The sequence below is a fragment of the Artemia franciscana genome, chromosome 1 (assembly GCF_032884065.1).
Source record: "Artemia franciscana chromosome 1, ASM3288406v1, whole genome shotgun sequence".
NCBI lineage: Eukaryota > Metazoa > Arthropoda > Branchiopoda > Anostraca > Artemiidae > Artemia > Artemia franciscana.
Genome location: NC_088863.1, coordinates 30671214 through 30815392, shown reverse-complemented (window position 1 = coordinate 30815392; position 144179 = coordinate 30671214). Strand labels below are relative to the sequence as shown.

The following is a 144179-nucleotide window of genomic DNA, read 5'->3' as shown; positions in this document are numbered from 1 at the left end:
AATTTGGATTTTGTTGGATGAAGTCGGAGAAAGATGTTGTCAAACTGAATGAGGGCTGAGTTGCCAATGTCTTGACCTTCTTGGAGCTCAATGGTATAAAGAGCCTACAATACCAGCAATAGAAAATAAAACTGCCAACAGTCTAGGACCACATAAAAACCAGGTCATTCCTGTTTTGCATGGGGAAGGATGTCGTACGAGAATATTCAAAGGAAATGGGAACTTCCTGGGGGGGGGATAAAGAGGGAGGTTTTGAATAGATTGGGATGAAGGAGCCTGCTTAGCTGTGATGGCCTCAAGTGGCTTGGTGCTACAATGAATTGTTAGCAGTAATAGTAGAAAACCATTTTTGTCTAACAAGACTTCTCATCAGACACCTGACTTCTTAATGTTTGCGTAGCAAAGCTCAGAGCTTTAAAAAAAAAAAAGAAAAAAAGGGTAATATGTTCTGTGCAAGAAGAATTGCATAATGACATGTTTATACTGCAGCATTTCCCTCTCCACATTCACTACTTTTCCACTCTACATGATTTTTATCTTTGTTAGTCATTTGTCAAATCTTTTTCGGTGTAAAAGTGAACTTATCTTTATTAAAAAAAAGGTAAATTTAGCTAATAGTTCCAGTGGCTGTTTCCTTTTGTGGACATCTTTAACTCAATAGATTGTGCAGTGCAGTAAATTAGTGATAAAAAATTGCGATGCAATGCTGTATTGAGTGAAGAAAAAGATTATAGAAAGGAAGCATAAGAAAAGGGGCTTCTTATGTGGAAATAAGAGTTTATTTCCTCATTTCCTCACATCCTCATTTCCACATAATAATTATGTGGAAATGAGGCGCTTTTATTTGGCGCCTCGTGTGGAAATATTGTATAAAGTAGATAACTTCGAAGACCACACTGCCTTTCCATGACGAAAGTAAAACAGTTCAAAATAGGGATGATACCTTTTTATTGACAGTGAATAGATATAAAATTATTTAACTGGATATTTCGAACACATATACAGTGTTCATCATCAGCAGTTTTACTATCAGCAGTAAAAATGCTGATGATGAACACTGTATATGTGTTCGAAATATCCAGTTAAATAATTTTATATCTATTCACTGTTAATAAAAAGGTATCATCCCTAGTTTGAACTGTTTTACTTTATTGTATAAAGGGTTATCAGATCTTAATCAAACTTGGAAGCAGCAAGAATAAGAGTCCCAGTTGGATTTTTTGGGGGTGTCCATACCCATTCCAACCTTTGTTTGAGTTAAGGGGTTGCATTATTGTTGTCATGGAGTCCACCAGAATAGGTTTTGGATACTAATCAAGCTTAGTGAGAAGCTTGAGTAAGAATCGTATTTAGACATTCTGGATGTCCATAGATAATCCAACCTCTGTAGAGGAAGAAGGTCCCTAAATTCATGTCACCAAGACATCTAATAGAAAGAGCTATTTAGTCTTAACCAAACCTTGTTGTTGATAAAGTTAAGCATACAGATTGTGCCTTTTGGGGATCTGTACTTGTTCTAACCTCTGTAGGAAATTCCTGAATTCTTGTTAAAACATCATCTGCCAGTACAGAGCATCAGATTTCAGTTGAAAATCAAAGAAAGTAAGAGTATGCACAGACATATTTTTTATTTACCACATGGGGTGCTGAGTTTCAATCAAACATTGTGGGAAGTAAGTGTAAGTGTCCTAATTGTGCCTGTTTGGAAGTTGGACCCAATTCTACCTTTGTTGGGAGAGAGGGTCCTTAATCTTATGTCATCAGGATCTCTACCAGAATAGATTGTCAGATCTCAACCAAACTTGCTGGGAAGTAAGAGCTGGTATCTTATTTATACCTTAATAGGGTTCATACCAATCTTATGTCCATAGGAAGAGAAAGAGAGGGTCCCAAATTCCCAAATATGAACATCTTCAGAACAGGTCGTCTGATTTCAAAATTGGCAGTTGGGGTGTTGAGAGTTATTTTTCTGTTGTGTCTTTTTAGGCTGAACCCAGTCCAATCTCTTGAAAGATAGAAAGTTTCCTAAATTGTTGCAACCAGGAAATCTACCAGAAGAGGTTGATGAATCTCAGCTAAACTTGATGGGGAATAAGGGTATATGTCTTTGTTTTGCCTTTTGGAACTATGTGCTGAGTCCATACTATATGGGAAACTAATGGTAGAGTACCTATCTTTCTGTCATCACAATATCTAACAGATCTGGCTAGCTGTTCAATCTTTGCATTATCCTTTTCTGGGGGCAAGTTCACTTTAACTTCTATATGGGGATGGGGCTCCTAAATCCTTGACATCTGTATATCTGCCAGAAAACATTGGCAATTTCAACAGAACCTGAGCTGAGGTAATAGCTACTTTCCTTCTTGGGTGTTCAAGGGGATTCTCTATGAGGATCCCTTGGAGATCTTTAGTATAATCTTTATGAGGTAGAAATGTTCCTAAAGCCAAGCTTTCAGTATATCTACCAAAAGTGGTTGTCATTAGCCAAAGTTATTCTAAAATAACAGTTGATGCACTAGTATTTTTTTAGTCCACCACCAATCTTACTCAATTGGGGTGGAAGAAAAGGGGTGCTTAAATTTTTATCAATAGCATGTCAATCAAAAGGGGACGTCAAATCCAGGCCAAACTTAGTGAAAATTGGGATTATTTTTATTATTGTTCCGTTTTGGAGTGTTTGCCTGTTCTATCTTCTTTTGAGAGGATGATAGGATTTTCAAAATATACTGTTATCAGGTTAATTACATGGAGGGCTGGATGGATTTAGGTCAACAGTTATGGTATTGAGTGATTTTGCTTGACACAAGGGAAGGAGTACCTCGTTTTCATACACATCCAATAGATCTCAGTCAAATATGCTGGGGGCTAGCAGCCAGGGTCTTAGTTTGGTCTTTAGGGAGTTGGATCCTAGTAATTTTTCTCAAGCCAAGGAGCTTTTAGTATCCTACATACGGGATTCGGACAAGGTGATCCTAATATTATACTTAGTGTTTCGATCTGGCTATTTTTTTTTATGAATTATGTGCTATTTTATTTGTAACTATGGGACTTGGTTGTCTCTTGCTAGGTTGCTAGCTACTGCTGCAACCCATACCTTATTGAGTATGTACTCTAAGAAACAAGGACCATATGAGATATTTTGTTTTCTTTCATGATCTGGTTAAGATGTGACCTGAAATTCATGAACTAGTTGTTTTAAATAGGTTCCTTACCTATCAAAAGTTGTGCATAGACATTATATAAGCAATAAAAACTGAAAATTGGAAGACACTGAGAACTGTAAAAAAGAAAACAAACAGTAAGTTTGTTTCATTGTTGCTTTGTGCCCATAAAACTTCTTCCTGGAGTTTCCTAATCCCACAACAAATATGAAATTCATTATGCAAATTTTTACTCAAGACTTAGTTGTAAGTGTTGCCCTGCAACTTTAACCCAAGGTCTACATGTGTTGCAACACTTCACTGGGCCTTAGCACTGGGGATCTAGCTACAGGCTCATATGAAAAAAAATTTTTGCGTCAAACCAATATCAATTATCAATTATCACAAATTGTTCATAGAACTATCCTGTGCTACTGAGTAATATTGGTTAATCATGCATATTACCTGCTTGTGACTAATTTTACAAGTTTCGGTTGTTTGTATTAAACGCCTGTATTATTGAAAGATATTTTTTTTGCTCTTTCTCATAAAGAGTTATATTGCATTGAAATTGCATAAGATAAAAAAAACACCATACAAATAATTAGCTTATGGATACTTTGTGTTGAATTGCAGTCGAACTTTGCCTTTTATTATAAAAGCCACATAGTTCAATTTCATTGTTTTTCTTTTTTTTTCTTTTGTTGGGTTGAATTATACAGGGTTGAGTTGAATTCAGATTTTGTTGGGTGAAGATGGAGATAGATGTTTTCAAAGTGAATCAGGGTTGAGTTGCTAATGTCTTAACCTTCTAGGAATTTTTGCTATAAAGAACCTACACTACCAGCAATAGAAAGTAAAATTGCATCTTTAGGAACGTAGATTGGCTTATTTATTATGACTAAGCCTCACTTAAAGATGTTTTTCTGCATTTTTGGCAATCATCCTTCTTCTTCTTCTTCTGAAAAACAGCATTCACAAGACAAAATAGTTAGGGCTCCAACGTTTTCTGCAATTTAATGCGAAGCAAGAAGATACAAAATTGTGCTTCCTGTTTTAAAATTATAAGTATCTTTGAATGCATTTATATCGTTGATCTGTTTTACTTGATGATGAGCTGAAATTTGACATCCGATTATTGTGTGTTGCAACACTGCCTGTCTTACATTATTGCTTTTTTTCTTACAGATAATTATTTCGGGGAAAGTCACAGATTCTATGCCTCTCTTGCTGGTCATGGTGACTTACCAAATTGGTGTCACTTTGCCAAAAGTAGTAATTTCGGTTTTCTTTATGGGTTGCCACCAGAAGAAACATCAGAGGTGACATGACTGTTCGCACTTGACTGTTATTTATACCATGCATACCTTCTTTATGTCTTTGCCTGCATATGTTTTTGCACTTTCGTCTTGTTGTTTTTTTTCTCTTCTTTTTTAATAGTTTTGATTTTAACGCATGAATCAATCCATGCCAGAAGTTCCTTAGTTTGTCAAAGTATTATTCAAAGTTCAGTAGTTAATATGATTTTTCTTTCTATGCAGTAAAAATATTGAATATGTGTTCTTCAGCCCATTAAAGGTCACAAATAATAATTTTGAAGATGGGTTCACAAAGCTGCATTTTGAAAACTCTGGGGCTCATAAAAGAAGTATTTTCAAGCTGCATTTACTTAAAATACACGCTTGCACACTTGCAGCTTTTTATTGTAGATTGAATCATATTATTATAACTTTTTGTCATTTTATGTCGTCACAATCACTCAAGGTTGCATCTGATATTTTCATACTTGTGAAATAATTTCGAAAAATCGTTTACTAAGTTGATCTGAAAAGGATGATCAGTAGGGCAGTTTGTACCAGAAGGGTCAAAGTTTCAGGAAGTCAGTGTATATCAGGACGGTCAAAGTGGTATTGAAGTTAGATTGCCTTGCTGATCCTCCTATTGAGAACAGCTTAGCCAAAAGTTGTTGGAAATTATTTCAGAAATGCACAGATGTCAGATACAGCCCACAGTTTTGACAAAAATGATATTACTAATGAATTTTATTTCCCCCTTTCCCTGCTTGAATACCAAATCGTTTTGTTGTTCGGTTTTTGCCTTATTATTTACCATTTTTTTATTATGCGTCGCATATCTTACCTATATAGTCTTATGTGAGAGTTAATTTTTGCATCATGATAGTGTTAATATTATTGCCCTTTTTTGGCAGTTTTACCATTTTGCAGACCTTTTATTTCTCCTAATTAGGTAATTTATTTTTGCAAATCTGCCAAGGCAAATAAATTTTTTTTTCGGTTTCTATCTTTAACTTGTTGGAATCTCATTTTAAAAAAGAATCCGATATTGATGTTTAACTGGTAAAAGGACATGTTATGAAAAGATAATGTCGTCTTTAAAAATTGGATACGAATAACTTATTTATTAGAACGTAAATAAAGGAAGTTTAGGAAATATATCATTAGTCCGTACTTTAGGTATTGTAGAGGGATTCCTTCCTGGGACTGAGGGAAAATTTCGAATCTGACAGCCTTGGACGTAAAACATAGTGTTTTAGCCATTAGACCAACGTCCCAGAGAATCTCTGATAACCCCCGTTGCCACGGTTGTATCCATTGTTGACAGCTTTTTTACTTCTAATGTATGGTTTATATCCAGAGGCGTCAGTTGCTTTGACTGACCACTTAATAACACAACATAGCATTGGATAAGCAACATTGGATCTTGGAAAATGTCTAAAATTGTAAGGCCAAATATTTTGTTACATCGAATTTAAATGTAAGACACAACTAAAAATGAGATTGGTCCATGCATGTCGCTCAAACGCTAAAGCCATTGCTATGCAGCCTGTATTTTGCTGCTACACTGTATTATTATGATTTCTAGCTATCTTTCATTTCGTTTTTTATTTATTTTATTGATTTCAATTTTTGCCATTTTGCTTAGTGTCTCTTTTTTTGCCTTTATTGGTTTTAAAGACAGTATTTTTATCCTAGTGATGACATTCAACCATTTAGGAATGACAATATAAGCTGCACACCAGAACATAAAATTGGAACTTAGATTAGGATTTGTTTTTGTATATTAAAGCTGAGGCTTTTAGTAACTAAATATTTCGTAAATGAGGTTTGACCGTTATCAGTTTCTTTAAAACAAAGTCAAATATTAAATTTACAACATGCATACTTACTGATGAATGAAGTTTCATCACATATATGTTGAGGAACGAAGTCCAAATAAGAACTTAATTTATTTTTTATAAATTAATTGTGGGATACCTATTCTTTAGATAAAATACATTACAGAAGACTCTTTCAAGGCTGTAAATTAGTATTTTCTGAGAATTAGAGTTTTCAGAGGTGAAGTTAGCTATGTAATCCAGTTTGTTGTTCATTAAAAATTTTTCTGCATTGTACACATGATTGTAAGTTCTTTGTTGATTGATGTCTTGTCTCAATATTTGGTAGCGTGGTTTGGTTCGAAATGCCGATATAACGATGTTGACTTCGAATGCCATGCATCACTAAGACCAGGGGGAAATATTCTGATGGTTGAATAGGATGCTTCTATTGCCAAAGATCAGTGTTACCATAGAAAACACCAACATAAATCTTAATATATAGACTTGAAAATACTTTTTTTTTTTCTAAAGCCTCCGCCCTCCTCCTCCTAAAGTGTCCTCCAAGTATTGGCTAAGCGTACCTGTGAGCTTAATTGGGCCTAGGCGTATCTGATGGCCTAACAATGGCTTAGACAGTCCTAAATAGTCTGTCTTAGCTTTAGTTCTTACTAAATAAAAAATATCAAAGGACGCACCTTCCATTTGCTTTAATATTTTATTTTACATTGGTGTCGACGCTTTGTTAACTAATACTGTTGTTACGTTATTTATCATAATAAGATAATATTCATGTTTACCCACTATTTTACAAAAGCGGAGTAACAAAAAGGTACAAATCATGAAAAGACACAAAAGCACGAGAAACTGAACCTAAATACGAGAAAAGGTGGTCAAGATGTTGGCACGGACCAAGACTAAACGGCGTATTCTTTAATGATTTTGAACGTAGTCCTTAAAATATTTGAAATTACCGTTGCTGAGCATAAAGTACTTAATTTAGTATTATGAAAAAATCGAGAAAGGTAAACCAATAATTTAAGATGCTGTTAAAAGCTGATATTGATTCGTACTAAATCACTATAATTCAAAATACTCTTAACACCAGCATAAAAAGCATAGAATGGTCATAAAGTGGGTGCATAGTCTAGATGAAGTTTGTCTTCTATAATGACTCCGGTTTCCAGCAACTTTTGAATGCATTAAGAGCCTGAGGCCAGAAAGAGCCACGAGATTCACAGACAGGGGGACCTAACCAGCAAAAGGAACCTACTTGTAGAAAAAGGGGAAGGTTGCAGTCCAAGGGATATGATCCTAGACACCCTTAAACACAAGATATCCACATTTATATACGTTGAGAAATAGTCCTGTATTTTGGAAAGAAGAGGCCACTAACTGGACAGAATGCAACAGGTCAACTTGAGAATGGCCAACCCTCAGAAAATCTTCATAGGCTAAATACAATAAATCAGAAAAACCTGCCAAACAGGTGCTTTGAATCTCCGACTATACAGTGGCAATACAGATTACAGGCATTAAATAAGCAGGGCGAAAGTACACCTTCCACTACTGTATAATAGAGCATCTTGTTTGGTGGCTATTTGTGGCTCTTAAAAAAAAGAAAATAATTCAAATTTTGGTTTTGTTTTAGGTTCTAGTAACAGCCATGAACGAGAAAACATTCGAAACTTCTTCTATAATTCTGAGATTTATCATCCTCCCCAAACTTGGTAAGTTTTTCCATCTCTGTTTTTCCTTTCACTAACTAATGCTTAATCTGCTTAAAAAAAAGAATATTGTTTATTTTTGAGGACGGAAGTTAAATAAAGAAACTAAAAATGGACAAAAGAAATAACAGCGATAAACTATCTTCAGCATAGTTAACTGCACTAAAATAACCATCTGGTAGTTTCTAGCCAGGTGCACCCCCAAACAGAAAACAAACTCGAAACTAATATTAACTACATCTGTTTGTAATGTCTGAAAACAGAACCAAAATTTTGATCATTTCTGTTGGGTTTGTAACTTATGGGAAATATACAAAGGTTCAAATAGACCTCAATGAAAAGAAAACTATTTCGAAATTGGCTGTATCTGAATGTATACCTGGAATTGAGCCAACAAATTGTAGTTACTCAGATTGGTATGGACTTATATTGTATGTAGGCCAGAGAACCTTAATGATCATATAAGCTATGGAAATAATTGTTGTATTTCTTATTGACACCCAAAGTAGGCCCAAACTTGCGCCGATCGGCCAACCTACTGGGCATTTATAATGAGCTAGACAAACTTATCATTGAAGGATTTTTTAAAGGAAGTGGGTTGTATTGGTTCTTGAAAACCCATGGACCAAACAAGATTTTTCTCCGACTGACATGGAACTTTCAATGTAATTAGATTGGACCTGGGAACCTGAACGAGAATAGTTAAATCCGGAAGAAAATTATGGTTAAATGAGTTATCAAACAGTTCGTGGTAACGAACTGTAGTAAGGAGCGACCCGGCTCAATAGTAACCGAAACTCTAGAAAACGGAATTTTGATACCTATAGTCACATCAAAAGAATTGCATTTTAATCTTGATTTTAAATATGTAAGTCAGCATAAAAAAGGGTTCTTTTTCTAATCTGCTTTAAAATTTCAGACCGTGTTGACAATTCAGTTAAAATTGAAGATCAAGGGAACTTCAATTATGACAGAGAATTGAGGAAACAAATCTGGTTGTATTGATTCGTGATTTCCTTTTTTATTAAGGAAGGAAGTAAAAATCCTTTTTATAAATGACCTTGAAATATTTTTATTTAAACAAATAAGTCATCGTCGAATGTAACATAAAAAGATTCCTCTAATGGTAGATTAAAAAACTTGGATGCCTGCATATCCAAGGATGTCTACAAAACTACTTTAATCGAAAATTTTGACTGAGTATTCAAATTCTATCCAAAATTTAAATGGTTATTCAGAATTCTAGCCCTTAAGCAGAGAAATCGAGAAAAAACCTTACAAATATTCCTTATTTAACTTAAACGAACGAGAAGTAGCGTCAATAAATATACGAACTCAAAACAAACATAAATTAAAATGAATAATTGCATCAACCATAAAGATAGTGTGTAACTGCTAAAGATGAAAAATGGATCCCAAAACAAATAGAATTTAAATGAATAATAAACTGAAACTTAAAAAAATGAAAATTAACACAAATAGGGGCCTCCGCCATCGAAACCTTCTCAGAGCGTCATTTGCGCTTTACTGAAAGTAAAATGTACTTTAACCATTCTTTTTTTTCTAATCGTAACTCTGGAAAATCAAAATTGCAGAGACCTTCAAGAATAAAAATTATAATACATTAAACAATCTGTCTACTTTCATTAGTTTTTCCCAGCAATATCAATTATAATGGGGATTTCTTTTATCTATGTTTTGACAAACAAAAACTACGCTTAAAGAATTATATGCACTAAAACACAAATGACAACCAACCCATTTAGACGTTCTGAGAGGGAAGAGAGGAGGGAAAACATTGCTTTTATTTGGTGACCTGGATCAACCTTGTGGTATTATTTATGCTTTTTTGTGTGTTGATACTACGACACAGGAAAAAAACGGTGTTTGAAATACAAATTGTGTTCAATAAAGCACAAATGAAGCTCTGACCTTTAGAAGGGTTAGGGGTTGGTAGCTCTGTTCCTGTCTGTGCTAATTTCTGTTCACTTATAGTCTTTTTCGGCTACTAATTTTAATTTCTGCTTTTCTAGGATTCATTTATAAATCTGTTCAACACAGTTTGTGCTATTTTCATAGTTGATGTCATTATTTATTCAATTAAGTTTGTTTTTGGGTTTCATTTATTCATTGATCATAATTTCTATTTGTTTTAGTTTGAATTAATTATTAAATGACTTTATATCTAATCGGCTTAGGTTTTAACGTGGCTCTTTACCTTTCTTTAAAAAGCTCCTTTTTATATGAAACTTTCTTTTTACACAATTAATCTACTAAAGATATAGAATTTTCATCTCATGTCTTTTAAACGCATTTTTATGCTCCACGCGAGCACCAAAAATTTTATTTTCAATGTCATGAAAGTTTCACTTTGCTTATTGTTTAGCTATTTCGAAGAAAACAAAAAGAAAAAAATTACTTCTTTTCTCTTTAAAAACTAGAGAAAGTTTTGTCAGCTTCAAAGAAATCTCAGTCTCTCAATGTCCATTCAATAATAATAATTTTTATAATAATAATAATAATAATAAAAAAAATATCTATTACTCTATCGAACTAAATATTGCTGACCACCACCGAATAACTACGAAAGCCGTAGTTTCGTTCCACAAAACAAAAAGACCAGCTATTATATAAATTGTGGGTGAATGTCGGGAGAGGTTTTCTCAGAATCATATTTATGATTCTGAAATCATATTTAGGAGAATGAACTGTTGGATCCCAATTATACTTATTGTCGAGTAATATGTAGTGCCATACTTATGTCTTGGATATTTGGACCCAACCTGACTTCTGTGGGAAGACACTGGATCACCAAATTTTGTCTTCCGAACAAATGTTAAAAGTAGTTGTGGGATCTCAGCCAAACTTAACTGGAAATAAAAGTTAGAGCTATAGTTATGCCTTTTGAGCTTCAAGACTTGCTCCAATCTCTGAGGAGATTCTGGACAAGAGTGTCGTTGGTTCTCATCATCATATTGTCTACCAGAAAGACTTGACGGAAAAGTAAAGGTAAATGATCCTATGGGGGTGCAGTGGGTTTGACCTCAGCTTGGTCATACTGGAATCAGATTTGAACCCAGAGGTAGCAACACTCAGCAGGGGCGCAAGGGCGACGCAAGGACCTTAGTTAATTCAATACAATACAGTAAAAGTGAATTTCTGGATTTTTGCCTACTGGCATTTCAGAATATCTTGACATTAGCCTAATTAATCGATGGGTTTGCGAAATTTAGCCAAATCTAGCCAAAAGCTATAGTCATGGCTGTGGTTGTCCGTGATCAATATGATTTCGGCGGGAACAGGATGACATTATATTTATCATTATCCATTAAAAGAGAGTAATTAATCTCAATAAGATGTCTAAATGGGTTGTAGCTAGGGATAATTTAGGTTTTTGGAAAGTCTTATAGACGGACCATATCCGCTAGAAATTGTCTTGATCCATCAGTTGCGCAATTGAAACAGATGTTTTGAATGCGGAGCTCCTTAGAAAGTACTCTGATGTATCGCTTTATCGTTGTTGCGTGGTCATTATTCGTTTGAGGAGGTCTCGGATTTTACGACAAACTTGAAACGGACAATAGAAGTTTTTTTTTCTGTCAGACAAAACCGTATGTGCTGCTTCGAAAGTTTCCATTTTTCTTGCTTATGTTCAAGAGGAAGTGGTATTCCTATGTGATGCTGGCAATTTCGTATTTTTCGTTTCAGTTATCAGTTTGTTTTCATCCTAAAAGTATTAGTGATTGGAAAGAATTTTTTAGATAAAAAATAATTTGGTTGTTTTCGAATACCTATTCATCTCAGATTGTAGATTTTTTTTCAAACAGTTCGTGGTAATCTCAGATTGTAGATTTTTTTTCAAACAGTTCGTGGTAACGGAGCGACTCCGCTCAATAGTAACCGAAACTCTAAAAAACGGAATTTGGATACCATTAGCTACATCAAAAGAATCGCATTTTAATGCTGATTTTGAATATCTAAGTTTCATCAAGTTTAGTCCTGCCCATCAAAAGTTCCGAACTTGAGAAAATCTGCTTTATTTTAGAAAAGAGGGAGAAAACCCCCCTAAAATTCATGGAATTTTAACGATTTTCACACCATCAGATTCCACGTATCAGAGAACCCTACTGTAAAAGTTTCAAGCTCCTATCTACAAAAATGTGGAATTTTACATTTTTTGCCAGAAGACAGATCACGGATGCGTGTTTAACTGTTTTTTTTTGTTTTTTTGTTTGTTCTTTTTCCCAGGGGGGATCGTATCGACCCAGTGGTCCTAGAATGTTGCGAAAGGGTTCATTCTAACGGAAATTAAAAGTTCTACTGTTTTTTTTAAGTGACCCAAAAAACTGGAGGGAACCTAGTGCCCCTCCCACGCACATTTCCCCCCAAAGTCACCGGATCAGAAATTTTGAGATAGCCTTTCTGTTCAGCTTATTCAAAAACCAATTAACTATGTCTTTGGTATGACTTAATCCCCCACAGTCCCCGGGGGAGGGGAGTTTGACCATTGTTTACATATTGTAATGTTATTATGAAGTGTACAGACGTTTTCAGGGGGACGTTTTGGCTTTGGGGTGGGGGTGGGTCAAGGGGAGAGGGTTACGGTGGTGGATATTTCCGTGGAGGAATTTATCATGAAGGAAGAGAATCTCCATGAAGGGGGCGCAGGATTTTCTAGCATTATTTAAAAAACAATGAGAAAATAAATAATGTTTTTTCATCTGGAAGTAATGAGTAGCATTAAAACTTAAACGAACATAAAATATTACTTATATAAGGGGTTCGTCTCCGCCACCAGACCTAGCTCTTTACGCTAAAGTATTTTTAGTAATTTCAACAATTTATTCTACGGCCTTTGTGATTCACGGATCATTCATAACGATTTGCGATAAAATTCAAGCTTTAGTGTAAAGAGTGAGGTATTGACGAGGGGGCAAACCCACTCATATGCGTAATAAAAAGGCACAAATATAGAAGTTCGTTACGTAAGCTAATTCGTAAGCTACATATGTTTATTACTAACAAAAACGTTCATACACAAAATAAAAATTCTTTTGCATTTTTAAGTAACCAAAAATTGGAGGGCAACTAGGCCTCCTCCCTCACCCTTTTTTTTATCAAAATCATCCTATCATAACTATGAGAAAGTCATTTAGCAAAAAAAAATAATATGCAAATTTCGTTTTAATTATTCATGTGCGGTGAGCCAAAATCAAAACATGTATTAATTCAAAAAACATTCAGAAATTAAATGAAAAACAATTTTTTTTTAACTGCAAGTAAGGTGCGACATTAAAGCTTCAAACGAACAGAAATTATTCCGTATATCAAAGGGATTCTCCTCTCCACAACGCCTCGCTCTTTACGCTAAAGTTTTTGTTATTGTTTTAAAAAGCAGAGTTGTGACAAAGAGTCAAACTTTAGCGTAGAGAACATGGCGTTAAGAAGGGGAGAACCTCTTTCATATATGGAAAAATATTTGTTCGTTTTAAGTTCTAGTGTCGCTCCTTACTTGCAGTTAAAAAAACGTATTTTTTTTTAAATTTAATTTCAGCCAAAGAACTAAGGACTAAAGGTCTTTTTTTTCCCAAAATAGGAAGAAATATCAGTTCTTTGGTTTAAATTGTGGACCATAGTCCGAAGACAAAAATCAGAAACGCTTTTATGCTTGTTTATTTGGAGTATGTTGAATAACTGGGATAGAACAGATTAAATGATACTTTTTCTTGTTGCTTCTGTGTAGATTTTTACTGAAATTCATTTGCTTAAGAGAGATTCAAGACAATTTCTAATATAAAGAAAGAAAAGTAAAACAGTGACACTCGATCTGTATTGACCAAGCACTGCATTGCCTCAGATTAAAAATATTGTGCCTATTCATTGCTATGATGAATAATCATGTATTTTTTGAACTTGCTTGAATTTTATGTGCATAATAAAAAGATGTTTATGCATACTTAGCTGACTACCTATTTTTGTTTTTATTACTGTGGCATGAAAATGTGGACTGAAAAAAGCGACAAAGTTACTTGACCCCCTAAAAACTATAAGAATAAAGTCCAGACATAGGAAAAAGGTGACTAATGTGCTTCTGTTAACAGCAAAAAGTCTAAAGAAGGATATAACTTCCTTCTCCCTCAATTGATTACTTTCCTCCATAAATAGTTTCTGTTTTTTTCACGATTTATTTACAAAATATATTTTATACTTTTTTTTTTGTTTTGATTGTTCAATTGAGGAGATTGTGTTATGTTCATATCTTCATATCTTACTTCATCATTAGCTTGAAGTTTTGTACGTAATATACTAGATAATTGCTCTAGGTTCTGATTAAGAAAAGGCGTATCAATTTTTATTTTTTTTTAGACCCAACAAGATATGAAGTACAGTTGAAAGTGAACAACTTTGATATCGGTGACTTTTTAGCCCGAGAGGGGATTTCACAGCTGCTGAATATTTTCCTTTTTGAGCTTTGGCCAGAAGCATCCCAAAGTCTTCGTATTACTTATCTATCCTCTGCTCTAGATCATGGTGCCAGAAAACCTCTTAAGCAGTCTGACGGTGAAGGGTGAGCAATTGTTTGGACTACCTTCTATTTTAACTTATCTGTTCCATAAAATTTATACACTTTGACTTTCAACGTCCATGTAAATTATAGACTTCAATAAAAGGGCTGCTAACTCTTTAAAAAATAATTTTTCCAACTCATTCTAACTTAGCAGGGCTTTCAGGAGCCTCCCCCTCCCCAGTTGATTTAAATTTGAAGTTGAACTTCGAATTATGGAAATTATTAGAACAAATAAATGAATCAAAAGCAAACAAAACAGAAAAACAAACAGAAAAGAGTAGTTAATTCATCTTAAAGCGTACAGAAATTTCCACAAATAAGATTAGGGCTAACTAATAGTGATCAAGCCTTCAGCTTGACCTAATTATTCATTTTACTTTTTGGTCGTTTTTTTTGCCTCATCCATAGTAATAGCTGTTACCTTTAGCTGGGCCTGAATGTTAATTGTAATTTCTGTCCGTCAAACTTCGCAATTTTCTCAGTCAAACATCATTTTTTTTTTCATTTGTAGTAATATCTGAACGGTCTGAGGTTTGACTTGTTTTATGACTATTTCTGTTTATTGAGTCGAATTTTGCTTTTTATTTTTTAAGTTTATTTCTGGAAACATTATTCTAAACTAATTTTTTAAATGGCAGGGAGGCATTAAAGCTTGCTACAAAGTTTCATTTCTACCGCAGAATGAACGTCGGTTTTGTATGTGAACTCCCATTATAATGCCGTAGAAAAGAAGATGAAAATGGAGGGAAAATACTTAACCAGCGTTGGCTTAGAAGTCTCTTAAATTTTTTTAAATATCAGCTGAAGGTTATGAAGGAACTTTTAAATGGTTCGTTAATCCCTAAAAATCAAATAGGGATTCTGGTTTTTAAATTTACTTTAAGCATTAGAAAAAAATATTGCATCTGACGTGCTGTTGATTGAGTCTCGATGTTTAAAATATAAAACTACTTTATTTTTACTTCATTTACATCAATTTTATCCCGTCAGTAAATGAACAAATAAAAAAAAGAATGAGATTTCGTTCCCAGTCAATTACCGTATGATTATTTCGAACACCTGGCTATGGTTTTGTTTATTTCTTCTTTTTTTTATCTTTTCTTGTTATGTGACCTTTGAGTTACTGGAACAGCTTTTCGTATGAAACTATGAGCTCTTTTTTAAAGATAGGTATTTGGTAGCCTCCCTTTTTTGGAATTTTTAGGTGGGCTTTCATTTGAGATGTGGGACAGTGCCACAACTTAAAAAGTATAGATTTGCTTTGGAAATAGAGATTGTCGCCAGACTGGTAAGAAGAAATGTATATTTTTCTTTTAAACTGGTGCTTATTTGTCAACCGTTACCTTCTAAGAACAGGCTAATTTTATGATGGCTTATGGGAAAAATTGTACAAAAAAAACTTTAAAAAAATTCTTTTGAAATAATATTTGGACATATCTTGCAACAATATAGGGAAATCACAAATATCTGGACTTTTAAGGGGGAGAGATTAACAGCTTTCATACTTTACTGGAGACAAATAATTATTCTGTTCATTACCTCTATCGCATAACATATTACCAAATATTGAACTGAAATAAATATCCTTATGTTCTTTTACCTTTGTTTTTGACTCTGTCTTTATTTTTAGAGTCTATTTGAGCTTTGGAAGCTCTTCGCCTTTTTCTGAAGTTCTGATTGAGCTACAGCGAGAAGTAGGGCCACTGTGGTCATCAAGACCTTGTCCTAGAGACTTCAAGAAAACGTCATTAGAAAAAAACTTTCGAAGTCGAGGATATATTTTGGATTGGTGTAGCTTCAGACTGGTAAGATGATAGGAATCGTAACTATTGTCCATATGAAAATGAAAACGAAAGTACCGACAAAAAGAAATTTATGAGAATATTGAAAAATTGCTCGAAAACACTCAAAATTAAAAGTATACTTTCCAAATTCTTTGATACAAAATGCTTTACTGGAGGTTTAAAGCCCTTCCCCTCTTTTGGAAAGTTAGGAAAGTTATATTTGAGCCCCATTTGTCAGTGACGTGTCTCTTTTTTCTTACATTAAAACATATCTTTAAACAATGGGCAACTTCCACAATTTACGGCCATTTCACACCTTGCTGAGGGATTTTTGGATCTGGAGAACCAAAAATGGGACTTTGAGCCACCCCCATTAATGTTATATGTATGGAAATATTGTGCTTCTTTCTACTAATGTCTACAATAGAGCATCTAGTATAATCTTTATAAATAAAATTGAATGTATGTCTCTATATGTGTGTGTCCATCATGCATTATTACACTGTTCATCCGGTCGCCAAGAAACTTTAAGAAGTTCTTTGGTACACTCTTGAGCCACTAAATTGCTCCCTCCCTCCTCAAGGCCCCTTTAATTCTTTTCGTGCTGACTGAAATTAAAGACACCTGAACACAAATACTTGACAGTTGCTTCTAGTCACATCATTCACATTTTCTGGATATTGGCTATCCAAAAACGTCTGACGGGTAAGTTAATAATCCTAAGTTATCTTTTTAAATACAATTGTTCTTGATTTACTAATTTTAAAAATATGATCGTTTACCAGGAGAATTTTCCTGAGAGGATTCTCCACGAGGTGGGGGGGGGGAGTATTTCCGTTGAAAAAGAGTTTTCCGCAGGTGAGAATTTTCTGGGGGTATAATTGTCTGGGGAGAGTGAATTTTTCTAGTGTCTATAAATTTAGAAACAAAATCGTTTCTAATACTCGGGCAAATTTCTGGTGGAGGGTTGTTTTCCACAGAGAAGTTTTTTTCGGATTGTTCTCTGGGGGGGGGGGGGTCCTTGAATTTTTCTTTCTTTTTAGATTGTAGCAACGCGCGGCGTGTAAGCTAGTCCATAATCAAATCTGGAAATAGTGAGTAATATCAGTAATTTGCAACGGGACTGTGTCAGTCATGTCCAGATGTATAATATCGTTAAACCTAACAACACGTCCTTCATTACCAGTTACTAGAGTACAGCGGGTGTGGAACTTCCTCCAGAGAAGGAAAATTGAAGTTGGGGTCGCTTTGTAGCAATCACTATTACTTCTCTCTATTAATATTTACGAAAAAAACTCTACAATTATCTGTATAAAAAGGGTATTTTTAAAACCAATATCATAAAATATATGGATAGAGAACTAATTTTCATTAGACATTTTAATTGGGAATGGGTGTACGAAAAAGCTAAAATGACATCGTTTGAATTCCAATGAAACTTAGTGCAGAGAAAGATGTAGTATCATACTTGTGTCTTGGATATTTGGGCCCAGTCTGAGCTCTGTGGGGGGACACTGGATCTCTAAGTTTTGTCTTCTGGACAAATGCTAGAAATAGTTGTTGGACCTCCCGTTGATTTTTGATTTAAAATCAAGTTGCCTTCAAGCCATGGCTAATTGAAAAAATATCCAAGACAGATAGTCTGAGTAAAAAGGCAAAGCTGAATTAAATTTCCATCAAGCCATGGCTAATTTGAGAAAAAGCCAAGACAGATAGTCTGACTGAGAGGCAAAGCTGGCATAAGCCTTTTTTCAGGATTGTATAAGATGATGTCATTTTCAGTTGTTGATAGATTCTCTATTATCCATCTATCCATTCTAGGACAGAAAAAAGAAAAGGAATTTCAAGTGTAATCCTATACTAGAAAATAAAACTAAAAATAGAATATATATATATATATATATATCCTTAACTTTTACTCCTTTTTTATCGCAAAAATTAAGAAAAGAAACAAATATAGCAATATTTAGAAACTAGACTTTAAAAACACGAAATACCAACAGATTGCTCCTTAAAGGATTAAAAATAATATTTGACACAGAAGTTGCGTAATATCTATTCATTTTCTGCGCCATAAGTTCATATTTGACAAAGAAAAAAAGATTGATATTTTTCTTGAGTCATTATAGTCTTAGAGAAATTACAGAAATTCAAACAAATTATGTATGTTGAATTGTAATATAAGTAAATGAGATATGTAGCATACATATAGTGAAGAGGAACGTCGATTATATCCAATTTGTAGTAGATTACTGAAAAACAAGCTCAACCCATATATACGTAAAATAACAAAGACAATCAAGAAATTTTGAATAATTAGCCCCATAAGAGTTTGAACCCCATAAGTGCCAGATTAGCATTCCAAAAGATTTTATCAGTTTTTTTCAACCTTAATCGTTCCTTAACCTGTATTTGGTCCTAATCTAAGTAGTAATAATAGTAGTAATAGCAATTTATTATCCAAAAAATAACAGAGACAAAATCAATCGGTAGCACACCAAAAACGTCGCTTGCGAGGGTGTGCTTCTAACAAAAAAGAACAAAAAATAGAAGAGAAAAAAATAATAAAAACAAAGAACAAAAAAAAACACGTTAATCAATAATATGCAGAAGGGTGAAACCGTGTGCTGAAAAAAACTTACATAAATATCATACACAGTAAAACGATATAATATCATGATCCAAAAGCAAAAAAAAAACAAAACAATTATTGTCAATTTTAATTCCATCAATCTCAGTCTGTTCCGGAGGTATACTTACCAATCAACACCACACGCAGCTCAGATTTGAATTGACTAATGGGTAATTCCTGTGTACTTGGGACAAGCTTATTCCAAAGCTTAGCCCCCCTATAAATAGCTGAAAAAGCAGTTTTACTAGAAACCAGGCGAGGAGCCTCAATATCTCCACTTGTCCGAGTTCTGTGACTATGAACGTTGGACCTTTCATGAAATACTCCTGTAAAACAGTCTGGAACGCACCCATAATAATGCTTGTACATAAAAACCAGTGTATAAAAATCACACAATCCAGCTTCAGGCATTATATTAATTATACTGTACATTAACCTGACCGAATCCCGGTTCCCTATTCCACAAAATGACCAAATGGGATTATTCTGCAGTACACGGATTGGGCGAAGTATTGAGGGGAAAGTACCAAGCTATGCAGACGAACAATACAAAATATACGGATGTATCAGAGAAAAATATAATAACGGTAAAACATATGAAGGAAAAAAGTGTTTTAATTTATGGATAAATCCTAAATTCCATGATAATATTTTATTTATAGATTTTACATGGTACTTACATGATAAATTTTCGTCAATATTAATCCAAGGTACTTAGCGGAACTTGACCGCTTAACAATTCCCTTCGGTGAAGGTATTTCCGTGATCGAAGAATAATGATTTGGAGACTGTGAAAAGATCACAAAATTTGACTTACTTATATTTAGGTCAAGCCGGTTTATCTTCAACCAAAGATATGTCATAGTCATTGCTGCATTAATGGTAGAACTAAATTATTGTTCAGTTGAAACAACACACATCAATGTCGCATCATCAGCAAATAAGGGTGTAGTGATCCTGGATCCAGAAGGTGCAGGATCGACTAGATCCCCAATTCTAGAAGTAGTTGAAACAGCATTTGGCAGATCATTAATAGAAATCAAAAAAAGAGTAGGATCTAATACAAGGCCCTGGGGGACACCACATTTAACAAGACTTGCTTGAAGAAAATCCATTAATGTGAACGTACTACTCTCTATTTTGGAAGTAATCACAAAGCCAAAGAAATCCCTCTTAGTCTATAAAATTCACATTTTCGCAATAGTATTTGTGGTCAACACTGTCAAATGCCTTAATCAAATCCAGAAACAAAACAGCTACTCTAAGCTTATTATCAAGGGCTTCATTAATTACCGAAGTTATATATGGTAATGTCATCTCTGTAGTTGAAACCAAATTGAATTGGATTTAACAGCTTATGCAGTCCCAAATGATCGTATATTCTAGTGTTTTTACGCTTTTCTAGAACACGAGAAATAGCAGGTAAGACCGAAATAGGCCGCTAATTTCCAAGATCATTCTTATTACCGCCTTTAAAAATAGGAGTTATCTTAGCAACGTTCAAGCAATCAGGAAACGTTCCCCGTTTCAAACACAAATTAATAGGGGAAGTAAGAATATCAGCAATATAAGGAAACGCTGTTTTTAACACAAGCAGATTAAGTGAATCACTACCAGCCGATGTACTTTTCATCCCAAAGGTAATTTTCTCTACTTCATCACGAGAGAAGGGCTTCATATGCATAGAAATGTCATTTGGAGTATTCACAAAAAACTCCAAAGGAGGATCATCATCAGAAGGTACAATACGGGACGATAAATTTACGCCAATGTTAGCAAAATGTTGAGAAAGAGCATCATATACATCTTCTGGTTTATTCGTTGGCAAACCATTCTGCATTACTACTTCATCGGGAAAAATAGCGTTTCTTGTCGATATTACGCTTTTAATTATTTTCCATGTTTTTGCAGGGTTACCACAAGTTTCAGTGAATTTATTTTCTAAATATTTTTTTTTATATTTCTCAGTAATGTATTAAGGGCATTCCTATAATTTATATAAATTCTTGAACCAATCGGATCATTTCCTTTATTTAAGGAATTCTTATAAAGTTGATCTCTTTTATTAATACAACTTAACAAGCTAGGCGACAGTCATGGTTTCTTATGATTCTTTTTCCTCGATGGTGAACGAACCATTATATAATTTTTGTCGTTATCAGAATCAACCTATCATAAAATCTTCGGAAATTAATAGTTATATCCGTAGGATCGACCAAATTATTCCAGTAGACCTCTGCCATTGCCTGCTTAAACTGGCTAAGCACGTGCATTGGACTCTTTGGAATTATTGGTGCTGGCTTTCGGGGAATACAAACCTCAAGTTTTGTTGAAATCCCAAAGGACCTGATACATCTGTAATAATAACTCTTCGACCTGAAATATTCAAATCTGAAAAATTATTGTCAATAAGCTTCGATGATGAGATGGTGACTTGTGTCCATATATTAATAGTAGGAAATAAACCATAGGACATACAAAACTGCAAACAATCTATAGAAACGCTCGTATCAAGCTTCTGAAGGTCAATTTTAAAACCCCCGAGCAATATAAATGGATGTGAACCAGTCGGTAATTTCTCAAGCTGCTCATCCAGAAGATCGATAAAGATTGGTATGGAGCCAGTTAGCGACCTATATAATAAAATAACAAATACATCTGTAGGTTTCAGCCTAAGCTGAAGAATAAATGATTCAAATAACATTTCCTGATATACTACTAGGTCATTTCTTATCAAATCCGAATAGTGCTTCGAATATATGCTCCATCTCCTCCATGTTGTCTAATCTGTCGATTCCTAGTGTAAAATTTGTATCCTGGAATTTGTAAGAGAGCTGAGTTGTTGTCATTTAGCCAGATGTCAGTAAGACCGATAACCTGAAAAACAGAAAGTTTACATATTTCATTTAAAAAATTAAACGAAGAATTTAGCCCTTGGCAATTAAGATGGAAGACTTTGAGGCCTCTCGCATTTCCATACTCAGATTGAATTCCATCTTTAGACAAATATTTGGAACTAATAGATTTATAATGCCCTGGTATTCCAGTGTCATAACTCCGATGCAGCTGTTCTGTAAATATACCTCCGAAATCTATATTCGAAGCTTCCAGATTATTAAGAGGGCTAATGCCCGGGAATCACGATCATAATTATCCATTGTTATTAAATTAAAAAAAAAACCCATCGGTACATGGTTTCAATAATAATAAAGATAACAAACAGATACAAAAAACAAAACAAAAATAATCTATTTCAAAACACTAATAAGAAAAAAAAACAGGCCATGAAAATATTACCTGTAACCCGTTCATCTATCAAGCTCAAGCTCCTAACGCAACGGCTCAGAACTTAGTAATTCACACAAACCACAACATCATAAGATCACTCAAAAACTAGCATAACAAAACTTCAATAAGACTTGATCAACCAAAATATACAAATTACGGTATCAACAGACCCTTTGCATTGTACCAAGGCACTTTAGCTATTGTGTTATTATTATTTTTTTTTTTTTTACACAAATAAAAGGGGGTAAACATTCCACTCCTTTTTCTACTAGACATTTACGGGTATCCAGGAGTTCTTTGCGAACACGAGACTTAACATCATCGCCGATAAAAATATTCTTATACACATTAAAGTGTTTCTCTTTAGACTTTTTCGCATTACTCGAAATAGAAAATTGAAGCTCTGTATTGTCCACTTAAAAAAAAAAAAAAAACTTTTTAGAAAACTGAACAACACTAAAAGACGGCAAATTTCCGCTATCCGATGACAATCCATGCACCAGTATATCCGAAATCAGAGACAGAGGCCCCAAAATAATAAGTTCCACATTTTATCGCGATTTTCTTCAACAAACTATTGACGGACTACTGAATTCACTTCCTCGTTGCATTTATTAATTATCTCCGATTGTCCCGCCACAATATTCTTCAAAACCAGAAGTTCTGATTTCAGTGTTCAAGTTCATTCTCAAGCACATTATTTTTATTTTCTATTGATGTAACACGATTGGTCGCTGCACTTAAATCGGTTTTCATCTCCAAGACATTATGCTGGAGTGCCTCAATATTCGTATTTATGGACTGGACTATTTCCAGGATTTTCATAATATTCTCAGCATTTAACATCTCACAATCAGCGAGAACGCTACCGTCAGAATTACTTGTCGACTTCATCGTGGGGTCTGATAATTCAGCTTCAATTCGGTTACGTTTACCTCTGCCTTTCTTTTCCATATAATAATATGAAAATAAAACTACTCGCCTACCTTTATATGAAATAATTTTTTACTCACGCTAGTTCAGAGCCTGCAATGTACATATGCCGTTAAAAGGACACGGCTAACACCCCCAAATATGATCTTTTTAAAATAGAAATCACTGTCCAAAAATTACAGGGCGCAGGAAACCCCTTCTCATCCAATTATCAGTTAAAGTTATTTCATGCTATCACGGTTATTCACAGAGTCACAAATATTACATTGCATTCGCTGCGTTAGGTTAAATGCAGTCAAACAAGTTCATCATTAACTGCTGTATAAGAACTCATTGAACTGAATATGTTTACATAACATATTCAAATAAAAAATCATTCTCCTTTTGCTAGAATCCCATATCAGTGCTAATTTGGATGTAAAATAGCGTACATATAGCAGACATCTTGCCGTGTGCTTTTTCTTTTGTGTTTTACCATATTGGATTTTTTTTTAAATATGATTTTTCCTCCCATTTTTGTGTTTGTTTTCTTGTTTAACATCTGTCTTTTTTTCACATTTTTCAGAATGTTTTAAGGCTAATTCTTTTTTTTTCGTTGATTAAGGCTTTTAAATGTGAAGTCGAAGTCGGATTTTTATTATTATTTTTTCTTGTATAAAAGGTGTTTATTTTTTGGTTAAATGTTAAAAGAATTTATTAGTTTTTGATATATTTTCGTTTCAGTTTTTTTTTTTTTTTTTTTTTTTTTTTTTTTTTTTTTTTTTTTTTTTTTTTTTTTTTGTGCATAGTCATCTTCATGAGCGAGAGGTTAAAAACTTGTGCACAACTACTGCACCTTTTATAGGTTTTCGATACACTTAAGGGAAGAAAAATCATTGTCTCCTAGAATTAAGTGTTTACACATTTAACAAAATCAATTAATTGTTTAGAATTAAATGTTTACAAAAATCAATTAAGTTATTATAAATAATAATCTTGGTTGCAGTGGTAGCTGAATCCTAGTAAAGAGCGAACCGCGGCCTATAAAATATAATGTCGCAGTTCCTGAAGTATTAGCGGTTTATTTACTAGTTTATAATTCTGCAAAATGACAAATAGCTTTACAGTACTAACCAGGTTCAATAAGGTTATATTACAAGTCTTAATCCGTCTGTTGTTTCGGAAGTTCCACTATCTATTGTTACTAGCCTTATCTCTGCGTTGAATTTATCATTTTTATGGAAAGTAATCAACAGCAAAGAAACAAAACCAAAGCAAGGGGCTAGATACTAGTGCCGATGTATTTAACAGACTGAAGGCTATTGCAATACTTCATGTTGCCTATACAACGGAAATCTAGTTCAAACTCAGACAAAACAAAGGTCATAATAAATAAATGAAGGGATCCTAAGAGGAGCAGAAATTAAAATGAATAACCAAGTCAAATCTGAAACAATTATGTATTAACATTCTTAAGGTGAATATAGCTGCTGGGGAAAAATCAGGAAAAGAAGTTCACATATCTCGAAATACAGTGGATTCTTTGAACGGTCAACTCGGATGTACTATTCACCGACATCAATTTCTAATTTGACCCGCATTTGCCATGACTATACATAAGTCGCAAGGTCAAACTTTTGAATTTGTTGGCGTCGCCCTTAGTTCTACTGTTTTTAATCATAGTATGTTACACTAGGTATTTTGTCGTGTTATAAGACAATGTAGCTCAAAATTTCTGCTACCTACTGAAAACAAACGGCGATCATATAATTAAGTGCGGAAGGAAGCTCTGACAACTGCCAACAAAAATTCTTATTGTTAGAGTTATATTTCTTTTTTTAATTAATTAAGCTATTAAAATATTCATATATATTGCATCATTAACATTTCAGGTCACAAGAGACAATGAGAATGCATGTAAAGAAGCCTGCCGCATGCTTGGGCCTGCCGCGTATTATCACAGGGTAGCTGTATTGAACCTGTGGTGACGTCATGATATCAAGAAAGGACTCTTGAACGGCAGACTCAAAATGTCTGCCGTTACAAGACAAACGATAATCTATATATAGAAGCCTGCCGTATCCTGAGTGCTGGGGTCTGGTACTGTACAATATACTTCATGCTTGCTATGTTCTAGCATACTGAAATCTAGAGGTGCTTTTCTGAAAATTCGCCTTTTGCATACGTCGCATTCCTATGGTTTTCCATCATTACGATTGCTCATTTAAGAGTCAAATTAGTCGTCTGCCGGAATTTCTGTCGCATCTTTCGCTTTCCTTATGGACACTGGCTGCTCAACTGCTGAGTCAAGTGTGACTTTTCAGAAAATGTTGTCTTGCATGGTTCATATTCATTTTTTTTGTCCATTGTGGATTCTCATATGCGCAGTCAAACTTGACTTCTGAGAAAACTTCTCGCATCGTCTATATGCCAATGGTTTATAAACATGACTACTATATTTTATTTAACATAGCCAAGGTTTGGTATAAACCTGCGATGACGTCATGGAACTGAAAAACCGTCATTGTTGTTCTATGAATTTGTTAACATGGCGTCATTTTATGATGAAAAACGAGGATACCAATCCTGAGGTCAAAATAAACATATAAATTTTCCAAAAAAGATGTTTTTTCAAAAAAGTAATGAGCCAAATGAATTTAATATGTGTTGTACGCTAGGGTTTATGCCGATTAAGTAGATTCTAATTAGATGCAAGTGTCACTTTCACTTTAGTTTCTGGGGTATTTTATTATTTTATCATTTTCTGGGAATATCTTTTGGGTTTCGTTTGGGAATATGTCAATTTGGGTATATATAGATAAGGGGAGTGATTTCATGAGTACACTTGAATTTCGAGTTCAGTTGAGTAAACTGTGTTGAGTATATTTTGATATATTTATGTTTCTAGTTTAATTATGTAAAATAAAATATAGTAGTAGCCAAGCTCTAGCTTCCGTTCAGGCGTAGGATTGAGAACCAACCAAAGGTACTATATTACCAATAAGATTATAGTACATAATAATGGCGGAGCGGCGGGCCTGAAAGGGGGAGAGAGTTTTACTAGTCCTAGTTAAAATGTATTTAGTTGCATATTATGCGACTTTAGATTAGAATGGGTAGCGGGTGATTAAAAGTGCTGCGAGGTTTGGGTTTCGACATATTTATTTCTTTTCTTTTATTTTTGTCAGCTCATGTCTTTGTAGAATGGAAGCTCAGACTATACTAAAATTGGTAGAGTCACTGGCGGTGTATGATGGGAAATCTGACCTTAGTGAATTCATTAAAAAGACCGAGATTATTTCAAAAATCATTGAATGGGAAATTTTGAAAGCTTACTTGGGCTTAAAACTATCAGGAGATGCATTTCAGTTCTGGACATCGGCTCCTTTTGAGACCCTAGAAGATTTCAAATCCGCATTTTTGTTAAGGTTTGCGATAACCACAAAATATCGTGAGTTAAAATACGGTAAATTTGAACTCAAACCCAACCAGTCGGTAGTTGAATATGCATCTTTAGTGAAACAGGCTTGGGAAGAGAAGTTTGGAAATAATGTCAACCCTTCCATTATCATTCACGATCTTGTTAATGGGTTGCCAGACACTTATGCTAAACTTCTTCTCGAAAAGAAGCCGACAACGTATGCTTCTGCTCTAGCTACTTTATCACATGCAGAGGACGTGCAAACAGCGCTAAGGCTTCGCAAAAGTGGTGGTGGTTTAGAAGCAGTTAATGCTGTGGGCTCCACCAATTACCGAGGTCGGGGCAATTTTAACCGGAGGGGAAATTTACGGCTTGTGTACGAAGCCCGGCAACTGCCAAAAAGTGTCTTTTCATATGGGTCCAAACCCAGAAAAGATCCGCGCTGTCGAGAAACGGGATTTCCCTTCAAATTTAGCGGAACTTCGTTCTGCTCTCGGACTATTTTCTTGGTTCCGGAAATATATTCCTTGTTTTTCAGAATTAACTTCACCGCTTACTGAGTTGACTAAAAAGAACGTGCCTTTTGAATGGACAGAATTACACGGTTCTGCTTTCAATTCATTGAAAGAAAAGCTGATTTCATCACTCATTTTAGGATTGCCTAGGATTGGAAAAGGTGACTATGTTTTAGCTTGCCACGCTACAAATTCTGCCATTGCAGCTAAACTTTCTCAAGTTCAGGACGGACGAGAGGTTGTCATACATTATGGTTCGCGCATATTAAATAAGGCGGAACAAAATTATTCTGTTAAGGAAAAGGAATGTCTTTCTGTAGTTTATTTCACCAAACTATATCGCTAGTACCTTTATGGGGTTAGATTTAAGGTAGAGACTGACCACCAAAGTTTTAAGTCGCTGTTAGCTACAAAAGAGCCGGCGGGACGAACAGTCCGCTGGGTTCTTAGTCTCCAAGATTTCGAATTTGAAGTAGTTTATAGACCTGGCTCCCAAAATAAGGTCCCTGACGCTTTGTCGCGCTTGCCAGTTGTAAACGCTGTGGTGGATTTTGACTCTTTTCCAATACTGCCTCAGGCTATTGACATGGAAGAAGTAAGAAAGGCGCAGAAGGTTGATAGATTTTGTTCTAGCATTGTCATGTATCTCGCTTCTAAGCACATTATGCCGTTAGATGTAGAAAAGCTTGTTATTAGAGAAATCCAGAACTTTGTTATAGAAAATGGTGTTCTGTGTCATGTGTCAACTGTTTCTGGTAAATGTAGAAAGGGAGAATACAGCATAGTTCCTGTCATTCCCAACAACCTCGTTCCTAAAATAATGGAGTATTTTCATGATTCTCCATACGCTGGTCATTTTTCGACAGCAAAAACTTTCTCAAGATTAAAAGACCGTGTATTCTTTCTAAGTATGTATGCAATTTGTAAACGTTTTTGCGAATCGTGTCCCACTTGTATCTCCAGGAAGCCTATGAATTTTGACACACAAGGCTCCACTACAAGAATTACCACTTCCGTCAAATGTTTTATAGAAATGATTTCAATAGATTTAGTAGGCCCATTGCCTAAAACAGTTAATGATAATACTTACATTCTCTCCATATTAGATTATTTTATGCGCCATATTCGTCTTGTTAATATTGTAGATGCCAAAGCCCAGACAGTTTTACGTGCTTTAGTTGAAAATTACTGCCACATTTTTGGATTCCCTACTTCCATTTTGTCCGATAATGGTAGTCATTTCAAAAACCAAGAATTTCAAGATTTTTGCCATAAATTGGGAATAAATCACCTTTTTACGTCACCGGAACATGCTCAAAGCGATGGAGCCCTTGAAAGAAGACATCGGGAAGTTGCCTCAATCCTTTCGCAGTATGTCAATCAGTAACACCGAGGGGATTGGGATGCATGGACTTCTTATGTTTCGTTTGCTATGAACACGGGTAAACATAATATGACCCAAGAAAATAGTTTCTTTCTCGTGTTTCTGCGGGATGTCATTTTTCCTGCAGAAAAAGCTATAGAACAGCATACAACATATGAATAATCTGGTCAAATTAAATGCAAATAGAAATTACCACAAACATGGGTTGTGCTATCACTCCCTAAGCCTTGTAAAGGCCAAAGTGTCATTTATGCTTTATTAACAAAAAAGAATAATAATAATTTTTTATGAACCGATCGATTCAGTGTTTTTCTGTCAACCGTTTTTCTAACTCAGGGACAAACAAAAGAGGGCCATCAACGTAGTACTTACACAAAAAAAACGTGTTTCGTAGATGCAAGGGAAGGCCCAGTAGAAACTTCAGGTAATTGCATAAGCCTGAACGAACACGAAGCTGATAAGTGTTTGTAATCCAATGTCATAACGGGGAAATGTAATGCGACTGCTGAGAATAACCGAGCTAAAACGACTAGAAGCAACAGAGATAATCATAGCCTTTAATACTCTAGAATTTTTCAAAATGCCGCTATATTGTTGTATCTCATATGTTTTGTCTTTAACAGTTTATTTTCTACCTTTCAGTTTCCATTGTTTATTGTTTGCAGCATATTAGTTCAAAATTACTAGACTTGACTGTAAATTTAGCTTAAAAATTTGATGTTAATTTCAGGTGACTTGTGAAGATCAAGATGATCAACTCAAGGATACAGAGGATACTTTACGAGTTAGTGCAGTGGATGGTAAAAAGGATGAATATATTTGGGTTGCTCCTGCTAAGGACCAACTTCCAAAGAGATCCTACATAGTTGACTCAATTTTGGCAATATTTTCTCCCATTGTATTCGGAATCATCTTATTATGTGTCACGAGTTTAGTTCTTACTATTTATCCACCTGGAGAGTAAGTGTTGCTTATTTGTATTTAAACCGTAATTGAGTTTTATGGATAATGCTATTGGGCAATAGGGGAATGGAGTAAGGTATATGTGGAATAGGGTAATTAATGATCTTCGGTGTATTCCAGGACTCAATTACCAATAGCGAGAAATGATTCTTTATTTTGTTTCAAGACAACGGATAACAAACAATCGTAGGCAATGTTTGGAACAGACTACGATGTTATCCCGTTTCATAAATTAAATAAACATAAGTTTTTTGCAAATGAAAATAATGAGCTACATTAAAACTTAAAACGAATAGAATTATTCCGTATATGAGAGGGACTGGACCTTCCTCAATCACCCCCTCTTTACGCTAAAGTTTTTTTTAATAATTTAAAAAAGCTTCTTATTCCAGAACGTCCTTGTATTTCAGGAGTAGTTCTTATAGAATTAGAACGAAAAGTCAAAATTTAGCGAAAAGAGCGAGGGATTGAGGAGTAGGCAGTCCCCTTCATATACAGAAGAATTTTGTTTGCTTTAGGTTTTAATGTTGCTCCTTACTTTGAGTTGAAACACTTGCTTTATATATTTAATTTCTGGTCGTTTTTCAAATAATGTTGGGAAATCCGCCTTCCCCCTCCGTGGAAAATCCCCATCCCATGTAAGATTTACCCGTGTAAAATTCTTCCCGTGTAAACTCCCCCCTTCCCCCCTGGATAATTCCATATCTCGCTGAGAATTCCCACCGGACAATGCTTCCTTAAAAATTCTGCTTATTTTTATTTGAACAAAGATTTGTTTTTATTTAATTTCTGATTGTTTTTCAAAGCACATCGGAAATCTCCCTCCTCTACATGGAAGATTCTTTCTTCAGTTTCTCCTGATTTTTCTCTTGGAAAATTCTTCCATGGAGAATTTATCCTGCGGAATTCCCCCTCTCTCATGGGAATTATTCTCCCAGACAATCCGAGCCCCATAGAATATTCTTCCCCGGAAAATTCCCAAGTAACATCTCTACATGTAAAATTGAGTCGCCAAAGAGATAGGAAGAAAAAAAAAATCTTATTGGAACCCTAGCAGATTCTTTCCTTTTAAAATTTTCTCTTGAAAATTTTCACTCCGCAAACTCCCCACTCCGTGGAAAATTCTCTTCGTGGAAACAGGGACCCCTGAAAAATTCAAATAAATAAACACGCTTCCGTGATCTTTCTTCTGCCAAAAATACAAAATCCCAAATTTTTGCCGATAGGAGCTCCAAACCGCTGCAGCAGGATTCTCTGATATGCTGACTCTGACAATGTGATTCTCATTAAAATTTTCTTCACTTTTTGAGGGTGTTCCATTCCGCTTTTTCAAAAATCAGGTACATTGTTTCAGGTTCTTGGTCCTTGATGTGATCATTAAGCTTATTGAATTTTATAAATGAGGAATCAACAAAAAAAGTCATTTTTTTATGTATGTATTGTTATCAAAAATCCGGTTTTTGGAAGTTTGGTTACTATTGGGTCGAGCCGCTCCTTTCTTACTGCTCGTTACCATAAACTGTTTGATTTTAAACATTCTAGGTGCTAAATCTGTTGTTAATTGCTACAAGGCTGAAGATAGTAATTTAGTTCTGGAACGTGCCAATCGATCTAGTCAAAAGAACAATAATAAACAAAATTCAAAAAGCAAATATATTTAGCATGAATTTTTTCAGTTCGGTGCTTTAAAGAGTATTGGTAGTTCCCTAACTAATGAATTTTCGTCACTTTGGTATACATCGTTATTATGGATGACACAACTAAGTTAAAAGTCATAAGTTAAAACATATGAGCACAGCTATATTTAAAAAGATGGACTTCATCTAATTGGATTCCAGTTGGCCGAGTTTATTTTTCTTCAGGTCGCACTGATATTAATCTTACGGTGTGTAGTTCCCCAAAACATAAGGTTTTCTAACAGACTTCTTTTTTTGTTTTTATTTAAGACTCAAAAAGAATTTAGGGCTCAAAAATCTATGTTCTTTTGATGGAAGTAAATAAACTCAAGACACTGACTATCTGGAGCTTAGGGTTCTTCTATTATTTTGATTTCCTCGACCTAGTATGTCTTGGTAAGGCTTTCAAAATCTGAGTCAGTGGAAATTTTAAATTACACAAACATTGTGCAAACAAGAGCCAATTTTCAATTGATTTAGCTGAGAGTCGTTTGCGCTATTCCCAGGTTTCTGTTATGAAGCTGTTAATTTTGGAAAACTTTGCGAAAAAGAAGTTTTTCAAATAAAAGTAAAAGTCATACTAAACCCAAAATCAGCAGATGCATATAATATTAAAATTCAAACTCAAAATGACCATAAATTACTATTAAAGAATAAATGAAACACAAAACGGACAGAAATAAAAAAAAAAACAATCTTGGCAAAAAAAACATACAACAGGTACTAATATAGATGAATATTAAATCTTAAAACAAGTAAAGCTGAAATTAAATATGCAAATAAAGCTTAAAACGAACAAAAATATTTTGCTATTGACATATAAATGAAACCCAAAACGGGCAGAAATTAAATAAATAATCATTCTAAACAAACATGCAATAGGTAATAGTGTAAATGAATAGATAAATCTTAAAACGCGTGAGAAACTTAAACTGAATATGTAAATCAAGCCTGAACCGAACAAGTATCACCACAAACAAGAGTTTGGGCATTGCCTCCTTCTCTCACTGTAAAAGTCTAAGACCTACTGCGTCATTGGCGCTTATTTGAAAACTATATACGTCTTGAACAGTCTTGGAAAGTACAAATAAATTCAAACTCGAATATTTGGTATATAACGATATTAATTATTGAAAAACGACCAGTTCAAGATGTTTTTTTCCCTATAATTTTTATTTTCTTCTTCAAAGCTGTAATTAGTGGAAAAGAAAATATTTGCATTGCCAATGACGCAGTATCCTTTAGACTTATACAGTTACAGAAGGGGACAGTTTCTACACTCTTGTTTGTAGTGAAACTATATTTGATGTGAACAGTCCTGGAAGAACTAATAATATGAAACTGAATATTTTATATAAATGATATAAATATATTTGTTCGTTTCAAGCTTGATTTGCATATTCAATTTAAGTCTTTGGCATTTTAAGATTTATCTATTCATTGACACTATTACCTATTGTATCTTTGTTGGCTATAATTGTTTATTTAATTTCTGTTCGTTTTGGGTTTTGTTTATGCTTCAATCGCAAAATATTTTTGTCCGTTTTAAGCTTTATTTGCATATTCAATTTAAGCTTTACTCATTTTAAGAATATTAGTACCTGTTCTATGTTTTTTGCTTAGATTCTTTATTTAATTTCTGTTTGTTTTGGGTTTCATTTATTTTTTAACAGTAATTTCTGGTCGTTTTGAATTTGAATTTTAATATTTATTTGTATCTGCTAGTCTTAAGTTTAATATGGCCTTTACTTTTCTTCGAAAAACTTCTTTTTCGGAAAGTTTTCAAAATTAATTTTAGTTCGTTTTTGATCGTAAAAAAGTTTCCAGTTTAAAAAAAATTCCCTATTTCAAAATCAAAGTTTTTTTTTCAAAATCAAACCTTCATCAAAGTAGCAATATCAAAGTAACAAAGTATCAAAGTAAAGAAACCATCAAATTAAACAAACGTATCACAGTAAACAAAGTATCAAAGCAACAATAAGGAACTATCATAATATACAGTCTTGCACCGTAAATGAAAGTTGCCACGTAAATCACTAAATCCGAATATCAAAGTAACAAAGTAACAAGCGAGTTACTATTTGTTTTTGACTCTTAAAAAGTGAAGTAGAACTCTCAATTTCTTATGAAATGAGTCCCTTCTGAGGTTTATACGAGTACCCCTTCTATAATAACTATAAATGTCCCCAAGGCATAACTTATAACGCCTGCATTGGGCTGTGTTGATCTTAGAGTTTTTTTTTTTATCTGATCTTTTAACTATATTTGACAAAATGGCTATCTCCAAATTTTTATCGGATGGGTTTAGGGAAAGAGAGTGTGGGGGAGAGGGGGATAGTTGCCCTCTAATCCATTTTGACTCTTAAAGAAGCCTCCCGGCCCAGGGCATAAGTTACAACCCTTTCCCTGGGTTTCGGGGTAGGATATGTTGACCTCGAAGTTCTTTCATTTGATCCTTGAAATATTTCAAACAAAATTCTAGTCGGTTTCATTTAGGGAAAAGAGGGTGGGGTTAGTGGATATATTCGCTCCCATCACTTTTGATAAATCTTAAAAAGGTAAATAGAAAACTAAACGGTAATGAAAGGTAAATAGAAAGTAAAAAAGTGTAGAAATTCGTATTTATAATCGAATGAGCCCATCCAAAGTTTATACTACCATCGTTCCATAAAACCTTATATCCCCCGGGGCATAATTTACAACACTTTCCCTCAGGTTCTAGTGCACTTTGTTATCCCTGGAGTCTTATATATGATCTTTGGTCTAGTTTGAACAAAATGGCCTATGAAAAATTTGATCGGACGCATTTGGGGAAAAAGGGTTGGCATGGGAGGGGGGGGGGCTATTTGTCATCGGATCAGTTTTGACTCTTACAAAAGGAAATAGAAATTTCAATTTCTAATCATTTGAGTCCCCTCCAAGGCTTATGTGACCACTTGTTTTCATAAAAACTTTATTCGCCTCCAGGGCATAATTTACAACACTTCTCTAGGCCGTGGGAGGGGGTGGGATATGTTGAATCCGAATTTTTTGTTATCTGATCGTTGGACTACTTCAAACAAACTGGCAATCTCAAAATTTTGATCGGATACATTGGAAGAAAATGAGTTTTTGTGTGTGTATGTGAGGGGAGGGGCGTAGATGCGCTCTGATCCTTTTTGACTCTTAAAAAGGTAACTAAAACCTTCAATTTGCAATTAAATGAAACACCTTTTAAGTTTATACGACCTCCCCTTACATAAAAAACCTTATGTGCCTCTGGGGCATAACTTAAACACTTGCCCCCGGGCTCTGGGGGGCTTATGTCGACCCCGGAGTTTTTATTATCTAATGTTTGAACTATTTTTAACAAAATGGCTATGTCACAATTTTATAGGATGGATTTGAGGGAAAGGGTGTATGTGTGTGGGGGGGAGGGGGGCTATTTGCCCATCAATCTCTTTTTTACTCTTTAAAAGTGAACTAGAACTTTCAATTTCAAATCAAATGAGCCCTCTCTGAAGTTTATACGAGTATCCCTTGTATAAAACCATATATGCCCCCAATGCATAACTTACAACGCTTGCCCCTGGGTCCTGGGGGGTTGTGTCAAACTCGGGCATAACTTACAATGCTTGCCTCCAGGCTCGGGGGGGGGGGGAGGGTTGTGTCAACCCTGTAGTTTTTGTTACATAGTCTTTGAACTATTGTTAACAAAATGGTTATCTAAAAATTTTCATTGCATATATTTGGGGGGGATAGAGTTTGGGGGGCTAGTTGTCGTCCGATCATTTTTTACTTTTAAAAATGGCACTAGAACTATCGATTTCCATATGAAGTGCCTCTGGGATAAAATTATAGTAGTAAAACCTAGGAGCCGAATGGCCTTTACTATAGGCAACCCTTTAGTATTGCCTCTGATTCACAGATGTATTTTCAGAACTTTGGAAAACAAATTGAGAATTTCTATAATCAAGTAACATGGTCATTTCATTTTTGCATCTGGAGCATGGAAATAAATTTCTACGTGAAATATCACAAGGCCATCCTTGAGCTACACACTTGAAAACTCCATAAAAATGAGTATTTTGCTGTTTTATTGTGACTGGCAGTTCACCTGTGGCGTTTTTTTTTTTTCTAGCAAAGCCGATGCTATTTCTATTTCTGGAAATGAGAATTTCCCGTAACCTACGTTTGCCTAAATGTTTGATAGGCGATTTTTTTTTACTTTACAACCAATTTTTTGAAAAATACAAGGGGGAAACTTTTCCCTCTGAAAATTTGTTTCCGGGACTCCCATCCTCTCTTACCCACTTCCTAAGCCCAGAAAACCTTTGCGCTGATGCTTCCTTCTGTTTTTATGGCACTTGGTATTAACGAAGTAACATATAGCAATCGCAAATTTTGTCGGTCTGTTGGTCTGTCGATCTGTCTGTCGGTCCCGGTTCTGCTACTTTAAGCACTTCCAGGTAAGCTAGGACGATGAAATTTGGCAGGCGTATCAGGGACCAGACCAGATTAAATTAGAAATAGTTGTTTTCCCGATATGGCCATCTAGGGGGGAGCAGTGGGGGGCCTGTTAACTTACGTTTTACGTTCTGTTTTAACTTACGAACGGTCGATCAGATCTTAATGAAATTTAATGTTTGGAAGGATATCGTGTCTCAGAGCTATTATTTTAAATCCCGACCTGATCTGGTGACATTGGAGGGGGGAGTTGGCAGGGGGAAACCTAAAATCTTGGAAAACACTTAGAGTAGAGGGATCGGGATGAGACTTGGTGGGAAAAATAAGCACAAGTCTTAGATACATGATTGATATAACTGGAACGGATCCGCTCTTTTTGGAGTATTTTGGGGGGGGGGGTTAATTCTGAAAAAATAGAAAAAAATGAGGTATTTTTAACTTACGAAAGGGTGATCGGATCTTAATGAAATTTGATATTTAGAAGGATATCGCGTCTCAAAGCTCTTATTTTAAATCCCGACCGGATCTGTTGACATTGGGAGGGGGGGGACCGGAAATTTTAGAAAATACTTAAAGTGGAGAGATCAGGATAAAACTGGATGGGAAGAATAAAAACCTGTCTAAGATACGTGACTGACATAACCGGACCGGATATGCTCTCTTTGGTGGAGTTGGCAGGGGGGGGGGGGGGTAATTTGGAAAAATGAGGTATTTGTAACTTACGAAAGGGTGACCAGATCTTCATGAAATTTGATATTTAGAAGGATCTTGTGCTTTAAAGCTCTAATTTTAAATTCCGACCAGATTCTTTGACATTGGGAGGAGTTGGAGGGGGAAACCGGAATTCTTGGAAAACGTGAAAATTGGGGTATTTTTATCTTACGAATAGGTCTTAATGAAATTTGATATTTAGAAGCAATTCATGTCTCAGAGCTCTTGTTTCAAATCCCGACCAGATCTTTTGCCATTGGGGGGAGTTAGAGGGGGAAATCTTGGAAAACACTTGGAGTAGTGGAATCGAGATGAAGCTTGGTGGATAGAATAAGCAAATGTCCTTGATACGTGATTGACGTAACCGTACCGGATTCGCTCTCTTTGGGGTAGTTGGGGGGAGGGGTTTAGTGATTTGGCGAGTTTGGTGCTTCTTGACGTGCTAGGATGATGAAAATTGGTAGGCGTGTCAGGGAGCTGCACAAATTGACTTGATAAAGTCGTTTCCCAGATTCGACCATCTGGGGGGCAAAAGGGAGAGGAAAAATTAGAAAAAATTAGGTATTTATAACATAAGAGTGGGTGATCCGATTTTAATGAATTTTTGTGGCACTTGGTATTAACCAAGTGAAATATAGCAATCGCGACTTTTGTCGGTCTGTCTGTCGGTCCCGGTTTTGCTACTTTAGGCACTTCCAGGTAAGCTAGGACGATGAAATTTGGTGGGCGTCTCAGTGACTGGACCAGATTAAATTATGAATAGTCGTTTTCTCGATTTGACCATCTGGGGAGGGGAGCGGGGGGCCCGCTAATTCGGAAAAAGTAGAAAAATTGAAGTATTTTTAACTTAAGACTGGTTGATCAGACCTCAATGAAATTTGATGTTCGGAAAGATATCGTGTCTCAGAGCTGTTATTTTAAATCCCGCCCGGATCTGGTGACATTGAGGGGGGAGTTGGCAGGGGGAAACCTAAAATCTTGGAAAACACTTAGAGTGGAGGGATCGGGATGAAACTTGGTGGGAAAAATAAGCACAAGTCTTAGATACATGATTGACATAACCGGAACGGATCCGCTCTCTTTGGAGTATTGGGGGAGGGGGTTGATTCTGAATAATTAGAAAAAAATGAGGTATTTTTAACTTACGAAAGGGTGATCGGATCTTAATGAAATTTGATATTTAGAAGGATATCGCGTCTCAAAGCTCTTATTTTAAATCCCGACCAAATCTGGTTACATTGGGGGGAGTTTGAGGTGGGGGAACCTAAAATCATAGAAAACGCTTAGATTGGAGGGATCGGGATGAAACTTGGTGGGAAAAATAAGCAGAAGTCTTAGATACGTGATTTACATAATTTGAACGGATCTGCTCTATTGGGGGGGGGGGGTTAATTCTTAAAAATAGAAAAATTGACGTAATTTTCAACTTACGAAGGAGTGATCGGACCTTCATGAAACATCATATTTAGAAGGACCTCGTAACTCAGATCTCTTATTTTAAATCTCAAACGGATCCAGCGTTGTTTGGGGGGGGGGGGTAGTTGGGGGAGGACCGGAAATCTTAGAAAATACTTAAAGCGGAGAGATCAGGATGAAACTGGATGGAAAGAATAAAAACCTGTCTAAGATACGTGACTGACATAAATCCCGACCAGATCTTTTGACATTGTAGGGAGTTGGAGGGGGAAATCTTGGAAAACACTTGGAGTGGAGGAATCGGGATGAAGCTTGGTGGATAGAATAAGCAAATGTTCTTGATACGTGATTGACGTAACCATACTGTATTCGCTCTCTTTGGGGGAGTTGGGGACGGGGTTAAGTGATTTGGCGAGTTTGGTGCTTCTGGACGTGCTAGGACGATGAAAATTGGTATGCGTGTCAGGGAGCTGCACAAATTGACTTGATAAAGTCGTTTTCCCAGATTCGACCATCTGTGGGGCTAAAGGGAGAGGACAAATTAGAAAAAATTAGGTATTTATAACTTACGAGTGGTTGATCGGATCTTAATGAATTTTGATATTTAGAAGGACATCGTGACTCAGAGCTCTTATTTTAAATCCTGACCGTTATTAAACCTCTGATTTTCCTTTTAAATCATTCTGTTGATTCTTAGAATTACGTTAGAATTCATACCATATGAGCTCTTGGTTCTTAGCTCTTCTTGCCTCGTCACAAGTGCCATATGAGCTCTTAGCTCTTGTTATGGTTCCCTGAGCTGTGACAGAGAAAACTGATTCAGTGTAATAATATTAAATTACTAATTGTATGATTTGTTTTACAGGGACATCAAAGAAGGGGAACTATTTGAGAGTTTCTTTGATGAATTTAGCTACCAAAGGTATCAAATAGTTCAACGTTTGTTAGTCTAATAGTACTAACATGTGTAGTTCTTTTATTTAGTTCGTTCCTCAATTACTAACATAAAGCATGATGTTTTAATTATAAAACTTTTCATTCTTGTCTTTTTAGCAAGGAATAAAACCCCCGGCGAAACTTGGAAAACATACATTATTAAGTTTAAATTTTAATCTTGTGAAGAATATGCTTCAGATTGATGTGTTTCTTTGTGTATGTGGTTTGGAGTTATGAGATTGGGCTTTAGTACGTTTAAGTATGAAGCATCTTTTTGCGCTCTTAGCATTAATTGTTTGTTTCGTGGTTGTAATTCTTATTATTGATAATTTCTTTATCAGTGCATTGAGTTAAGCGCTATTAAAGTTCTTCGATGCTAAAGTCTGAAAAGACTTGGAAAATAGAGTTTATTGATTTGGCTTCAGGAATGCAAATATGAGTACTGGCATTAAATTTCTGTGTTTTTTTTGGTCTTGCATGAATTTCGACGAAGTAATTAGATCTTCTTTGTGATCTTCTTTAAAATCGGTTTTCTTTGCACTGAGATAAAGCTAAAAAATCGAAGCCATCTTAGTGAAAAACTATGTTTCTCTTGCCACTAATTTAAATCGTTATAATTTACTAATCTATTTTGTTTTTAAAACTAAAATTTGAAAGATGTTAATTCTTATTGTTCTTTACATTACTGGTAGTTTGTGGGGGATAAACTTTTTTTTTTCCAGAACACTTTGCTGTTACTATAAACTGTCTCAAATTCTACATAAAAACGAAAGGTTTTTTTGATTTTGTAAGATTTATTTTGTACTCGGGTGCAAAAGTAAAGAATTTTGAATTTGCTATTTTGAATGGGTTAGACGTTTTTTGTGCTCCTTTTTGCTCAATAGCGATAAAAATATAGTATGGGATAGGAAGCTTGTTATTCTGACCTTAATCCTCCCCCCCCCGCTCTCAATACTGAACGCCTAAATCCAGTAATGGATATGCTTATACTTGATGTAATGTGTGTATTTCTTCCAGCAAATATCTTCATGACTCTGAAGTGTTGCAAACCACCTCTGTCCATAACAATAACAAGGATGCAGATAGTAGCCATGAATTGTCATCTGTGCCTTCTCGTCATCTGTCATTGCCACTGAATGTTGAAGGTTCAATCAGTCGTAGATCCTCTCCTTTTTGCTTTCGTGAATCATCTAATGACGGGGAACAATCTCCCTATTCGACCCTTTCAAGGAGCGGCAATAGGGGGGCATCTATGACCCCTTATGGAACTCTGGCGAGGTAAATATGATACGTAAATGAAAGTTTTTTTTGCCGATTGCATCTAGCTTATAAAAATTAAATAAATTTAAGCCATGCGAGTGCCTTCAGGACCTATTTTTTGGCTATATGAAAAATATCAAACCTCTATCTGCTTTATCAAGCGTTTACGTTTACTTATTATTAGCCAAAAAATGATAGTTGTGGCCTGTGTTTAATTTGTTTCCGACCCATTGTGAATGCAAATGACAATTGAGTGCAACATAAAAAAAGACAGAAAATGATAAATTAAAGAAAAAAGCTAAATTCAGAACATACAGTCACTATAATAACACAATGCAGGAAACAGTTGATACAACAAAATTCGCAACATAATAAAGTATATAATAGCACAAAAAAATGATAAATTTACCGTTTTTCAGTGGAATGTCCCAAAGGTAAATACTAATCCCACTAGTGTATGATTGTATCGCCTTATTAACCTCCTATTGTGCGTAGGAAAAGTTTACGAGTATTACAAAAGTCTTTTGTTTTAGAACCTTGAGTCACATCGGTTGTCGGCTAACATTCAATATTGTATTTGTAAAAAACGATCCATGCTAGACTTTCTCATTGTGCAGCATTAGGAATCGATTGAGTTCCTGTCCCGTTCGTAGCCTGCCGTTCGTCTCCTTTCCTTTGAGATAGTAAAAACTTTTGATCGCATACGGTATGTGTGCCTTCTGTAAAAAATGGGATTCTACGGTGTTGATGACTGGGTATTTGAGGTACTCGCTGACTTTCTTTGTCAACGCTTATCACGAACTTTTCTTGATGGTTTCAATTCAAAAGAAAAACTGGTGCTATCAGGAGCACACTGAGGAAGTGTACTTGAGCTATCATTGTTCATGGTGTCTATAAGTGACCTAGGGGACAATCTTGCAGTAAACCTCGCCACTTTGCTGATGATCCGACGACAATGCCACAGTAAAGTTGGAATATCACAGCGAACCATATAAAAAACATCAGGCCGGGTCAGAAAAAATTGAAACGTTGGAGTAGGTGTTGCTTTTTAACTTCAATGCATCAAGAGCAAAAGAGCTTCTTATTTCCAAGGCTTGAAATGTGAGACTCATCCTGATTTTATTTTCAAAGGTGAAGTAATAAAAGATTAGATGATTTACGTACTCTCGGAGTCCCCTTTTCTTAAGGTCTCACAGGAGCTGAACATCTTAGCAAAGTGAGATCCTCTTGCTCCAAGGAGCTAGGAGTTATCCTAAGATCAAGAAGTCTTCTTCCTTATGATCTCATCTTGCCTTTTTTCATGTTGTGTATCAAACCAGTTATGGAATATGCAATGCCCTTTCTTTGCCGGTAATCAAAAAGCAATATAACTCTTCCCCAATATGTTCAAAATTGAGCAGGTCGCGCAGCAGCTACTTGATGTCCTGATGTCAAATCCTTGCAGTCGATCCAAGATCGTTTTGACGTTGCAAATCACGTCTCTCTTTTACAAGCAATACTCCTCATAGAGTTATTTGACGGATTGATTTACAATTTGCTGTATTTTCTTCACTTAGTAAATCTAAGACACATATTTGTGAGAAATATAAGGTTTTCTAAAGTAGAAATAAATTTAATAAGAATGGAAAAAGAATTGTTGGCTAGGAAAGTAGTGGAGGGAGGGAAGCATGCTTAGAAGCCTCTGTTCTTGTCATATTTTAATTTAGGGCTCTTTTAAGCTATACAATTTTTTTTTCTTGTATAAAAAAGAGCAACTTGAAAATGTATCATTCTCGTACGTAACCGCTAGTTAGTTTTTTTACTTTTTTCTTTTTTAATAAAAAAAGCATATCTCTGATAGTGCCGTGTAACTATTCTAATCAGTTTTCCCTTTAACTACTTTAATCAGTATTCTGAAAGTATTCTTTTTTCTCTGCCAATCTGTTACCTTTTTCAAATAAAAGCTTTATGAAAGAATAGCTCACTTTGAATAAAATTTTATGTTGAGTAATGGTTACAACTTAAGATGGCGAACTGAAGAGATTCGTTTGTATAAGAATAAAGAATGTGACGTACTGATAAAGAAAACTCATGTGTAATGTGTAAAAAAACATGTGTAAGTGTAAAAATAATAAAGCTAAGTTTAAAAATCTGAATAAAAAATTCGTTGTTGCCTTTTTCTTTTTTTTATGTCAGCCAAAGATCCAACTTGGAAAGACCGGCTTTCCACTAAAGAAGACATAGAGTTTTTCTAGTTTTACTTTTTTTTTTAATTTTAATTCTGCTAATTTTACAAGGTTAGAGTTAAAGAAGCTTAGAACTCTATCTGAAATCCAAATTTTTATAAAGTAAAAAAACTCAATTTGAGCTTGTTTGAATTCTTTTAGTCCTACTGGATAACGGTGCCTTTTCAGTGACTGTAGCTTTTGATTTATATTACTCTGACATAACATTAAAGCATCACGATACGCTTTCCATTAATTTCATTTTTTTTTTTTGCTCAGAATACATAGAAAAGGAACTCTAAAAAAGTAAAAAATTGATGAAAGCTTTCATTTCTTTTTTATCCTGTAGCATTTTCTCCAATGCGAATCAAATATCAACGCTGTGTAATCTCCCAAGCTAGATTGATTTGCGGGAAAAACCCTGAGATAGAAAAAAAAATTAACTTTTTTTGAGTAATCGTACCAGAATTAACTTCGCAAAGGGTGCAGTGCTTTCTGTGAAGTGCAAATGGTGCCCTGGTCCTAAGTGAGTTTAAGGTAGTGGTAGCCCCAATTTTTATGGCACTTGGTACTAACAAAGTGACATATAGCAATCGCAAATTCTGTCGGTCTGTCTGTCTGTCGGTCCCAGTTTTGCTTCTTTAGGCACTTCCAGGTAAGCAAGGACGATGAAATTTGGCAGGTGTATCAGGGACCGGACCAGATTAAATTAGAAATAGTTAGAAATCGTTTTCCCGATTTGACCATCTGGGGGGGGAGTGGGGGGGGAGGGATCGGGATGAAACTTGGTGGGAAAAATCAGCACAAGTCCTAGATACGTGATTGACATAACCGGAACGGATCCGCTCTCTTTTGGGTAGTTGGGGGGGGGGAGGTAATTCTGGAAAATTAAAAAAATGAGGTACTTTTAACTTATGAACGGGTGATCGTATCTCAATGAAATTTGATATTTAGAAAGATATCGCGTCTCAAAGCTCTTATTTTAAATCCCGACCGGATCTGTTGACATTGGGGGGAGTTTGGGGGTGGGAAGACCTAAAATTATGGTAAATACTTAGAGTGGAGGGATCGAGATGAAACTTGGTGGGGAAAATAAACAAAAGCCTTAGATACGCGATTAACATAATTGGAACGGATCTGCTCTATTGGGGGGGGGAGGGTTAGAAAAAATGACGTATTTTTAACTTACAAAGGAGTGATCGGGTATTCATGAAACTTGATATTTAGAAGGACATCGTAACTCAGATCTCTTATTTTAAATCTCAACCGGATTCAGCGTCATTTGGGGAGGGGGGCAGTTGGGGGGGGGAACCGGAAATCTTAGAAAATACTTAAAGAGGAGAGATCAGGATGAAACTAGATGGGAAGAATAAAAACAAGTCTAAGATACGTGACTGACATAACCGGACTGGATCCGCTCTCTTTGGTGGAGTTGGGGGGGTGGGGGGTTAATTCGGAAAAATGAGGTGTTTGTAACTTACGAAAGGGTGACCATATCTTAATGAAATTTGATATTTAGAAGTATCTTGTGCTTTAATTTTTTATTTTAAATTCCGACCAGATCCTGTGAGCTTGAGGGGGAAACCGGAATTCTTGGAAGACGTGAACATTGGGGTATTTTTATCTTACGAATAGGTGATCGGATCTTAATGAAACTTAATATATAGAAGGATCTTATGTCTCAGAGGCTCCATTTTCGACTCGAATTGGATCCAGGGACATAGTGGGCTGGTGGAGGGAAACAAAAATCTTGGAAAACACTTAGAGTGGAGAGATCGGGATGAAACTTGATGGGAAGAATAAGCAAAAGTTCTAGATACGTGATTGACATAATTGGAACGGATCTGTTCTCTTTGGAGGAGCTGGGGGTGTTAATTTGGAAAAATTAGAAAAATTAAGGTATTTTTAACTTAAGAACAGGCGACTGGATCTTAATGAAATTTGATATTTAGAAGGAATTCATGTCTCAGAGCTCTTATTTCAAATCCCGACCAGATCTGTTGACATTGAGGTGAGTTGGAGGGGGAAATCGGAAATCTAGGAAAACGCTTAGAGTGGAGGAATCGGGATGAAGCTTGGTGGATAGAATAAGCAAATGTCGTAGATACGTGATTGACGTAACCGTACTGGTTTCACTCTCTTTGGGGGAGTTGGGGGGAGGGGTTCAGTGCTTTGGCGAGTTTGATGCCTCTGGACTTGCTAGGACGATGAAAAGTGGTAGGCGTGTCAGGGAGCTGCACAAATTGACTTGATAAAGTTGTTTTGCCAGATTCGACCATCTGGGAAGCTAAAGGGAGAGGAAAAATTAGAAAAGATGAGGTATTTATAACTTACAGGTGGGTGATCGGATCTTAATGAATTTTGATATTTTGAAGGACATTGTGTCTCAGAATTCTTGTTTTAAATATCGACCGGCATTAAGCCTCTGATTTTCCTTTTAAATCAATTTATTGATTCTTAGAATTTTGTTAGAGCTCATACCATATGAGCTCTTGGCTCTTAGCTCTTCTTGCCTCATCACAAGTGGCATATGAGCTCTTAGCTCTTGTTTTTTGTGGTAATATCTACTCATTATAATTTTGACTTGATTGTTTATCTCAATTTCTTTTCGTGTTAGGTTTCCTTTATTCATCCATTTTAACACGTGTAATTTTCAAGTTTTACGTAATTGCTCATTTTAATTTCTGTTTTTATTTGTTCAGTCATAGTAACTTCTATTCATGTTAAGTGTGAAATCATATCGACGTTATTTCGCTTTAGGTTTTGATATTGCTCTTTACTTTTAAAAAACACTTTTCGGGAAACTTCATTAAAATTAAATTATCTTTTTTTAAGAAAACTTGTACAGAAAAGAGTAACCTTGAATATTCTTATAACATTTTGTTAATAGTTTTATTCTTGCTTTTTTCTGCCTCCACGATTGAGCAAGGTTAATTAAACCAGCGCGTCATTTTAATATTAGGTCGTCTCAAATCGACAGAACTTCGGCTTCTGTTCCATCCACCTCTGGATGCTAGCTAGATCATTATTATGAACTGTTTCAAACCATGGAACAAGATGTATGTCTATTTCATCTATTAGGGTATGCCTCAATCGATCTAGTGATAGCAGCACTAGGGATGATGCCTAATCTACTAGTGGCCCAGGAACTACCTCCCTAAGGTGGAAGGTCAATCAGATGCTTTGTATGCTGTTGGATTCTCGGAGATATGTTATGTCTCTGCCGTTGTAATTGATGCTAAGAGAGGGAGGGGGTAATAATGAGCTCCCATTGTGACAGTCTTTTTCTATGTAGTATAAAATATTAGATATTCCTACCTATTAACACAGATGTCGAAAAAGCAAGGCATGCCATTATGAGATCCACCAGAAAATCTCTCGGGAAGAAGGAGGGGGCTAGCAAGTCCTACAAGGGGTACTGTTTTCAGTGGCTTCGATTGATAATGTTTCTGTTTTCCTAAACAATTTTCTTTTTAATTTATCTAAACACGTGTACAATGTAACGTATTTAAGCATCAGTGAACCCTATTGTAGAGGATGCAATGGCTTCAGCTGCGTAAAAGATCAAAATTCATGCTGAGTTTCCATTTACATGAACACCAAAACCCCTTTCCGTCCACTCCATATTTAGGACCTATTCACAAAAACTACTGTTCATCGAAAATTGTAATTGTTAAGCAGAAAAACTGAAAAGTCGGGACGCTACCAATCAGTTTACAATTATTAATATATACCATTTATCAGCAAGAAATTGAAGGACTATGGGGCTGATACCCCACATCAGATCTTGGATAGGCCTAAGCATGATACAGAAAGCGATCAGAAATTAGATAAAGAAAAACAAGTTTTTTTTTCAGCTGAAAGTAAGGAGCAACATTAAAACTTAAAACGAGTAGAAATTACTCCTTATATGAGGGGTCTTATCCACTCCTCCTCGCTGTTTACACTTGAGTTTGACTTCTTTAACAAACATTTAACAAATTTAAATTTAACAATTTAATTTAACAAAAAACATTAAATTTAACAAAAAACATTTAAACATTTAACAATTTAACAAACATTTTGAAAACATTATAGAATTTTTAAGCAACAAGCGAGATTGAGAAAGAGGCAGTCGTGCTCATATATGGAATACTTTCTGTTCATTGAAAGTTTTAATGTTGCTCCTCACTTTCGTCTGAAAAGGTTTTTTTTTATCCTTTTCAGAAATATGAGTAAGTAAACCAGTCGAAAAAGGAAAAAAAAACTATTCCTTTTGTTAATACCATTTGAAATGGTAGTTTCCTGTTTGAAAATGAGACGGGGTTCCAACTAGGAACTCTTTTGCTCAGGCAGAGTTGCTATTCAGTCTCTGACCTGTTAAGACCAATTCATTCTCTTAAAAGGATTAATGCCCAATTTTTGAACTAGCGTGGAAAAAGGATTATACTCTGAATCAATTAGGGACAAAATTTATTCTGTTGTAGCAAAATATTACCTGAATGAATACGACCGGCTAACAGTAGCCTAACGGGCGTCCGCACCTGCCTTGATGTATTTTTTGTTCATTTATTAACCAAGATTGATTGGAATGTTAAAAGTTGTAGTGGATTTTCTATGACAAATTGAAAAAAAAAGGAAAAGGAAAATTGAAGCTTTTATAACAGTAGTGCTGGACTGAGATTGGTTAAAGCTGTTTGCCGTTGTTATGTTTAAAGCTTAGATGAAGCTTTTTAAGGTAGGCGATTTTCAATTTTTGGTTCCCCTTCACCCCTTTTTGGTGCTGTATTTAGTGTTAAGAATGGTTGGAAAAAGGAAGAAGGTCAAACGGGGAGAAGAAGCTATGGCGATTTTATCGGCATCAGATAATTCAATTTTTAATGACTCCAGCTCATTCGATTCAAGAAGAGTAGAAGATATTTCACTGAGGTCGTTAGCTGACAATATATGCACAATTCAGTCAAATACTGAAATTCTGGATGATTTATCTGGATCAGTTAGGTCCATTGAATCCCGATTATCACACCTTGAAATCGACCCACCACTTTTGTGTATACGTCAGTTTCCTAACACTGAGCCTCTAAAAGTGACTGTTGACAAAGTAAATAAGGATTTTATGGATTCAGTTTTGGCGCATATCCTTCATAGACTTGGTATTCATAGGTGTGGATTTGGAAGTTCTATGGAAAAGTGAAATTTTTTCCTTTTTTTCAGTTATTTTCTGTATTTGATTTGTTTGAAGATTTGGTTGGACGCGCGAAGGGATAATTTGAATGAAATGAAGGGTAGTAACAAAATTACGAGTGAAGAAAGTTTTTTGTGTGCTTTTTTCTTTTTTGTTCATTTAGTTGTAGTTTGGAGAGAGTGTTTGCTTGGTTGTTGCATTTTGGTACTTAGTGTCTATGGATTCCCTTGTTGTTTTTTCTTTCGTATTTCATGTTGAACTATCTGTGAGTTTTAGAATTTTTATTTTCAGTGGGAGAGGTGTGGGGGGGGTACTCCTTGGCGTGAGGTCAATGCACGATAATGGTTAATCAAGTTCCTGGGATCCCTGCATCTAGACTGGAAGAATTTGAAAGATAATCAGCCCTCTTTAGTAATGTATCCCAAACGCCCCTAGCCCATGATAATAATGAAATTTTAAACTCTATTTTAGTGCCCCCAAATAAATGTTTGTTTTCTCATGAAATAGCTCATAAAAACCAAAATATGAGGAGAATATCTTTTTGAAACTGTCGTGGTTGGAGGAGTGGGCAAGGTGCAACGGAATTTTTTTTATTTGAATCTGTTACGGATATTCTTGGGGTTTGTGGAACACTTTTAGATGAAAACTTGGCAAATAAAATTAATATTAGCGATTTCCAATTCTTTCACGTAAGCAGAAATAAAAAAAAAGCAAGGTGGTTTAGCACCCTTACTGGTTAAGCACTGGTTAGCACCCTTAGCACCGTTACATGCACCCTTACTGGTTCATGTTGACAATCGCATATATGCTCTAGTGAACGTCTAAAAGAGAGGGAAAAACCCTATTCGTTAAAAACCAAATCATATGAATGTCCAAAAGAGAGGAAGACAACCCAATTCTTTAAACCTAATCCTTATCTCTTATTAGATAAAGAAATGTTTTAGCAGTTGTTGGAATAAAAGACTCAGACTTCTATAAACTTGCAAATGAAAATGGTACCCTCAAGCAGCTTTACCCATGTAATCAGTTTGTTATTTTTAAAGAAAAGGTACTTCCTATAGATGAGATTGATTTTCAAGAAGTTTAGCTGAGAGAAGCAACTGTAGCTAATTCGGGAAACGATGGACAAATTACGCTTTCATTGCAAAAGGAAGTGTTCTACAAACAAATGCAGTTGTAAAAACATGGACCTTTTGTGTAATAATATGAAAAAAACTTCATTTTCTTAAAGAGTTAAAGAGGCTGCGTCCCAAAGTCGAACCTTAAAACGTACAGGAATTAGAGGAGGCAGTTGGGGGGCTGCCGCCCCCCAAACCCCCCGCTTTTAAAGACTCTTTTGTACAGGTTTTTTGTTGTGGGGGGCTGCCGCCCCCCTAACCCCCCGCTCTTGGCTTCGGAAAGGCCCTCTTTTAATTAACAAAGAATACAAAACAGGCTTTTGTTTGCTACCCTACCCCCGCCCCCAGCTCTTCGCTTGTGTGCTCTGTGTCTGGGAAACAGTTTCAATAATTATGTTAAAATGTAAATGGAGTGGTCAACTTCATTGTTACTAATTACTAGTTTAGGCGCAATGGTTCTCCTGTCCTCTTGTGTTTAACATTTTTCGAAGTTATTCCATTATTCATTCATTCCAATTTTTGTTAATTAAAAGAGGGCCTTTCCGAAGCTAAGAGCGGGGGGTTAGGGGGGCGGCAGCCCCCCACAACAAAAAACCTGTACAAAAGAGTCTATAAAAGCGGAGGGTTTGGGGGGCGGCAGCCCCCCAACTGCCTCTCCTAATTCCTGTACGTTTTAAGGTTCGACTTTGGGACTATGCATCGGCACTGTTTCTGTTTTCTGTTTCTGTTTCTGTTTTTTCTTGCCTGTTTCTGCCTGTTTCTGTTTCTGTTTTTACAGAAAACAGAAACAGGCTACCTGTTTTTGTTTTACCTGTTTCTGTTTCTGTTCTGTTTTTTTTTCATCTGTTTTTTTCCGTTTCTGTTTTTTTTATCTGTTTTCTGTTTTTTTTCTGTTTTTTTTTTCAAATGCCACGCTATCTAGCGGGCATGATACCGAAACGCATGATACCTACCCGTACCTACCGTACCGAAACGCACATCTAGCGGGCATGATACCATGATACCGTTGATTTTTGAATTTAAACAAAAAGGGAATAGTTGTGGGAAAAGTCAAAGTCATGGCTAATTGTAGAAAAAAGCTAAGACAGATTGTCCAATTAAGTGGGCAACCCAGTCAAGGTTAATTTTACCCCTTTGATTGCTGTTGTGACTGTCTCCCATTTATGCTACACCTCTCCGTGTATGCATGTCCCTTGACAATGCCGAAATAGAGTCAACCCGTTGACTACGGGTTGACTACTTGAAAATTTTCCTCTCATGCATGTCACTCCACAATGCTCAACTAGAGTCAACCTCTCATGCTAATTCACGGCGGGGTAAATCTGAGCGAAAGAGAGAGATAGAGAAAGAGAGAGAAGCTTGAACGCTATACAGTGGACATGGGCTAGATGGGAACCCCATATGACAATGTCTCTACTGTTGGTATATGTGTAGCGGATGGCTATTACCGCTTGAGCAACGGTCTAACCATTGACGGCTTTAAGGGTTCGTGCTTTAAGCGGCAAACATGGGCTCAATGAAATCCCACATAAAAGAGGAATATAGCGTTGGTATTTACTTAGAGCAATGGGTTACCGCTAGAACAGCGGTCCAACAAGCATCCGTACTTTAAGCAGTGAACCTAGACACCTTGGTATGTGTGTAGCGGAGGGTTATTACCACTTGAGCAATGGTCTAACCATAGAGCGTTATAGAGCGTTGGTATTTGCTTAGAGCAATGGGCTACCGCTATAGCGACGGTTTAAATAGCCTCTAACTTAAGCGGTGGACATAAGCTAGATGGGATGACTCTGTGTCTGTCTGGTATATATTAGCAAGCAGCGGTCTAAGTAGCCTCGGCTTGAAAGCATCCGTGCTTTAAGCGGTGAATATAGTGTTGGTATATGCTTTGAGCAATGGTTTACCGCTAAAGCAACGGTCTAAGAGCAACTAGGGTAAATTGTCAATTATAAATGACATTTAAGCTTGAAAGGAATATAGCGTTGGTATCACCCGATTGGACACATTTTATGACAAATTTCGCCCCCCCCCCTAAAAATACGCTAGTGTGTTGAATTACACGAAGTTGCTCATCTTTTGTATGTGACTACAAGGATTTAACAAGAAGATGTTTTCTTTCCTATTAGAAATAGAAGAAGTAAGGAAAAAACAGGAAAAACAGCTGTTAAAACAGCTGTTTTTTTTAAAAAACAGCTGTTTTCTGTTTTTTCGAAAAACAGAATAGATTACAGAAACAGGTCACCTGTTTTTGTTTGACCTGTTTCTGTTTCTGTTCTGTTTTTTTTCTAACTGTTTTTTTCTGTTTCTGTTTTTCTCAAAAACAGAAACAGTGCCGATGCTTATTTGGGACGCAGCCTCTTTAACTCTTTAAGAAAACGAAGTTTTTTTCATATTATTTCTGTACGTTTTTCTACAATCCATGGTGGATGTAATTTAATAATTCCTGTACTCCTCGTACAGGAATTAGGACTGCCTCTCCTAATTCCTGTACGTTTTAAGGTTCGACTTTGGGACGCAGCCTCTTTAACTCTTTAAGAAAACGAAGTCTTTTTCATATTTTGTGACAAAAAACCGCCCGATAAGGGACTTGAACCCTTGACCTTAGGAATAAAAGTCCCACGCTCTACCGACTGAGCTAACCGGACATGTTTGAAGTCGAAATACCTGCGTGTGTATAAATATAACTTTTAAATAACTTTTAAGAATTTCAAAAATTAACATGGGCTCTTATGGGGAAATGGGTTTTTCTAAGCTAGAAAATCGGGGGGTTAAGATTTTCCGACGAAACTTTCCAGGAAAATTACTCGGAGAATTCCGCGTCGAATGAGTCTTCGTACACCCAGATCCGATGTCGGCTGTGACCTGTAGACGTGGCAGAAAAAAAACAAAAGGAGAATATGAACATTAAGTGGCTATGCGTGGTTTCTGGAAAACAGGGAAGGAGTTATCGGATCGAGCTGAAATTTCGCGGATAAGCTCCTGGGCCCTAGGGGACCTTAACTTGTGTATTTCAGCCCGATCGGACAACGTTAAAGGGGGGGGTGGGGTTGGGTGGTCGAAACTTTCGGCCAGATTTTCCCCATGAAGGAAAAGTCGGAGGGGGATGAAATTTGGCAGGTTTCTTAGTTGGAGCTCGGGCTACGAAATGCATCTCTCCCCATCCCTCTGCGACCACTGGAACCGAAGATCGCTTAACATTGTCGTGGTTCGCCTCTTTAAAGAGGCACGAGTGTGCCTCCTTGATTCAAAATGTCATAATATTTTCAGTTGTTGCAATGAATAAGATATGAATCGCATAATTTAATAGGCTTCACATTCTTTCAATATTTTTTCATGTCAGGTGCTCTAGTTATATTGCAATCAGATAGGGTAGAGAATTCAATAATCAAGTTACGTCCCAAATTGGCCTAATGTGAATTTTTTTATTGCTATTATTTTCTTTCTTCATTAAAAACGTAATGTGTGTTTTAAGTTCTTAGTCCTTTCTCCCAGAAATAGCGGCGAAAAATGTATAGCTACTGAATTACGGAGAAGAAAATATAAATCTCGGGAATGCTCAACATTCGCCATTTGTGCATGGTGAAAGTTGACATTGCCCGATAAAAGCCACAAATAAGGATAGTCAACAAATATTTCGGACATATATTTTGGACATACACCAAGCGACTATGTTTTTGTTGACTACTAAATTCCGGAGAAGAAAATATAACTCTCGGCAATGCTCAACATTCGCCATTTGTGTAAGGTGAATGTTGACATTCTCCGATAAAAGCCAGAAATAAGGATAGTTAACAAATATTTCAAACATATGTTTCGAACATACTCCAAGCGACTATGTTTTTGTTGACATTCACCGGTGAATGTCGACATTCAACGGACTTCTGACATTTACGATAACATATATATTTCCTCGTAAAAGGTAGTTTAAGATGTGTCCATCAAATTTGGTTAAAGCACCCTCACGATAACAATAAACAGGCACCTACACGGACGTATTGACGCATGCGTATTAGGGCGTTTACGTAATTTTTTTTTATGATGTATGATTTTTTACTTATTTCTCTCTCTTGGGTATCGTTCTTTGGGGCTGAGCTCTTCGGGTATTATTGTAATTTGTCAATGTGATCATCTATATGTAAAGTTTGTGGTGCCAAAGAGGAAATGTGACATGTTTAGTTACCATGATTTTACTGTAGCAGTGTACGTAACTCACCACCCCCTAGGGCAAATTAGTATTTTCTTTCCCTCAAAAAAAAAAAAAAAATACCAAAGTTCAAAAGTTACTATTTGTTTCAATAATTTCCTTTATATCGTCATTATTTTTTGTCAATTGTTCCCTGTTTTTGGAAATTGTCGAGTAAGTGTCCTATATGTCTTTAGCTTGGATGTATGAGTAGTTTCTGTGTCAAATTTGCCTTGATGAAACTGCTTTTTTGTCCTCAAAACAAGCGCTTGTCTCAAGAGTATTATTAACCATAACTATCCAGTAATCAGCTTTTTTCGTTTGGAATCCTTGTATTTTTACAATATATATTGTTAGAAAAGCTCGGTTCTTTGAATTTTGTCTCCTTCCCTGTCTTGCTTTGGTTCGTCGGTCCATTAGGATTTAACTATGCGGGTAATCCGTATTGAAAAAAGCTGAATCAGTGTTGATTCAAAGTTCAATGTGCAAATATCTTGATTAAATTCGATATATTGTTTCGCATTAAATCATTACCTAACAGCATACTTTCAGTAAGGATATAGTTGGCAGTATTAAGTAAAACTTGTCTGACTGGTTTGATCGATAAACAGATAAGCTAATAAAGGGCTTAACTTGAGGTTTGATTGACAATCTTCAAGGAAATAGAGGGATAGAAAAAACAAACAAAAAAAGCTGTGCCTAAAGTGAGTTTTCGGTCTGGTGGCTTTGACCAAGGCAATTTGGAAAATGAAAGAAGTTGATCTTGCGTTCGCACGTTTCCATAGATTTGCCTGGTTGCCGGTTCGAATATTAAGTGGATTGACGCCTGGTGTATTCGTGTATGGTGATAGAAAAAGCGCTAGTGTTTTGGCAGAGAACATGATGGATTTCGAAACGAATAAAACGGCTTGACTTGCAAACAAACATCAGTCTATAAAACGTAGTATGACAGATCTTGATAAAAATCCGGATTGTTACAAACAGACTGCGGTAACTCTCGGTTCACAACCTAAAAACAGTTGAAATGGAAGCTCTTAGAAGCGAGATACAATCTACGAGCAACTCAGTCAGCAGTTTAGTCAAAAGTAACATCGTAAAAGAACTTTTGAAAGTAAAGCTAACTCAGACTGAACCTGAAAATATTACTCAGACTGTTTACTCATCGGTTATGCACGAAGTTAAGGTTGTTCTGAATAAAGTAATTTGTCATGTTGGTGCTCTTAGGGAAAAGAAAAAGATTCCTACATAGAAGAATTGCAAAAAGTACAGGAGAAAATGGGTATAATCGAACAAAATAATGAATCTACGTCTGTCATCATCTATAACTTACCTGGGCTAGGAGTGAACAACCAGACCTCAAACCAAACTCAAACTGAGTGTGTTTTAAGTCCTGCTACGAGGTAGCTTGGGTTCAAATAGGAAAATCTGATATCGCCGATGTTAAGATTCGTGGTAAGTCGAATGGTGATCATATTCCTCCGGTTGAAGTAACCTTCAAAATCCCCTTACTTGCCAGGGAAATAATAAAAAAAAAAACGCTCAAAACTTTGCGGCACGCGTACTTTCGTAACAGAAAGTTTAACAAAGCGACATCAAGTAATTCTACAGGCCTCAAAAAATGTTGCTAGTTCCAAATTTCTCAAAAGGTTATGCTAGTTTGAGATTTGGCACAAGCGCTATCGCTACTCCGATCATTTGTGGTTCCTGACGGCAACATAATAGGATAAAGGTGCTGTTCATAGTGCTGGCTTAAAATTAAAAATGGATAGACTTGAGAAACTAGAGTCGCAGTTTCTTCACCTATCGAGTTTGAGCATTCCCAGTCTGTGTAAGGAGGTGCATGATAAAAATGGACATTTATACTTAAGTGCTAAATCCCAAGAATTATTTAAGTGAAATCCAGTGATATCCGCGTTTCAAAATTGCCCAATACGCTAACGATTACCAAATACAATGTTCAGAGGCTAGAAATTGTTATGGACAGTCTTGTACAACGCTAATCGAGCAAATTTTTCTCTCATAGTAGGCCTGACGGAGACTTTTATAACCAATCTCCTATATCTCCTATGTCTTTTTTTGAAATTCAAGGGCATCCTTTCGCTTCCCATAATCGTGATAGCATACGAAAAGGTGGCTTAGGCGCTTATGTACAAAGTGATTTTTCTGTGTCGATATTAGATGATGTCTCTTTTTGGCGTGAAGGGCTACTTGAATCTCTTGTATTGCGATTGTGCAAAGATGGTGGAGAGATATTACATGCAGTTGTACAAAGACCTCTAAGTTCCCCAGCAGCAGAGTCGTTAGCATCTCTAGAAAATTTATGTAATAAATTGGGATGCTTTAGGGTGCCATCTGTCGTAGTGGGAGATTTCAACTTTAATTCACTTGAATTGAGTAACGTTAAGAATTTAGAATTTCTGACTGCTATGTTATCAGCTGATTTCTTACCTTCGATTACTTCCCCAACCAGTGTAACTTCGTTTAGTGCTACTCAAATCAACAATATATTTTTGCCTCAAATATGGTATGAGCGATTGAAATTTTCGGGAGCTCTTGTTTCTCCAGGTTCTGATCATTTTCAAACACCAAAAACAAGAAGAACAATAGGGAATTTCTCAAGACAGTGGGAAACAGATTAGAATGAATATTTGGGCCCTATGTCCAAGGGCCGTCCTCAGCAATGCAAATAAGAAAAAAAACGTACTAGAGGATAAAATAAAGAGGATAGAGGATAAAAAAATCCTCTCGAAAACGTCTGTACACTTCCCAGTAACCATTACTATATGTAAACACAGGTCAAAGTTTGTAACTTGCAGCCCCTCCCACGGGGACTGCGGGGGAGTAAGTCGTCCCCAAAGACATAGTTATTAGGTTATTCGACTATGGTGAATAAAATGGCTATCTCAGAATTTTGATCCGGTGACTTTGGGAAAAAAATGAGCGTGGGAGGGGGCCTAGAAGCCCTCCAATTTTTTGGTCACATAAAAAGGGCACTAGAACTTTTAATTTCCGTTATAATGAACCCTTTAGCGACATTCTAGGACCATTGCGTCGATACGATCACCCCTGGGGGAAAGAAACAAACAAATAAACACGCATCCGTGATTTGTCTTCTGGCAAAAAATTCAAAATTCCACATTTTTGTAGATAGGGGCTTGAAACTTGTACAATAGGGTTTTCTGATACGCTGAATCTGATGGTGTGATTTTCGTTAAGATCGTATGATGAAACTTAACATCCCCTTTTAGGGGATGTTTCCCCCTATTTTCTAAAATGAGGCAAATTTTCTCAGGCTCGTAACTTTTGATGAGTAAAACTAATTTTGATGAAACTTATCTATTTAAAATCAGCATTAAAATGTGATTCTTTTGATGTAACTATTGGTATCAAAATTCCATTTTTTAGAGTTTCGGTTACTGTTGAGCCGGGTCGCTCCTGTAACGAACTGTTTGATTACCACGAACTGTTTGATCAGGCAAATCTCCTCAGGCCCTGAGCTTTTGGTGGGTAGCTTTAAACTTTATGGATTTTATAAATTTGGAATCGACATAAAAGACTAATTTTTTTGATGTACTAATTGTTATCAAAATTCATTTTTTTTTAGAGTTTTGGTTACTATGAGCCCAGTCTGATCCTTACTTACAGTTGTACAAGCAGTTTGATAGTCTGACGCTACCTCCCTCTATCTTTTTCGCTCAGTACAGGTGGTACTAGCCCGGCCCTTAGGTCTTTGCCAATGATAAACTCGGGTCTTTAAGCCTCAAAAATATAGCTTGGCATCACCTCCCTCCACTTGCTGCGCTCGTTAAGGTCGGGAGATAGGTCCTTTGGCCGTAGTATGTTGATGAAATGCTTTTTTTGGTCAAAGTTGAATAATTTTGGTAAACATTTTCACTGCAACCCATCTTATGCCCAAATCGTTGGTAAAATTCCAATGACAGGAATAGATCAATATGTTTAAATCCTCAGCAACTTCTCTACCAGTGATTTGAGGACTGAACAATGCTATTTTCGTCATTTCATCAATGTCATTATTTGTTGTTCACGTGTTGTTCATTGATGATCTTTTGTTCACGTGCTTGGGTGTCTGGAATGCTCCTCAGTATTCAGATCATCTCTGTCCCCTGAGAACATTTTGTACCACCGACAAACGTTGCTTCAGTCCAAGGTAGATTCACTATATGCCGCAGTCAATATTTGGTATGCCTCCACGCACAAGTACCAACATAAAACTACAAAAATATCGAAAATTGAATATATGTATCCAGCAGGAATTCCAAATTCATTGTACTTTTTGAACAGACCTGTTGAATATTATTGTTAGCTAAATAGTTAGCTATAGCATTTAATCAGTATTAAATAAGTAATAAAGTATTTAATTTCCTTTAATAAAGATTGAAATGATACAATTTGATAAGAATTAATAATAATAAAATAATTAAACTAGTCATGTAATTAAAGTTTCTGTGACTAAGCTTTTACTGTCATAAATTTAGATGATTGCTCTCTAATAATATTCATTATCACATTATTGATTACTGTCTAACTGATAAGTGCGTCATTTATTATTGTCTTGCTATTTGACACACCCCCAAAAATAGAAACTGCCGTGGTAAATAGTAAAAATAATAACTTATTTTTAACCCACTATAAACAACAAGGAAAAGCGGGTTAAAGAAACATAAAAAGAAAAGATATCAAAATAAAAAAAACAGTAAATTAGAACAAAAACATTGGATAAGACCATTGAATAGCCAAAACTTTGGAAGAGCAAACCCTACGGTTCCCAGTGACATGACAAGTTTTGCCACTATACACACTGATGCGATAAAATGAAGCATATTCACTCGATTCCACCGTATCAATTGAAAAATAATAAAGGCACTTTATTTGAAAGCCACAGGCCTGTTTTAGTTTGGGTGTCCAAAAAACATTACAATCATTTTGTCCCCAAACAACATGAGATAAAATATTGATGATAAAAATTGTATTAGAGTTGAGAGCAAAAACAAGAAAGTGTTGTTTTTTGTTTATGTTTTTTTTTCCTGATCAATCAGTATCTTTATATTAATGTATTTGAAAGTCGGTTTGATTAGGCAGCCTTCCCTCTGAAGATAGTAAATTACCTTATGCAAGTTTTCTGCGCTTATCGGTTTGTTCTTTCCCTTGTCTTGCTCAAGTACATTTCCCGTGTACATATTTTGCTGTCTTATTTCTCACTGAAAGATATCTATTGTATTTATTTTTATAGGCAGTTGGAAGCTAGAGCTTCGACACTTAATCGACCAGAACCCCCTCCTTATGGGTCTCTTCGAGCCAACCAGTGAAACTTTACATGTCGGTGCCTACTCAGTGAAAGCAAAAGCGCTGTAATTCACGCCAGGCGATTCATCACATGCTACAATTTGTGTGTTTTATTGTTACTGTTTTAATAGCCCGATTTGTTGATAAGATCCAAGACCTTATGTAGATTGGACTCTATAGATTAAATTCTATCTACTTGATGATAACTGGTAGTCACAATTAGCAGATGCCAAAAATATGTTTCAAGTCAGAGCTAGAAATGACTAAAATTATAGTAGTCAAAACAAATGTTACAAGATAAAATAGAATAGCAATAAAAATTAAATTGTTAAACATTGAAAGGAATTAAATAATTATCTCTAGAAAATCGATCGATATTTTTAAATTCTTAAATTAAATTTATACATCTATGAAATAAAAAGGGTGAAACATGTAATAAAAATAAGGATATGAAACAAAATACTATGTTGGTGACGAATCAGGTTTTAAACTTTCTGCAAAAAAAAAGAAAAAATACATAATGGTCGTGAATATCTTGAAATAGTTTGATTAAATGCGATGTCAGGTGTCAAGCTCTTTTTGATTGGCAGAACTGGCGGGAAAAAACAATATTCTGAATTTTAGTTAGATTTACATCAACTCAGCTGATGTCCTGTGGTGGCGCAGTGGATTTGACCTTAGCTTGGTAATACGGGACCCAGAGATCGAATCACGCTGCAGGAATGCACTGCAGGGCCGACGCAGGGACCTTAGTAGTCAAGAAGCGTCGTTAATTCTTAAATAAATAATAAATAACTCAGCTGATATTTGGTTTGTTTTACAAGTTGTAGGTTTGATATTTCGATCATCTCTTAAGGGCAAACAAAATCCCAGATCTCTGCTCGGGAAACCAAAATAGCAGGAGACAACTAAAACAAATCATATCTATGGCTATGTCTTTCTGTTAGCTAGAGGCGATCTTACCAATTTTTTAATCGAAAAGGTCTCATTTTTATCTTGTCTCGTAAAATCAAAGTTCAATTTATAGTCATCTATATCCTTTGAATGTTGCTATGAAGCTTTTTCTTAAGTGTTAGCTTTTTTTTTAATAAAAATAAAATAACTCTTATATTTTTCAGCTACTACCTGGGTTGCAGTCTCAGCTATTCCTTTTTACTCGTCATTTATTTTTCTTATCACAATCAAACCTACCAGTGGCGCAAAGAAACGACCATGGTTGATCTGAATAATTTTTTTCATCACTTTTCACTGAGAGTATTAGCATATATCTTCTCTTTGTTCTTCTTAAATCGAGTTTCTGCAGCGACCTATTGGCAATTTGTTCTACTGTTCTTTCAAATTTTGTTTATTTTACTTTAACCCCAATCTTCAGTTGCATTTAAAAAGGCTATTTATTTGCTTGTAATTTTATATCTCGTGTATATTTCGTACACATTTTTCATTTGTCCCATAAGAGAGAAGGTTTTCCCTCATTTAAGAGGACTAGACTTTTACTTTCAAAGGTAAATTACCATTTTTCCTTACTGGATAAAAAAAATATCAAGAAGACTTTTGTTTAGATTTTTATTTCGTGTTAAGAACAGAGACTTTGATTAACTTTCAAGCAATAAACTGGCACTCGTCTCGACAAGAATCAGCTACGCTATCCTGCATTTGGCGCTTTTTTGTTTATTTTTAGTTTCGTTTTTTTTTTTTTTTCAGAGATCAAACATTTATTACTATACTAATTTTGCCATTTCCAATGATTAAACTATAATCCATAGATTGAGCTTTTATTTGTATGTTGGAGAAACTTTTTCAACACTTTAATCCTGACACAAACAGTATTATAGATTATAGAAATAGTATTATTAACACAAACAGTATTTCAGGCCAACAGAAGTTGGCCTGAAAAAAAAAACTTAATATCGTTCCCAGAAGATTGTATCTATGCTCTTTGACAACCTGGATACACTTATACTCTTTTTATTTATTTAAATTGTAATAGCTGAAGTAGTAATAGTAGTAGCCCCAAAAGTTTCAACTTAATACCCCCAGTCGTTCTTAATTTATTGTTGAAGTGTCTTATTAGCAACCAAAACACACTGCTAGGATCCGCTTCCAGAATTTTCCTTTTTTTTATATATGAATGCTCTTAACATCAAATAATGGGCAAGATTTTCTTGTCTTCCGTTTTTATACAATGTATAAAGTTCCCTTCCACAGCATCACTTCCTGGATTAATATTGATTAACACTGGCGTTTTAACATTTACAATTACCTTCTTTTAATTTCGTCCAAAATATTTGCTTCTCTTACTGTGTTTTAGTTTTTATCAAGATTCGTCAGCTCGGTGCCTAGGCTTGATAGCTTTCCGTTAACTGTTTATATTTATTTTTACCTAGGATTTTCGCTCAAGTCTCGATCTTTCGGTTTGTCACGTCTAGCGAGTATGTCGTCCGTTCCGTTTTTTAAGTTCTTGTTCTTCTATGCAGGAATGTTGGCATCTGCTGCTGAATTCATATGTTGAAAAAAAGGTTTGTCACTTGATGATTTGATTTTCATCTTTCTTTGTTGAAACGTGATTAATTTTACACAATCTATAACTTATTATGTGACAGTATTACTTGTGAGATTAGTATATATTGACACCGGTATTATATCTTTTTCAATTACATTTTCTTCAATTTTGTTAGGAACGTTTTCTTTTGCTGCTGAATTCCTCTTTTTTTTTTTCGAATTCTTTGTCAGCTTCGTGTCTAGGATTTGAAGGTTCAAAAATAAATTCTTGGAAAAGTTTTGCGTAACTTGGTGGTTCTCTGTTGATTGTTTACTTGTTTGTGATGCTTTTGTGATTCTTTTGCTAATTTTGGTAATATTTTTTCTTGTTTTTAAACGTTGTCATTGTGTTTGCTTTACTTTTTATCTACGTTTTGTTGCGCTGAGATGATCTTCTGATCTCGGTCTTTTTCTCTTCTTTTGGTTTTTTGACATATTTCCTTTTTACATGTGGCTCAACTGTTTTCAGATCATCTACTCCGTGACAGCTTTTCAGCATGTTTGCTCTTCTCATTTGGCTTAGTTGAGTTTTTGACAGTCGCGTAGAGTTCCGGTAAACTCCATTTCTAACTCCAGGTTTGTATTGACTACTCTCTTCTGTGAGAGTTTCTGCTGCATTTTTCAGCTCCAGTGGTGGTCCAAGTTTTCCCATTCGAATTGGCCAAAAAAGTAGTGACTCCATTCGACGGACAAGGAGACTGAAGCTTTGTGCGTGCCTTGAAGGGTGTGAGGCAGATTTTGACGTCAAGCTATTTCCTGTTTCATCAGATTGTCGCTCCTTGGACTCAATCTGTTGTGTGATGGATAAATAATCTTCTGATATGCCCAGTCCATCCTTGGCGTTAAGCTGCTCTGTTAAGTATTTGCGAGAATAATGAAGAGATCTCTCCAACAGTAATGTTGGCACACTGGGAGGATGGTATATATTTTGCCAAGGCTCTTTTGACGGAATTTCATTTTTCTTCTTTGAAATATGATCATTTTTTACACCATCTATAACATTCCCTTTCACAGTATCACTTCTTGGATTAATATTGATTGGTTCTGGTGTTTTATCTTTTTCAGTTACATTCTTTTCAATATTATTTAGAATTTTTGCTGGTTGTGCTGTACTTGTATTTCGATCAAAAGGATTGTTAGCTCCATGTACAGGTTTTGAAAGTGGAAAAAATAAATTATCGGAAAATTTTTCCATATCTTCATAGTTTTCCGTTAATTGTTTGAGTTTTTTTGACGGAGGCTCCTTGGTCAACTCTTTATCCTTCCGTTTGTCACACCTACCTAGTATGTTGTATGTTCTCTGATTTGGATCCTTGTTCTGCTCAAGAGGAAGGTTTGCTTCTTCTGCTGTATTTCTATTTCGGTGAAAAAGACTTTCAGCTTCGTATCCAAGATTTAAAGCTTGAAATAACGAATTATCGGAAAATTTCTCCGTATGATGACAGTGTTCAGTTGACTGTTTCGTTTTTGTTGACGGAAAATCTTCACTCCAGTGTCTAAATGTCCGTTTATCACATCTAGCTAGTATGCCGTCTGTTTTCTCTTTTGAATCCTTGTTCTGCTCAGCACTATTTTCAGCTTGATCTTCAAAATTTCCACTTGGTAGAACTGGTTTATAAATTTTTAGCCTCGGATCTTCATATATTTTTAACGCTCTTCTTCTTGATGACGAAAGATCTAAGGAAGGATCCTCTTCTACATACTGTCCGTCCCTCAATATATTTACAAGGTGTTGTATCTGAGCATTAGGAACATAGGTATCCAATTTAGGATTACTACTGAAGATTTTAATGACAGTCCCTTCTACTTTATCATAATTTCTGATAAATTCGCAAGCATCAACTTCCAAAAATTTCAAGTATCTTGCTAGGAGCAAAGCAGCTTGCCGAGACTCTTTGGAGAGAAGAGAACAAGATGGATTTCTATATTTCGATTTAGATCTTCCTGGGCGGATAAAATATGATTGGCAATAGTTTTTCAACTCTGTTAGTAATTCTACTTTCGATGTCTTCTTATGAAGTTGTGTACCATGAATTAAATTTCTAAATTTGTTTAGGTCAAATTCCCCTACTTTATTAATAACATCATCATCAATCGAATGATTTTTTTCATCATTTGTCCGCTTAAGATCATGATACCTATGATAGTCTAAAAACAAACATCTATCTTCAATTTGTTGTACTTCTTTATCGGGAAAAAATTTTTTTTGCGATTCTGCTAATTTTCGGTAATACTCTTTCTTATCTTCATATGTGACACATATGTTTGGTTTACTTTTTAATATGTTTAAAATTTTTTTATCCTCATAATTAGCCCATAAGCTTTGCTTTTCTTCATATGAATCAATAATTTTTCGTTCTACCAGTTTATCGTATCTTGCTTGAATGGAATCTTTAGTTCTAGCTTTTAAACAGAATTCTTCATTTTTACTTTCCATGTTTTTTTTGGAAAGAATAATAACTGCATCTTCTAATCTGCTATAATGGGCGTTTCCTTGTTCTGGCTTTGTGGCCCTTTCTTGAATAATATTATACAATGCTTTAGCTTCATGATAGGAATTTGACGAAAGTTGTTCACAAAATGGTTTACATTTCTCTATAATTTGAAAGGGTACTATTCCACTGGTTTTATCACTAAGTTTATCAATTAAATCTTTTCTTGATGATATTCGTATTTCCGATATAAATCTACCAATTTGATTTTCTATCCATTTTTTTTGTCTGTGTTTGAAATCATTCTGTATTTGAAACTTTTGGCATATTTTATTGACGTCAATATCTGATTCTAGCGTAGTGTCGGTGATACGTAGTTCTTTCAGGTTTCTTTTTAAAATATTTGCCTCTTTTAAAGCTATTGAATCATGAAGTAGCCTGGGCCGACATACTATGTCCCAAAACTTAGCCCAGATATCTTTAGGCTGTTGTAATTGTGGATATTTCCTTTCTATACTTGCTACCGTATTTTCCCAGTTTATAAGAGTTGAGTCCATAATGGACAATTCTTCTATTTTTCTTGCTTTGTCTCTCATTTTTTCTATAGCCTCTCGCAATTGCGTATATCGTTTCATCCGTTCTGTAAACCTATCAGTGTCGTGTTTCAGTGTGTTAGACCTGCGATTTTCCATGTACCATGTTTTTAAATGAGCATGTTCTAAATTATATTCTTCGAGTTTCTGAGTAACAACCTCATTCACTAGAATATCGCAAATATCGGAGTTCAAATAGTGGACTGGCTTACAAAGCTTTAAACAGTCGTTCCACTCTCTATCTTTGATAGAAACAGATAAAGAATCATTTTTTTCTTCTCCACTGCTATTGCTATACCTCACGTCATTGCGCTTAAGACTTTTCATGGCCGATATGGAGTATTTTAACGTTTTAACTTGTTACAAGCGATTCCTCGGTTGAATGACTTTAGTTGAATTTTTGTTTTACTGGAGAGACTATGGATTTTCGGAAACGGCTGAAGTCGAATAAATAAAAACAGAATTTTTTTCCACTTTGTGAAAACATCTTCCGTTGAACATTTCAAACAGAAGGTTTTTCAGCTATTCATTTATGCATGGCTGTTAACGGAAGCATGAATTAAGCAGCCTCTCAGCTACTTTTTCGAGGCTGTATTAGAATAGAACATTTTTGGTTCTCATTTTTTTTTTTGTGACTTTGGCCTAGAGGTCTGTGCAGCTAAAAAGAAGAGAAAGGAAAGCACGATGAATAAGCAGTTCTTCTTCCTGCTTCTGGAAAACAAAAAAGGCTGGCTAAAACCTATAAACTTGAGCATTAGAGTAATTCAGGATAAAATAAAGAATAACTATTTGCCTAACACGGCATTGTATATGACCATTTCGAAATAAGGCCAAAACTGATTATTTCTTATTACTGTAAACTAGCACAGTTGTTGATGAAATTTTATCATTTATGCTTTAAACTTGTACAAAGTCAGTTGCTAGAACATCATAGGCAAGCTTTAACACATAACGAAGTACGAATGACAAAAGGCTATTAAGTTTGATCAAAACCACCATAACACACTTTGACTGGATGGTTATCAAATGGAGGTCAGCACTCACTGGTCTTGACTATAGAGTTTAGTGCCGCATTCCTTTACCTTTTATCTTTGCCAGTAGTATTGCCTTAGGAAAAATGATGCGTCTCACGTGTTTCACTTTTTACTGAATACTTCATATAGAACTAACTGATTGTAAAAGAAAGCTGTCAGAGAGGTCATTCGACTTAAAATTGTAAGTTCGAGTGCCTTCTTAAGGACTAAAGTGACTTTATGGCAATTTGCCATTTTTATGAGACAGGATTGTCTCCTGCCTTTTGAGTCCCTCTTGTAGACAGGATTGAAATTTACAAATAATTATTTAGCTAAGAATGTTTGGAACTTACCATAAATATGCCTCGCAGTATTAAAAAGCTGATGCCACCACTGGGACTAGAACCATGAACTGTATCAATAAAAAACTCTGGATATTTCCGATCACATGTACAGCAATCGTTATCAATAAAAATTCCAAAGTCTTAAAATTAAAACTAACAAATTTATTCAGAACAAAATACTAGCTTTCGGTCTACAAATAGTTTACTGTTTATCAACTAGTTTCGTCTGACAAAATTCATTAATAGGGTTCATCCTAAGTCTTGAGTTGTAAATTTGTTCCTTTAACATTGCCTAAACGTAAGCTGAATTTCCAATGAAGCTGGCAAAATCTTTTTTCTCTTCTAATTGTAAAATAAATGATGTTAAATTTTTAGTTATATACTTGGTTGGTCAAATTTCCTCGTATGAGGAATTTTTCCAATTAAACTGCAATTATGTCGAAAAATTTGTTCCTAAAAAGTTGGGACACAAATTTAAGCTTTAGCGTAAAGAGTTGGAGGTGAGGAGGGGACATTTCCCCCATCTGTATGGAATAATTATGTTTATTTTAAGTTATCAGCCCTTTAGCATAGCAGCTGCAGAATTTAAATGGAATAATGAGGAAAAGCTGAAAAAAATAGAAAAAAGGAAATAACTAAAAAAAGAACAACTAAAATAAAAGACAAAAACTAAAGATAAAGAAAAAAAGAAGAAAAAACTAAAAAATAAAAAAAGGAAAAAGCTAAATTAGGTAAAAAACTAAACAAAAAATTATAAGAAAAATAATAAAACTAAAAAAAAAGAAAAAACTAAAAAAGAAAAAAGGAGAAACTAAAAAAAGAAAAAACTAAAAAAGAAAAAAGAACTAAAAAAACAGAAAAAAGAAAAAAAACTAAAAAAGCGAACATGACGTCATATTCAATATTACATTAAAAAAAATATAAAAACTAAAAAAAGGACAAATCTTGAAAAAAGATTAAAAAAAAGCTATAAATGACGTCATGTTCGCAGCGCGAAACCAGGCTTGTGGCTGATAGGGATAGTAAAAAAAGAAGGCGTGTCGCTTTATTACACAAGCAATGGGTGTATAATTTTCCTACAATGTCACCAAAAGGGAATACCAGGAGGAAACACCAGAGATACGCAAAACCAGGCTTGCGGCTCAAAGAGAAAGGGCCAGATTAGGAATGTCCAATTTACGTCATCAATTCGATCCAAAAATGACATAGCGTTGGCCCTTGCGTGGTCCGGAATAGCCGCAACGTTGTTGCTTGGTGAAAGAACTGCTCATTCCGCTTTGAAATTGCCTCTGAATATGCAGTTTACAGAAACTCCCACGTCCAACATTTTCAAATCATCTGGGATGGGTAAAGTATTGCAGCAATGCAAACTTGTTGTTTAGGACGAGTGCACAATGGCACACGAAAAATTGCTCGAGGCTCTTGACCGATCATTGCGAGATTTTCGAGGAATCTCCAAACCCTTTGGAAGCACATTATTATTGCTTGCGGGAGATTTCAGGCAAACATTACCTGTTATTCCTAGATCGACACCTGCAGACGAAATGAATGCTTGCCTTAAAATTATGATTTTATGGGTACACGTAAAGACATAAAAATTTACTGTAAATATTCGTGTCCGATTGCAAAACATTCACTCTGCTGAAATATTTTCAGGTCAATTGCTGGCAATTGAAAACAGAAAGCTCCCAGTTGATTCAGTTTTAGGACGTATACAGCTGCCTCCAGAATTCTGTAATTTAGTGAAGTCAAAAAATGATTTCGTTGAAAAGGTATTTCCGAATATTCTAACCAATTACAAAAGTCATAAATGGCTAAGGGAACGAGCCATTCTGGCAGCCAAGAACAATGACGTCCACGAAATCAACAATATTATTTTGACCAAGATTCGAGAACAGGCAGTCATTTACAAGTCAGTTGACACAGCTCTGGAATCAAATGAAGCAGTTAATTATCCGTCAGAATTTTTAAGTTCTCTGGATCTCCAGGGGATTTCTATGCGTACCAAAAATACTGTTGCGAAACTATTAACCCACCAAAGCTTTGCAACAGCACCCGACTTGCCGAAAAAAAAATGGAAAACGTAATAGAGGCAACAATCATGACAGGGCCTTCCGAGGGTGAGGCTGTTCTTATTCCCATGATTCCAATGCATCTGCCTTTTCAATTTAAAAGATTGCAATTCCCAGTTCGATTAGCATTTGCAATCACCATTAACAAAGCTCAAGGGCAATCATTAGAAAAATGCGGTATAGATCTTAATATGGATTTTGTTTCCCATGGACAATTATATGTTGCATGTTCTGGAGTCGGTAAACCGGACGATCTATTTATATACACAGACAATGGGACTGCGAAGAATGTTGTATATCCACAAGTTTTACGCAGTTAAAAATTAGCACCTTGCTTACGTGTTTCCTTAGGGAGGAGCTAGGCTTGCGGCTCAGAGAGAAATTACCAAAAGAAAGCGCGTCGATGTATTACAAGAGCAACACGAAACCTGGCTTGCGGGTGAAAGATAAGTAAAAAAAGAATGCGTGTCGAGGAATTACCAGAGTATATCAGAGGAATTACCAGTTGTATATCTGCAAGTTTCACGCAGTTAAAATTAGCACCTTACACACGTGTTGCCGGGGCACACTCCGGAAAAGAAAACTAAAAAAAGGTAAAATAAAAAAAAAAAATGAAAAAAAAATTAAATGAAAAACCAGGGTTTACAAGAATTTAAAAACCTTAAAAATGAAAACTGAAATATTGAAGCTTAGTAGATATAAATGTTTGAAATTGGACTTGCTTGAATAATCAATGGACTTGCCTGCCGCATGTCATGCTGGGGCCCAGGTCCCTGCTAATGATATGTATAAAATTAGAAGGCCTCCTTTATGTGAGTATTTCTAGTCAGTTCAAAACCCCTTTATGATGATCTGAACAGCATAAAATTAATGGTAACTCGTATGCATTGAATGTATAGACCTTCAGTCTTAAGAATATGATCGTAATGCGTACATAGAAATTAGGTTTAAACACTTAAACCCCATTGTGTTGTTCAGTGCCACACTAGAAGTGAACAAAGAAAAAAAGAAGTTTTTCTTGTTGATAAACATGGATAACGGTGATTCTTCCTTCAAGGGTTTCGACTATGACGACTCCAATTACGGAGTTTAATTTCGAGCCGTTGGCATTTTTGAAGAATTTCAGGCTAATTTTCGATGTCTCAATTGATAGTTTTTCGCAATAGTATTATACCAAAAAATATATTATCGAAAAAATGGTTCTTATTCCTGAATCAGCTTAAAATGACAATTCTTCTTCACTTGACATTTTTATTATTCAAACTGTTTTTTTTTATTTCCGGTTACTGTTCGGGCTTTACTTGGTTGTGGGGTATGCCACAACCATGATGCGTTCATGCCCACCTGACGGTTTTCTTTTACCTAGTGCAAAAAAAAAATACAAATGTCTATTATCACAATATTTAAATGTATACATCACACGCAGGACTTTGTAAAGAATAGATTGCAGGAAATCAGGTAACGAAATGAATCGAATAATCGAAGGAATGAATTCTTATCCTTGCAAAAAGCAAATATATTAGCTTTCAAATGATTCCTTAAATATCTCTCTATGATTTTTCAGATAGCGACAAACTAGAAAAAGGTGATTTTCCTTGTTGCTCAAGATTGGGCACTTCAATTCGCCAGTGCGGGATTGTTCGCCATTGTTATTTCGATCGTACAGTTTTATATCGATCCAACTCATTTTTGTGGCATTTCAGCAAGGGTTTATTTAGGCTTTTTTTCGGGGAAGGGGTACAAATTTTTTTTTCGCCCCCAAAGACATAGTTATTAGGTTTTTCGACTATGGTGAACAAAATAGCTATATCAAAATATTGACCCGGTGACTTTGGGGAAAAGGAGAGCGTGGGAGGGGGCCTAGGTGCCCTCCAATTTTTTTGGTCACTTAAAAAGACCACTAGAACTTTTAATTTCGGTTAGAACGAGCCCTCTCGTGACTTTTTAGGACCACTGAGTCGATACGATCACCCCTGAGAAAAAAAGACAAAACAAAAAATAAATAAACACGCATCCGTAATTTATCTTCTGGCAACAAATGTGAAATTCCACATTTTTGTTGATAGGAGCTTGAAACTTGTACAACATGGTTCTCTGCTACGCTGAATCTGATGATGTGATTTTCGTTAAGATTGTATGACTTTTAGGGGGTGTTTTCCCCTATTTTCTAAAATGAGGCAAATTTTCTCAGGCTCGTAACTTTTGAGGGATAGGACTAAACTTGATGAAACTTGTTTATATTTAACATCAGTATTAAAATGCGATTCTTTTGATGCAACTATTGGTATCAAAATTCCATGTTTTAGATTTTCGGTTACTATTGAGCCGGGTTGCTCCTTACTACAGTTCGTTACCACTAAGTGTTTGACAATGGTCAAGATTTGTGACTTGCAGCTTCTTCCCCGGGGACTGTGAGGGAGTAAGTCATCCCTAAAGACATAGGTAATAGGTTTTTCAACTATACTGAACAAAATGGCTATCTCAAAATTTTGATGCAGTGACCTCGGGGAAAATGAGGGTGGGAGGGAGCCTAGGTGCCTTCTAATTTTTTGGTCACTTAAAAAGGGCACTGAAACTTTCAAATTCCGTTATAATCAGCCCTTTTGCGACATTCTAGGACCACTGGATCGATACGATCACCCCTAACAAAAAACAAATAAACTCGCACCCGTGATCGGTCTTCTGGCAAAACAAAAATACAGAGTTCCACATTTTTGCAGATACGCTGAATGTGATGGTGTGATTTTCCTTAGGATACTATGACGTTTAAGGGGTGTTTCCCCCTATTTTCCAAAATAACCAAAATAAGGCAAATATTCTCAGGCTCGTAACTTTTGATGGGTAAGACTAAATTTGATGAAAATTAATGTTTAAAAGCAGCATAAAAATCCGATTCTTTTATGTATGTGTTAGTATCATAATCCGTTTTTTTTTTAGTTTTGATTACTATTGAGCCAGGTCGCTCTTTACTACAGTTCGTTACCACGAACTGTTTGAAAATCTTTTACATATTCTCTGGTTATTCTTAACTCATTATTTTGTAAAATTGGGATACATTTATAATAAGAGCAAAAAATACTAACCTATAAAACACAACCATATAAAATATAAGAACTAATATTGCATAATATAAAAGAAGTAAAATTTCATTCAGAAGAAAATGTTTCAAACCACGAATAACTCCAACTACTCTAGCCACTTTGGAAGTATTAAATTATTGTGTTCGTTCCAAGATAAATTGCAATCAAGAAAAAAACAAGATATCACACATAGTTTACCTGATTAGACGGCTCTCCACTCAGTAACATTTTTCCAGGATAACGACAGGTTGACTTTCCTTTTTTTCTTCTTTTAAGGTCCGTTCGCTGGTGCACTGACACACGTTATTGGTTGTAGGCTGACTTCGATTACTGGAACTATTGTTAGATGTTTGGTATTTCTTTTGGCGTCCCAGGCAACAAACATCTATGTACTCTTTTTAACCTTGGGTATTAGGGGAGGTAAGTGATCAGTTTGATAAGTTCCAGCATGTTTAAAAAGAATTGAATTTAATCTAAAAACAAACCTTTTATGTATAGGAAAGATGAATGTTATTAAATTTAATTTTCAGATTACTTCTTACTGTAAGCTTTCATGGATTGCAGAATTTTTTTTCGGAGTTTTCGGAGTTTTCCCCTTGGAAAATCCCCTCACGCAGAAAATTGAGCAGCCATAGAGAAAGTACAAAGTAGATAACTAAAAATGTCGGTCAGATGTCTTAAGGGGTAAGGAAAGGACCAGATAAAAAAAAAACAGTTTTACGGCAGGGGCTGGCTGGTCTCCAATTACTTTCGACTTATACAGAAGGACTAGAATTCTCAATGTCCAATCCGATGAGCATCCTCCGAAGTTTCTGCAACCACAAGGGGGAGGTTAGGGATAAAGAAGGGGCAGCCCCCCTCCAATACGGAATAAATTCTGCTAGTTTTGGGGTTTAAGGTTACTCTTTACTTTCACAATAAAAGCGTAGGCCAGAAATATTCCCAGAAATCAAGAGGTATTAAATATCAATATTTGTCCCAAGGCATTGGCACTGCGTGCTGACACCTTGGAACTTGATGGAGTTCCCCCACCACCTTCAGCTGCGCCCTTATTAGCATTATATATGCCTTAAACGTTCAAACTAATAGCATACATATTAAAACATTTAGACTAATCCAATGAGGAAAAGACAAAATTCCCACGTGGTATAATAATTAAGTTGAAATTTGTTGAGATGGTGATTAGCTATCCAACTACTGGGCATCTTATCATATTCGATGGTAATATACCTATTCTCAGACTCGTTCAAGATGGGAATTTCTTTGTTTGTTTGCAGTGGGAGAAGGAGAATCATGCAAAATAATAAGTCCTTCAAAGAAACTTGGTTACTTCTTTGTAGAGTGTTTATCACGTAAAAATGAACAAAGTCTAATAAAATTTACAGTGCCCTAATTCTAGTCAACTACAGACGTTCAGTCAAGGAATATTCGCTTGTTTTGACAATTTAATAGCCAACTTAGTCATTCAAACATCTGTACATTTAGGAGAGGGGCAAGGACTTTTTTTTAGACAGGTACAAAAAAGGTATTCTAAAAATTCTAGGGGAACTTTTTTGTTTTTATTTAATTTTTGCACTTATTATTTTTAAAAGGTATTTTTACAAATCTGGGGCAAGGGAGGTCGTTGCGAGGTCGTTGCAACCAAGTTTTTCATCAGTAAGTTTATGCATTTGCAGGCCTCAAATTTTTCCTTCTTTTTTTTAGAAAATATAAATTAACAATATGACATGATAGAGCACACAAATTTGTATGTTTTGGCTCCTAGCATCAGATTAGAACATGTTTGACATGGTTGCAACATATATGTTTACATTTAAAAGTAATGATCAGTTTGGGACAATACAACACCATTATCTAATTGATGAGTAAGCGTCTTGTTAAATTACTAACTTAGAGGTTGACCTATAAAGGTTTTTCCCCATATTAGAGAAAATAATAGAAGTTTTCCAATGTTCAGGATTTTAAAATAAAAATAGATTATAGTGATCCTCTCCCAGAAATTTCTAGATCTTTTGGTGAATAAACCGACTCCCGTAGAAGCAAAGAGGATGCGGTATCGTTACAATAGACGACAAATTATTATGGAGTAGCTCAAGGACATTGACACCATGGGAAACTTAACGTTTTTGGGCCCCAAATCAAAACATAAAAAAAAAAAAATCAGAAAGTTTTTCTAGCTTGTTCATTCGAAAAGTAAGTTTTCAAAATGTAAACAAACGATCAGGAGTTAAGAAAAATATTTGTTTGAAAAGGGGATTTTTCTTTTTACTTTCAACGGAAAGTGAAGCTATTCTAGTTTCGTGCGGTTTGCTATTCCCAAAAGAAACAGAGAAAAAATGACATATTCTGACCTATCCAACAGTGCACCAATTCTGAACTATATTCTGAACAGTACATCAAAATATTTTGAACTATTGAACAAATGTACCATTGGGGGGGAGGAGGGGCTACTGCCCATTTCCTAGGTTTTATTCCATGGTAATGAGCTCTTAATCAGTTTAGGAGTTCATAAACGATATAGTAATAATAATATCTCACGAGTAAGAAGTAAGTGAGCATTCGGTTTATTTATAATAACGTCATAATCACGCACCAATTAACAGAAAATGGCTATTCACACCTTACATTTGCTAAAGGTAGAAACATCAAGAACAGGTTCATTGAACCTCTAGCAGTTGACAGAAGGACAATATAGAACATTTCCAAGAAAGTTCTTTTTAACTAGGAAAACTAATTGGACAGAGTTTAGGAAGGGGTGAATGGTGACACTCCTCTGAAAATAGCGTCTTCAATTGACTTGCATTTCTATATGGTCTTTTTCTACAAAAAAAAAGTTTCGGCTTTATTACGAAAGAATGGATAATTTTATTATTATAGAAGTATATCGAGCAAAACAAATAATTCAGTGCTTTATATATAAATTTTTGAAATTGCCGCAACGTAAGAAAATTTTTACTTATCGCGCAAATACACGGCATAAGCAGGACTGTCTTCAGGATAGGGTTAACTGGTTCGACCTCCTCCATCCCCAGAAATATATGTCCAACTCGTAAAAAAGTAAAAAAATAGAAGTAAAAGAAAATCTTTGTCACGTTTTTAGTTTTTTTTTCATCCTTGTCCCAAAAAAATGCCCCGCATAAAAAAAGTCCTAGTTCCTGCCCTGGGCACAAGGCATGATTTTGGGATAGCTTTATTTTTTTGATTCATTAATTTGGGAGCATTGTGACATACGTTGTGGTCCCATTTAGTATATTTTTCTCCATTTCAGAAATGAGGGTACAAGGTAAGCTCAAGTAGCCTGATAGCAGACAAGGTTGTATCCAGGGATGTGGGTAGGGGTTTGACCCCACACCCTCCCAGAAAAAAGTTTATCCAACACGTAGAAACATAAATAAAATGCATATAAGCAAATTTTGATGTGTTTTTAAGTTCTTTACACCCCCGCCTCGTCACAGGCACACACAAATCCTGGATATGGCCTGACAGTATAGCATATCTATCTATCTATCTATATATATAAAAATAAGTTGTCTGTCTGTGTGTCTGTCTGTGGATCAGGTGACGTCATGTTTCTGTGTTGACTGACGTCATGTCCGAAGATATACTCCATCGAAAACAGTTAGAGACGTCAGATATGACTTTTGATTTTACATCAGAAATTTATAACTACACTTTAGTTGTTATAGAAGATTTGTGCGTACGTATGGCAAACAAACCTCTTCAGGATTTGGGAATGCCTTCACCTAACCGTATCGCTGCTGTTTCGACATGTGTAGAATTGGATCGTGAACAAAGTTACAGTACGAGTGATCTATTGTCGTATGTACAAAATAACATTTCCAAGTTAACGTCGGAACAAAAAGACATTTATGATTCGATAATGCATTGTGTCGATAACAACGTTGGAGAAATTTTCTTTTTGGATGCGCCAGGAGGTACTGGTAAAACATTTGTGATAAAACTGATTCTGGCATCAATTCGATCAAAAAATGAGATAGCGTTGGCAATTGCGTCGTCCGGAATAGCCGCAACATTGCTGCCTGGTGGAAGAACTGCTCATTCCGCTTTGAAATTGCCTCTGAATTTGCATTCTACAGAAACTCCCACGTGCAATATTTTCAAATCATCTGGGATGGGTAAAGTATTGCAGCAATGCAAACTTATTATTTGGGATGAGTGCACAATGGCACACAAAAAATCGCTCGAGGCTCTGGATCAATGGTTGAAAGATTTGCGAGGGAAGTCGAAACCCTTTGGCAGAACATTAATATTGCTTGCGGGAGATTTCAGGCAAACATTACCTATAATACCTAAATCGACTCCTGCAGACGAAATGAATGCTTGCCTGAAAAATTCTAATTTATGGGCACACGTAAAAACATTAAAATTAACTACAAATATGCGTGTCCGATTGCAAAACGATGACTCTAGTCAAACATTTTCAGATCAATTGCTGGCAATGGGAAACGGAAAGCTCCCAGTAGACTCAATTTCAGGACGTATACAACTACCTGCTGATTTCTGTAATTTAGTGACGTCCAAAAATGAATTGATTGAAAAAGTATTTCCGAATATTCTAAAAAATTATAAAAATAATAAATGGTTAAGTGAAAGAGCGATTTTCGCACCCAAAAATATAGACGTCCACGAAATCAACAATATTGTTTTGACCAAGATTCGAGACCAGGCAGTCCTTTATAAGTCAGTCGACACAGTTTTGGAACCAAATGAAGCGGTTAATTATCCATCTGAATTTTTAAATTCCATAGATCTTTCAGGGTTTCCACCACACGTGCTACAACTAAAAATAGGCGTACCAATAATACTTTTAAGAAATATCAACCCACCAAAGCTTTGCAATGGCACGCGACTTGCCGTAAAAAAAACAATGGCAAACCTAATAGAGGCCACAATCTTGACAGGGCCTTTTGAGGGTGAGGCTGTTCTTATTCCTCGCATTCCCATGATTCCAACGGATCTGCCTTTTCAATTTAAAAGATTGCAATTCCCAATTCGATTAGCATTTGCAATCACCATTAACAAAGCTCAAGGTCAATCATTAGAAAAATGTGGTATAGATCTTAATACTGATTGTTTTTCCCATGGACAATTGTGCGTTGCATGTTCGAGGGTCGGTAAACCTGACAATCTATTTATATGCAGCGACAATTGGACAGCGAAAAATGTTGTATATTCGCAAGTTTTACGCAGTTAATTTGTATTGTATCTATCTATCTATCTATCTGTATAAAAACGAGTTGTGTGTATGCATGTTTGTTTGTTTGTAAAAAGAGCGTTTGCATATGACGTCATTATTAGTACATACGGCTTTGTATATGCACAGACAATGGGAAAGCCAAGAATGTTGTATATTCGCAATTTTTACGTAGTTTAACTCCTGCAGAAGAAATGAATGCTTGCCTGAAAAATTCTAATTTATGGGCACACGTAAAAATATTCGTCCAAAAATGAATTGATTGAAAAATTATTTCCGAATATTCTAAAAAATTATAAAAATAATAAATGGCTAAGTGAAAGAGCGATTCTCGCACCCAAAAATATAGACGTCCACGAAATCAACAATATTGTTTTGACCAAGATTCGAGACCAGGCAGTCCTTTACAAGTCAGTCGACACAGTTTTGGAACCAAATGAAGCGGTTAATTATCCATCTGAATTTTTAAATTCCATAGATCTTTCAGGGTTTCCACCACACGTGCTACAACTAAAAATAGGCGTACCAATAATACTTTTAAGAAATATCAACCCACCAAAGCTTTGCAATGGCACGCGACTTACCGTAAAAAAAAAACAATGGAAAACCTAATAGAGGCCAAAATCTTGACAGGGCCTTTTGAGGGTGAGGCTGCATATGCATATGCAACGACAATTGGACAGCGAAAAATGTTGTATATTCGCAAGTTTTACGCAGTTAATTTGTATTGTATCTATCTATCTATCTATCTATATAAAAACGAGTTGTGTGTATGCATGTTTGTTTGTTTGTAAAAAGAGCGTTTGCATATGACGTCATTATTAGTACATACGGCTTTGTATATGCACAGACAATGGGAAAGCCAAGAATGTTGTATATTCGCAATTTTTACGTAGTTTAACTCCTGCAGACGAAATGAATGCTTGCCTGAAAAATTCTAATTTATGGGCACACGTAAAAATATTAAAATTAACTACAAATATGCGTGTCCGATTGCAAAACGATAACTCTGGTCAAACATTTTCAGATCAATTGCTGGCAATTGGAAACTGAAAGCTCCCAGTAGTGGGAAAGCCAAAAATGTTGTATATTCGCAATTTTTACGTAGTTGGAAACACGTATATAAATTTATCTATATTCACAGGTGGGACATAGGGACACAACTACAATGGCGCGTAACTAATATGGCGCGTAACGACTTACGCGCGCGGGGGGGGCTTGGGGGGCGCGAAGCGCCCCACCAATTAGGTGTTGGGGTGGTGCGAAGCGCCATCCCAACAGCTAGTATCTATATATATAAAAATAAGTTGTCTGTGTGTCGAGTGACGTCATGTTTGTGTGTCGACTGACGTCATATTTGTCGACTGACGTCATATTTGTCGACTGACGAAATTACAGACCGGGACATCGGGACACAAATGACGACCGGGACACCGGGACACAAGGAATATAAATTACGCCACGCCCTGCTTTTGACGCCTTTTTATCGTTATAAAAAATGAAACTAAAAATACACTGCCCTACTGACCATCCTTTTGAGATCAACTTAGCAAACGGCTTTTCGAAATTATTTCACAAGTATGAAAATATCAGATGCAACCTTGAGTGATTGTGACGACATAACATGACAAAAGTTATATTAATATGATTCAATCGACAATAAAAAGCTGCAAGTGTTCAAGCGTACATTTTAAGTAAATGCAGCTTGAAAATACTTCTTTTATGAGCCCCAGAGGTTCAAAAGCACCTCTGTGAACCCATCTTCAAAATTATTATTTGTGACCTTTTATGGGCTGAAGAACACATATTAAATATTTTTACTGCATAGAAAGTAAAATCATAATAACTACTGAAATTTGAATAATACTTTGACAAATTAAGGAACTTCTGGCATGGATTGATTCATGCGTTAAAATCAAAACTATTAGAAAAGAAGAGAAAAAAAACAACAAGAGGAAAGTGCAAAAACATATGCAGGAAAAGACATGAAGAAGGTGTGCATGGTATAAATAACAGTCAAGTGCGAACAGTCATGTCACCTCTGATGTTTCTTCTGGTGGCAACCCTTAAAGAAAACCGAAATTACAACTTTTGGCAAAGTGACACCAATTTGGTAAGTCACCATGACCAGCAAGAGGGGCATAGAATCTGTGACTTTCCCCGAGATAATTATCTGTAAGAAAAAAAGCAATAATGTAAGACAGGCAGTGTTGCAACACACAATAATCGGATGTCAAATTTCAGCTCATCATCAAGTATAACAGATCAACGATATAAATGCATTCAAAGATACTTATAATTTTAAAACAGGAAGCCTAATTTTGTATCTTTTTGCTTCGCATTAAATTGCAGAAAATGTTGGAGCTCTAACTATTTTGTCTTGTGAATGCTGTTTTTCAGAAGAAGAAGAAAAAGAAGGATGATTGCCAAAAATGCAGAAAAGCATCTTTATGTGAGGCTTAGTCATAATATAAAAGCCAATCTACGTTCCTACTGATGCAATTTTACTTTCTATTGCTGGTAGTGTAGGCTCTTCATAGCAAAAATTCCTAGAAGGTTAAGACATTAGCAAATCAACCCTGATTCAGTTTGACAACATCTATCTCCACCTTCACCCAAAAAAATCTGAATTCAACTCAATCCTGTATAATTCAACCCAACAAAAGAAAAAAAACGAAACAAATAATTGAAGAAAAAACGGGTTTAATTTTTTTAAATAAAGCAGTGACAACAAAATAAAATAAAAACTACACTTTAACTAACAAAAAATAAAAATACTCCGGATATTTCGGCCCCACCTCCGGGAGCCTTTCTCAACGGGAAAAAAAAAAAAAAAAAAAAAAGGGAGAAAATTACAACAATTTAAGACTATTTTTAAGACATTTTAAAAAATGCCACGACAACTAAACCAAACTAAAAATATAAACAATCAAACATAAAAGAAACAAGAACTCACATTTTTAAAACCAACACTCCCGCACTTGACTGTAACTTTAGAAAAAACTGCAATAATTGTTTCTATTGGCACTTTCCTCTGCCACAATCGCTGTATAAATGGGGATCTATCAAAAATGAAAAATATAAATACTTGTGACAATACGAAAAAGAGGTCACCCAACCCCCAAATCCAATCAAAATCTTACAGGTTAATGAAACACAATTATGAATTATAAATTGAATGGATTTTTTCATTTGCTATTTTAGCTGCCGTCCGTTGACTTCTTACAGCATTGACCATGCTTTGACCTCCGTTCGCAAGGTTATTACTTGTTTCAGGACAATTATGCAAACCAATACTCATTGAAGTTTTTGACTGGTCTTTAATTAAACTATTATAAATTGAATTTATTTTAAATTCCCCCTCATCTCTATTGATACTAATACCCCCATAGATAATCTTTTTTATTTCTATAATTTCTCTGAAACTTTGTAAAAGTCCTACTGACTTATCAATAATTTTTGTCTGATCAAATAAAATACTATGATGAGGAAAATTATACACGTGACCAGCTATAGCGGATTCAAAAGTATCAGGTTTTTTATTTTGTCTTAGCGAGCAATCTATGTAAAAGTGTAGTTTTTATTTTATTTTGTTGTCACTGCTTTATTTAAAAAAATTAAACCCGTTTTTTCTTCAATTATTTGTTTCGTAAATGGAAAAGCAGTGTGGTCTAAGAAATTATTTAAAAGAAAAAAAAAGAAGAAAAACAATGATATTGAACTATGTGGCTTTTATAATAAAAGGCAAAGTTCGACTGAAATTAAACACAATGTATGCATAAGCTAATTATTTGTATGGTGTTTTTTTTTTATCTTATGCTATTTCAATGCAAGATAACTCTTTAGTCTTTATGTGAAAGAGCAAAAAAAAAAATACCTTTCAATAATACAGGCGTTTAATACAAACTACCGAAACTTGTGAAATTAGTCACAAACAGGTAATATACATGATTAATCAATATTCTCAGTAGCAGAGGATAGTTATATCAAAAATTTGTGGCTTAGGTGCTATCTGGTTGTGCCAGAAGCAAGTCCCAAATCCTCAGAAAATGTGCTAAATTACTGTATTGTATGATCATGATATTTGATATTGGATTGACGCAAAAATTTTTCTTCATATGAGCCTGTAGCTAGATCCACAGTGCTAAGGCCCGGTGAAGTGTTGCAACAGATGTAGTCTCTGGGTTAAAGTTGCAGGGCAACACTTACAACTAAGTCTTGAGTAAAAAATTGCATAATGAGTTTCATATTTGTTGTGGGATTAGGAAACTCCAGGAAGAAGTTTTATGGGCACAAAGCAACAATGAAACAAACTTGATTGTTTTTTGTTTTTTTACAGTTCTCAGTGTCTTCCAATTTTCAGTTTTTATTGCTTATATAATGTCTATGCACAACTTTTGACAGGTAAGGAACCTATTTAAAACAACTAGTTCATGAATTTCAGGTCACATCTTAACCAGATCATGAAAGAAAACAAAATATCTCATATGATCCTTGTTTCTTAGAGTACATACTCAATAAGGTATGGGTTGCAGTCATATTTGTCATATTTGTCGACTGACGTCATATTTGTCGACTGACGAAATTACAGACCGGGACATCGGGACAGAAATGACGACCGGGACACCGAGACATCTTCTATATATATAAAAATATTGTTTTCAATTTTTGCCATTTTGCTTAGTGTCTCTTTTTTTGCCTTTATTCGTTTTAAAGACAGTATTTTTATCCTAATGATGACATTCAACCATTTAGGAATGACAATATAAGCTGCACATCAGAACATAAAATTGGAACTTAGATTAGGCTTTGTTTTTGTATATTAAAGCTGAGGCTTTTAGTAACTAAATATTTCGTAAATGAGGTTTGACCGTTATCAGTTTCTTTAAAACAAAGTCAAATATTAAATTTACAACATGCATACTCACTGATGAATGAAGTTTCATCACATATATGTTGAGGAACGCAATCCAAGTAAGAACTCAATTTATTTTTCATAAATTAATTGTGGGATACCTATTCTTTAGATAAAATACATTACAGAAGACTCTTTCAAGGTTGTAAATTAGCATTTTCTGAGAATTAGAGTTTTCAGAGGTGAAGTTAGCAATGTAATCCAGTTTGTTGTTCATTAAAATATTTTCTGCATTGTACACAAGATTGTAAGTTCTTTGTTGATTGATGTCTTGTCTCAATATTTGCTAGCGTGGTTTGGTTCGAAATGCCGATATAACAATGTTGACTTCGAATGCCATGCATCACTAAGACCAGGGGGAAATATTCTGATGGTTGAATAGGATGCTTCTATTGCCAAAGATCAGTGTTACCATAGAAAACACCAACATAAATCTTAATATATAGACTTGAAAACACTTTTTTTCTTAAACCTCCGCGCTCCTCCTTCCAAAGTGTCCTCCAAGTATTGGTTGCTCTGTGAGCTTAATTGGGCCTAGGCGTATCTGATGGCCTGACAGTGGCTTAGACAGTCCTAAATAGTCTGTCTTAGCTTTAGTTCTTACTAAATAAAAAATATCAAAGGATGCACTTTCCATTTGCTTTAATATTTTATTTTACATTGGTGTCGACGCTTTGTTAACTAATACTGTTGTTACCTTATTTATCATAATAAGATAATATTCATTTTTACCCACTATTTTACATAAGCGGAATAACAAAAAGGTACAAATCATGAAAAGACACAAAAGCACGAGAAACTGAACCTAAATACGAGAAAAGGTGGTCAAGATGTTGGCACGGACCAAGACTAAACGTCGTATTTTTTAATGATTTTGAACGTAGTCCTTAAAATATATGAAATTACCGTTGCTGAGCATAAAGTACTAAATTTAGTATTATGAAAAAATCGAGAAAGGTAAACCAACAATTTAAGATGCTGTTAAAAGCTGATCTTGATTCGTACTAAATCACCATAATTCAGAATACTCTTAACACCCGCATAAAAAGCATAGAATGGTCATAAAGTGGGTGCATAGTCTAGATAGAGTTTGTCTTCTATAATGACTCCGGTTTCCAGCAACAGTTGAATTCATTAAGCGCCTGAGGCCAGAAAGAGCCCAGAGATTAACAGACAGTGGGACTGAACCAGCAAAAGGAACCTACTAGTGGAACAAGGGGAAGGTTGCAGTCCAAGGGATTTGATCCTAGACACCATAAAAAACACAAGATATTCACATTTATATACGTTGAGTTATAGCCCTGTATTTTGAAAAGAAGAGGCCACTAACTGGACAGAATGCAAAGGTCAACTTGAGAATGGCCAACCCTCAGAAAATCTTCATAGGCTAAATACAGTAAATCAGAAAAATCTGCCAAACAGGTGCTTTGAATCCCGGACAATACAGTGGCAATACACATTGCAGGCATTAAATAAGCAGGGCGAAAGTAAACCTTCCACTACTGTATAATAGAGCATCTTGTTTGGTGGCTATTTATGGCTCTTAAAAAAAGAAAACAATTCAAATTTTGGTTTTGTTTTAATTTCTAGTAACAGCCATGACGAGAAAACATTCGAAGCTTCTTCTATCATTCTGAGATTTATCATCCTGCCCAAACTTGGTAAGTTTTTCCATCTCTTTTTTTCCTTTCACTAATTATTGCTTAATCTGCTTAAAAAAAGAATAATGTTTATTTTTGAGGATGGAAGTTAAATAAAGAAACTAAAAATGGACAAAAGAAACCACAGTTTCTAGCAAGGCGCACCCCCAAACAGAAAACAAACTCGAAACTAATATTAACTACATCTGTTTGTAATGTCTGAAAATAGAACCAAAATTTTGATCATTTCTGTTGGGTTTGTAACTTATGGGAGATATACAAAGGTTCAGATAGAACTCAATGAAAAGAAAACTACTTCAAAATTGGCTGTATCTGAATATATACCTGGAATTGAGCCAACAAATTGTAGTTACTCAGATTGGTATGGACTTATATTGTATGTAGGCCAGAGAACCTTTATGATGATATAAGCAATGGAAATAATTGTTGTATTTCTTATTGACACCCAAAGTAGGCCCAAACTTGCACCGATCGGCCAACCTACTGGGCATTTATAGTGAGCTAGGCAAACTTATGATTGAGGGATTTTTTTTTAAGGAAGTGGGTTGTATTGATTCTTGAAAACCCATGGACCAAACAAGACATTTCTCCGACTGACATGGAACTTTCAAGGTAATTAGATTGGACCTCGGAACCTGAACGAGACTAGTTAAATCCGGAAGAAAATTATGTTTAAATGAGTTATCAAACAGTTCGTGGTAACGAACTGTAGTAAGGAGCGACCCGGCTCAATAGTAACCAAAACTCTAAAAAACGGAATTTTGACACCAATAGTTACATCAAAAGCATCGCATTTTAATGCTGATTTTAAATATGTAAGTCAGCATAAAAAAGGGTAATTTTGGCTAATCTGCTTTAGAATTTTAGACCGTGTTGACAATTCAGTTAAAATTGAAGACCAAGCGAACTTCAATTATGACAAAGAATTGAGGAAACAAATCTGGTTGTATTGATTCGTGATTTCCTTTTTTATTCAGACAAGGAAGTAAAACTCCTTTTTATAAATGATCTTGAAATATTTTTATTTAAACAAACAATTCGTCATCGAATGTAACATAAAAAGATTCTTCTAATGGTGGATTAAAAAACTTGGATGCCTGCATATTCAGGGATGTCTATGAACTACTTTAATCGAAAATTTTGACTGAGTATTCAAATTATGTCCAAAATTTAAGTTGTTAACCAGAATTCTAGTCCTTAAGCAGAGAAATCGAGAAAGAAACCTTACAAATATTCCTTATTTAACTTATACGAACGAGAAGTAGCGTCAATAAATATACGAACTCAAAACAAACATAAATTAAAATGAATAATTGTATCAACCATAAAGATAATGTGTAACTGCTAAAGATGAAAAATGGATCACAAAACAAGTAGAATTTAAATGAATAATAAAGTGAAACTTAAAAAAAATGAAAATTAACACAAATAGAAGCAGGGCCTCCGCCATCGAAACCTTCTCAGAGCGTCATTTGCGCTTTACTGAAAGTAAAATGTACTTTAACCATTCTTTTTTTTTCTAATCGTAACTCTAGAAAATCAAAATTCCCGATACCTCCAAGAATAAAAATTTTAATACATTAAAAAATCTGTCTACTTTCATTAGTTTTTCCCAGCAATATCAATTATAATGGGGATTTCTTTTGTCTATGTTTTGACAAGCGAAAACTACGCTTTAAGAATTATATGCACTAAAACACAAATGACAACCAACCAATTTCGACGTTCTGAGAGGGAAGAGAGGAGGGACAACATTGCTTTTATTTGGTGACCTGGATCAACCTTGTGGTATTATTTATTCATTTTTTGTGTGTTGATACTGCGACACATGAAAAACACGGTGTTTGAAATACAAATTGTGTTTAGTAAAGCACAAATGAAGCTCCGACATTTAGAAGGGTTAGGGGTTGGTAGCTCTGCTCCTGTCTGTGCTAATTTCTGTTCACTTATAGTCTTTTTCGGCTACTAATTTTAATTTCTGCTTCTCTAGGATTTATTTATAAATCTGTTCAACACAGTTTGTGCTATTTTCATAGTTGATGTCATTATTTATTCAATTTAAGTTTGTTTTTGGGTTTCATTTATTCATTGATCATAATTTCTATTGGTTTTAGTTTAAATTAATTATTAAATGACTTTATATCTACTCGGCTTAGGTTTTAACGTGGCTCTTTACCTTTCTTAAAAACACTCCTTTTTATATAAAACTTTCTTTTTTCACAATAAATCTACTAAAGATCTAGAATTTTCATCTCGTGTCTTTTAAACGCATTTTTATGCTCCACACGAGCACTAAAAATTTTATTTTCAACGCCATGAAAGTTTCACTTTGCTTATTGTTTAGCTATTTCGAAGAAAACAAAAAGAAAAAGAAATCCTTCTTTTTTCTTTAAAAACTAGTGAAAGTTTTGTCAGCTTCAAAGAAATCTCTGTCTCAATGTCCATTCAATAATAATAATTCTAATAATAATACTAAAAGAAAAATTATCTGTTACTCTATCGAACTAAATATTGCTGACCACCACAGAAACACTACGGAAGCCGTAGTTTCGTTCCATAAAACAAATAGACCAGCTATTATATGAATTGTGGGTGGATGCCGGAAGAGGTTTTCTCAGAATCATATTTATGATTCTGAAAACATATTTGGGAGAATGGGCTGTAATCCTAATTAAAGTTAGTGTAGAGTAATATGTAGTGCCATACTTAAGTCTTGGATATTTGGACCCAACCTGACTTCTGTGGTAAGACACTGGATCACCAACTTTTGTCTTCTGAACAATTGTTAAAAGTAGTTGTGGGATCTCAGCCAAACTTCATTGGAAATAAAAGTTAGAGCAATAGTTATGCTTTTTGAGCTTCAAGACTTGCTCCAATATATGAGGAGATTCTGGACAAGAGTGTCGTTGGTTCTTATCATCATATTGTCTACCAGAAAGAATCTCAACCGACTTGACGGAAAAGTACAGGTAAATGATCCTATGGGGCGCAGTGGGTTTGACCTCAGCTTGGTCATACTGGAATCAGATTTGAACCCAGAGGTAGCAACACTCAGCAGGGGTGCAAGGGCGACGCAAGGACCTTAGTAGTCAAGAAGCGTCGTTAATTCAATACCATACAGTAAAAGTGAATTTCTGGATTCTGCCTACTGGCATTTCAGAATATCTTGACATTAGCTTAATTAATCGATGGGTTTGCGAAATATAGCCAAATTTAGCCAAAAGCTATAGTCATGGCTGTGGTTGTCCGTGATCAATATGATTTCGGCGGGAACAGGGTGACATTATATTTATCATTATCCATTAAAAGAGAGTAATGAATCACAATAAGATGTCTAAACAGGTTGTAGCTAGGGATAATTTAGTTTTTTGGAAAGTCTTATAGACGGACAATATCCGCTGGAAATTGTCTTGATCCATCAGTTACGCAATTGAAACAGATATTTTGAATGCAGAGCTCCTTAGAAAGTACTCCGATGTATCGCTTTATCGTTGTTGCGTGCTCATGATTCGTTTGAGGAGGTCTCGGATTTTGCGACAAACTTGAAACGGACAATAGAAGTATTTTTTTTTCTGTTAGACAAAACCGTATGTGCTGCTTCATAAGTTTCCATTTTTCTTGCTTATGTTCAAGTGGAAGTGGTATTCCTATGTGATGCTGGCAATTTCATATTTTTTTTTTCTGTCCATCAGTTTGTTTTCATCCTAAAAGTGTTAGTGACTGGAAAGAATTTTTTAGATAGAAAATAATTTGGTTGTTTTCGAATACCTATTGATCTCAGATTGTAGATTTTCTTTTTCAAACAGTTCGTGGTAACGGAGCGACTCCGCTCAAAAGTAACCGAAACTATAACAAATGGAATTTCGATACCATAAGTCACATCAAAAGAATCGCATTTTAGTGCTGATTTTGAATATATAATTTCATCAAGTTTAGTCCTACCCATCAAAAGTTACGAACTTGAGAAAATCTGCCTTATTTTAGAAAAGAGGGAGAAAAACCCCTAAAATTCATGGAATTTTAACGAAAATCACACCATCAGATTCTGCGTATCAGAGAACCCTATTGTTAAAGTTTCAAGCTCCTATCTACAAAAATGTGGAATTTTGTATTTTTTGCCAGAAGACAGATCACGGATGCGTGTTTAACTTTTTTGTTTTTTTTTGTTTGTTATTTTTCCCAGGGGTGATCGTATCAACCCATTGGTCCTAGAATGTTGCGAGAGGGCTCATTCTAACGGAAATTAAAAGTTCTAGTGCTTTTTTAAGTGACCCAAAAAACTGGAGGGAGCCTAGTCCCCCTCCCACGCACATTTTCCCCTAAAGTCACCGGATCAGGAATTTCGAGATTGCCATTTGAGAGGGCAACTAGGCCTCCTCCTCCACCCTTTTTTTTATCAAAATCATCCGATCAAAACTATGAGAAAGTCATTAACAAAAAAAAAAATTAATATGCAAATTTCGTTTTAATTATTCATGTGCGGTGAGCCAAAATCAAAACATGTATTAATCTAAAAACATTCAGAAATTAAATAAAATACAAGTTTTTTTTAACTGCAAGTAAGGTGCGACATTAAAGCTTCAAACGAACAGAAATTATTCCGTATATGTAAGGGATTCTCCTCTCCGCAACGCCTCGCTCTTTACGCTAAAGTTTTTGTTATTGTTTTAAAAAACGGAGTTGTGACAAAGAGTCAAACTTTAGCGTAGAGAACATGGCGTTAAGAAGGGGAGAACCTCTTTCATTTATGGAAAAATAATTGTTTGTTTTAAGTTTTAGTGTCGCTCCTTACTTGCAGTTAAAAAACTTATTTTTTTTAATTTAATTTCAGCCAAAGAACTAAGGACTAAAGGTCTCTTTTTTTCTCAAAATAGGAAGAAATATCAGTTCTTTGGCTTAAATTGTGGACCTTAGTCCGAAGAAGAAATTAGAAACGCTTTTATGCTTGTTTATTTGGACTATGTTGAATAACTGGGATAGAAAAGATTAACTGATGCTTTTTCTTGTTGCTTCTGTGTAGATTTTTACTGAAATTCATTTGCTTAAGAGAGATTTAAGACAATTTCTAATATAAAGAAAGAAAAGTAAAACAGTGACTCTCAATCTGTATTGGCCAAGCTCTGCGTTGCCTCAGATTGAAAATATTGTGCCTACTCCTTGCTATGATGAATAATCATGTATTTTTTGAACTTGCTTGCATTTTATGTGCATAATAAAAAGATATTTATGCATACTTAGCTGACTACCTATTTTTGTTTTTGTTACTGTTACATGAGAATTGGGACTGAAAAAAGCGACAAAGTTACTTGACCCCCTAAAAACTATAAGAATAATAAGAATAAAGTCCAGACATAGGAAAAGGTGACTAGTGTGCTTCTGTTAACAGCAAAAAGTCTAAAGAAGGATATAACTTCCTTCTCCCTCAATTGATTACTTTCCTCCGTAAATAGTTTCTGTTTTTTTCACAATGTATTTACAAAATATATTTTATACTTTTTTTGTTTTGATTATTCAATTGAGGAGATTGTATTATGTTCATATCTTCATATCTTGCTTCATCATTAGCTTGAAGTTTTGTACGTAATATACTAGATAATTGCTCTAAGGTTCTGATTAAGAAAAAGACGTATCAATCATTTTTTTTTTTTTTTTTTTTTTTTTTTTTTTTTTTTTTTTTTTTTTTTTTTTTTTTTTTTTTTTTTTTTTAGACCCAACAAGATATGAAGTACAGTTGAAAGTGAAAAACTCTGATATCGGTGACTTTTTAGCCCGAGAGGAGATTTCACAGCTGCTGAATATTTTTCCTTTTTGAGCTTTGGCCAGAAGCATCCCAAAGTCTTCGTATTACTTATCTATCCTCTGCTCTAGATCATGGTGCCAGAAAACCTCTTAAGCAGTCTGACGGTGAAGGGTGAGCAATTGTTTGGACTACCTTCTATTTTAACTTATCTGTACCATAAAATTTATACACTTTGACTTTCAACGTCCATATAAATTAGAGACTTCAATACAAGGGCTGCTAACTCTTTAAAAAATAATTTTTCCAATTCACTCTAACTTAGCAGGGTTTTCAGGAGCCTCCCCCTCCCCGGTTGATTTAAATTTGAAGTTGAACTTCAAATAATAGAAATTATTAAAACAAATAAATGAATCAAAAGCAAACAGAAATAAAAAAGAGTAGTTAATTCATCTTAAAGCGTATAAAAATTTCTATAAATAAGATTAGGGCTACCTAATAGTCACCAAGCCTTCAGCTTGACCTAATTATTCATTTTACGTTTTGGTCATTTTTGGCCTCATCCATAGTAATAGCTGTTACTTTTAGCTTGGCCTGAATGTTCATTGTAATTTCTGTCCGTCAAACTTTGCATTTTTCTCAGTCAAACATCATTTTTCTCATTTGTATTAATATCTGAACGGTTTGAAGTTTGACTTGTTTTATGACTATTTCTGTTTATTTAAGTCGAATTTTGCTTTTTATTTTTTAAGTTTATTTCTGGTAACATTATTCTAAACTAATTTTTAAATGGCAGGGAGGCACTAAAACTTGCTACAAAGTTCCATTTCTACCGCAGAATGAACGTCGGTTTTGTATGTGAACTCCCATTATAATGCCGTAGAAAAGAAGATAAAAATGGAGAGAAAATATTTAACCAGCGTTGACTTAGAAGTCTCTTAAATTTTTATAAATATCAGCTGAAGGTCATGAAGGAACTTTTAAATGGTTCGTTAAACCCTAAAAATCAAATAGGGATTCTGGTTTTTAAATTTACTTTAAGCATTAGAAAAAAATATTGCATATGACGAGCTGTTGATTGAGTCTCGATGTTTAAAATATAAAACTACTTTATTTTTACTTCATTTTACATCAATTTTATCTCGTCAGTGAATGAACAAATAAAAAAAAGAATTAGATTTCGTTCCCAGTCAATTACCCTATGTCCATTTCGAACACCTGGCTATGGTTTTGTTTATTTCCTCTTTTTTTTATCTTTTTTTGTTATGTGGCCTTTGAGTTACTGGAGCAGCTTTTCGTATAAACTATAAGCTCTTTTTTAAAGATAGGTATTTGGTAGCCTCTCTTTTTTGGAATTTTTACATGGGCTTTCATTTGAGATGTGGGACAGTGCCACAACTTAAAAAGTATAGATTTGCTTTGGAAATAGAGATTGTCGCCAGACTGGTAAGAAGAAATGTATATATATATTTTTTTTGAAACTGGTGCTTGTTTGTCAACCGTTACCTTCTAAGAACAGGCTAATTTTATGATGGCTTATGGGGAAAATTGTACAAAAAAAAAACGTTGTAAATAATATTTGGATATATCTTGCAACAAATATAGGGAAATCACAAATATCTGGACTTTTAAGGGGGAGAGATTAACAGCTTTTCTTTTCATTACTTCATTATTCTGTTCATTACCTCTATCGCATAACAAATTACCAAATATTGAACTGAAATAAATATCCTTGTGTTCTTTTTACCTTTGTTTTTGACACTGTCTTTATTTTTAGAGTCTATTTGAGCTTTGGCAGCTCTTTGCCTTGTTCTTAAGTTCTGATTGAGCTACAGCGAGAAGTAGGGCCACTGTGGTCGTCAAGACCTTGCCCTAGAGACTTCAAGAAAACGTCATTAGAAAAAAACTTTCGAAGTCGAGGATATATTTTGGATTGGTGCAGCTTCAGACTGGTAAGATGATAGGAATCGTAACTATTGTCCATATCAAACAGTTCGTGGTAACGAACTGTAGTAAGGAGATTTTATGCTGATTTTAAATATATAAATTTCATCAAGTTTAGTCCTACGTATCAAAAGTTACGAGCCTGAGAAAATTTGCGTTATTTTAGAAAATAGGGGGAAACATCCCCTAAAAGTCATAGAATCTTAACGAAAAGTACACCGTCAGAATCAGCGTATCAGAGAACCCTACTGCAGAAGTTTCAAGCTCCTATCTACAAAAATGTGGAATTTTGTATTTTTTGCCAAAAGGCAGATCACGGATGCGTGTTTTTTTGTTTGTTTTATTTTGTTTTTTTTCCCAGGGGTGATCGTATCGACCCAGTTGTCCTAGAATGTTGCAAGAGGGCTCATTCTAACAGAAATGAAAAGTTCTAGTGCCCTTTTTAAGTGACCAAAAAAATTGGAGGGCACCTAGGCCCCCTCCCACGCTAATTATTTTCCCAAAGTCAACGGATCAAAATTCTGAGATAGCCATTTTATTCAGCGTAGTCGAAAAACCTTATAACTATGTCTTTGGAGACGACTTACTCCTCCACAGTCCCCGTGGGAGGGGCTACAAGTTACAAACTTTGACCAGTGCTTACATATAGTAATGGTTATTGGGAAGTGTACAGGTGTTTTCAGGAGGATTTTTTGGTTGTGGGAGGGGTTGAGAAGAGGGATATATACTGGGGGATCTTTCCATCGAGGAATTTGTTACGGGGGAAGAAAATTTCCATGAAGGGAGCGCAGGATTTACTAGCATTATTTAAAAAAAAAAACAATGAAAAAATAAATATGCAAAAGTTTTTTTTCAGCTGGAAGTAAGGAACAGCATTAAAACTTAAAAAGACAGAAATTATCACCCATATGAGGGGCTCACCTCCTCCTAATACCTCGCACTTTACGCTAAAGTATTTTTAGTAATGTCAACTATTTATTCTATGGCTTTTGTGATTCAGGGGTCATTCTTAATAAATTGGGACAAAATTTAAGATTTACTGTAAAGAGAGAGGTACTGACGAGGGGGCGAACCCTCTCATATGTGTAATAAAAACATGAGAATAAAAAATTCTTTACGTAAGCTAATTTATAAGTTACGTATATCTTTTACTAATAAAAAGATTCGTAGAAAATTAAAAGTTCTAGTTGCCTTTTTAATTAACCAAACAATTGGAGGGCAACTAGGCTTCCTCCCCCGCTCTTTTTTCTCAAATCATTCGATCAAAATTATGAGAAAGCCATTTAGCCAAAAAAAAAAAAAAAAAATGCAAATTTCGTTTTAATTATTCCTCTGCGGAGAGCCAAAATCAAAACATGCATTGATTCAAAAACGTTCAGAAATTAAATAACAAAAACAAGTTTTTTTTACTGAAAGTAAGGAGCGACATTAAAACTTAAAACGAAGAGAAATTACTTCGTATATGAAAGAGGCTGCTTCCTCATCAACGCCCCGCTCTTTACGCTAAAGTTTGACTCTGTCTCTCAATTCTTCTTTTTAAAACAGTGAAAAACTTTAGTGTAAAGAGCGGGGCATTGATGAGGAAGCAGCCTCTTTCATATACGAAGCAATTTCTCTTCGTTTTAAGTTTTAATGTCGCTCCTTACTTTCAGTAAAAAAAACTTGTTTTTTATTTAATGAAAATGAAAACGAAAGTAACGACAAAAAGAAATTTATGAGAATATTGAAAGATTGCACGAAAACACTCAGAAGGTGGTGAATCGAAATTGAAAGTATACTTTCCAAATTCTTTGATACAAAATGCTTTACTTGAGGTTTAAAGCCCCTTCCCCTCTTTTGGAAAGTTAGGAAAGTTATGTTTGAGCCCCGTGTGTCAGTGAAGTGTTTTTTTTTTTTTTCATACAATAAAATCTATCTTTAAACAATGGGCAACTTCCACAATTTACGGCCATTTCACACCTTGCTAAGGGATTTTTGGATCTGGAGAAACAAAAATGGGACTTGGAGCCATCACCATTAATGTTATACGTATGGAAATATTGTGCTTCTTTCTACTAATGTCTACAATTGAGCCTCTATTATAATCTGTATAAATAAAATTGAATGTATGTCTCTATATGTGTGTGTCCTTCGTGCATTATTACACTGTTCATCCGGTCGCCAAGAAACTTTAAGAAGTTCTTTGGTACACTCTTGAGCCACTAAATTGCTCCATCCCCCCTAAAGGCCCCTTAAATTCTTTTTGTGCTGACTGAAATTAAAGACACCTGAACACAAATACTTGACAATTGCTTCCGGTCACATTATTCACATTTTCTAAGTTAATAATCCTAAGTTATCTTTTCTAATACAATCGTTCTTGATTTATCTAATTTTAAAAATATGATCGTTCACCAGGGGAATTTTCCTGAGAGGATTCTGAACGTTGTGGAAAGGAGAATTTCTGTGGAGGAAGAGTTTTCCGCAGGTGAAAATTTTCTGGGGGTATAATTGTCTGGGAAGAGTGGATTTTTCAAGTGCGTATAAATTTAGAAACACAGTCGTTTCTAATACTCGGGGAAATTTCTGGTGGAGGGTTGTTTTCCGCAGGGAAGTTTTTTTTACGGATTGTTCTCTGGGGAGGGGGGTCCTTGAATTTTTCTTTCTTTTTAGATCGCAGCAACGTTCGGCGTGTAAGCTAGTCCATAACAAAATCTGGAAATAGTGAGTAATATCAGTAATTTACAACGGGACTGCGTCAAGTCATGTCCAGATGTATAATATCGTTAAACCTAACAACACGTCCTTCATTAGCAGTTGCTAGAGTACAGCGGGTGTGGAACTTTCTCTAGAGAAGGAAAATTGAAGTTGGGGTCTTTTTGTAGTAATCATTATTACTTCTCTCTATTAATATTTACGAAAAAAAAAATCTACAAAAATCAGTATAAAAAGGGTATTTTTTAAACCAATATCATTTAAATATATGGATAGAGAACTAATTTTCATTAGACATTTTAATTGGGAATGGGTGCACAAAAAAATTAAAATGACATCGTTTGAATCCCAATGAAACTTAGTACAGAGAAAGATGTAGTATCATACTTGTGTCTTGGATATTTGGGCCCAGTCTGAGCTCTGTGGGGAGACACTGGATCTCCAAGTTATGTCTTCTGGACAAATGCTAGAAATAGTTGTTGGATCACTTGTTGATTTTTGATTTAAAATTAATTTACCATCAAGCCATGGCTAATTGAAAAAATATCCAAGAAAAATAGTCTGAGAAAAAAGGCAAAGCTGAATTAAATTTCCGTCAAGCCAGGGCTAATTTGAGAAAAAGCCAAGACAGATAGTTTGACTGAGAGGCAAAGCTGGCATAAGTCTTTTTTCAGGATTGTATAAAATGATGTTATTTTCAGTTGTTGATAGATTCTCTATTATCCATTTATCCATCCTAGGACAGAAAAAAGAAAAGGAATTTCAAGTGTAATTCTATACTAGAAAATGAAACTTAAAAATAGAATATATATATATCCGTAACTTTTATTCCTTTTTTATCGCAAAGATTAAGAAAAGAAACAAATATAGCAATATTTAGAAAGTAGACTTTAAAAACACGAAATACCAACAGATTGCTCCTTAAAGTATTAAAAATAATATTTGACAAAGAAGTTGCGTAATATCTATTCATTTTCTGCGCCATAACTTCATATTTGACAAAGAAAAAAAGATTGATATTTTTCTTGAGTCATTACAGTCTTAGAGAAATTACAAATTCCAAAAAATTATGTATGTTGAATTGTAATATAAATAAATGAGATATGTAGCATACATGTACATGAAGAGGAACGTCGATTAAACCCAATTTGTAGTAGATTACTGAAAAACAAGCTCAACCCATATATACGTAAAATAATAAAGATGATCAAGAAATTTTGCATAATTAGCCCATAAGAGTTTGAACCCCATAAGTGCCAGATTAGCATTCCAAAAGATTTTCTCAGTTTTTTTCAACCTTAATCGTTCCTTAACCTTTATTTGGTCCTAATCTAGGTATTAGTAATAGTAGTAATAGTAATTTATTATCCAAAAAATAGCAGAGACAAAATCAATCGGTAGCACACCAAAAGCGTCGCTTGCGAGGGTGTGCTACTAACAAAAAAGAACAAAAATAGAAGAGAAAAAAAATAATAAAAACAAAGAACAGAAAAAACAACACGTTAATCAAGGGTGAAGCTGGGTACCGAAAAAAACTTACATAAATAATTCATACACAGTAAGACAACATATTATCATGATCCCGAAGCAAAAAAAAAATCAATTATTGTCAATTGTTTTGAAGATTATTTTCTGTCTAATTGTTCATTATTGTCTGTTTCGAAGGTATACTTACCAAGCAACACCCCACGCAGCTCAGATTTAAATTGACTAATGGGTAATCACTTGGTACTTGGGACAAGCTTATTCCACAGCTTAGCCCCCCTATAAATAACTGAAAAAGCTGTCCTACTTGAAATTAGGCGAGGAACCTCAATATCTCCACTTGTCCGAGTTCCGTGACTATGAACGTTGGACCCGTCCTGATATATTCCTGTAAAACAGTCTGGAACGCACCCATAATAATGCTAGTGCATAAAAACCAGTGTATGAAAATCACACAATCCAGATGCAGGCATTATATTAATTATACTGTACATTAACCTGACCGAATCCCGGTTCCCTATTCCACAAAATGATCTAATGGCATTATTCTGCAGTACGTGGATTGGGTGAAGTATTAAGGGGAAAGTACCAAGCTATACAGACGAACGCTACAAAATATACGGATGTATCAGATAAAAATATAATAACCGTAAAACATATGAAGGAAAAAAAGTATTTTAATTTACGGATAATCCCTAAATTAAGTGATAGTATTTTGCTTGTAGCTTTTACATGGTACTTACATGATAAATTTTCGTCAATAACGATCCAAGGTACTGGGCTGAACTTGACCGCTTAACAATTCCCTTCGGTGAATCTATTTCCGTGGTCGAAGAATAGTAATTTGGAGACCGTGAAAAGATTGACTTACTTATATTTGGATCAAGCCGGTTTACCTTCAACCAAAGACATGTCATAGTCATTGCTGCATTAATTGTAGAGGTAAGTTGTTTTCAGTTGAAGCACCACACATCAATGTCGTATCACCAGCAAATAAGGGTGTAGCGATCCTGGATCCAGAAGGTGCAGGATCGACTAGATTCCTAATTCTAGAAGTAGTTGTAACAGTATTGGTCAGATCATTAATAAATATAAAAAAAAGAGTAGGACCTAATACAGAGCCCTGGGGGACACCACATTTAACAAGACTTTTTCTTGAAGAAAATCCATTAATGTGAACGTACTACTCTCTATTTTGGAAGTAATCACAAAGTATAGCAAAGTAGTCCCTGTAGTCCATAAAATTCACATTTTCGCAATAGTATTTGGTGGTCAACAGTGTCAAATGCCTTAATCAAATCCAGAATCAAACCAGCTACTCTAAGCTTACTATCAAGGGCTCTATTGATTACCGAAATTATATATGATAATGCCATCTCTGTAGTTGAAACCAAATTGAATTGGATTTAACAGCTTGTGCAGTTCCAAATGATCATATATTCTAGTGTTAATATACTTTTCTAGAACACGATTAACAACAGGTAAGACCAAAAAAGGCCGATAATTTCCAAGATCATTCTTATTACCGTCTTTAAAAATAGGAGTTATCTTAGCAACTTTCAAGCAATCAGGAAACGTTCCCCGTTTCAAGCACAAATTAATAAGGGAAGTAAGAACATCAGCAATATAAGGAAACGCTGTTTTTAACACAAGCAGATTAAGTGAATCACTACCGGCCAATGTACTTTTCATCCCAAAGATAACTTTCTCTACTTCATCGCGAGAGAAGGGTTTCATATACATAGAAATGTTAATTTGAGTCTTCATAAAAAACTCAAAAGGAGGATCATCATCAGAAGGTATAATTCAGGAAGATAAATTTACGCCAATGTTAGCAAAATGTTGTTAATTAGCTTCGATGATGAGATGGTGACTCGTGTCCATATATTAATAGTAGGAAATAAACCATAAGACATACAAAGCTGCAAAAAATCCATAGAAACGCTCGTATGTTTAGCTCCTGAAGGTCAATATTAAAATCCCCAAGCATCATAAATGAATGTGCACCAGTCGGTAATTTCTCAAGCTGCTTATCCAGAAGATTCATAAAGATTGGTATGGAGCAACTTGGCGGCCTATATAATAAAATAACAAATACATCTGTAGGTTTCAGCCTAAGCTGAAGAATAAATGATTCAAATAAAATTTTCCGATATACTACTAGGTCGTTTCTTACCAGATCCGAATATTGCTTCGAATATATGCTCCATTCCCTCCATGTTGTCTAATCTGTCTATTTCTAATGTAAAATTTGTATCCTGGAATTTGTAAGAGAGCGGAGTTGTTGTTAGTAATTACTTTTTTTAAGGATGGCAAAATGCTTTCTAGATGAAGGAAGAAAATGTACATGCCGTCAAGGATGATGAAAAGCTAGACTATCGAGAGAGATGAGTTGCAACTAGGTTCTATAACAATGTTTAGTCTGTGGCACGGAATATAAGGCACAGGGTGCAAATTGTCATTGCCACTTTTGAAAACAACTCTACTAATTGTTGAAGTATTAAGAGGTTTCAGTGAAATTGACTGATAGCTATTTACATAATATTGTAAATTGTATTTCAAACAAAATACCTCTTGCATTCAACGTAAAATTTTCCCAGGCAGTGTCAACAATGTCATTGGAACTAGGAACTAATGATACAGTGACAACTAAAAAGTAAGGATTTAAAAATCCTTAAAAAGTAATTTCTGTTCGTTTTAAGTTTTAATTTTGCTCCTTACTTTCAGTTAAAAAACTTTTTTTTTTATTTAAATTACTTCCTATATGAAAGGGGCTGCTTCCTCATCAACGCCCCGCTCTTTACGCTAAAGTTTGACTCTTTCTCTTAACTCTTCTTTTTAAAACAGTAAAAAACTTTAGCGTAAAGAGCGGGGCGTTGATGAGGAAGCAGCCCCTTTCATATACGAAGTAATTTCTGTTCGTTTTAAGTTTTAATGTCGCTCCTTACTTTCACTTGAAAAAACTTGTTTTTTTTATTTAATTTCTGAACGTTTTTGAATCAATGCATGTTTTGATTTTGGCTCTCCGCATAGAAATAATTAAAACGAAATTTGCATATTATTTTTTCTTTTTTTTTGGCTAAATGGCTTTCTCATAATTTTGATCGAATGATTTTGAGAAAAAAAGAGCGGGGGAGGAAGCCTAGTTGCCTTCCAATTTTTTGGTTAATTAAAAAGGCAACTAGAACTTTTAATTTCTTACGAATCTTTTTATTAGTAAGAGATATACGTAACTTCTAAACTAGCTTACGTAAAGAATTTTTTATTCTCATGTTTTTATTACACATATGAGAGGGCTCGCCCCCTCGTCAGTATCTCTCTCTTTACACTAAATCTTAAATTTTGTCCCAGTTCATTAAGAATGACCCCTGAATCACAAAAGCCGTAGAATAAATAGTTGACATTACTAAAAATACTTTAGCGTAAAGAGCGAGGTATTAGGAGGAGGTGAGCCCCTCATATGGGTAATAGTTTCTGTTCGTTTTAAGTGTTAATGCTGCTCCTTACTTCCAGCTGAAAAAAAACCTTTCATATTTATTTTTTCATTGTTTTTTTTTAAATAATGCTAGTAAATCCTGCGCTCCCTTCATGGAAATTTTCTTCCCCCATGATAAATTCCTCGATGGAAAGTTCCCCCAGTATATATCCCTCTTCTCAACCCCTCCCCCAACCAAAAAATCCTCCTGAAAACACTTGTACACTTCCCAATAACCATTACTATATGTAAGCACTGGTCAAAGTTTGTAACTTGTAGCTTCTCCCACGGGGACTGTGGAGGAGTAAGTCGTCTCCAAAGACATAGTTATAAAGTTTTTCGACTACGCTGAATAAAATGGCTATCTCAGAATTTTGATCCGTTGACTTTGGGAAAATAATTAGCGCGGGAGGGGGCCTAAGTGCCCTCCAATTTTTTTGGTCACTTAAAAAGGGCACTAGAACTTTTCATTTCCGTTAGAATGAGCCCTCTCGCAACATTCTAGGACAACTGGGTCTATACGATCACCCCTGGGAAAAAGAAAAAAAAACAAATAAACACGCATCCGTGATCTGCCTTCTGGCAAAAAATACAAAATTCCACATTTTTGTAGATAGGAGCTTGAAACTTCTACAGTAGGGTTCTCTGATACGCTGAATCTGATGGTGTAATTCGATGTAGCTATTGGTATCAAAATTCCATTTTTTATAGTTTTGGTTTCTATTGAGCCGTGTCGCTCCTTACTACAGTTCGTTACCACGAACTGTTTGATGAGAACTCATTGAGCTTAATATGTACACATAACATATTAAAAATAAATAAACGTTCTCGTTTTGCTAGAATCCCATATCAGGGGATAATTTGGATGTAAAATGGCGTTCATATAACAGACATCTTGCCCTGTGCTTTTTCTTTTGTGTTTTACCATATTGGATTTTGTTTAAATATGATTTTTCCTCCCATTTTTGTGTTTGTTTTCTTGTTTAACATCTGTCTTTTTTTCACATTTTTCAGAATGTTTTTAGGCTAACTGTTTTTTTTTCGTTGATTATGGCTTTTAGATGTGAAGTTGGACTTTTATTATTATTTTTTCTTGTATAAAAGGTGTTTTTTTTTTTGGTTAAATGTTAAAAGAATTTATTAGTTTTTGATATATTTTCGTTTCAGTTTTTTTTTGTTTTTTTTTTTTGTTTTTTGCATGGTCATCTTCATGAGTGAGAGGTTAAAAACTTGTGCACAACTAGTGCACCTTTTATGGGTTTTCGATGCACTTAAGGGAAGAAAAATCATTGCCTCCTAGAATTAAGTGTTTAAACATTTAACAAAATCAATTAATTGTTTAGAATTAACTGTTTACAAAAATCATTAAGTTATTATAAATAATAATCTTGGTTGCAGTGGTAGCTGCATCCTAGTAAAGAACGAACCACGGCCAATAAAATATAATGTCGCAGTTCCTGAAGTATTAGCGGTTTATTTACTAGTTTATAATTCTGGAAAATGACAAATAGCTTTACAGTACTAACCAGGTTCAATAAGGTTATATTGCAAGTCTTAATCCGTCTGTGGTTTCGGAAGTTCCACTATCTATTGTTACTAGCCGTATCTCTGCGTTGAATTTATCATTTTTATTGAAAGTAATTAACAGCAAAGAAACAAAACCAAAGCAAGGGGCTAGATACTAGTGCTGATGTATTTGTATTCTATTCGTTTCGATACATGTAAGGGTGAACTACATATGTACATTCAGCGCTCACCTGGCTGCATAGTCAATATAATATATTCAATATCTCTGCCTTGGATTCCTGACCAAAGTGCTGCTCCTGCAGCACTTTGGCTGGCGAACAGACAGAAGGCTGTTGCAATACTTCATGTTGCCTATTCAACGGAAATCTAGTTCAAACTTAGACCAAAAAAAGGTCATAATAAATAAATAAAGGGATCCCAAGAGGAGCAGAAATTAAAATGAATAACCAAGTTAAATCTGAAACAATTATCCATTAACATGATTAAGGTGAATATAATTACTGGGAAAAAATCAGGAAAAGAAGTTCACATATCTCGAAATACAGTGGATTCTAGTAGGGGTCAACTCGGATGTACTATTCACCGACATCAATTTCTAATTTGACCCGCGTTTGCCATGGCTATACATAAGTCGCAAGGCCAGACTTTTGAATTTGTTGGCGTCGCCCTTAGTTCTACTTTTTTTTAATCCTGGTATGTCATACGTAATATTTTGTCGTGTTATAAGACAATATAGCTCAAAACTTCTGCTACCTCCTGAAAATTAACGACGATCATATAATTAAGTGCGGAAGGAAGCCCTGACAGCTGCCCACAAAAAATCATATTGTTAGAGTTATATTTTTTTTAATTAATTAAGCGATTAAAATATTCATGTATATTGCATTATGAATATTTCAGGTCACAAGAGACAATGAGAAAGCATGTAAAGAAGCCTGCCGCGTGCTGTGGCATGGCTTATTTCGTATTTTTCATAGGGTGGCTGTACTGAACCTGTGGTGACGTCATAATATCAAGAAAGGGCTCAACATGTCTGCCGTTACAAGACAAACGACAATGGGATACATATATAGAAGCCTGCCGCATGCCAGGGTCTGGTACTCTACAATGTACTTCATGCTTGCTATGTACTAGCATACTGAAATCTAGAGGTGTTTTTCTAAAATGTCGCCTTTTGCATACGTCGCATTCCTATGGTTTTTCATCATTACGATTGCTCATTTAAGAGTCAAATTAGTCGTCTACCAGAATTTCTCTCGCATCTTTCCCTTTCCTTATCGACACTGGCTGCTCAACTGCTGAGTCAAGTGAGACATTTTAGAAAAACGGGAAATGTAATGCGACTGCTGAGAATAACCGAGTTAAAACGACTAGAAGCAACAGAGATAATCATAGGCTTTAATACTCTAGAATTTTTCAAAATGCCGCTATATTGTTGTATCTCATATGTTTTGTCTTTAACAGTTTATTTTCTATCTTTCAGTTTCCATTGCTTATTGTTTGCAGCATATTAGTTCAAAATTACTAGACTTGATTGTAAATTTAGCTTAAAAATTTGATGTTAATTTCAGGTGACATGTGAAGATCAAGATGATCAACTCAAGGATACAGAGGATACTTTACGAGTTAGTGCAGTGGATGGTAAAAAAGATGAATATATTTGGGTTGCTCCTGCTAAGGACCAACTTCCAAAGAGATCCTACATAGTTGACTCAATTTTGGCAATATTTTCTCCCATTGTATTCGGAATCATCTTATTATGTGTCACGAGTTTAGTTATTACTATTTATCCACCTGGAGAGTAAGTGTTGCTTATTTGTATTTAAACCGTAATTGAGTATTATGGATAATACTATTGGGCAATAGGGGAATGGAGTAAGGTATATGTGGAATAGGGTAATTAACGATCTTTAGTGTATTCCAGGACGCAATTACAAATAGCGAGAAAAGATTCTTTATTTTGTTTCAAGACAACGGATAACAAACAATCGTAGGCAATGTTTGGAACAGACTACGATGTTATCCCGTTTCATGTATTAAATAAACATAAGTTTTTTGCAAATGAAAATAATGAGCTACATTAAAACTTAAAACGAATAGAAATATTCCGTATATGAGAGGGACTGGACCTTCCTCAATCGACTCCGTCTTTACGCTAAATTTTTTTTTTATAATTTAAAAAAGCTTCTTATTCCAGAACGTCCTTGTATTCAGGAGTAGTTCTTATAGAATTAGAACGAAAAGTCAAAGTTTAGCGAAAAGAGCGAGGGATTGAGGAGTAGGCAGTCCCCCTCATATACAAAATAATTTTGTTTGCTTTAGGTTTTAATGTTGCTCCTTACTTTGAGTTGAAACACTTGCTTTATATATTTAATTTCTGATCATTTTTCAAATAATGTTGGCAAATCCGCCTTCCCCCTCCGTGGAAAATCCCCACCCCATGAAAGATTTACCCGTTTAAAATTCCTCCCGTGTAAACTCTCCCCTTCCCCCTCCTGGACAATTCCATATCTCGCTAAGAATTCCCGCCGGACAATACCTCCTCAAAAATTCTTCTTATTTCTATTTGAAAAAAGACTTGTTTTTATTTAATTTCTGATTGTTTTTCAAAGCACACTGGAAATCTCCCTCCTCTCCATGGAAAATTTTTCCTGCAGTTTCTCCTGAATTTTCTCAGGAGGACAATGCCTCCTCAAAAATTCTGCTTATTTTTATTTGAAAAAAGAATTTTTTTTTTATTTAATTTCTGATTGTTTTTCAAAGCACACTGGAAATCTCCCTCTCCTGATTTTTCTCTTGGAAAATTCTTCCATGGAGAATTTATCCTGCTGAATTCCCCCTCTCTCACATGAATTATTCTCCCAGACAATCCAAGCCCCGTAGAATATTTTTCCCGGAAAATTCCCAAGTAACATCTCTACTTGTAAAATTAAGTCGCCAAAGAGATAGGAAGACAAAAAAAAAAAAAAATGTATTGGAACCCAGGCAAATTCTTTCCTTGTAAAATTTTCTCTTGAAAATTTTCACTCCGCAAACTTCCCACTCCGTGGTAAATTCTCTTCGTGGAAACAGGGACCCCTGAAAAATTCAAATAAATAAACACGCATCCGTGATCTTTCTTCTGCCAAAAATACAAAATCCCACATTTTTGCCGATAGGAGCTCCAAACCGCTGCAGCAGGGTTCTCTGATATGCTGACTCTGACGATGTGATTCTCATGAAAATTTCTTTACTTTTTGGGGGTGTTCCCTTCCCTTTTTAAAAAATCAGGCAAATTTTTTCAGGTTCTTGGTCCTTGATGTGATCATTAAACTTATTGAATTTTATATATGAGGAATCAGCAAAAAAAAGTTAATTTTTTAATGTATCTATTGTTATCAAAAACCCGGTTTTTAGAAGTTTGGTTACTATTGGGTCGAGCTGCTTATTTCTTACTTTTCGTTACCACGAACTGTTTGATTTTAAATATTCTAGGTGCTAAGTCTGTTGTTAATTACTACAAGGCTGAAGATAGTAATTTAGTTCTGGGACATGCCAATCGATCTAGTCAATAGAACAATAATAAACAAAATGCAAAAAGCAAATATATTGCTGGGTTCAATATTAATACATTAATAGTGGAAAAATGGACTTTATTTTCACATGTTTCCTTATACAACTCAGTGTTAAGAATTACCTGAAGTAAATTTTAGCATGGATTTTTTCAGTTCGGTGCTTTAAAGAGTGTCGGTAGTTCCCTAACTGATGAATTTTCGTCACTTTGGTATGCATCGTTATTATGGATGAAACAACTAAGTTAAAAGTCATAAGTTAAAACATATAAGCATAGCTATATTTAAAAAGATGGACTTTATCTATTTGGATTCCAGTTGGCCGAGTTTATTTTTCTTCAGGTCGTACTGATATTAATCTTACGTTGTGTAGTTCCCCAAAACATAAGGTTTTCTAACAGACTTCTTTTTTTGTTTTTATTCAAGACTCAAAAAGAATTGAAGGCTCAAAAATCTATGTTCTTTTGATGGAAGTAAATAAACTCAGGACACTGACTATCTGGAGCTTTGGGTTCTTCTTTTATTCCAATTTCCTCGACCTAGTATGTCTTGGTAAGGCTTTCAAAATCTGAGTCAGTGGAAATTTCAACTTACACAAACATGGTGCAAACAAGAGCCAATTTTCAATTGAGTTAGCTTAGAGTCATTTACGCTATTCCCAGATATCTTTTATAAAGCTGTTAATTTTGAAAACTTTCCGAAAAAGAAGTTTTTCAAAGAAAAGTAAAGGCCATACTAAACCCAAGATCATCAGATACATATAAGTATTAAAATTCAAACTCGAAATGACCAGAAATTACTATTAAAGAATAAATGAAACCCAAAACGAACAGATATTAACTAAACAATCTTAGCAAAAAAACATACAGCGGGTGCTAATATAAATGAATATTAAATCTTAAAACAAGTAAGTCTTAAATTAAATATGCAAATAAAGCTTAAAACGAACAAAAATATTTTGCTATTGAAGTATAAATGAAACCCAAAACGGGCAGAAAATAAATAAATAATCATTCTAAACAAACATGCAATAGGTGATAGTGTAAATGAGTAGATAAATCTTAAAACGCGTGAGAAACTTAAACTGAATATGTAAATCAAGCCTGACCCGAACAAGTATCACTACAAACAAGAGTTTGGGCATTGCCTACTTCTATCACTGTAAAAGTCTAAGACCTACTGCGTCATTGGCGCTTAATTGAAAACTATATACGTCTTGAACAGTCTTGGAAAGTACAAATAAATTCAAACTCGAATATTTGGTATATAACGATATTAATTATTGAAAAACTACCAGTTCAAGATGTTTTTTTCACTATAATTTTTGTTTTCATCTACCAAGCTGTAATAAGAGGAAAAGAAAATATTTGTAGTATAATTCGCTTTAAGTGAATTGCCAATGACGCAGTATCCTTTAGACTTATACAGTTACAGGAGGGGACAGTTTCTACAGTCTTGTTTGTAGTGAAACTATATTTGATGTGAACAATCCTGGAAGAACTAATAATATGAAATTGAATATTTGATATAAATTGTATTAATTGCCGAAAGCTCATCATTTCCGAATCTAATTTTAATGCTTTTTTATGTTTATTTTAAATGTTGTAAAAAGTAGAAAAGAAAATGTTTTTCTTGTAATTCATTTTCAATAAAACGCCAATGACGCAGTAGGTTTAAGACTTTTACAGTGAGAGCAGTAGGCAATACCGTAATTCTTGTTTGTTGTAATTTTTGTTCGTTTCAAACTTGATTTGCATATTCAACTTAAGTCTTAGGCATTTTAAGATTTATCTATTCCTTTACACTATTACCTATTGTATCTTTGTTCGCTATAAAAACGAACCAAAATTAATTTTGAAAAGTTTCCAAAAAAGAAGTTTTTCAAAGAAAAGTAAAAGCCATATTAAACTTAAGACTAGCAGATACAAATAAATATTAAAATTCAAATTAAAAAGAACAAAAAATAACTATTAAAAAATAAATGAAACCCAAAACAAACAGAAATTATGTAAAGAATCACAGCAAACAAACATAGAACAGGTACTAATATAAATGAACATGTAAATCTTAAAACGAATAAAGCTTAAATTGAATATGCAAATAAAGCTTAAAACGAACAAAATTATTTTGCTATTGAAGTATAAACAAAAACCCAAAAAGAACAGAAATTAAATAAACAATTATCGCAAAAAGTTTCCAGTTTAAAAAAATTCCTTATTTCAAAATCAAAGTTTTTTTCAAAGTCAAACTTTTATCAAAGTAGCAATATCAAAGTAACAAAGTATCAAAGTAAAAAAAGCATCAAATTAAACAAAGGTATCACAGTAAACAAAGCATCAAAGCAACAATAAGGAACTATCATAACATACAGTCTTGCACCGTAAATGAAAGTTGCCACGTAAATAACTAAATCCGAATATCAAAGTAACAAAGTAACAAGCGAGTTACTATTTGTTTTAGACTCTTAAAAAGTGAAATAGAACTCAATTTCTTATGAAATAAGTCCCCACTGAGGATTATACGTGCATCCCTTCCATTATAACCATATATGTCCCCAGGGCATAATTTGCAACGCCTGCATTGGGCTCTGGGGGTTGTGTCGATCTTAGAGTTTTTTTTATCTGATCTTTTAACTACATTTGACAAAATAGCTATCTCCAGATTTTTATCGGATGGATTTGGGGAAAGAGAGTGTGGGAGAGGGGCGATAGTTGCCCTCTAATCCCTTTTGACTCTTAAAGAGGCCGCCCGGCCTAGGGCATAAGTTACAACCCTTTCCCTGGGTTTCAGGGTAGGATATGTTGAACTCAAAGTTTTGTCATTTGATCGTTGGAATATTTCAAACAAAATTCTAGTCGGTTGCATTTGGGGAAAAAAGGGTGGGGGAGTCGATATATTAGCTCCCATCACTTTTGATAACTCTTAAAAAGGTAAATAGAAAACCAAACGGTAATGAAAGGTAAATGAAAAGTTAAAAAGTGTAGAAATTCCTATTTACAATCGAATGAACCCATCCAAAGTTTATACTACCATCCTTCCACAAAACCTTATATCCCCCCGGGGCATAATTTACAACACTTTCCCTCAGGTTCTGGTGCGCTTTGTTATCCCTGGAGTCTTATATATGATCTTTGGTCTAGTTTGAACAAAATGGCTATATGAAAAATTCGATCGGACGCATTTGAGGGAAAAAGGGTTGATATGGGAGAAGGGGAGGGGGAGCTTTTTGTCAGCGTATCACTTTTGACTCTTAAAAAAGGAAATAGAAATTTCAATTTCTAATCATTTGAGTCCCTTCCAAGGCTTATGTGACCAATTAGCTTTCATAAAAACTTTATTCGCCTCCAGGGCATAATTTACAACACTTCTCTAGGCCGTGGGAGGGGGTGGGATATGTTGAATCTGAATTTTTTGTTATCTGTTTGTTGGACTACTTCAAACAAACTGGCAATCTCAAAATTTTGGTCGGATGCATTTGAAGAAAATACGTGTTCGTGTGTGTATGTGGGGGGGGGGGACATAGATGCACTCTGATCCCTTTTGACTCATAAAAAGGTAACTAAAAATTTCAATTTCCATTTAAATGAGCCATCTTTGAAGTTTATACGACCTCCCCTTACATAAATTAAATAAAAAAAACAAGTTTTTTGAAATGAAAGTAAGGAGCGACATTAAAACTTAAAACGAACAGAAATTACTCCTTATATGAAAGGGGCTTTTCCTCCTCGACACCCCGCTCTTTATGCTAAAATTTTTTATTGTTTTAAAAATTAGAGTTGCGAGAAAGAGTCAAACTTTAGCGTAAGGAGCGGGGTGTCGAGGAGGAAAAGCCCCTTTCATATAAGGAGTAATTTCTGTTCGTTTTGAGTTTTAATGTCGCTCCTTACTTTCATTTCAAAAAACTTGTTTTTTTTATTTAATTTCTGAAAGTTTTTGAATTAATGCATGTCTGATTTTGGCTCTCCGTACATAAATTATTAAAATGAAATTTGCTATTAATTCTTTTTTTTTGGCTAAATGGCTTTCTCTTAGTTTTGATCAGACGATTTTGAGAAATAAGGATGGGGAAGGGGGCCTAGTTGCCCTCCAATTTTTTCGGTTACTTATAAAGACAACTAGAACTTTTAATTTTTAACGAACGTTTTTATTAGTAAAAAATATACGTAACTTAAGAATTAACTTACGTAACAAACTTTTATATTCTTATATTTTTGATTATATATATGAGGGAGTTTGTCCCCTCGTTAATACGTCGCTCTTCACACTAAATCTTAAGTTTTGTCCCAATTCTTTAAGAATGACCCCTGAATCAGAAAGGCCGTAGAATAAATGGTTGAAATTACTAAAAATAATTTAGCATAAAGAGCGAAGTATTTATCTCCTTCTAAATACCTCGCTCTTTGTGCTAAAGTATTTTTAGAACCCCTCATATGCGTAATAATCTCTGTTCGGTTTAAGTTTTAATGCTTCTCCTTACTTTCAATTGAAAAAACTTTTTCATGTTTATATTTTCATTGTTTTTTTTTTAATAGTAATGCTAGAAAATCCTGCGCCCTTTTCATTGAATTTCTTTTCCCCCATGAAATATTCCTCCAAGGAAAGATCCTCCCATATAGTCCCCTCCCCTCCCACACCCAAACAAAAAATCCCCCTGAAAACGTCGGTACACTTCCCAATAACCATTACTGTATGTAAACATTGGTCAAAGTTAGTAACTTGCAGCCCCTCCTCCAGGGACTGTGGGGGGAAAGTCATCCCCAAAGACATAGTTATCGTGGTTTTCAACTATGCGGAACAAAATGACTATCTCAAAATTTGATCCGTTGACTTTGGGAAAAAATGAGCGTGGGAGGGGGCCTAGGTGCCCTCCAATTTTTTCGGTCACTTAAAAAGGGCACTAGAACTTTTCATTTCCGTTAGAATGAGCCCTCTTGCAATACTCTAGGACCACTTGGTCGATGCGATGACCCCTGGGGAAAATAAAAAAAAAGCAAAAAACAAATAAACACGCACCCGTGATTAGTCTTCTGGCAAAAAATACGAAATCCCACATTTTTGTAGATTGAACCTTGAAATTTTTTCTATAGGGTTCTCTGATACGCTGAATGCCATGGTGTGAGTTTCGTTACGATCCTATGACTTTTAGGGGGTGTTTCCCCCTATTTTCCAAAATAAGGCAAATTTTCTCAGGCTCGTAACTTTTGATGACAAGGACTAAATTTGATAAAACTTATATATTTGAAATCAGAATAAAAATCCAATTCTTTTGATATATCTTTTAGCATCGAAATTCTGCTTTTTAGAGTTTCGTTTACTATTGAGCCGGGTCGCTCCTTACTACAGTTCGTTACCACGAACTGTTTGAAAACCTTGTATTTCTCTGTGGCATAACTTAAACACTTGCCCCCGGGCTCTGGGGGGCTTTTGTCGACCTCGGAGTTTTTATTATCTAATGTTTGAACTATTTTTAATAAAATGGCTGTGTCACAATTTTATATAATGGATTTGAGGGAGAGGCTGGGGAGGGGCTATTTTCCTTTGATCTCTTTTTGACTCTTTAAACGTGAACTAGAACTTTCAATTTCAAATCAAATGAGCCCTCTCTGAAGTTTATACGAGTATCCCTTGTATAAAACCATATATGCCCCCAATGCATAACTTACAACGCTTGACCCTGGGCCCTGGGGGTTTGTGTCAAACTCGGGCATAACTTACAATGCTTGCCCCCAGGCTCAGGGGGGGGATGGTTGTGTCAACTCTGTAGTTTTTGTCACATAATCTTTGAACTATTTTTAACAAAAGGGTTATCTCAAATTTTTGTTGGATATATTCGGGGGGGGAAGGTTTTGGGGGGCTAGTTGTCGTCCGATCGCTTTTTACTTTTAAAAAAGGCAATAGAACTTCCGATTTCCATATGAAGTACCTCTGGGAAAAATTATAATAGTAAAACCTAGGAGCCGTACGGCCTTTACTATAGGCAACGCTATAGCAATGCCTCTGATTCACAGATGTATTTTCAGAACTTTGGAAAACAAATTGAGAATTTCTATAATCAAGTAACATGGTCATTTCATTTTTGCATCTGGAGCATGGAAATAAATTTCTACCTGAAATATCCCAAGGCCATCCTTGAGCTACACACTTGAAAACTCCATAAAAATGAGTATTTTGCTGTTTTATTGTGACTGGCAATTCACCTGTGGCGTTTTCAAGCAAAACTGATGCTATTTCAATTTCTGGAAATGAGAATTTTCCGTAACCTACTTTTGTCTAAATGTTTGATTGACGAATTTTTTTTTACTTTTCAACCAATTTTTCGAAAAATACAAGGGGGAAACTTTTCCCTCTGAAAATTTGTTTCTGGGACTCCCATCCTCTCCTACCCACTTCCCAAGCCCAGAAAACCTTTTTGCTGATACTTCGTTCTGTTTTTATGGTTCCCTGAGCTGTGACAGAGAAAACTGATTCAGTTTAATAATATTAAACTACTAATTGTATGATTTTTTTTTACTGGGACATCAAAGAAGGGGAACTATTTGAGAGTTTCTTTGATGAATTTACCTACCACAGGTATAAAATACTTCAAAATTTCCTAGTCTGATAGTACTAACATGTTCTGAATTTTATTTCTTTTATTTAGTTCGTTCCTCAATTACTAACATAAAGCATGGTGTTTTAATTATAAAACTTATCATTCGTATCTTTTTAGCAAGAAATAAAACCCACCGCGAAACTTTGAAAACAGACATCATTAAGTTTAAATTTTAATCTTGTGAAGAATATGTTTCAGATTGATGTGTTTCTTTGTGTGTGTGGTTTGGAGTTATGAGATTGGACTCTAAACTTTTAAGTATGAACCCGACCCGTTTAAGTTTACCGACCCTCGAACATGCAATGTAAAATTGTCCATGGGAAAAACAATCAGTATTAAGATCTATACCACATTTTTCTAATGATTGACCTTGAGCTTTGTTGATGGTGATTGCAATTGCTAATCGAATTGGGAATTGCAATCTTTTAAATTGAAAAGGCAGATCTGTTGGAATCATGGGAATGCGAGGAATAAGAACAGCCTCACCCTCAAAAGGCCCTGTCAAGATTGTGGCCTCTATTACGTTTTCCATTGTTTGTTTTTTTTACGGCAAGTCGCGTGCCATTGGAAAGCTTTGGTGGAATGATATTTCTTAACAGTATTATTGGTACGCCTATTTTTAGTCGTAGCACGTGTGGTGGAAACCCTGAAAGATCCATGGAATTTAAAAATTCAGGAGGATAATTAACCGCCTCATTTGGTTCCAAAACTGTGTCGACTGACTTGTAAAGGACTGCCTGGTCTCGAATCTTGGTCAAAACAATATTGTTGATTTCGTGGACGTCTATATTTTTGGGTGCAGGAATCGCTCTTTCACTTAGCCATTTATTATTTTTATAATGGTTTAGAATATTCGGAAATACTTTTTCAATCAATTCATTTTTGGACGTCACTAAATTACAGAATTCAGCAGGTAGTTGTATACGTCCTGAAATTGAGTCTACTGGGAATTTTCCGTTTCCAATTGCCAGCAATTGATCTGGAAATGTTTGACCAGAGTCATCGTTTTGCAATCGGACACGCATATTTGTAGTTAATTTTAATGTTTTTACGTGTGCCCATAAATTAGAATTTATCAGGCAAGCATTCATTTCGTCTGCAGGGGTTGATCTAGGTATTATAGGTAATGTTTGCCTGAAATCTCCCACAAGCAATATTAATATGCTGCTAAAGGGTTTCGAATTCCCTCGCAAATCTTTCAAACATTGATCCAGAGCCTTGAGCGATTTTTTGTGTGCCATTGTGCACTCGTCCCAAATAATAAGTTAGCATTGCTGCAATACTTTACCCATCCCAGATGATCTGGAAATATTGCACATGGGAGTTTCTGTAAAATGCAAATTCAGAGGCAATTTCAAAGCAGAATGAGCAGTTCTTCCACCAGGCAGCAACGCTGCGGCTATTCCGGACGACGCAATTGCCAACGCTATATCATTTTTTGATCGAATTGATGCCAGAATCAGTTTTATCACAAACGTTTTACCAGTACCTCCTGGCGCATCCAAAAAGAGAATTTCTCCAACGTTGTTATCGACACAATGCATTATCGTATCATAAATGTCTTTTTGTTCCGACGTTAACATGGAAATTTTATTTTGTACATACGACAATAGATCACTCGTACTGTAACTTTGTTCACGATCTCATTCTACACATGTCGAAACATCAGCGGTACGATTAGGTGAAGGCATTCCCAAATCCTGAAGAGGTTTGTTTGCCATACATACGCACAAATCTTCTATAATAACTAAAGTGTATTTATAAATTTCAGATGTAAAATAAAAAGTCATATCTGACGTCTCTAACCGTTTTTGATGGAGTTTATCTTCGGACATTTTTTATTTATATTTTTCCCATAACTCTGTAGGAGCTGATTGAGAGCAAGTTGTTAGTATGATGCCAAACAATGCACGAATTTGACTTGGAGTTGACGTTTCGCACGCGTCATTGATGCAGTTATCCCAGTGTCGGTCATTCTCCAATAAATTCAGAGCTTGGCATGCACTACGGTAAGTGTCATGTATAGTACCGTTTACAGTTCTCAAATACTCAAAGGACGTCGGACCGGGTACATTCACCAAAAGCAGGCGTAGAAAGAAGCATTCATGTTGATTGGGGTGAACGGTGTAGAGTCTTCCTATCGTGGTATCTTTGAAGATGGTAGGTTGGCCGTCGACTGACTTACCCTGTTTTCGACGTTCAAGTACTTTATTATTAGTATTCCACGTGTAATACGAAGGCACTTCAGTATACAGCAGTTTTTTTGCAAAAGAATCATTTTTGCATAGCGAAAAGAAAGCAGTTAACTTTGTATCCGGCGGATTCAGGGCTCTTTGTTGCACGTTGGTTTCCGTGAAATAAACACGTTGACCATTCTGTAAATGTACCGCTAAGTGAACAACAGCTGGACTACGTTCATGTATCGGAAATGAAAGAATTCGCCAAACAGCTTCATTACTGCTTATGTGTCTTCCAGCCTAATATTGTACGATTTCGTCGACATCTTTGATTTCGGACTGCAAGCCAAAAACTGCCATGTCACTGCCTTTGTTGACGTATTTACATATGTATTTGATTGCCTTTACGGAGTTACAGTATTCAACGTTTATGTGTGCATTAAACGTTTTTCATAATAATGGGGAATATGGAACAACCCACTGGTTATCTACTTCGATGGTGGTACCGTTACGCTTCTTTATTATTGCTGTTTTACCGCCATCTTCAGTAGATCTTCTTCTATATTGTGGGTAACCATTATTGCCAGTAATTGTGTTTGATACTAAAAGTCGAGAATATTGCTTCGTGCACCTTTCTTTGGCCATGCATGGTGAATTTTCGTTCAGTGCACCGCAAGGTCCATGTATCATATTTTTTACAACAATATCATATAACCCCTTATCGACATTTTCATCAGGTATTTCAGTTTGGGAATCACATCATCAATTTCGTTAGAAGTAATTTTATTATGTAGCGAGATTAGTATATGTGCGTGTGGCAACCCTCGTTTTTGCCATTCCACTGAGTACATCCAGCATCGCACTGACCCAAACACTTCAAGTTTTACTATGTAGTTTATCAGTGATTTCAACTTTTGCCGGAAGACACGGGCCGTAGTGTCATGTCTATGATCCGCCGATTGTCCTTGAAGTAAAAGCTGCTGTATCTCGTCCCAAGATTGATTACATGTAAATGCAGTAAATAAATCTGGACGACCCTAGAGACGAACATACGCAATAGCATCTTGAGCATATTCATGCGTATGACGGGGACTGCCAGCATATGACGAAGGTAAAATCGTTAATCTTCCAACGTTTGCGGTATTACCGTCATTTACAACTGCATCTCGCAAATGAATGTATTGTTCAGAGCGGAGCTTGGTCTGATTCAGACGGATAAATAGCAAACGTTCTGATTCAATTTTTGCATACATATCAACGACGTATTGGTGAAACAATTGACGGCATTTTAAAATATAATTGTCTTCATCCTGCCGAATCATCAGTCTATAGGAATAATAATGCATTGAACTGCATTTCTTATTCATTTCTTTGTTAGTGGCTGGATTCATCAAATTAATATTAAAGTGATAGCCGTCGGCTCCATCCCAAAAAATTATAGGATATTGTAGGGCATCGTAGCATCGACGAGTTTCAGCAATTCTTACCAACTGAGTGTTTCGCTTATGAAAAATAATATATCGAGGTAAAAACTGATCACCGACCATAACGATTGCCACTTCGTCGATAGTTGGAGCATTGTATCTACGCACATGTTGGCCAGGAGGCGTTTTGTCAGCGGAAATAACAATTTTATGCGTATCAGTAGGCATCAAATCGATGGCTGTTTTGAACAGACGAACTAAATTATTTTTTTCGTGGAAAAGATGTTGCAATTGGGAAACGATTGTCCTTTCAACATTGGGAGAAATTTCGCAACGTGTATTCAATTCAGAATTTCTATCACTGATGAAGTACAATTGTAAAAATTTATGATTCTCGCCTGAGAATGGTAGAAGGGACCCTGCTCTATGATAAATTTGCCCTTTTACTTTGAAAGTAGGCATAAATTGATCTGGATTTTCGATTTGGGCACCAAAGGACGTCATTTGGAAACATGAGTTATATTTTCTGATCTGTGATAAAAAACGCTTAGATTCTGACGTAGTTCCAATAATAAAAGTCTTAAATGGCTCTGATGGTGCAGCCAATAGAGGAAGTTTAACTTTTCCTGGGGCGCAACGAATTCCCATTGTTTAACCATTGAATTTCAAGGCCTTGCAATAGGGACAAATTTTAGACATAGTCCCGATTTGAACACATCTACTATAATCATCGACTGGGCTCTACCTGAATGCCAGGCGAAAATTTTCAGGTTGCTCTTGTGATTCCTCGGCACGCTTTCTTTTCTTACTTTCTCTATCAGCCACAGGCCTGTTTTCTTGCTGTTCTTGTGATTCCTCGGCACGCCTTCTTTTTTCACTTTCTCTTTTAGCAGCAAGTCTGGTTTTGCGTTGCTCTGGTAGTTCCTCGACACGCCTTCGTTGATGTAAATTGCACATTCCTAATCTGGCCCTTTCTCTTTGAACCGCGAGCCTGGTTTTGCTTTTTGGTAACATTCTATAACATTGACAATTAGAGAAATCTCCACGTGACAAGCTTGCTAAAGCTCAACAATTTATAATAAACCTCAATTTTAAGTATCCTTTTTAAGGTTTTCAAATTACATTAATCTATTGTCAAGATATTTCGAAATATTTATGCAATTCCCAATGTTTACATTTAAACCCTCAACACAAAAATACATACAACTTATTTTTATATATATAGAAGATATAATCTGGCGTAACAGACAAAGTGTAACAGACATAACACACAGACAACTTATTTTTATATATATAGATATATAAAAATAAGTTGTATGTCTGTTGACTGACACCATGTTTGTGTGTCGACTGATGTCATATTTGTCGACTGACGTCATTATGAGGATTGAGCATTATTCCGTCATGAAGTTGTTTTTCGACTGACGTCATGTTTGTCGACTGACGAAATTACAGACCGGACGACCGGAAAACAGGGAATATAAATGACGAACGGGACACTCAAAGAGAAATTACAGACTGGGACAACGGGACACAAATAACGACCGGGACACAGGGAATATAAATGACGACCGGGACACAGGGAATATTCGATTAGCAATCACCATCAACAAAGCTCAAGGGCGATCATTAGAATAATGAAGTATAGATCTGAATACGGATTGTTTTCCCCATGGACAATTATATGTTGCATGTTCAAGAGTCGGTAAACCTGACAATCTATTTATATGCACAGACAATGGGACAGTGAAGAATGTAGTATATTCGCAAGTTTTACGTAGTTAAAAACATATATATATATATATATATATATATATATATATATATATATATATATATATATATATATATATATATATATATATATATATATATATATCTATATATATAAAAATAAGTTGTCTGTCTGTGGATCTGTGGATCAGGTGACGTCATGTTTCTGTGTAGACTGACGTTATGAAATTAGTTGTCGTCATTTTTGTTATGACGATGCTTAGTATATTGTAAAACACATTAATTTGGTTAATAATATACCATTTAAAACACCAAAATGAACATGCTGGAGTAGTCACTCGGTGAGAGAGGGTGTCAGAACGGAGAATGAAGGTCCCAGGTTCAAATCCTGGTTAGGCTAAAAAAGGTAAAAAACTAAAAACTAAAAAAAAAACTGAAAAAACTAAAAAAAGGCAAAAACTACAAAAAAAACTAAAAACTAATAAAAAAAATAAAAAAGCCGAAAAACTAAAAAAACTAAAGAAACTAAAAAAAGGAAAAAAACTTAAAAAACTAAAAACTAAAAAAAAACTAAAAAAAAGGAAAAAACTGAAAAATAGAAGAGAAAAAGAAAACTAATAAAATTAAGAATAAAAATAAAAAAAAATAAAAAAGATAAAAACTAAAAAAAAGTAAAAAGAAAAAACGAAAAAAAACTAAAAAAGCTAAAAAAAAAGGTAAAAACCAATAAAAAACTAAAAAGAAAAAAAGGTAAAAAACTAAAAAAAAATTTCATCTAAAAAACTAAAAAAACTAAAAAAGGTAAAAACTAAAAGAACTAAAAAAGAAAAAAAACTAAAAAAAGGAAAAAACTGAAAAATAAAGGAGAAAAAGATATAAAAGGGGATATAAATGACGACCGGGACACCGGGACACAAGGAATATAAATGACGCCCGGGACGCTCAAAGAGAAATCACAGACTGGGACACCGGGACACAAATGACGACCGGGACACAGGGAATATAAATGACGACCGGGACACAGGGACACAACTACAAAGGGGACGCCGGGGTGCACAGGGGGATATATAAATGACGATGGTGACTCAGGGAATGGTCGATTAGCAATCACCATCAACAAAGCTCAAGGGTAATCATTAGAATCATGAGGTATAGATCTGAATACGGATTGTTTTCCCATGGACCATTATATGTTGCATGTTCAAGAGTCGGTAAACCTGACAATCTATTTATATGCACAGACAATGGGACAGCAAAGAATGTTGTATATTCACAAGTTTTACGTAGTTAAAAACATATATATATATATATATATATATATATATATATATATATATATATATATATATATATATATATATATATATATATATATATATATATATATATATATATATATTCACAGGTGGGACATAGGGACACAACTACAATGGCGCGTAACTAATATGGCGCGTAACGACTTACGCGCGCGGGGGGGCTTGGGGGGGCGCAAAGCGCCCCCACCAACTAGGTGTTGGGGTGGCGCGAAGCGCCACCCCAACAGCTAGTATATATATATATATATATATATATATATATATATATATATATATATATATATATATATATATATATATATATATATATTCATGGGTGGGACACAGGGACACAGCTATAATAGCGCTTAACTAATATGGCGCGAAAAGAGCTAAAAAAAAGAAATAACCTAAAAAGAAAAAAATTTAAAAAAAGCAAAAAAAAAACAAAAAAGGTAAAAAACTAAAAAGAAAAAAAAGCTAAAAAAAATAAAAAAAGCTGCAAAACTAAAAAAAAAGAAAAACTAAAAAAGAAACTATATCTTTATATATAAACATAAGTTGTCTGTAGGCATGTTTGTTTGTTTGTGGGTTTGCATATGACGTTATATAACGTCATTATAAGAATATAAGGCTTTGTATATGACGTCATTATAAGATGACACTACTGACCGGGACACAAATAACGACCGGGACACAGGGAATATACAACTACGACGGGGACGCTGGGGGGCATAAGGGGATATATAAATGACGACGGGGACACAGGGAAGGTTCGATTTGCAATCACCATCAACAAAGCTCAAGGGCAATCATTAGAATGATGAGGTATAGATCTGAATACGGATTGTTTTTTCCATGGACAATTATATATTTCATGTTCAAGAGTCGGTAAACCTGACAATCTATTTATATGCACAGACAATGGGACAGCGAAGAATGTTGTATATTCACAAGTTTTACGTAGTTAAAAACATATATATATATATATATATATATATATATATATATATATATATATATATATATATATATATATATATATATATATATATATACTAGCTGTTGGGGTGGCGCTTCGCGCCACCCCAACAGCTATTGAAAACGTAATGGAGGCAACAATCTTAACAGAGCCTTCCGAGGGTGAGGCTGTTCTTATTCCCCAGATTCCCATGATTCCAATGCATCTGCCTTTTCAACTTAAAAGATTGCAATTCCCAGTTCGACTAGCATTTGCAATCACCATCAACAGTAGATCTTAATATGGATTTTGTTTCCCATGGACAATTATATGTTGCATGTTCTAGAGTCGGTAAACCGGACGATCTATTTATATACACAGACAATGGGACTGCGAAGAATGTTGTATATCCACAAGTTATACGCAGTTAAAAATTAGCACCTTGCATACGTGTTTCTTTAGGGGGGGGCTTGCGGCTCAGAGAGAAATTACCAAAAGAAAGCGTGTCGATGTACTACAAGAGCAACACGAAACCTGGCTTGCGGATGAAAGAGAAGTAAAAAAAAGAATGCGTGTCGAGGAATTACCAGAGTATATCAGAGGAATTACCAGTTGTATATCCGCAAGTTTCACGCAGTTAAAATTAGCACCTTGCACACGTGTTGCCGGGTCATATTCCGGAAAAAAACTAAAAAAGGTAATCAACTAAAAAAAAATCTAAAAAAGAAAAAAATTTAAATGAAAAACAAGGGATTATAAGAATTCAAAAACCTTAAAAAAGAAAACTGAAACTTTGAAGCTTAGTAGATATAATTGTTTGAAATTGGACTTGCTTGAATAATCAATGGACTTGCCTGCCGCATGCCATGCTGGGGACCGGCGGCGAAGCCGCCGGGGTCCTTGCTAGTTATATGTATAAAATTAGAATGCCTCCTTTATGTGAATATTTCTAGTCAGTTCAAAACCCCCCTTATAATGATCCGAACAGCATAAAATTAATAGTAACTCGTATGTATTGGATGTATAGACCTTCAGTGTTAAGAATATGATCGTAATGCGTATATAGAAATTAGGTTTAAAATAAGCACTTAAACCCCATTGTGTTGTTCAGCGCCACACTAGAAGTGAACAAAGAAAAAAAAAGATATCAATAGTGCCCTTGTGAAAAAGAGGTTTTTCTTGTTGCTAAACATGGAGAACGGGGATTCTTCCTTCAAGGGTTTTCGACTATGACGACTCCAATTACGGAGTTTAATTTCGAGCCGGTTGCATTTTTGAAGAATTTCAGGCTAATTTTCGATGTCTCAATCGATAGTTTTTCGCAATAGTATTGTACGAAAAAAAAGATTATCGAAAAAATAGTTCTTATTCCTGAATCAGCTTAAAATGACAATTCTTCTTCACTTGATATTTTTATTATTCATTTTTAATTTCCGGTTACTATTCGGGCTTTCTTTGGTTGAGGGGTATGCCACAACCATGATGCGTTCATACCCGCCTGAGAATTTCTTTTACCTAGTGCAACTATTATCACAATATTTAAATGTATACATCACACGCAGGACTTAGTAAAGAATAGATAGCAGGAAATTAGGTAACGGGATGAATCAAATAATCGAAGGAATGAATTCCTATCCTTGCAAAAAGCAAATATATTAGCTTTCAAATGATTCCTTAAATATCTCTCTATGATGTTTCAGATAGCGACAAAGAAGAAAAACGTGATTTTCCTTGTTGCTCAAGATTGGGCACTTCAATTCGCCAGTACGGGATTGTTCTCCATAGTTATTCCGATCGTACAGTTTAATATCGATCCAACACATTTTTGTGGCATTTCAGCAAGGGTTTATTTAGGCTTTTGTTCCGGGGAAGGGGTACAAAAAAAATACAAAATAAAATCAAAGTTTGGTTATATGCATTTGTATTGTTTTTTTATGAGTCAGACGAAGATTTTGGATGGGAGGCTTAAACCTAATAATAGCCCCCCCCCTTCTGAATTTGGCTTTGGTTTTAGGCTATTTTCGAACTCTCCATAGGTTTGATTTATTAAAAAACTTTATGGGGACAACAGTTACTATTTCTGAATAGTGACCTTTGGGAAAAATGAGGGTGGGAGGGAGCCTAGATGCCTTCTAATTTTTTGGTCACTTAAAAAGGGCACTAAAACTTTCAAATTCCGTTATAATGAGCCCTTTTGCGACATTCTAGGACCACTGGGTCGATACGATCACCCCTGGAAAAAAACAAAATAAAAAACAAATAAACTCGCACCCATGATCAGTCTTCTGGCAAAACAAAAATACAAAGTTCCACATTTTTGTAGATATGCTGAATGTGATGGGGTGATTTGGGGTGACGTTTAAGGGGTGTTTCCCCCTATTTTCCAAAATAAGGCAAATATTCTCAGGCTCGTAACTTTTGATGGGTAAGACTAAATTTGATGAAAATTAATACTTAAATTAAGCATAAAAATCCAATTCTTTTATGTATCTATTAGTATCATCATTCCTTTTTTTTTTTAGTTTTGGTTACTATTGAGCCGGGTCGCTCTTTACTTTAGTTCGTTACCACGAACTGTTTGAAAATCTTTCATACATTCTCCGATTGTTCTCAACTCTTTATTTATAAAAATTGGGATACATTTATAATTAGAGCAAAAAATACTAACCTATAAAACACAACCATATAAAATATAAGAAATAATATTGTATAATATAAAAGAAGTAAAATTTTATTCAGAAGAAAATGTCTCAAACCACGAATAACTCTAAAAATTAAATTAAATCATTGTGTTCGTTCCAAGATAAATTGCAATAAAAAACAAAACAAAAAAAAACAAGATATAAAACACAGTTTACCTGATTTAACGGCTCTCCACTCAATAAAAAATTTCCAGGATAACGACAGGTTGACTTTCCTTTTTTCTTTTTAGGTCCATTCGCTGGTGCACTGACATACGTTATTGGTTGTAGGCTGACTTTGATTACTGGAACTATTGTTAGATGTTTGGTATTTCTTTTGGCGTCCCAGGCAACAAACATCTATGTACTCTTTTTAACCTTTGGTATTAGGGGAGGTAAGTAATCAGTTTGATAAGTTCCAGCATGTTTAAAAAGAATTGAATTTAATCTAAAAACAAACCTTTATGTATAGGAAAGATGAATGTTATTAAATTTAATTTTCAGATTACTTCTTACTGTAAGCTTTCATGGATTGCAGAATTTTTTCGGAGTTTTCGTAGTTTTCCCCTTGGAAAATCCCCTCACGCAGAAAATTGAGCAGCCATAGAGAAAGTACAAAGTAGATAACTAAAAATCTCGGTCAGATGTCTTAAGGGGTAAGGAAAGGACCAGATAAAAAAAAAAAAAACAGTTTTACGGCAGGGGCTGACTGGTCTCCAATTAAAGAGGTATTAAATATCAATATTTGTCCCAAGGCATTGGCACTGCGTGCTGACACCTTGGAACTTGATGGAGTTCCCCCACCACCTTCAGCTGCGCCCTTATTAGCATTATATATGCCTTAAACGTTCAAACTAATAGCATACTTATTAAAACATTTAGACAAATCCAATGAGGAAAAGACAAAATTCCCACGTGGTATAATAATTAAGTTGAAATTTGTTGAGATGGTGATTAGCTATCCAACTACTGGGCATCTTATCATATTCGATGGTAATATACCTATTCTCAGACTCGTTCAAGATGGGAATTTCTTAGTTTTTTTTTGCAGTGGGAGAAGGAGAATCATGCAAAATAATAAGTCCTTCAAAGAAACTTGGTTACTTCTTTGTAGAGTGTTTATCACATAAAAATGAACAAAGTCTAATAAAATTTACAGTGCCCTAATTCTAGTCAACTACACACGTTCAGTCAAGGAATATTCGCTTGTTTTGACAATTTAATAGCCAACTTAATCATTCAAACATCCATACATTTAGGAGAGGGGCAAGGACTTTTTTTTAGACAGGTACAAAAAAGGTATTCTAAAAATTCTAGGGGAACTTTCTTGTTTTTATTTATTTTTTGCACTTATTATTTTTAAAAGGTATTTTTACAAATCTGGGGCAAGGGAGGTCGTTGCGAGGTCGTTACAACCAAGTTTTTCATCAGTAAGTTTATGCATTTGCAGTCCTTCTTTTTTTTAGAAAATATAAATTAACAATATGACATGATAGAGCACACAAATTTGTATGTTTTGGCTCTTAGCATTAGATTAGAACATGTTTGACATGGTGCAACATATATGTTTACATTTAAAAGTAATGATCAGGTTGGGATAATACAACACCATTATCTAATTGATGAGTAAGCATCTTGTTAAATTACTAACTTAGAGATTGACCTATAAAAGTTTTTCCCCATATTAGAGAAAATAATAGAAGTTTTTCAATGTTCAGGATTTTTAAATAAAAATAGATTATAGGGATCCTCTCCCAGAAATTTCTAGATCTTTTGGTGAATAAAACGACTCCCGTAGAAGCAAAGAGGATGCGGTGTCGTTACAATAGACGACAAATTATTATGGAGTAGCTCAAGGACATTGACACCATGGGAAACTTAACGTTTTTGGGCCCCAAATCAAAACATAAAAAAAATGAAAATCAGAAAGTTTTTCTAGCTTTTTCATTCGAAAAGTAAGTTCTCAAAATGTAAACAAACGATCAGGAGTTAAGAAAAATATTTGTTTGAAAAGGGGATTTTTCTTTTTACTTTCAACGGAAACTTTCAAAGGAAAGACGTGCAACACAGTTTTACCTCCTGCAGTTTCCTCTATCATACATTTTATCTCTTTTTGTAAATTAAACCTCTTAGTACTGCCCAGATAATCTTATAAATCAGCGGTCAATATTAAAACCAATTGACTGGTACAATAAAAGAAGAAGATTGTGAGTCCTATAATGTTACTGTTACTCTTCTATACTGTTACTGTTGTCAACAAAATCACCTTTTCTATGAATTCTGGCTGGGAATAAAGTTTTTGCTGCTAATTTCATGGAATCGTTAATTCCATAGAATCTCTAACATCCAACATGCAATAGCTCAAACTTTTTAATCTTTCAGGAAGTTTTTTTTTGGATTGTCAATATGCTTACGAGTCACATCCTCAACATTACAACATAAAAGAATTACACCCCCCACATTTCAATATTTCAAACCAATTTTACGCCAAAGGTGTGTATATAAGGTGGACATTCATCAGCAAATCAATTACTCTGCTTACAAGCAATCCTAAGAATCTCGTGTAGTTTGCCCTATTTGATCTCATAAAAAAAGGAATAAAAAATCACTTAAATATTCAACACTTAATAGCTTGCCTCCCAGAAGCGTTTTTTTTTAGGATCAGGAAATAGTTTTCAATAAAAACTTGAAAAGTACAAATTAAAGTTGTCGAAACAGTAAACGAACAAAAGAAAATTTCAACTATCTGAAAATTTCGATAAAAAACGGGTCTATCAGAAACAAAGAACGCCAGAACCTTAACGAGTGGACTGTTCTGAAGGCAAAGAAAATAGAAAAAAAAGAAAAGTGTGAAAAACGAAGATAATTGTATCTAATATGTGGCATTTCTCAAAGGTATTAGTCTGCATATAATTTCGGGCAATAAAACCATATGCATAAAGAATCAATTCTGTCAAATTTATTTCAGAGTAATTTACATTAAACACTCAGAAGCTAGTCAGACCAAGTCCATTAAACAAGCAATAAAGGGAACAAAATTCATCTTGTATTTAATCTTAGGGTACTAGCGATTTATTGGTGAAAATGTCAAGGATTTTTTTATTATTTATTTCTCTATGTGCTTGAGGGTTAAGAATGTTCTTCACAGAATTTCACTTTGGATATAGTTAAAATAGGTTCAAAAAGGTGTCGTTTCAGTGCATGGATCACTAAAGAATACACTATAGTTTATCGCATTCTTAAAAATACTTCAAAACATTCAGAAATACATACTTATCAAACAGTTCGTGGTAACGAACTGTAGTAAGGAGCTCAATAGTAAACGAAACTCTAAAAAAACGGAGTTTTGATACAAATAGACACACCAAAAGAATAGTATTTTTATGCTGATTTTAAATACATAAGTTTCATGGAATTTATTCTAACTCATCAAAAGTTACGAGCCTGAGAAAATTTGCCTTGTTTTGGAAAATAGGGGGAAACACCCCCTAAGAGTCACACCGAAAATCACACCATCGCATTCAGCGTATCAGAGAACCCTACTGTGTAAGTTTCAAGCTTCTATCTACAAAAATGTGAAACTTAATATTTTTTGCCAGAAGACAGATCACGTGTGCGTGTTATTCGTTTGTTTGTTGTTTTTTTCCCCAGGAGTGATCGTATCGACCATGTGAACGAAAATTAAAAGTTTTAGTGCCTTTTTTAAGTGACAAAAAAAATTAGAGGGCAACTAGGCCTCCTCCCCCACCCCTTTTCTCAAAATCGTCTGATCAAAAGTAAGGGAAAGCCATTCAGCAAAAAAAAAAAAAAATTAATACGCAAATTTCGTTTAAGTTATTCATTTGCGGAGAGCCAAAATCAAACATGCATTAATTCAAAAACGTTCAGAAATTAAATAAAAAAAAACAGTTTTTTTAACTGAAAGTAAGGAACGACATTAAAACTTAAAACGAACAGAAATTACTTCGTTAATGAAAGGGGCTGTTCCCTCCTCAACGCCCCGCTCTTTACGCTAAAGTTATTTACTGTTTTATAAAGCAGAATTGAGAGAAAGAGTCAAACTTTAGCGTAAATAGCAGGGTGTTGAGGAGGGAACAGTCCCTTTCATACACGGAGTAATACCACTCCTAAAGGTTACTCTGCTTCACTTTATCCCTCACCCTGAAAAAGGAATGGACAAATATATTGTCCTAAGCTCAATGTGTTTTCAATAGCACAAATTTTTTCTTCCCATTGCTTGCTTAGCGTTTGTTAGTAAAATAATAAGAAGAAAAGAGTCGCGCAATTGGAAATGCAATGAATAGATATAACTTGGTCTATACATTTGTCCATTATGATGGTGGAGGTAAAGTGAAACAAAGAAACCATTAGGAATAAAATAACCAACTCTTTTAGAATGTTTGAAAATAATTTTCCAAATTTTATTGTTTCTTTTAGTAGTGTTTGTACACTATACCATTGCTGTACACAAATCAGTCCCTTTGGTTTTGCCTACAAGCCTACATTCGCGCCATGTATATACGCAAGAAATTAGTTGAAGAGCGGGAACGGCATTTTTCAAATGCATAAAAAAAGAAAAAAAAGTAATTACATGTAAAATACAAGAAGCTAAGAATCAATAGCAATTGAAAACCCATCGAGATTGAGGGGGAGGACAACAGCCCCCCTCCATTTCTGCCTATACTCATGCCTTCTGGTTTCATGAAATACTCAATGAATTCTAGTTAATTGACTTCTTGCTATCTCAGAACGGGTTTACGTTAGGAAAATGAAACTTTCAGGGATGAATCTACAGACTAAAGTATGTCCCGGTAAGGTATTTGAAGCAACTACCTCCACTCCTTCTCCCTCTAGAGGGCCCTGACCTTTGATGACCTTTAAAAACATTTGTGTTATAAAAGTAAAACCTTGCAAAATAGATCTTCTGCTTAATTGAAGTACAACAAAATTGTTTTCAGCTTCATAACTTTGCTCAATTCCATTTTAAAAGGTTTTAAAGACATGCAAATACATTTTCTAAATTTTGAAAAAAAACAAAAAACATTTAGATGGCTCAAAGTTTTACTCGAATAACAGGAATTCCATTTTCAGAACTAAAGGCAGAGAAAAAGCAACTAGTAACTGAAAATTAAGGTAAAATGTTGTTTTGTCAAAATTTCAATAGGTATAGACCTGTCATGTAGGCAAATTTCAGGGCACTCTAGAGGGAGAAGGAATGGAGGTGGGTACTTTAAAATACCTTCCCGGGACATACTTTAGTCTGTAGACCCATCCCTGAAAGTTTCATTTTTCTAATCTAAACCCTTTCCGAGATATCAAGAAGTCAATTAACTAGAATTTTACCAATTAAGCTTCTGAAAACATGGTAGGTTAAAATAATTAATATTTACATTCCGGAAACACAAACTCTTTTCTAGGCCAAAAAAGGGGTTGAACGCAAGATCGCTTTAGATCAATCAGGAGTGTCAAGACTGGTCCAAATGGCGAGTTTGGAGATACATCTGCGATAGAGAACACATAACATCTTGGATTTTGTGTTTGAATCTCAAGGAATGGCCCAAAATTTTCTGCATTCATCCCCCCGTATTAGTATAAAGACTAAAATTGATAAATTATACAGGCAAAGTAAATGTTTAATTTTTTCGAATCTGCTTCACATAAATCTAAATATCCACTAATCATCCAACAGTCATCAATGAAAATATCACCATACGTTCCAAAATCATTTTCACGATGACAACTAGAAGGAGAGGCTTGTAAACGAGTTTGTCACTGTGAAATAAACAAAAACTCCATCCCATCAAAGATTCCATTTCTGGAAAGCCCCTGTTGCATATTTATATACACTTTTATGATTAATTTAACAAAAGCCTTTGCAAAATTCAGCATATATTCAAGGGGCTTCACAATCTTCGTCATAGCTGCATACACCTTTATATCTGTGATCATTTCTCCGGCCCAGTCTTCTGAACCTTCAACCCTGTGCGTGTGTTTTGTACCCTGTTTTTAATTTTTAAGTTCATGTCTCTGGTCCCACCTCTATACTTCAGATATACCTGGAGCGGCCAATTGCCCATCCCCTGCCATATATCAGCCCAGGATTGAATTTCCCAACTGAGCAATAGAACGATTGCTGATTGAACGATATTAGAGTCGAAGGTACTAAATTTTTAAAAGGTGAAATCAAATAGCGACCATCATTGGAAATAAAATCTCGTGAGAAAATGGCATAGATCAAATGTTCTAGACGAATACGCTCTCTTGCGCCATCTCTCAATCAGCCACATAAATAATAAAAAACAAGATTCCACCAAGACTATTAATAAAAGTATAGCCAATCAGTCTGGAGGCCATATATAGCTATGTACCGGCGTTACAAAGAATCGGTAATAACCGAAGACAAATTCTCTCTCGTTTTTCTATGATGCGTTTCAATTAATTGCCGAGAGTGGATTTTCAGACTGCATAAAAATGATTAAAACAAAAGGTGAATAACAAAATAGTCCATGGTCAGAGTTGAAGTAAAGTAGTCTATATTTTATGGACCATTAGTGAATGCAGTCAAAATTTATGCAGGTAGGGAGGATTTGCGCCGGAAAAGAGGGGACAAAAAATGCGGTAAAAAGAGGATTACTATAACTCTTCACAATTTGAAACTCAGGGGATAAGAAAAAAAAATCAAAAATTACGATGAGTTCAAACTAAAAGGGGTTCAAGTAAACAAGAGGGAGGGAACAAAAATAAATTCAAATCAACAAGAGTTTGATTCAAAATTTTGATTTTATTTCATAGCATTTGCACAATCGTTGATTCATGCTTTTCTATGGTAAATGCACAAGGCGAAGGACAAAGAAAAAAGAACTGAGATATCTAGACAAGAAGAGGAATTGTTCAAAGAGGAGTTCTCCTCTCTTCTCTTGAGAACGCGAGGACTGTTTTCTCGTAGGTTTATGATAAGCTATTGAGTATTCTACAACCGAAATGTTATTCGACGTGTCAAAATAAGCTACAGAGGTCAAAAGAAAGCCATGGGTCACCCACGAGCATCTTCGACTAGTGTAGAAAAGAAATAGCTTCTACACGCTCTATTTGAATTCAGAATCATTGAAGATCATCACTAGAAATAAAAAAAAAATTCGGAATGAAACTAATCAGCTTCGAATGGAAAGAAATTTAAGAATAACGAAAGGAACTATAAAGGTAGATGGAAAGTCATTAATGAAAAGCTAAATGGTGATAAGAAAAATGAATCTCGGACTAGCCAGAAAGTTGATGACACTGCAGTTAATGGAAGTAAGAAAATTTCTAATTTTTTTGGTGGTTATTCTTCAAAAATAGATGAATTAATAAGTGAGACTCCCGATGGAATTCCATACAATGAAACCAATGACATTACTATAAGTCTTTTAAAGATGAAAGCCGTTCGAGAGTGAAGATGAATATTGACAAAAAAAGACATAGGAATTACAACAAATAATAGAAGTGATTAGGTCGAAATGGTCTGAGAGTGATAGTTTTAATCGGCATACATTTAAACCAGTGACAGTCTTTGTATTGCCGTGTCTTCTTTATCTGATAAATTTGTCGTTGAATAAGGATGAATTTACACAACGAAAAAAAAAATTATCCCTTTGCGTAAAGGAAGTTCGAAAAAAGATCCCTCAAACAGGGAACCGATCTCAATGTTGTGGCTATTGAGAGCCAAAAAGTATATTCATAGAAAATTGTACGGTAACTACGCTTTATAGCGACCATACTGTTATTATTTATCTGCTGTAAAACCAGTTTCTCTGTGTGCACTCACATATAATTAGCTTAGCCTGAGTAAGATAGACTACTATGCAGGTATATTTTAATTAAATATTCAATATATACAGTTGGCTACGTTAGGTATTTAATATAATGCTTTTTGGGCGGCATTCTTTCCATAGTTCTCTGTTGTAGTTTCCATAATTTAGTGCCTAAAGTATTAAATTTTCATCATATTTGGTATATTTCGTTATGATTAACCTAAGTTCACTTCTTGAATGTGGTCGCTATAATACGTAAGTAACAATTCTACAGTCACCTGAGCCTAAATTGGTTTCACGGGGAAACACAGTTCGAATTCAGAAAAGACCATTCGACTATTCACGCAGTCCATCATCTCAGAGGCTTTATTAACTCTGCGCTTGCACATGGTGAATTAGCATTTTAGATTTTCATAGATTTTAATAAAGCTTTTGATGCTCTTATTTTTAAGTTTTTACTGAGTAGGTTAAGCTTTTAAGGAGTTCAGGAAGCATGATTGAAATAGTTTAAATCTTGCCTTACTGGGAGAAAGCTTAGAGTGAAAATTGCATGCATAGAAGTTTTTGGATTCAGTGCGGTGTTCCACAAGGTTTAGAGCTATGGCCCCAAATGTTTCTGATTTATACAGATATCATATTTTTTTTTTATTCCTGGTGCCGTAATTACGTAACTTGCCCATGACAATGTGTTTACAGGTACATAATTCTGTATGAATCTTTCGACTGAAAAGGCTAATAATGCCCTGGATAAACCATTAAGCATGACTTCTAGTAAGGTTGGTCCTTATCTTTTAGAAAATAAAATTTTTCTGAAGGATGTGTTTTTAAACTAAGTTTTTATTGTCGATTATTTAGGGTTTATCTAGGTTGTAATTAAAGCTGTAAACTGCATTGTGATGCTGCAACAGCAAAAGTAGCGAAAGGTTGTAGTCTTCTTAGAAGGCTAAAGAATGAGCTTTCGCCAAAATTTCAATGGTCTTGCACAATTCATTCTTGTATCAGTTCATATTTGTCGTATGGATATTTGGTGTGGATTAGCTTTTACTGTCAAATTCTAAAAAGTTCAGATTTCTACAAAATAAAGTTGTTCGTCTTTAAGTGATTACGAGACATTTGAAAGTAATATTTTGAGTTGTTTTACTAAGCGGAACATTTTACATATTTATAATTCAAATCAATATTCACCTGAATCCTTTCGGAAAATATTTAGGTCCAACTGGTTTGATCATTGTTTAGAAACTAGGAATTATTCGGGGATAGCGTCTGAGGCTCGGGGTACTCACGAGCATTTTTACTTTTGCGTTTTGCGGGGCAATAGGTGGGATATTCTCCACCAAAGGGTAAGAAATGCCAGCGAAAAATATTAACGAGTCAAGAGTAGGTTACAAACGTTGTTTTCAGAGAATTTAATAATGATTTAGGCTACGTTTTTTTATATATAGTGAAGTTTTGAATAAAGAATAGGATGAAACAACCATAAACAACCAAATGAATTTCTCTTATGGTTGTTGAAAGGTGTAACAGGTACTATTTTATTAACAAACTTATCATATCATACAAAAATATTCATAAAAAAAAAATAATAATATGTATAAAGGAATGTTTTTTTTTTCATATATGCCATAACTACCCGACATTCTCACCGTCTTAAATAGTTTCAATAATTTCAATTGTCTTTTTACAAACACTTTAGCGTACATACTTTATTCATATAAGAATCATGCTTTACACTAACGCATCTTGCTAGTAAACTGTAGGCCGGGGTCGCGCCCACTTCTCCTTCAAACATCAGGATCCAAGCATCCTTTGCATGTGGTAAATGCTTCACCAATGAACAAATTTTTGAATTTCTGAAGATCTGATCTTTGAGGAGGTTTTTTTAGCAAATGTAAATACACAGTTATCTAGGAATAGAACTCCTTGCCACAAGAGTTATCGGGTGCTAAATGCAGGAACGTTCAGTTCATGACAAGGTAAAATCAAGTAACTAACAACAAGTTTTTTAAGATCCCTGTGTTTTTCACTTTGACGCCTATACATCTTTTGTTGGTACAATGTCTGGCTAGAAATTTCTCGGAATTTTTTACGGACAAACATGAAAGAAAATTAACCAATGGAACTGCGAGAAAATTATATTTCGCAGTTTCAATAGCTGAGTAACTTTCCAGTTCCCCTTAAAACGCCAAATTGAAACGAGGCTTTAGAGGTGAATATGAAAACTACACTCTCATCAAGCCTACGGAATACGACTCAGATTCTACAGCAATGTATTTGTGTTATTTTTTTCTAGATTTATTCATTTATAGCTACAGCATAAGAAAATCATCCTCATGATATGCGCGGAAGTTCAAATGTTGCGTGGTAGTTCAATAGTCATTGTGTGAAGTTCACTTTTACCTACGGTAATAAAAAGAATGAAGTTGTCTGTCTTACTTTCTTCTACGTTAACTGACATAATTTTGTTTCACTTTTACCACCCTTTCAAAACTATTTCGTTTTCTGTGTTTAATTATTGAAACTAGCTCTTCGGACGATCATAAGATTTTTGAGCCCATGGCATGCTGCATTCAAGTCGTTATCTGTTTATATATATATATATATATATATATACTAGCTGTTGGGGTGGCGCTTCGCGCCACCCCAACACCTAGTTGGTGGGGGCGCTTCGCGCCCCCCCCAAGCCCCCCCGCGCGCGTAAGTCGTTACGCGCCATAATAGTTACGCGCCATTGTAGTTGTGTCCCTATGTCCCACCTGTGAATATAGATAGATATATATATATGGTTTTAACTACGTAAAACTTGCGAATATACAACATTCTTTGCTGTCCCATTGTCTTTGCATATAAATAGATTGTCAGGTTTACCGACTCTTGAACATGCAACATATAATGGTCCATGGGAAAACAATCTGTATTCAGATCTATACCTCATGATTCTAATGATTGCCCTTGAGCTTTGTTGATGGTGATTGCTAATCGACCATTCCCTGTCCCGGTGTCCCGGTCGTCATTTACATCCCCCTGTTTCCCCCGGTGTCCCCGTTGTAGTTGTGTCCCTGTGTCCCGGTCGTCATTTATATTCCCTGTGTCCCGGGTCCCGGTCGTCATTTGTATCCCGGTGTCCCGGTCTGTATATACATTCGTTTTTTAGTTTTGTTTTTCTCCTTTATTTTTTTCCTTTTTTTTTCTTTTTTTTATACTCCCTGTGTCCCGGTGCTTTGTTGATTGCTAATCGAACATTCCTTTTGTCCTGGTCGCTTTCTCTTTGAGTGTCGTCATTTATTTTTTTCTTTTTTAGTTCTTTTAGTTTTTACCTTTTTTAGTTTTTTTTAGTTTTTAGTTTTTTTAGTTTTTTACCTTTTTTTAGTTTTTTTAGTTTTTTTAGTTTTTTAGCTTTTTTATTTTTTTTATTAGTTTTTAGTTTTTTTGTAGTTTTTGCCTTTTTTTTAGTTTTTTTAGTTTTTTAGCTTTTTTATTAGTTTTTAGTTTTTTTTGTAGTTTTTGCCTTTTTTTAGTTTTTTTTAGTTTTTTAGCTTTTTTATTTTTTTTATTAGTTTTTAGTTTTTTTTGTAGTTTTTGCCTTTTTTTCTCTTTGAGTGTCGTCATTTATTAGTTTTTGCCTTTTTTTCTCTTTGAGTGTCGTCATTTATTAGTTTTTTCCTTTTTTTTTTTAGTTTTTTATTGGTTTTTACCTTTATTTTAGCTTATTTTTCAGTTTTTTCCTTTTTTTTAGTTTTTTTTTATTTTTTATTTTTTTTAGTTTTTTACCTTTTTTTAGTTTTTTTAGTTTTTTTAGTTTTTTAGCTTTTTTACTTTTTTTATTAGTTTTTAGTTTTTTTTTGTAGTTTTTGCCTTTTTTTAGTTTTTTCAGTTTTTTTTTAGTTTTTTTTTGTAGTTTTTGCCTTTTTTTAGTTTTTTTAGTTTTTTAGCTTTTTTATTTTTTTTATTAGTTTTTAGTTTTTTTTGTAGTTTTTGCCTTTTTTAGTTTTTTCAGTTTTGACGTCACCTGATCCAGTTTTTTCAGGTGACGTCACCTGACACATCCATCCACACATCCATCCACAACTTATTTTTATATATATAGATATATATATATATATATATATATATATATATATATATATATATAAACAGACACAAATCTATGGTAAAAATTAGTAGCACTCCACTTTTTAAGAAATAGGATCCCAAAGTCGATTACGAAGCGTGAGTGTGAGACAGACAGACAGACAGAAAGACAAACAGACAGACAGACAGACAGACAGACAGACAGACAGACAGACAGGCAGACAGACAGACAGGCACGCAGGCAGGCAGGCAGGCAGGCAGGCAGGCAGAGAGAGAGAGAGAGAGAGAGAGAGAGAGAGAGAGAGAGAGAGAGAGAGAGAGAGAGAGAGAGAGAGAAAGAGAGAGAGAGATTAAATTACTAAGACATCAAGTTTTCTCCGGTCAAAACAATTTTTATTTGCGTGCTTTCTGAACATTACATGTCACCTCACAGTTTACTATTATAAAAGGACACTTTTCTGTCGAAACCTATTCTTTTGATTCTTTTTCATTCAAAACTATCAGGAATTGATGCTTAAACAAAACTTTGAAACAGACAGTGCTAGTTTTCGAAGGAATCTGTTTATTATTTTAGTTTGTTGAAGCAATATTTTTAATTGGCTAATCAATAAATTGATTTTCTATACATTTGAAAGGCGTGCATTCAAAAGGAAGAAAGTATTGATGAAAGTTACTACATACCAGACCAATAAACCTAGATTGATTGCTTAGAATATAATAATATATAGAAGAAAGAATTTTTGGAAGTTTGAGCGATTTGTGGGGACTTGAGAAGGAATAAGTCTCTTAACTGCGCTGGTGGGACACTCTGCTTTAAAATAGGTCATAATAGCTTCAATGGTTTCATTAATATGAAAATTACGGCATGGAATGTTACAAACTTGAAAGACAGATATCGTACTGACATTTTGACTGACAGATTCAAAAATTTTGAACTAGACTTGCTAGGAGTTACATAAATTCATCGCCAAGGGTTAGAAAAATGAAATTAGGTGATAAAGAATCTTTTTATTCACATAGTAATACTGAGATACATTGGCATGGGTAGGACTCATAATAAGTAAAGAAGTATTGGAAGGAATCAATAATAAAATTCTAGTTACATACTTTACGACCAAAAGGTACAGACATCAGTCATAGCAGTAATCAAACAGTTCGTGGTAACGAACTGTAGTAAGGAGCGACCCGGCTCACTAGTAATCAAAACTCTAAAAAATTGAATTTTGATATCAATAGCTACATCAAAAGAATCGCATTTTAATGCTGATTTTAAATATATATGTTTCATCAAGTTTAATCATACCCATCAAAAGTTAAGAGCCTGAGAACAAAGTAGTCCTAGAATGTCGCAAGAGGGCTCATTCTAACGGAAATGAAAAGTTCTAGTGCCCTTTTTAAATGACCAAAAAATTGGAGGGCATCTAGGCCCCCTTCCACGCTCATTTTTTCCCAAAATCAACGAATCAAAATTTTGAGATAGCCATTTTGTTTAGCATAGTCGAAAACCATAATAACTATGTCTTTGGGGATGAGTTACTCCCCCAGTCCCTGGGGGAGGGGCTGCAAGTTACAAACTTTGACCAGTGTTTACATATAGTAATGGTTACTGGGAAGTGTACCGACGTTTTCAGGGGGATTTTTTTTGGTTTGGGTGTGGGGTTCAGGGGAGGGGGCTATATGGGAGGATCTCTCCTTAAAGGAATATTTCATGGGGGAAGAGAAATTCAATGAAAAGGGCGCAGGATTTTCTAGCATTACTATTAAAAAAAAACAATGAAAATATAAACATGAAAAAGTTTTTTCAATTGAAAGTAAGGAGAAGCATTAAAATTTAAAACGAACAGAGATTATTACACATATGAGGGGTTCTAAAAATACTTTAGCATAAAGAGCGATGTATTTAGGAGGAGATAAATACTTCGCTCTTTATGCTAAATTATTTTTAGTAATTTCAACTATTTAATTCTACGGCCTTTCTGATTGAGGGGTCATTCCTAAAGAATTGGGACAAAACAAGGTTTAGTGTGAAGAGCGAGGTATTAACGAGGGGACCAACCCCCTCATATATATAATCAAAAATATAAGAATATAAAAGTTTGTTACGTAAGTTAATTCTTAAGTTACGTATATTTTTTACTAATAAAAACGCTCGTTAAAAATTAAAAGTTCTAGTTGCCTTTTTAAGTTACCAAAAAATTTGAGGGCAACTAGGCCTCCTTCTCCACCCCTTATTTCTCAAAACTAAGAGAAAGCCATTTAGCCAAAAAAAGAATTAATATACAAATTTCATTTTAATAATTTATGTGTAGAGAGCCAAAACCAAACATGTATTAATTCAAAAACGTTCAGAAATTAAATAAAAAAAAACTAATATTTTAGCTGAAAGTAAGGAGCGACATTAAAACTTAAAACGAACAGAAATTACTCCGTATATGAAATGGGTTGTACCCTCCGCAATCCCTCGCTCTTTACGCTAAAGTTTAACTCTTTGCCACAATTCTACTTTTTAAAACAATTAAAAGCTTTAGCGTAAAGAGCGAGGGATTGCGAAGGGTACAACCCATTTCATATACGGAGTAATTTCTGTTCGTTTTAAGTTTTAATGTCGCTCCTTACTTTCAGCTAAAAAAATTAGTTTTTTTTATTTAATTATGTTTCATAAAAAGGAAGAATTAGCTGGATTAAACCAGTGAATTGCGTAGTTTTTTTTTTTTTTCAAAACCTAACAAACACAATTGGTCCAAACTGGACGAAAAAAGTTCAAAACAGCAATACAGCGGAAACTTTTCATTTTTCTATTAGACAATTGACATTGACAATTGACATTGACAATTGACAATTGACAATGAGACAATTGACCAAAGTCATAAACATTTTACTTACAGGAGTATTATACGAAAAATGAATTGACTGGAAAAAATTCAGCTGAAAATTTTTAAGAATTTATTTTTTAAATATAAAAGGAACAATGAAAAAGTTATAATCAAAAGCTTTAATCAAATCTCATTCTTTGTGACAGGCGGAGTTATACCTCAGTCCAGTTGTTTCCAAGCGTGGCTTTATCCACGATGCTGTCACAAGGTGACAATTTACCATATTCAGCAAATGCATGAAATGGAGAAGAGAGACAAGTAGCTCGTCTGTGAGGTAATAACTATCTACTGGCGTTTTTAGTTTTTCCCTAAGAGTCGTTTCAAAGCCTGGAGGTACATGGAGCTTTGAACGGCTCTGTCAGTAGTTTTACCCACCGAAATCGTAGAGCTGAATTTACCATATATAGCTATATTACCAGCATTACTTTCTGATGTAAGTTTCCACTATTTCCGATATTCTACTGGAAACTTAGTAATTCTTCAGTTTCCATATATATTTATATGCTTACTGTTACTTACAGAAAAACTACGAAAACGTTCTATTGTTATATTTCAGCCTATATGGATTAAAAGTTTTTTCTAATTTTAATCAGCCTGACAGTTAGTGGTATACTACTATAAAAATTTTAGGTTGACATCCTTCATGACCAAAGCATTTATACCCTTGGACTAAGCTAAGAAACTGAGAAAATTGTCTTATAAATACTGCCTTAAAAAACCAGCTGAGAAATAAAAAAATCTAAACAACAAAAATTGAAGACCTTGAGCAAGCCATTTTCATAACTTATAACGTAAGGTCCCAGGTCCCAAGAGCATTCTTCCTACGCACGACCAAGTCACCTTTTTTGTGCTTTGATTCAAATTTTCAACATTCAACTATTCTCTCTATTCCTTCATTTCCACAAACAAAGGGAATACGTGTCTTTCACTTAAAATACCTTGAATTGTGTTAATATCTACAGGATTTACTGGAGAATATAGCATATGAACAACAACCTAAGCAAAAATTAATGATAAAGGTACATTTTTAGACATGTTATTACTATGATACCTACGAAAGAAATTGTTTTCATCTTAAAGCTATTTGACACCTCTTCGGGCGTGCCACCAATAAAAAAAAAAAAAAAATACGGGTATCCTCTGTGGTTATTTTCTCACCCCCAAGAATCATGTCTCTTTCTTTTGAAAACTGGTGCAAGTGCTCATCCTTAGACTCTTTAATCTGCTTTGAAATTGATTTTCGTTGCAGTGCCGTTTTTTTCTTTTTTTCCGGTTCAGTCCTTAAACATACTAACCGTACTTGGATTTATCAGTGGCCAGAGGAAGGACTTGCATTCAATTCGTCACACACATATCTCTCCAGCCTTCAAATTGGTTTAAAACATATTGTTCTCTGTGAGTCGCAGTAACCTCACAAAGCAAAGTTTCCACAGGCATTGTTTTTACGCTAACAAATAACATGCCTCACGTCATGATCTTTTCAAAGTGATGTCATAGCTTCAAGTCAGTAAGTACCTGGCACATACTTCAATAATATTCAGGCAAAATCGTCAAGCTCGACGTCACCTAGGGCTTATAAGATAGTGTTCGGAATGATTTTGTATTATATCGTTTTATATTTCCGGACACATAAGTTATAATGAGTCAAGTTCAGAAAATAGAAGAGCAAATAGATGTATCAAAAGATAATGAACACAAAAGTGAGATCAGAAGGAAGAGAGGAAGAGACTACAATGAGAATTATGATAAAGAAAAAATAATTTGCCACAACGATTATCTAGATGAGCCAAGATTGAAGAAAAGGAAAACAGTAGATTCAGATGATGTTGCTGATAAAAAAACGTCTTGAAGGACCAATTTATTATCTCCGAGACTGTTCAGACTTAACGTCCAATAAATCAGTTTGTCGACTGAAAAATGAACTCGAAAAGAAGAGAGCAAGAGAGCACAATGAAAATCACGATGAAGAAAATAGAATTTGCCACAGGGGTTATAAAGGCAAACCAAGAGTAAAGAAAGGAAGAAGAGAAGATCCTGACAATATCGACAATAAAAAGCACTTTGATAACGTCGTACATGAAAGAAATAATAGTGGTAATACCCCTTTATTTATGACACTGTCTAAAGATCAAGTGAGTGTAACTAAATTTCTTGTAGAAAATGGAGCCGACCTAATTCCCTGTCGCTTCGACATCTTATCAAATGAAGAAATAAGTAAGAAGTTACAAGAGTACAACTTACCTGTTGTACCAGTAAATGATAGCACAAGGAGCGTTCTTATCAGTCGTTTAAAAAAATTTCAGCCGTCTGTAGCTTCTGCCACACAAAGCAAGGAAAACCCTAGGAAGTCCCCAGCTCCGTCTACTACTCGCTCTCCTGGCCAATCTAGAAAAAGACCACCTGAGCTCGAACTTCAAGCAAGGTTACCTATTGACTACACAGATTCTTATATTGAGCGACTCTTCAGAGAATTAAGGTGGGAAAAGCCCAAGATTTCAGCTAAGAACAGGGATATCCTCATTAAAAAGATCAAGCACGCAAAAGCAAGGTCTAAAAGTGCATCCGGGAAACATTGTAGTTTCGACAGCTTATCAACTAAGGAAATATTTAAGAAGTTACAAGAGCATAATTTACCTGTTGTACCAGTAAATTGTGGCACAAGAAACGTTCTTGTCAGTCGTTTAAAAAAACATCAGCCGTCTTTAGCTTCCGCCACGCAACGCAAGGAAGACCCCAGAAAGTCCCCAAGTCGATCTACTGCTCACTCTCCAGGCCGATCTAGAAAAAGACCTCAGACACATGAACTACTGCAACGCTACCCATTGACTACACTGATGCTGATATTGAGGTGAAAGCTTCAAAAAATTAGGATGGGGAAAGCCCAAGATCACAGCTAAGAACAAGGATATCCTCATTAAAAAGATCAAACACGCAAGAGCAAGATCTGGAAGTGCATCTCGGAAGCATTGTAATTGTGACAGCTTATCAAATGAAGAAATATTTAAGAAGTTACAGGAGTATAATTTACCTCTTGTACCAGTAAATGATAGCACAAGAAACGTCCTTATCAGTCGCTTTAAAAAAAATATCGGCTGTCTGTAGCTTCTCTCATGCAGCACAAGGAAAACCCTAGGAAACCCTCAACTTGATCTACTGCTCGCTTTCCTGGTTGGTCTAGGAAAAGGCCTCAAACAGCTCATCTAGAGCTTCAAGAAACCTTACCTATTGGCCATTACACTGATGCTGATATTGAGCAAATCTTCAAATAATTAGGATAGGAAAGCCCAATATCACAGCTAAGAATAGGGATCTCCTCAGCAAAAAGTCGCTCAAGTTTTCAAGTAGGGACCACTTTTTTTTTTCAAATTTCAATCCCTCACTTGAAATAGCTTAAATACCGCCCCTGTTCCTAGAAGAAAATTCTACCAAAAATATCTCTTTTATAGAAAAAAATTCATTAGTTGCTTATTCCTTCGTCGCCACCTTTGTAAAGTTAAAATTGCACTAGCAACGATTTAAGTTTTATTTATTAGAACATGTTTGTCTTCTCAGGGATGTTAGTTCTATAGATATTTATTGTGCAATGTCTTACTACCATCTTGATTCAAAATTGAGCTGTACAAAAAATACTAGAAAAAACTTCCCTTCTCCATTTTAGCTGCAAACCATCGTGTTATATAGAGCCTAAATTTAGACTTATTAGCCAACTTCTCAGTAACAAACTGTCACTGGTCTAAACAGCTGCAAATATTCTTCATCTATTCCATTCAGATACAAGCACAATGTCTTATTAGTATAAATATAAACTTAACTTTAATGGAAAATAGCTCAATATGCAATTATTCAGCTTTTAGTAGGGTAGTAGGCAGTAGGCAGTAGGCAGTAGCAGGCTTAAAATTAAACAAAAAGAGACACGGGTTAAAAACTAGCCAAAAAATCTCCTTCTGAATTCGCTTTAAGCCAATCCACCAAAACTAAGTAGAAAGACATGTAGATTGCACCTTGTTTAAATTGAAATTTGTGATGATTTCCAGAGGTAATTTCCAGAGGTTTCCAGATGATTGGAGGTAAAAACTTGGCCTCTGAGGTGAAGAGGATGCAGTGAATGGAATAATCTCCCGAAAGTTTGAACGAGGTTAGAAACAAAACATATCTTTAATGCTACATTTTATCAAAATCGTTGACGTTTCTTTTGCAACACTACCTCTGGAAGACCTTTTTTTAGGTGGATTGTGTGGGGAAAAAAGCAAAAAATCAGCAAAAAAATGTTATTTCTAATGGAAGTTTTGAGCAAAATTGAAACTTAAACGGAAAATAAATTGTTTGCTTCTCAGCCCATTCATCATGTATACATAATTAAATAAAAAAAACAAGTTTTTTTAACGGAAAGTAAGGAGCGACATTAAAGCTTAAAACGAACAGAAATTACTTCATATATGAAAAAGAATGCTTCCTCATCAACGCTCCGCTCTTTACGCTAAAGTTTTACTCTTTCTCTTAACTCTACTTTTTAAAACAGTAAAAAAAATTAGCGTAAAGAGCGGGGTGTTGATGAGGAATCATCCCCTGTCATATACCAAGTAATTTCTGTTCGTTTTAAGTTTTAATGTCGCTCCTTACTTTCCATTAAAAAAAACTTGTTTTTTTTTAAATTTAATTTCTGAACGTTTTTGAATCAATGCATGTTTTGATTTTGGCTCTCCGCAGGTGAATAATTAAAACAAAATTCGCATATTTTTTTTCTAAATGGCTTTCTCATAGTTTTGATCGAATGGTTTTGAAAAAAAGGAGGGGAGAGGAGGCCTAGTTGCCCTCCGATTTTTGGTTACTTAAAAAGGCAACTAGAATTTTAATTTTTTTACGAATGTTTTATTAGTAAAAAATATACGTAGCTTACAAAATTAGCTTACGTAACGAACTTCTGTATTCTCATGTTTTTATTACATATATGAAGGGGTTCAACCCCTCGTCAGTACCTCGCTCTTTACACTAAAGCTTAAATTTTGTCCCAGATTCTTAAGAATGACCCCTGAATCACAAAAGCCGTAGAATAAATAGTTGAAATTACTAAAAATACTTAAGCGTGAAGAGCGAGGTATTAGGAGGAGGTGAGTTCATCATATGCGGAATAATTTCTGTTCGTTTTAAGTTTTAATGTTTCTCCTTACTTTTAGCTGAAAAAAACTTTTTCATGTTTATTTTTTCATTGTTTTTTTTAATAATGCTAGAAAATCCTGCGCTCCCTTCCTGAAAATTTTCTTCCCCCATGACAAATTCCTCCAAAGAAAATTTCCTCCAACATATACCCCTCTTCTCACCCCCCCCCAACCTAAAAATTCCCCTGAAAACGTCTGTAAACTTCCAAATAACCATTACTATATGTAAGCACTGGTCAAAGTTTGTAACTTGTGGCCCCTCGCACGGGGACTGTGGAGGAGTGAGTCGTCCCCAAAGAAATAGTTATAAGGTTTTTTGACTATGCTGAATAAAACGGCTATCTCAGAATTTCGCTCTGGTGACTTTGGGAAAATAATTAGTGTGGGAGGGGCCCTCCAATTTTTTTGGTCACTTGAAAAGGGCACTAGAACTTTTCATTTCGTTAGAATGAGCCTCTTGCAAGATTCTAGGACCACTGGGTCGATACGATTACCCCTGGGAAAAAAAACAAAAAACAAATAAACACGCATCCGTGATCTGCCTTCTGGCAAAAAATACAATATTCCACATTTTTGTAGATAGGAGACTGAAACTTCTACAGTAGGGTTAATCTGATGGTGTGATTTTAAGTGAAGTTTTGTGACGTTAAGATTCTATGACTTTTAGGGTTTGTTTCCCCCTATTTTCTAAAATAAAGCAAATTTTTTCAGGCTCATAACTTTTGATGTGTAAAACTAAACTTGATTGAACTTATATATTTAAAATCAGCATTAAAATGCGATCTTTTGATGTAGCTATTGATATCAAAATTTTTTTATATCCATTTTCTAGAGTTTTGGTCACTATTGAGCCGGTCGCTCTTACTACACTTTGTTACCACGAACTGTTTGATTCTACTTTATTAAACTCTTTCTCTCAATTCTACTTTATTAAACAGTAAAGAACTTTAGCGTAAAGAGCGGGGCTTTGAGAAGGGAACAGCCCCTTTCAAACACGGAGTAATTTCTGTTCGTTTTAAGTTTTAATGTCTCCTTACTTTCAGTTAAAAAAAACAAGTTTTTTTATTTAATTTCTGAACGTTTTTGAATTAATGCATGTTTGATTTTGGCTCTGCGCAAATGGCTAAATGGCTCTCTCTCTTAGTTTTGGTCAGACGATTCTGAGAAATATGGTGCGGGGAAGGAGGCCTAGTTGCCATCCAATTTTTCGGTTGCTTAAAAAGGCAGCTAGAACTTTTAATTCTTAATGAACGTTTTTATTAGTAAAAAATGTACGTAACTTAAGAATTAACTTAGGTAACAAACTTCTATATTCTTACATTTTTACTAGCTGTTGGGGTGGCGCTTCGCGGCCCCCAAGCCCCCCCACGCGTGTAAGTCGTTACGCGCCATATTAGTTACGTGCCACTGTAGTTGTGTCCCTGTGTCCCACCTGTGAATATAGATATATATATATATATATATATATATATATATATATATATATATATATATATATATATATATATATATATATATATATATATATATATAAATATATATATATATATTATATATATATAATATATATATATATATATATATATATATATATATATATATTTAACTACGTAAAACTTGCGAATATACAACATTCTTTGCTGTCCAATTGTCTGTCCATATAAATAGATTGTCAGGTTTACCAACTCTTGAACATGTAACATAATAATTGTCCATGGGAAAACATTCCGTATTCAGATCTATACCGCATTTTTCTGACGATTGCCCTTGAGCTTTGTTGATGGTGATTGCTAATCGAACATTCCCTGTGTCCCCGTAGCCATTTATATATCCCCCTGTGCCCCCGGCGTCCCCGTTGTAGTTGTGTCCATGTGTCCTGGTCGTCATTTATATTCCCTGTGTCCGGTCGTCATTTGTGTCCCGGCATCCCAGTCTGTGATCTCTCTTTGAGTGTCCCGGTCGTCATTTATATTCCCTCTGTCCCGGTGTCCCGGTCGTCATTTGTGTCCCGGTGTCCCGGTCTGTAATTTCTCTTTGAGTGTCCCGGTCGTCATTTATATTCACTGTGTCCCGGTCGTCATTTGTGTCCCGGTGTCCCGGTCTGCAGTGTCATCTTATAATGACGTCATATACAAAGCCTTATCTAAAATAAAATCTATATATATAAAAATAAGTTGTCTGTCTGTGGATGGATGGATCAGATGACGTCACCTGAAAAAACTGGATCAGGTGACGTCAAAACTGAAAAAACTAAAAAAAGGCAAAAACTACAAAAAAAACTAAAAACTAATAAAAAAAATAAAAAAGCTAAAAAAACTAAAAAAACTATAAAGGTAAAAACCAATAAAAAACTAAAAAAAAACTGAAAAAACTAAAAAAGGCAAAAACTACAAAAAAAAACTAAAAAACTAATAAAAAAAGTAAAAAAGCTAAAAAACTAAAAAAACTAAAAAAAGGTAAAAAACTAAAAAAAATAAAAAATAAAAAAAAAACTAAAAAAAAGGAAAAAACTGAAAAATAAGCTAAAATAAAGGTAAAAACCAATAAAAAACTAAAAAGAAAAAAAAAGAAAAAACTAATAAATGACGACACTCAAAGAGAAAGCGACCAGGACAAAAGGAATGTTCGATTAGCAATCAACAAAGCACCGGGACACAGGGAGTATAAATGACGACCAGGACATAAGTAAAAAAAAAAACTATCTATATATATAAAAATAAGTTGTCTGTGGATCTGTGGATCGTGGATCAGGTGACGTCACCTGAAAAAAACTGGATCAGGTGACGTCAAAACTGAAAAAACTAAAAAAAGGCAAAAACTACAAAAAAAACTAAAAACTAATAAAAAAAATAAAAAGCTAAAAAACTAAAAAAAATAAAAAAAGGCAAAAACTACAAAAAAAAACTAAAACTAATAAAAAGCTAAAAAACTAAAAAAACTAAAAAAAAGGCAAAAACTACAAAAAAAACTAAAAACTAATAAAAAAAATAAAAAAGCTAAAAAACTAAAAAAACTAAAAAAACTAAAAACTAAAAAACGAATGTATATACAGACCGGGACACCGGGATACAAATGACGACCGGGACACAGGGAATATAAATGACGACCGGGACACAGGGACACAACTACAACGGGGACACCGGGGGAAACAGGGGGATGTAAATGACGACCGGGACACCGGGACAGGGAATGGTCGATTAGCAATCACCATCAACAAAGCTCAAGGCAATCATTAGAATCATGAGGTATAGATCTGAATACAGATTGTTTTCCCATGGACCATTATATGTTACATATTCAAGAGTCGGTAAACCTGACAATCTATTTATATGCAAAGACAATGGGACAGCAAAGAATGTTGTATATTCGCAAGTTTTTACGTAGTTAAAACCATATATATATATCTATCTATATTCACAGGTGGGACATAGGGACACAACTACAATGGCGCGTAACTATTATGGCGCGTAACGACTTACGCACGCGGGGGGGCTTGGGGGGGGCGCGAAGCGCCCCCACCAACTAGGTGTTGGGTGGCGCGAAGCGCCACCCCAACAGCTAGTCTATATATATAAAAATAAGTTGTCTGTCTGTGGATGTGTGGATGTGTCAGGTGACGTCACCTGAAAAAACTGGATCAGGTGACGTCAAAACTGAAAAAACTAAAAAAAGGCAAAAACTACAAAAAAAACTAAAAACTAATAAAAAAAATAAAAAAGCTAAAAAACTAAAAAAACTATAAAGGTAAAAACCAATAAAAAACTAAAAAAAAAACTGAAAAAACTAAAAAAGGCAAAAACTACAAAAAAAAAACTAAAACTAATAAAAAAAGTAAAAAAGCTAAAAAACTAAAAAAACTAAAAAAACTAAAAAAAGGTAAAAAACTAAAAAAAATAAAAAATAAAAAAAAACTAAAAAAAAGGAAAAAACTGAAAAATAAGCTAAAATAAAGGTAAAAACCAATAAAAAACTAAAAAGAAAAAAAGAAAAAACTAATAAATGACGACACTCAAGAGAAAGCGACCAGGACAAAAGGAATGTTCGATTAGCAATCAACAAAGCACCGGGACACAGGGAGTATAAATGACGACCAGGACATAAGTAAAAAAAAAAAACTATCTATATATATAAAAATAAGTTGTCAAACTAAAAAAAGGCAAAAACTACAAAAAAAACTAAAAACTAATAAAAAAGCTAAAAAACTAAAAAAACTAAAAAAAAGGCAAAAACTACAAAAAAAAACTAAAAACTAATAAAAAAAATAAAAAAGCTAAAAAACTAAAAAAACTAAAAAAACTAAAAAAAGGTAAAAAAACTAAAAAAACTAAAAAAAAACTAAAAAAAAGGAAAAAACTGAAAAATAAGCTAAAATAAAGGTAAAAACCAATAAAAAACTAAAAAAAAACTGAAAAAAACTAAAAAAGGCAAAAACTACAAAAAAAACTAAAAACTAATAAAAAAAGGAAAAAACTGAAAAATAAGCTAACATAAAGGTAAAAACCAATAAAAAACTAAAAGAAAAAAAGGAAAAAACTAAAAAAATTTTCATCTAAAAAACTAAAAAAAACTAAAAAAGGTAAAAACTAAAAGAACTAAAAAAGAAAAAATAAATGACGACACTCAAAGAGAAAGCGACCAGGACAAAAGGAATGTTCGATTAGCAATCAACAAAGCACCGGACATAGGGAGTATAAATGACGACCAGGACATAAGTAAAAAAAAAAATTAACAAAACTAAAAAGAAGGTAAAAACTACAAAAAAACTAAAAAGAAAAAAAAAACTAAAAACTAATAAAAAAACTAAAAAATCTAAAAATCTAAATAAACTAAAAAAGAAAAAAAAAGGAAAAAAATAAAGGAGAAAAACAAAACTAAAAAACGAATGTATATACAGACCGGTACAACCGGATACAAATGACGACCGGACAGAGGGAATATAAATGACGACCGGGACACAGGGACACAACTACAACGGGGACACCGGGGGAAACAGGGGGATATAAATGACGACCGGGACAAAAAAACTAAAAAGAAAAAAAAAACTAAAAACTATAAAAAAACTAAAAAATCTAAAAATCTAAATAAGCTAAAAAAGAAAAAAAAAGGAAAAAAAATAAGGAGAAAAACAAAACTAAAAAACGAATGTATATACAGACCGGGACACCGGGATACAAATGACGACCGGGACACAGGGAATATAAATGACGACCGGGACACAGGGACACAACTACAACGGGGACACCGGAGGAAACAGGGGGATGTAAATGACGACCGGGACACCGGGA

The 144179-nt window shown here is 34.9% G+C and overlaps 1 protein-coding gene and 1 pseudogene across 3 annotated transcripts in view; both read left to right on the top strand.

The window, feature by feature from the left end:
- LOC136028448 (alpha-sarcoglycan-like) overlaps positions 1-58664 on the top strand; it is a 72975-nt gene extending 14311 nt beyond the window's left edge. The window contains exons 2-9 of one of the 3 annotated variants that reach the window (XM_065706291.1): positions 4329-4462; positions 7907-7985; positions 14349-14550; positions 16181-16355; positions 29217-29446; positions 38564-38620; positions 39652-39912; positions 57815-58664. In XM_065706291.1, coding sequence (XP_065562363.1) covers positions 4329-4462; positions 7907-7985; positions 14349-14550; positions 16181-16355; positions 29217-29446; positions 38564-38620; positions 39652-39912; positions 57815-57890 — 1214 coding nt within the window. In that variant the 3' untranslated portion in view covers positions 57891-58664. The remainder of the gene's footprint in view (positions 1-4328; positions 4463-7906; positions 7986-14348; positions 14551-16180; positions 16356-29216; positions 29447-38563; positions 38621-39651; positions 39913-57814) is intronic. The other 2 variants (XM_065706301.1, XM_065706297.1) reach the window with 2 other exon arrangements.
- Positions 58665-67592: 8928 nt separating this feature from the next.
- On the top strand, positions 67593-134025 carry LOC136028183 (uncharacterized; annotated as a pseudogene).
- Positions 134026-144179: the final 10154 nt, after the last annotated feature.